Source organism: Pelmatolapia mariae, linkage group LG16_19 (genome assembly GCF_036321145.2).
Source record: "Pelmatolapia mariae isolate MD_Pm_ZW linkage group LG16_19, Pm_UMD_F_2, whole genome shotgun sequence".
In the NCBI taxonomy this organism is placed as follows: domain Eukaryota; kingdom Metazoa; phylum Chordata; class Actinopteri; order Cichliformes; family Cichlidae; genus Pelmatolapia; species Pelmatolapia mariae.
This window is the reverse complement of record NC_086241.1, coordinates 27,708,682-27,852,860: the sequence shown is the minus strand read 5'-3', so window position 1 is coordinate 27,852,860 and position 144,179 is coordinate 27,708,682. Positions and strand designations below refer to the sequence as shown.

At 39.6% G+C, this 144,179-nt stretch overlaps 2 protein-coding genes across 2 annotated transcripts; both read right to left on the bottom strand.

Annotated features, from left to right (window-relative positions):
* Window positions 1-53,175: 53,175 nt before the first annotated feature.
* tbx15 (T-box transcription factor 15) lies at window positions 53,176-84,960 on the bottom strand. Its single transcript, XM_063499171.1, has 8 exons — window positions 84,774-84,960; window positions 78,485-78,692; window positions 75,237-75,338; window positions 67,399-67,570; window positions 61,693-61,860; window positions 61,379-61,443; window positions 56,532-56,629; window positions 53,176-54,122 (listed from the first exon to the last, which is right to left on the bottom strand). The coding sequence occupies exons 1-8, from the start codon at window positions 84,958-84,960 to the stop codon at window positions 53,290-53,292; spliced, it is 1,833 nt and encodes a 610-aa protein (XP_063355241.1). The 3' UTR covers window positions 53,176-53,289.
* A 6,781-nt stretch (window positions 84,961-91,741) lies between these two features.
* wars2 (tryptophanyl tRNA synthetase 2, mitochondrial) lies at window positions 91,742-120,398 on the bottom strand. Its single transcript, XM_063497869.1, has 6 exons — window positions 120,281-120,398; window positions 104,310-104,570; window positions 101,694-101,774; window positions 99,227-99,309; window positions 96,749-96,867; window positions 91,742-92,526 (listed from the first exon to the last, which is right to left on the bottom strand). Exons 1-6 carry the CDS (start codon window positions 120,383-120,385, stop codon window positions 92,078-92,080), a joined length of 1,098 nt encoding a protein of 365 aa, XP_063353939.1. The 5' UTR covers window positions 120,386-120,398; the 3' UTR covers window positions 91,742-92,077.
* Between the last annotated feature and the right edge of the window lie 23,781 nt (window positions 120,399-144,179).

Genomic DNA, 144,179 nt, shown 5'->3' with positions numbered 1-144,179 from the left:
CAATACACAATATACAAATATAGAAATATATAAGAATGTATGAAGAAATATAGAATAATAACAGCAGCTGTACAAGTATTAAATGGAAATGAAGAAATATAATGTCCAGGGTTGTGCAGTCCACATTTGTAAGTGTCTTGTGCAGTGCAAATATGCTTAAAGTGATTTAAGTGATGAAGTGATTCGATTAGATGACCACGCATCTAATCGAATTAGTGTAAACAATGTCCAGAATGTCCAGTGTGTGTGTAAAAACCATATGTGTTGGTCAGTACTATGTGGTGGTTTGATTGAGAGAACGTATCGCCTGCGGGAAGAAGCTCCTCCTCAGTCTCTCTGTGTTGGTCTTCAGGGAGCGGAATCACTTTCCTGACCTCAACAGAGAGAACAGTCCATTGTTGGGATGGCTGAGGTCTTTCACGATCTTCCTGCCCTTGGTCCAGCACCGCCTGCTGTAGATTGAGTGCAAGTCAGGGAGCTCGGAGTGGATGATGCGCTCAGCTGATCGCACAACCCTCTGTAGAGCTTGTCTGTCCTGCATGGTGCTGTTCCCGAACCAGGTTGAGATGTTTCCCGTCAGGATGCTCTCTATGGTGCACGAGTAAAAGTTCCTGAGCACCTTGGAGGGCAGTCGGAAGTCTCTCAAGCGTCTGAGGTGGTAGAGACGCTGTCGGGCCTTTTTCACCACAATGTTGATGTGACAGGACCATGACAGGTCCTGTGTGATGTGAACTCCGAGGTATTTGAAGCTGTCCACTCTCTCCGCTGGGCACTCGTTGATGACAGGGGTCCGGTAGTTCCTCTCCTGCTTAGTGCTGAAGTCCACTATCAACTCCGTTGTTTTACTGACGTTTAGGAGGAGGTTGTTCCTCTGGCACCAGTTCTCCAGATTCCTAATCTCCTTCAGGTAATAGCGCCAGTATGCAGTTGAGCATTGTCTTGCTCAAATATGCAAGGGCTTCACAGAAAAAGCTGTCATCTAGGTGGGACTATATGCTCCTCTAAAACCTGTATATACCTTTGAGTACTTTTACCAAAATTCAACCCTCCATTACAGTTCCTTGCATCTTGGTTGTATTGTCCAGAGGCTATGTATCCCACTGCACATCAACATTTCAGTGTAATAGCAACAAGCTTATTTATTCCCATCAAAGTGACAACAACCCAACAAAAATCTAGTCATTGCAATTTGGAGCTTTTTGTAATTATGTTTTAAAGTTAGGACCATACACAAACCATACATGTGATTGCAAAAATAATATTAATAAAAGTTTGATTGTACTTAACAACATTCACTTCCCGGAAGTTTACTTTTGTGCACTTCCGGGAAGTGAAGATGACTCACAGAGAGCCTTCAGAACAAGAAACATTGCTGTTATTTTCTCATATTTCATAAAATGTGTTGATATCAAATAATCTGATGTCAGTGAACTGCTCACGTCTCAGGAGTCTTACTGTATTTGGGAGGTACTGATTTAGAACCATTTAACTAATAGTGGATGGTAACATATTAAAAAAAGGATTAAAATGCACTAAATAAAGGAGTAAATAAAAACTGAAGCATCACAAGTAAAAACCTGAGTCCATTATGACACTGACATTTCTTATTAATTGGTTAATATCAGGTGGTGTCCTTGGTGTTCAACTTAGATCAACATGCCTTTTCTGGGGCCTCTGTCATGATTGTTGTAGATGGGCAGCTGTGACCTCAGGAGACCCACTGGCTCACACTGGTTCTTTTTAAGTGCTTGACAGGTGAAATATGACAACCTAATCTCTCTGTCCCCCTCAGGGACACGGACAAAGAGAAAAACATTAGTCCTGACCTTGGCGTTTCAGATTCAAATATATTCTAGAGGAGACAACCAGTTGACACCCTGTGACCTCCACAGTTTACAATACACGTGTACATATGTAGATAAACACACATACAGGCTACAGAGGTATTTTCTCAGAAGAGAACAATGACTCCGTTAGGTTAGGGAAAGCAAGTCCACACACATCCATAAAAACACAGCCACACACAGGTAACTGTACACCTGTTAATACTTATTCATGCCTGTTTAAGAAGAGGCATTTCCACAAACTATAAAAGGTCCCACACCGCTTTCATTAATCCCACAAAATATAAAACCATGCATGATACAAGCTAAGGCCAGTCTTCACTTAGATGCCAAATATGTGAAATCAACAGTGTTATAAACAACCATTCTTTTTGGTGAATAAAAACTCACAGTCCTTCTATTTGTAAGGTGTTTTTTATGTAACAAAGTAATCTTCCAGGTTTGTATCCAGCCAATGTGAGAGAGCTCACACACACAGTGAATCCCACTGCAAGACTCTAAAGATGGGCTCTGTTACATTTTGGCTGTTTTACATGGAAATGGCTGTACCATATGTATTTCCCAACATTTTAATAAAGCAAAAAGTTTTTCTGTGACTGCTGCTCTTGACTTGTTTTAAGACCAGGAGATAACTTGAGATACTTTCATAAAACATTAAGTGTAAACTGTCAATTTTATCTTCAGGATATTTTTGGGATGTTTGTTAAATCTAGCCGGGTAAATTTATTGAAGTAAAAGTACTTTAATTTTATAGTAAAATCACCTGCCTAAATGTAAAATGACTTGTGTAAAAACAGTCTGGGATAAAAGTAAACAAAAGCGTGTCATTTAAAGGTACAGTGTGTAAAATTTCACCACTAGATGTCAGTAGATTGCAGATTGCAGTCAACTGAATTCAGCTTTTTTTACCCCTCCCAATTCAAGTACATAATCCTATGCATGGTGACTTCTGCAGTAAAAACACCTCAAGCTGCTATTCATCTTTAGTGAGTGTAAGCTGTCAGTCCGCTGCTTACCTCAGCTGTCAATATGTGTTGACATCTATCGACTCTAGAGGAAACTTTGTGGTTGAGTCCAATACGATGAGTCAGTGAAGCTCATTTCTGTCCAATGACAGCCATACTGAGGTGAGTTATTGAGAATATCCTGAACTTTTCTGTCCATAAGCACTGCTGTTTTGTTGGTGTTAGCTGCTGTTAATCAGAATCAGAATACTTTATTAATCCCAGAGGAAATTATGTGGTCACGGTCACAGTAAGACCAGAAACAAACTAAACTAATAAGTTAAACTACTACAATTTAAAGTGTGTGTAACAATCTTGGACTCAAATACTTAGCAAATAAACTCTCATACACTCTGAGAGTTTGATCAAAGGCAAAGTGTGATTTTTAGGAAATTCAAGCCTAAAATTAGCTTGCATAATGTGAGTGCTAATTAAAGTGCTAATGTGCCTACAAAAGTGTCCAATATTATCTTAAAAAGAATACAGTTTATTCTCAACCATTTGCTAGATATCCAGGTTTTAGATAAATACAAAACTTTATTGATTTGTTGCCAATATGCACTGAGCCAGAGTCAAAACGGTAAATGTGTATATATATAGATATAGATATATGTCAGTCACTTTCCCCACACTTCTGAGCAAACAAAGGCTTGGACTTCGATGGGGCCGCATATGCTCATTGTACTCTGCTTTACGTTTTTATAGTTGGTTTTTGTTACAGTCACAAAACCATGCAACTAAAGATGGAAGACTGATGACAGGCAGTGATGAGTTGAAAGACTCATAAAGGAATATGAGTACTGCTTACACCTGGTAAACCCATACTGCTAAATATGCCCAAACCCACACACAAACTGGTTTCTCTATCAACAAGAGCTTTGGGGAGCATATTAACTCAATTTTCCATCAATCCTTAATACAAACAGTCAAATTACTTCAACTTGACATTTAGTTCTGCTTGTTTCAGATCATGAACAAATTAACGCTAAATATTATTCTGTGATTTTGAAAATGTAGAATCATTATAAACTTGTTTGACTGTTTTGTAAATTAGCTGATTAAATCACCTGCCAAAATGACAAAGGCTATATGATAAATGATAAATGTAAACAATAAAGGTGGAGGTCAAGGCAAGGCAAGGCAAAGCCAGTCTGTTGAAAAAAGGTACACACAGCAAGTACTCAAAGCATAAACTGTTAGCACCCATTCCAGTGCTACAGTCCTGCCTCTTGAGGAGGACCTTGATGCTAATGCTGTGTGACCCCAGTAAGACACTCAGCCTTCTTGTGATCATTTTTATTTACAATTACGTGCAAGCTTTTTGTCCCTCGTCCCAACAGCTTTACAGCTGTCTCTACCCGTCCCTCCCTCCTCCAAGTCCTGGCATCACTGAAAAAGCAAATTTGTTGAATTGCTGCCCTGCCAGCTCCCTGGCACGGCCCCTCGACCCCACCAGGCAGCCTCTTCCTTTTAGCTGGGACCAGCCTCGTCCCACAAATTGTTCCAGGTGTCAGGATTTGTGTCGTGGATGAGAGAAGGAGGACCCAAACGCTGGACTCACAGGTAGGTGAAGGTTGGTGTTTATTGTCGACGGAGTGAACAAACAGAACAGAAGTAGGAAATGGCTGGCCGGCTGGACGACTGACTGAATGAATGAAAGACTGACTGACAACTGACGGAACTGAACATAGGACAACCTAACAGCGACAAGAACAACATCACATGAACATCAATGACACGACAACGATCGGATGGAACTGAGGACTTAAATACACGCTGGGTGATGAATGATTAGAAACCGGTGAGTACACAGCTGAACTTAGTCTGAATAGTGATACATGGAAATAACTGGAACACAATACGCAGGCGGTATGCTGGCACAGAAAACAGGAAGTGAGAAAGTAAATGTGGCAAACTAAACTGAACATGAACAAACTGAAATCACTGGGTCAACGACCCAGGAACCCTGACACCAGGACCACCTGTTCCAGTATCCGTGCTTTCCCGTGTGATGGCCCGGGCTGCAGCCACCTTGCCACTGCATTGTGGAGAGTCCAAGCCTACATGAAGGGCTGATCCTCTGCCGTTATCCCCCCCGAAGCACAGCGGGGGTCCTGGAAGCAAAGGTTCAGACAGGCGGCAGGCTCAGGGCCGTCGTCTGAACCTTACCTGAGAGCAGTAGCAGCATACGCGGCACTCACTTCTGCTGCAGGCCACTGACACACCTCTGCTGTGGCCTAGAATGTCTCAGGGGGATTGTTATCTGCACCGTGCAATGCAGCATCACTGATAACGGTGGGGCAGGGAGACCTAGTAACTGGGTCTGGTGCTTGGCCTGGTCCTGTAGTTTGTCAAGTTGTGCTCCCTGCGTCACCTCCTGCCTTTTATGTATTTCCACAATCTCAGCCAGCATCTGGCCCAGCAGCTGGACCGGCTGTGCGGGCTGCGGATCCAATATTGTCAATGGGGTTTTGGCACCACTTGTTACCCCAGTAAGGACACTGAGTGTGTGCTTGTGATGGTTTTTATTCACATTTACGTGCAAGATTTTTTTTTTTCCTCATCCCGTCAGCTTTCCAGCTGTCTCCACCTGTTCCTCCCTCCTCCACGTCCCAGAGTCACTGAAAAAGGCAGAGTATAATTGTTGAATTGCTTCCAGCTGCTCTGCCAGCCTCCCTGGCACTGCCCCTTTGAGCCCGCTGCACCACCACCTCCTCTGCAGCAGAGCCACAGACAATACCTCCGCCACATGCTGTTAGCCCAAGTTCACAGAATGACTGCAGCTGTGAGATGAGTCAGAATGGTGGAGTGCCCGCTGAATTCTCCAGTGAAAGAAAGGGGTGACTGATTGTAGATTTCATTCAAGATTTTCTTAACAGTTAACATACGTTAAGACTATTTCACACTTCCTGTTGCTGTTTGCAAAAGTTAAATAAAAACAATACGCAGCTTTCTACTTATGGCCATTGAATCTGAACTTTCTGGCAGCTGGACTTCAACTACTTGATCAATTACTGTATATATACAGTATATGCTGTGCTGTACATGGCATTTGTACAACGTAACAGAATAGCAGTAATTTAACATAGAATTATGTTATAACAGTATAATTTTTTCAAAGTGCATACATGCAGTGTGCACTGCCTCCTACTCATTATGTCTACTGGTGGTGATTTTGTGATAATGTCTCCATATTGTCCCTATTTGTCCACTCTGCACCACCACTAAACCTTCTTTTTTAGGGTCTAAAATGTCATTAAACATTTGTCAATAACTTGCTTTTTATAGCGAAGACATTTATTGCAATGACAGTGTGAGAATATCAGACAATATTAGATGAGGCATTGAGGGATTTTCATTTGAAGCAAAGCATGTTACTTCAAAGTTTAAAAAAACCTAAACATTTTATGCACTTAGAGTTGGAATACTTTTAAAAATAAGGATGTTAATTAGCTTCATGCATCTGTCCCCTCCCTTTCAAAAGCATGGGCATACGTGCATGAATCAATGCAGAACCTTTGGCTTCATGTGATATTTAAACCCCAATGTCTTTAGCTCTTTCCCTGCCTACTCATTCCCTCTTACTGCTTGCTGGTACATTGGCATTAATAGCAGACACTCTACACCAGTTAAACATGTTATTAATTGTAGGCTGAATTGAGATTTCATGTGTTAAACAGCTTAGGATGAGATTGGGTTACACTACGTCTGCTCTATCTGTCATGTCTGACAGGGACCTTTTGAAAAAGTCTTTGAGATTTCAGGTTGGGTTAGTTACAGAGAACAGGTGGCGGACACCTGCTTCATATAGCCTTCTTCCTTTTTATACAGTATAACTCTTTCATCAAAAGACTTGCAGCGCCTTTTGTAACAGGAAAAATCTGGGTGGTGAAGAGGACAAAGGAAGTTCTGTTTAATGGACGTTTATACCCCTTATCCTCTTTAAAAGTACAGTCTGTCAAGTTGAATATTGTAAACATGTCCGTGTCTAGGTTATATCAAACAAGACCTAAGTTAGAAAGGAAATAAAATGAAGGTTGGACAAAATCAAGAAATGAGGAAGATGGCAGGGAAAGAAAGAAAATGTGGGCGACAAAAAAAAGGAAGATGAGCAAATCCTTACACTACTCGTTTTCTAATACATGATATCTGAGTGAAGAGATTGAAAGAAACAATGGGAAAAGGCTAGGACCACACAAAACCTGTGTACAACACGTGCTTTCTCTGAATCTCAGGGGAACCCTAAGACTTACATGGATGTAATTCAGACCATCTGCAGGGAGATCAGGCTGAAATGGGGGCCCTGCATTTTAGCAGAGCACTGTAAACCAGAACTGGAGGGACGTCTTTCTAATATAGCACCAGAGGTTATTTCATCAGCAGAAAGAAGAAAGTGGAACATCCAGAGAGAATCTCATCACCAATGGGGCAGCAATGGAGATACCAGTATTTAAAAACAGCATAATACTGGTTTACTGTTAAAACTTTGTTTGTATTGTATTCTTATCTTCTCTCTTCTTTATTTAGGAGTCCCCACAATGGATCATCTGCCTCCATCGCACCCTATCCCATGCATCCTCTTTTGTCTTCATGCCTCTACATGTCACCTTTACATCCATGTACCTTCTCTGTGGTTTTCCTCTGTTCGACCTGCCTGGCAGCTTCGACACATTTTGACCATCACATCCAGTATCTCTCCTCTGCATAATTTAACTTTAAGCCCCATTAGTAGTTTATTATTGTTAAATATAACTGTATTTGCATTTCTTGTCCTTCTTACTGTACACAAGAGCAACTAAAGACAAAATAGTGAAAAACTCATAACAAGAATTCAGAATGAATGTGGTATTGATTTCAGTATTCTCTCTATATGAACCAATTTTCTTGTCAGTGTCTTGTTTCCTATGAAAACAAATGTTGACGACTGTGACAGGGTGTGGTTTGTGGCTCAGCTGCAGGGGAGGGGTGGACCTGTGGGTTCAGGCTGTGGTGTCAGGGTAGGCTGATTAGAACAGCTGATCTCCACCATCTAATAAGGCCTCTTCTATTCTGTGTGGGATGCCAGGACCTGAGAGGTGTGTAAGGTGCAGAGCTGGAAAGCTGCCCAAACTACAACGTGAAAAGGCAGCTGGAAATAAACTTACACATGCACTTCAAGCCTGTGTGTGTCGGGTCCTTTTAATCACAATTATGTTTTTTTTTTAAATGAAATTATTACTTTTCTTTGTCAGTACCTGTAAGTGCTCTGCTGCGCTATCAATACAGTGAATAAGTCAGTGAGATAGTCTGTACAGAGGACACCGGTGTATGGGAACCTGACAGAGTGTTTGCAGGAATAGAGTACTGTGCAAAAGTCTTAAGCCACCCCTTATTTCTTTATATTTTACAAGAACAATGGGAAATAGCTGCAGTGATTTATTGAAACTTGCAAACTTACATGGAAATACCATATATAACCAATTCTGTACAGTTCTAACAAGCTTGTTGAACTGAAGGACAAAGCTCTTCTGGATGATCCCACACTACTTCATTAAAGTTGATTGGATTGAGGAGGCCAATCCTCAAGACTGATAGTGTTTCATTGTGTGTTTTTCTATTGAGCTATGCTTTTTTTCATTGGCAGTTTGGGATGATTGTCATGCTGGAAAATGAAATAAAAGTCAATCAGACACTTTACAGATAGTATTACACGGTGATTCCCAACACCACCAGGTGAACTGCAGCCCCAAACCATGACAGAGCCTCGACTGTGACACAGATTTAAACCAATCCAATTCCAACTCATCACGCCATCAAACCTGTTGCCACTGATTTTCAGTCCAGTTCTTTTGTAATGTGCCGTACATGGGCCTTTTTCTCCACGTTCCCCTTCCTTAAGAATGGCTTCTTGACAGCCACTCTTCCTCTGAGATTGTTTCTAATGGATCAGCTGACAGCCAGATGCATATCTTAGGTCCTGTGTCAGGTATTTGCTGTTGTGTCTGCTGTGGATAGATTTTTTTTGTTTCTTTTTTTACGCCTGCTGTTTTCTTTTTTGTCCCCCACTTCTCCAATTTCCTCAAATTTTTAGATTTCAAATTCATTTAATCAAAATGTCAGCAAGTCACCCTGCTAAAGCTTTGCGATGTAAATGCTCTATGATTTTATGACTTGTGAAGTCCTAAAAGTTTTGAGAAAACATATCTCAGTACCTACTCACACACATACGCACACACACACAGACAGAGAGAGGAAAGAGACACACGTACTCATGTTCACTTGATCTCAGGGTCTATCAGTGAACCTCATATAGAATATCCCTCACCAAAGCCCAGAGTCACATTCAATTTCCTAATGATCGGCCAGTGGATATTCTTGGAAAAGGACTTATAGTGAATATGTGCATGCTTAGTGAAATGCTAGGAGATACTTTAACCTCGCTTTTGGAGGGGGTCTTTTATGAGTGTGTGTGTGCATGTGTGTGTCTGTGAGACCTCTGTTGTCATCTTCTTCTGTTTTTCAGGATTAGTGTCAATCACACAATAAATTTAGCATAAAAGTTTTTCTTTATAGATTATATGATTTAAACCCTTAGTGCAGCAAGATGAATTTCAGTGAGTGTAGCATGTAGTTGATGTCAAATACTTGCTTTGACGTTACTCTCTCACTTCAGTGCTGGAGCCTATCCCAGCTGCCATAGGGTGAGAAACAAGGGGCATAGTTTATTTTAACTTTAACTTTAACTTGTGAATCCTTACCATCTTTAAGCTGCCACAACATTGGTTAACATTTGATCAAAACTCCACCTCAGACCTGACTGGACTTAGACATCAACAATGAATGAAGACAAAAGGATCGAATGAGATCCAAGCAGTTTTAGCACCTGAACCCTGGTGAGTACAATAAACGTCACAGGGATATTTATAGCACAGTATATGGAGAATGTCCAATTCCCCTCTCCGCAATAACACACTTGCATCTGTTAACAGCATCAGAGCAAAAACCCTTGCTCCATCTGAGAGGGATGAGGGGGGCTTTTGGAAGTGAAAATAGAAAAGTGCATCGTGTCAGCTCGTCTGTGGGCCACTGTGCACTTTCTATTAACTTACTCTTTAAGCCCCTCGTAACACAAACCGCAGCCAACTGCGAGCCATGCAGGCCCAGAAGGACCTCAAGACTAAGATCACTCTCTCCCCCTATATCTAACACTCACCTTTACAACTGCTGAGAGAGCACACCACACAGCAAGCTGTAACTCCATCACACTATACAGGAGCTTTCCTGAGTGAGATCAACAGCAAAACAGCTGCTATAAGCAGCATGTGAACCCTTCAGTTAAAAAAAAGAAGAAGAATGAAGCACATATACATACCACATAAAACTCTGAAGAGCTTGTGAAGTTAATCTTTTTTAAGTTAATCTCCAAATGAAGCATCATTACACTGAAAGGAAGGCATGCATTTTAAAGGAATAAAATATGATACTTTACATCATATCTTGTTTGGCAGTGCACAGAGACAATAGATGATACCTTAGGGTGTACTCACACTAGGTATTCTTGCCTAATCCCATGCCTGAGCATGATTATCACCACTCCCTGACTGGTCTGCAGTCACCCTGCAGTTAATGATGCATTTCACAAGTATTGTCGAGTTGTCTTGGCATCACAACTCCCCTCTCTGTCTTTCATGCACACAAGCTTTTGCAAAATGCTTTAGGAGGGTCAACAAGGTTTGTAATTTTATGCATTTTCAGCATAAAACTTTGCTCAGTTGGAGCCATTAGGCATGTGACACACGTTCCTCTCACAGTCCATATAGATCTGTTAATTACTTAATATAGTGATTTCCATGGAGGCAGCTGTCACACTACATGCATATTGCCCTAGGTCGACATTGTCAAGTGGACCAAAGCACAGAGTACATATCCATGCCCAGGCACGGTACACAGTGATCATACGACTCAAACAAACTGGACTTTGAGGGTCAAACGTGATTTGGCATTGTATAGATGGCTTAGTGTGAGTACACACTTAGATTAGCACACCTTAAATGGATAAAACACTGGCTCAGAACAAAGCCACGAAGATAAAGTCTTTACAGCAGATAACGGGGATGCTGTATTCTTGCTAATAAATGCAACACAGTCAGGTTGTCACCAATTTGACAATAAACGGTGCAAAAATAACCATATACTAAATATGTGAGTGGCATGTAGTCACAAATGCCGATGACAAATGCCAAAAATATTTCTATTGTTTATAGTTTTCAGTCACTATTGAGACTATAAATTATTATACTTTTAAGGTCTTCTCAGAACTTTTAACACAAGCATGTGTATTTCTACTTAAGTAACAAATGGAAGTACTTTTGCCACCTTCGTTTAAAAAAATAAATGCGTACATTTAAAAAGATCCTCAGCGCGTACTTGATTTACCTCATTACACAGCAGCTGACTCACAGCTATTGCCACCCTGGTAAGAAATAATGTGAATACGCACACAGTGTAGCAACTGTCTTTATTGTCATCCCAGTAGCTACAAGCAGTTTGAGAAAGACAGAAACACTGTGAGTGGGTAAAATGGTAAATGGCCTGCATTTGTATAGCGCTTTAGAATCTTCTTTTTTTTTCTTTGTCACTATAATAAAGTTATGTTTAATAGCAGCAGGTTGATTATTTGATACAGGCCCCAAAATGTAATTTCATTGCATGTGTTCATTTAAAGTGAAAACACTTCTACATGTCATTTCAGGACTTTTAGGAACAAACAACCAGCACAGCGTTTTAGTTTGAGTGCTTATCAGCAACCACGTCGTTAGCAAATCAGCACAGTGAATGTTCTGGCGTTTCTCAGGCTGTCTGGTATGATCAGATTGACTCTAACTCTGCCCACCAGTGCTCGGTCAGAGATATCACAGAATGTCCAAAAACAAAAGAAAAATTAACCTACTGTAATATTCTTAAATTGACTTGCAAACATGGTTCATTGCTATTATAATATCCCTGTTTGTGCAATATAAAGTTTTTCTTTTTGCTAGGTTGTTTGGAGTCAGTGTTTGAAGTGGCTCAGTGTTACTATAACAGATCAGAGCTTTATTAAAGAAATGAATCCTCTCCTCTCCTTTCTTTCCATCCTGTTACCAACCTTCTCTGAGAATATTTTTTACTTACAGTATGTTACACGGTGAAATTGGACTGCTGAAAGAGTTTGCAGGCTGCTGCGACGGCTCGTTTGGGTATCTGAGAAAGTGTGGATGCAGTGTGAAAGTGTTGTGAATGCGACGGATCTCAGTGTGCTGACAGCATCACCAGAGATCCACCTGTGGCTTCACTCAGTCTCCTTTTGCCAGGAGGACATCAGACTGACTGACAGACTGCTGTTCAGACTTGTATCTGGATACAGTGTGTCCAGATTGTGTACACAGGAAGATGACTTACATTTCACACCTGTCATGCAAAGGCTGCAGAAAAAAACCTTCTGAAGTGACAACTTGTAATCAGGTTTCATTTAACTCGTATTTGATTTTCTAGAATTTATGGGTATGGTCTATTAAGTAAAGGAGTGTATTATATTATTACATTATAATATGGTAAAAACATACAAAAACATTTTCTATAGGGAAACTTCTGATTGCTTTCTCTCGTACTGTGGATTATTAGGTCCTGTACACAGGATAGGTAAGTATGCTATTCTGTTTTAGGAGGGCTTTTTTTTAGCATTAACACACCATTCCCACAAACACTGGGATTGCCACTGTGGTACCTCAATGATCGATGTTTTTGGACCACATCTTTATAATTTGTATTTCAGCTCCTGGGCAGTGTCACAAGTATGCACGGCATCCCCTTGGCTTTTTACCAGAATGTAAAAGTTGGCTTTAGTGATTTTTCTCATACAACTACCACTCATGAATGTAGTTGAGGTTTCCAGATGTCAAACCAGTTCAACCCAAACACAATGATTTCAGTCAGGCCATTCAAGTTCTTCCGCACTATAGTGGGAAAATCAATTGTTTTACTACCAAGCTATGGAGATGGGAGGACTGTCATATCCAAGCAGAACAGGAACACACAAGCTTTGCCATAAAATTAGTAAGTACACTGAACAAGTACACTGCATGTTGTTGGAGCATTTTTTTCAGTTGCTTATGCTGAATACATGCAAACATCCAGACAACATATTTAAGCACGTAATGCATTCAGTAACACTCAGTAACACAGAACTTTAATGTTTAGTTTTCACTCAGCTCAGACTGGTCTTTGAAATGTTGAGCAGTATAAACATCTGCAGATAAAGAGAATATTGTAAATGCTGCTGTTGTATAGTGTGACTAAAGCCAGCTAGTAATGTACTTACATTAGGCTTTTCGTCACACACTAGAGTGCAAATTGATTTTACAGGTAAGAATTTGTATCGTGTGCAATTCCGCTGCAATAACATGCACTTGTGTTTCACACACACTCGCAAATGTCCGAGGCTTCAAAAAAGCAAGTGTGTGTTTCTGCTGATATAAATCATTTCAGCACAGCTGCAGTCTGCCGCTCTATCTATCCTCAGATAAGCCTTCTCAAATCTCCCTCCAACCATCATGTGGCCTCACAGCACTCACAGCCTGGCTGCCTCTCAAAGTTCTCAAGTTTGTATGTGTTTGTGTGACAGCATATGTTTGCCCTTGTGTTTAAGAGAATGTGCAAGTGCACGGGATGCTTAGCAGCAAATGCGGGTATGTGAGAGAACGTGTTAGAGTGAGTGAGTGTGTGATTATTGGCGTAACTAGTACCTACTAATCCTTGCAAGCTGAAAAAAAGAAATCCTCTGCTCTTTCTCTCTTGGCAATGGCAGCTAATGGGAAGAGGCCTTTCTTACCAGTTCACCAATTTTCCACTTTAGTTTTTTTCAAATGAAAACACATTTACGTACTGCAAGATTATCCTGCTTATCCCTGCAATTTGTGATATATAAGCAAATGGCAACAGTTTAAGAAAGGTTGGAGCAAGACATGCAGGGAGACAGGTTGTGCACACAGTTTATTAGCTGCGCTGGTGAAAAAACAAAATACCAGAGAAACCCGAGCAAGTAAAGCAGACTATCAGACTGTACACAGTGTGGAAATGTGAGAAATGAGTATCTTAAAGGGGGGCTGGTGAGAGAAGTGCGGGTGCACAGAGGCCACAAAGGCAGATGGAGTTTGCATTTAGGCTCCTGTGGATGGACCCGTCACATTTCATTCTTCACTGCTGCTGAGTGCACACACACATGCATACACACACACACATACAAATGCTCAACAAACATATAAATCCATGCATTCAGATAAAACTTCCATAAAACTACAGGAAACACATGAATATGTTGAGGACAAACTGTTGATATTCAAGACCGTTTAAATAAGAGAGATGAGTAATAATAGCAAGTATAAGTATCGATATCCAAATAAGTGAAATAAGATGTATTTCTTGAATGCTCGCTATTGAGGTTTTGCAGAAATGTGATCACTACCCATATGGCGTTACCAGTCATGATCAGTGCTCGGTAATCTGCGGGTGGATAGAAAAAGAAAAAACATCAGAAGAGCTTTTTCTTGCTGCTACAATCAGCTCATTACAGTTCACAGTACCACATTTACAAGTGAAACACACAATGCACACACATTAGCAATGCCTTTGGACTGACACACATAACCTAACTGGTGTGGGATTTTGCAAGGCGGAAAGTGAAAACATGTTAGGTGAAAGGAAACAGATTTCACCTTCTTTTAATAAAATATACTGAGGTAGTTCTCAGTAATCTAATCAACAGAATGGGGTACAGTATAGGCTCTAATAACGGCAGTGAAGTTAAAAAAAAGGAAAAAAGAAAAGGCTAGAGCAAAGTAATGTGAAGTGCCAGACAAAGTGTACGCAATCTTTTGATGACCCTACAGTTTATCTGCCTCTGACAAACAGTATAGAAGCCAGCAGACCAGGACCACCCGACACAGGAACAGTTTCTTACCCCTCACCATCTCCCTTTTAAACAGTTGAACTGTCACACTGGTTCACACTGCTAGACTGCAACTGCACTTTATATAGACTCTGTGGTTTTCATTTCATTTCTGTAATCCTGTATTTTCTGTATATGCTCAAAAGGCATTCTAGTCCAAAATCTGAATCCGCTCAACAGGCTCCTTTTGATCAGGAGTAGCAGCTCCACCCCCCACCTCTGAGGGTGAACCCAGCCAGTTTGATTTTAAAGAGATATATTTTTTAAAGGTTATCAGCAGAAGACACATTGTTATGATTTTTAAAATTAAAATTCAACCTACAAAAACACTATGTTTTCCATAATGCCACTTTAATTGGACTTACAATTTTAAAAATCTGTCCTCATTTTGTACATTTGTACATTTGACATTTGTAGTTTCGCAAACCAAACTGGAATAACCCTGGCATCACACATAATAAAAGCACTTATGCAGTAGTTTCATCTTCTCCTCTATGGCGGTTCTGTAATTCTTAGTGCAAGATGTTGTTGCAGCAAATAAAATGAATATACCTCATTTTATTTATCTCTACCAGGATTTGACTTAAAGTAAACTAATGATACTTATCAGCTTCCCATATTACAAATACATGACTACTTTCTACTGAGGTACTTCATCAGTATCATTCAATATCGCCTTTAAAGATGTGTTTCAGTATAGCATAAGCCAAATTCCATTCAAGTCCTTTGTTATGAGGTGGAGTAAGTGTTGTAAAAAAAACCAACATGACGAGATATCACAGGATTTCACTGAGAAAATAGAACTTAGGGTGTTTGAGTGAACTAACCCTTTGAACATCTTTAACACATTAGAGACCGAATGCATTATTGCTCTCACACATTTTTCTGCAGCTCTAGACAAATCCACTAGACTGCATCTCTTTGGAATTAACACATAATAAACGAACAACTTAATACCGATGCTAGGAACAAACTGCACATTGAGATTGTTTACTGGTGTGCTTTAAATTTCTGCTGTGACTTGGCCAGGTCTGCATCAGTTTGTGGCTTTTCACAGCCTGCACGAGTGAGGGGAAGGCACACTGGACTTGCAAGTGCTATTCCTTATCTACGTTATTTCCTTTACCTGCATTAGGCTCAGCTTGACAGAATTACTCAGTACGGGTGATTTTCATCATGGTTTAAGGTCTAACATTACACAACACAAAACACATGTAAGAAGAGGGGAATGTCACTGATCAGCACAAAGTCACAAGGCTTATCGCCCCTCATATTTAACCGCTGCGAGGCTATTTTGTTCCTTCCCACAGGTGTTAGGAGTTAATGCTGCCGGTCATGTGATGGTTGCTTGGCTTTGGTCCCTCAGGATGCCGCAGAAGCTTCAGGGCTATGAGCAACCAGCCGCGCGGCCTTCATCTGGGTTAGGAATAACAGTGTTAACAACTTCTCACACAGCACAGCCGTACAGCAGCATTAGCTGCACACAACAAGGGAGACGGAGAAGCTGAAGGAAAACAAACCTGAAGCACACTGTGTTGTGACACATGAAAGGGCAAGTTTACCCATATTGTAAAGTTTCCCAGGGCTCCACTTAGAGGGACCTCGACCTGCATTTTTGAAATATTGTATTTTACAAATGCAGAACAGCCCGATGACAACTGCAGCAACTGTGTGTCTGTAGAATATTATATCACCCTCACACTATTTTAGTTTTAGAATGAATGTTAAATATAACAGTCCATCAACAACATTTAGCATTGGAATGATCCCTCAAATGAAGCATTGTTTGCTTTGTTTTTAAATTTAAGTTAGGGTTTTTTGTAGTTTTTTATTGCCTTCTTTGTGTTTTTCTGTATTTTTATTGTTTAATTTAGGTCTAAAGGCCTTTGCACACCAGGTGTGTAAAATTTGTGCAATGTTTTGTTCTTTTTTTCCTATTTTTTGTATGTTTACAAACATATATGATTTATCAGACCATTGCATTTGGCAAGAAGTGCACTCACAGCTCCAAACATGCACCAGTATTAAGTACAAAATAATGTGGAAATAGCAAAATAATACTGTTTTACCCCAGACACTGTTCCAGGACAATGAGCTCTCAGAGATTATTAATCTGTCTTTCTGTGGACTCAACTCTGCCAACAAGAGCTTAAACTGCCCCACTGACATCATGAAATATGTACAAAAGTGGTCACAAATTCACAAAATTCTCCAGGCTGCCGCCTTCTCTTGAGTGTTTAATGAACCCAGAATCTCTGTTTCTTCCTTTTCTTGTTCAGGAACATCAGGACCCGCTCATCATCACTTGATGTCGATTTCATGTTTTTTTACTGTGCGTTTTTTCAGTACAAATTATTCATAAAAAACACACTGAAAAAATGAAGTTAACATCAAGCGGTGTACATATATGTTGCACAACAAATTCTGAAAAATTGGGAATTTATTTTTGTTTTTTTGGATTCTGCTGGGTGTGTATTGACCTAGAGACCCGCCAGGCCTAGAGGCCGGTCAGCATCCGCCTGGCAACCACTAATCACAAAGTTAAAAAGTGTAGTCCTTGACCGTTTGGTGAGCGGTTCATGGAGGCTGTCGCTAAGTGAAACACACAAATAGTGTGCTGCACCAAGAAGCTTCTTGCAGTTGCTTTGGTTGCTATCAGATACTAACTTGTTTTGCAAACCCTTGCTAACTACTAGCCAACAGTGGTAAAACTCAAAGTCTAACATAAACTGAGAAAAAGTTGTGCTTCACCGTTGCACCCAACATCTTTCAAAAGGTGCAATTTTGACCTTTCTCTCATTGCAGTTTATATCACAGTCTTGCACAATCTTATATCATAGTTAGCGTGGGTTTCCAAACAAGTTGTTTAAGATGGGCCAGTTTCACTTTTTATCACTTTTGCAAAGATTTGTACAGTAACAGGACTATACGGATGTGAATGCAGCATTATGTTTGCCTGTCTCTAAAGTCACTGACTAATTGTGACAAACACTTGTGGTCTCAGTTTGATCAACAATAATTGTGATAATCTGTTAGCCATAATCCTCTGGCTGTATGTCCACACATCAGTGTTTTCTTTCAGAATATAACAGTACAAACTGAAAAAATGCTCAAGTAGACATTAACTTCCCTCATCTTGAAACCTCTTGTCTTCAGCTCCTGGTTGCTTGCCTTTGTTCCTTCCTCTGGACCCCCTCTATCCACTCTAGTTTGTTTCTTTGCTCGTGGCCAACTTTCCAACAATTTTCATTTTCCCCTTGATAGACCAGGCTAAAAATACATCTCTTTTGGCTGTGGTAAAAGAAATTTGATTTTTAAATTCAGACTCTCTATTTTAGGTTATGCAGCAGTTGTCTCCACTCTGTGCATACATGCAGACATTTACAAATCTTTTCATCAAATCTTTTCATCTAATTGCAGACTCCCCTCTCCGGTGGTGGATATAATGGTATTTCCAGGATAAACTGAAAAGCATACTTTCACCATAGATCCAGAAATGTAAATACAAAGAAATAGACAAAAGGCAGAAAAATTTGAGAGCCTGACAGCAACCTAATAATAATGACGCAATGAAAGAAGCTGAGGGCATCTCCAGGGACTTACCTCTGAGCTGCAAAGGAGCTCTTGGTCTGAGCAAGAATCTTGAAGAATCAAAGACACAAAAATTCTGAAAACTCTAAAGATTTTACCTTTTAAATGAACATGAAATGTTGGCAATCAGTGAATATGTATTTCATATCAATGATGCAGTGATAAGCTGTAAAATATGTGTATTAAATTATAAATACATAATCATCAAAGCACTTAAGTTTAATGAACTACATTTGTTTGGTTGTTTATTTTGTTTTCAGTGGTGATTAAATAGCACTGTAGTCATATTGAGATGAAAACATCAACTTGCAATTGTAAACATGATGGATATTTGTACTGTCTCTGGAGATGCATGCACAGTGGCAGCCACCAGGGGGGAGCTGTGAGTTTTCAGTCTGAATTCCTTGCAGGAGCTGCTGATGTGCTTGAGTCAGGACTGTTTCAAGTTTGAGCCAGACTCAGAAAACACAAATGCTGTCTTGTTTTGGAAGAAGAGGCCACACAAAGCCCAGTGTTTGCCAGGCATGAATACTCTAAGAAGAGCTTCCATTTCTCCTCGTAATAGCAACCACAGCTAATTAACCACATGCAATTAATTTGACCCAGTCGAGGCTAAAGTCTTGCCCTAAAAGGGTCCCTGGAGAAAAAATAGGGATGAGGGAAAAGGACCAATGAAAATGAGCAGGATTTAGGGTCGGGGGCCAGGGCAGAGGTTTGCACCTGTCACACACAGCCTGTAAGCGATAACTACTATCAATGAAGGTCAGCTCGAAACACATCAGGGCCTCTCAGACTCTTTGGATCTCCGGTGCAAAGCCAGTGAGATTGTTGGACACCTGTCAATCAGGATGGTGAGGGAAACAATCTGGACAAGGCTACTGTGTCTCTGCTGTAAGACAGTTAAGCTGATCCAAGGCGGGCTCACGGCATTCTCACGGAAAACCCTGTAACAAGATAATGAGCTTACAATATCACACCAATATCACGCATCGTTTTGGACACTAGCACATTATGAAGGGCGTAATATGTAACAGAATTCCAAGCGGTAAAGGGGCTTTTGATTATCTGTAAAGATTCTGAGCTTTAACAAAGCACAGCAACACCCAGAATTGTCTGATTTTATTTGAATCCTGGGAACACTGTAGGCAAATTAAATCTGATCTGAGTGTGCAAATGTGTGTATTTCCAACATATGATCAATAGTGGTTGTCACGTGAACCATCCTGCATGTTGTCCTAAATTGAGAGTTCTACACAATGGCTTGCTGCTGGGTTCATTGCACCATTTTGAGGGAGCCACAAAGGACAGAGCAAAGTAGACAAAGCCTGAAGGTCCATAGCTCTTTTCCTCATTCTTCATTTTGGTAGCTCTGCAGAGCTACTGCGTGGAATTCCTAACAAAGCTTAATGATCCAACCTGAGCTACAGGCCTGTTTAAAAACACCTGGCACACCTACTTAGACAGAAATCTGCTCCTTAGAAACATTTTGCCTCCTGTGGTGCAGATGCAAATTCAAACGTATGTTAAATAATTAGCTAAAATCAGACACTTGATATGAACTTTTTTCTCCATTGTATCCTCTGTTTGCTCCTGACTGGAGACCTGCTTTCTGTTTTTGGCAGCATGGGCAGTTGCTGTAGTTGAAATTTGTGTGTCTGCCACATCTTGCACAACAGCGTCATTACTGATTTTGCAGCACAGTCTCACCGCAATTCATACACTAGTCTCAGAAAATGAATTATTCATGTTCATGGAGACAAAATGTTACATTTTTTCCATGTCAGAGAGCACAAATTTGTAAGCAGTGCATTTCAATAGGAGGTATATTTCATGTAGCAAAAAACAATGGCAACCTGCAAATGTGGAGTTTTTATCCCCTTTTCGCGTGAGAGTGGACTGATAATATGTCATCTTCTAGGCGACAAAACAATGTTGGCAAATTCATGTAGAGGAACGTGGAAATTTTAATTCGTGTCCGGCAGAGTCACGAATAAAAAATCAGCAGATTAGAGGTCGTGACTATATCCAACACTGACCTCACTGGCATTGGATTTTGCCAATGCTGTCCAGTGTTTATGTGTGAAAGCAGAATTAATGTGGGACCTTTGGGACCCCTGGGAATTTAGAGACCCTGAGCAGTTGTCTTCTTTGGTAGTTAAACCATACGTGCAGTGTTTGTTGGTGAGTAATTCTTTCTGTTCTGGAATTAAATTAATCATGTATCTGTACCAGTTACTCTGCCTTTATATAAGACTTTATAAACTCTTCATTTGTGACAGAACAACCTGAGACTTGTGGTCTTCTTCTTTCAATTCTTCTTTAAAAATGTATAATTTTATCTAGACTTATAATAAAGGCTCTATTCTATTCTCTTTTGGTTTGTGCACACAGGTGTCAGTATGTGTGTGACGTGATAGCGGTTGATTCACTCTGGGGAGGCCTCAGTTCTTTTCTAGCTGCTGGCTAAGCTTCCTTAAGGAAATGGCATTAGTTCAGGGGAAAGATGCAACGTTCCTTAAAACCCGTGGTTATCCTATCTGGGGCTGACCTCTGACATGTCTGAGAGGACCATGGAGGCAGTGGGGCTGGATTGAGAAGGGGGATAAGAGAGTAAGAACGACACCACGATGATTGAATTTTGTTTTTTTTGGTTCAAGGAGGGGGTCTGAGGATTTAGCAAGAAATCAAACCCCCTCCTCTTCTTCCCTCTGTCATCCCCAGGACCTTGCAGCTGTCCCTTTTCCCTCTAATTTTTCTGTCAGAATTTAGCCTATAATTAGCAGAAAGACCCCAGTGACTCTCCACACATATGCGAGTGTGTGCCCAGGCAGCCCAGAACTAATGGCCTAAATCCACCCACCATACACACACACCCTCCTCCCCGTCAAGCCTCCAGATTGCAAGAGTGACAGGTTCACATGCAGAGACTTAAAGCTGAACTTCGGACTCACTGACTGTGCAGCCTTAAAGGGCAACCCCGCTGAGGTCTCCTCGACAGTGCCAAGGGGCATCTTTAAGCTCCCACACAGTCCTTCCCACTGCTCGGCATTCCTGTCGTGGCATGGAGCCCCCACCTGCTGCCCGCATCGCATTTAAAGACCGGTTTTATAGAACCGGCTAAGATTCGGGGCCTGTGAAGTTACAAAGGGAAAGCAGAGCCCACCAAGTGTTCACTGCCTATGCTTTCACTGGGAAAAGGGTGGCAGGAAACTATAAGACCTTTTCCATTACATCCCATCTGAGCCCATCCGTGTCAAGCTGCAGTTGTGTAATCAAAGAGCAAGGTCATGTTGTTATAGGTCGGCGGTCAGTTAATGATGAATTGAGATATGTGTGACTGGGATGTGTAGTTCAGTCACTGGGCTTTCCAAGAAATCAATAAGAAGAGTCATTCTAATTTTGTAACCTGTAACCTGTTAAAATTGTGCCTCGTAAGCCAGGAAACATATCGATACTGCATATCACATGTGTCAAATAATAGACGTATTTAAGTACATTTATCTCATTATATCAGTTATAACATCTAAGAAATAAATTTCCTTTTAAAAAATTACTTCATAGCGTTTCCTGTTACTCCTGACCCCATGCTAATCTCAGCAAAGGTTTTCACAATAATTACCGGCCAGGCTGTATGGCAGAGACTATAAATAGTTCGTCCTGTTAAACTTTAAAACATTAAAACAGATACATATCATAATATCTGTTTTAATATAACACCTGTAATTGGTAACTATAGCTATAAAATAAATGTGCTTAAATAAAATGCAAAATGCTTTCCAGTATATTCCAGTAGTGCAAAATCATCATCTTTAACTATGTTGCACTGTAGTTTAGACTTAGAGACTTAGAGCTCTAAGTCTCTAAGTCTCTGTAGTTTAATTAATGACAGTTCATAGTATTTAATACATTTAATGTGTGAGCACATAAAAAATCTTTTTCTTTTTTTTTTAGGTTTAGTGAGCACAACCTATATATATTATAAGGGGGTGAAATAAAAGAGTGGGTTTAAATATAAGGTAGTCTTTACTGAGTAACTACTTAGTTATTAATTTAATTCAATTTTGATCATATAGCACCAAATCACACCAAGAGTTGACTAAAGGCACTTTATATTGTAATTATCTTACAAATTATCTTACAGTAATACAGAGAAACCCCAACAATCAGATGACGCCCTATGAGCAAGCACTTGGTGACAGTGGGAAGGAAAAATTCCCTGTTAACAGGAAGAACCTCCTGCAGCACCAGGCTCAGGGAGTGGTGGCCATCTGCTGCAACTGTCTGGGGTTCAAGGGAATTATTCATATATTACTTTATTGTATGGTTTGTATTTATTGACTAATCAAAAATTGTTATTGAGAAAAAAAACTGTAATTTTTTGGGGGAAAATGTCTTTCATGAAAATACTACTCCTACTCAAAAGTCCTCCCTCACCAACAAACTCATACCATGGGAGAACAGTATATTTTTAATGGAAGTGGAAGAAGGTCGGTGCAATATCACACCAGCCTGAAATCCAAGCATAACTATTTCCAGTGTAATACCAAAGCATAAGTCAGCGTGCAAAATGAGACAAATGCCAGCCCATATTTCGGACGCAGCAATATTTCCGAGGAAACACGACACTCATCCTAGTGTAAACCGTGTCGTTAAAGGTATTACAAAGTCATTCTTTTCCCCCTTTTTCTCACACTTCATTTGGGCATTACTCTAGTTTACGGAGGCTTTCTGTGGTTATGGAGGATTTGTGTGGTTTATCAAGTTTTCCTGGCTTTTCTCCCTTGAAGCCACGACACTAAATCACACATTTGTCTAAACAGATGTGGGTTTTACCCACCGTGACGTACGAATTGTACTGAGCACCTTTTCACGTTTTGTTACACGCAAACGTGTGATTGATTCAGCACTGGGACGATATTTCCCGGCATCCACGGGAAGTGCACATCCATAATCTGTCTTTTTTTAAAAAAAGCTGTAATGCGTTCAAAACCCAGAAATGTGTTTGGCCTTTGGGGCTAAAAAACATAAAACTCTTTTCCTTTTGCTTTGGTTTACTCAGAACTGTCTCACAGCCACAGTGTAATGAATGTAGAGGCAGCTAAATTTAGCTGAAGAAAGCTTTAAATGAAAAGACAGTTTCATAAGAGAATATACAATTTATAATTACATTACTGGAAATGAAGAAGAACTTAAAGGAAGTTTGAAAAAAAGTGTGTGTGTGCAGTGGGGCAGAACAACAAAAACATAAAAGGTGCTGCAGCTTGATTGACAAGTTCATGTGGGGAAATCTTTACCATAGCAACGTAACTTTGGTTGCTAGGAATAACACAAGCAGATGGATGGACGGTCTGATTTTCCGCACTGACCCACAGTAAGCGAGCATCTGCTAGTGTGTTTATTTGTGTGTGTGTGTGCTTACATCTGAGCTTATGTGTCTGCGAGTGCCTGCCCATATGACCATATGTAAGTGTAGGGACCTTGGTTCTCTGTGCCCAGAGTTTTGGCACAGGGAAAAAGTATTAGATTCAGGGGACAAATAATTAACTGACATCAGCTGGTGAGGTCCAGCGAAAGGTTGCTGCTACAAATATAGAAGCTTTTTTTTCCCCAATAAATCGTTGCTGGTGCATGCAGAGGCCTTTGGATTGACAGAAAACATTGTCCGGCATTCACTACAGCTCTGATTAATGTGACAGAGAGGTCTTTCAAGTGTGCACCAAAATAGAACATCAAACGGTTTGGACAACAGCAAACGCTGGCCTCCCTCATATAACAGGAGAATTTGCCTAGTGCCCTGTCACACTGGAGGACACAAGGAGTCCCAAAACTTCTTTTGATTACACCCAAGAAATGTTCTTACCAGTAGTGTCCCTTTTTTGAGTAATAGATACTAATAGTTTGAATGATGCCTGGCAGCCTGTCTGATTATGATCAGGATTGTGATGGTGTAATTTTATTTATCATGCAGCTAAATTTAGTTATAGTGGTTTTGTGGATGGATATTTAGTTTTAACTTAAATGTGCAGAAGCCCAAGGTACTGTCCAGTCTTTCACCTCAACATTGGTTGGTATTGGTTTAAAAACACTTTTTGCACGTCATAACAATAGTAAGATATGCAAGTTAATAAAGAGTCTTGTGATATTTCTTTAACAATTCACTTTATAAATGTGATAAAAGCAAATGTGTCCATTGTTTGTTTGTTTTTAACATCAGGATTTTAGAAGTTATAATGTAATGGCCAAGGTGTTAGAAGAGACGTGGTTGTGGTCCGCGATAGAATGAATATTCTTCGCTCGCATGAAGCTCGTTGTTTCGAATGTCTGGTACTACAGGTAAATAAAGTTGGGTGCCTACACGTCTGAAGATTAGCAGTAGTAAAAGTTAGTGTGTGCTTATAGTAAGACTGCTGCTAGAGTGAGCTGCGACAGCAGTTTTGCCTACTGTAATACACGTGTGAAGACTGTCAGTAAACACCTCAACGTATCAGGGTGTTGAGAGATAGTACCGAGGTGGTCTGGACACTCAGTTACCAGTCAGTAACATGGTGATATGTGGGCAGCTTCTCAGGCACCCAATGTCAGCATCACTGGGACCAGAACTGCCACAAGCAGGGGAAGGACAAGCAACCCGGTTTTCAAATTGGGTACACTGGCACTGTACTCGCTGGCATATCTGTGGGTTCAAGCATTCTGGTGTCATAAAATTAGCACCTTTCTAAAAAGACGGAGGGTGATGTTTGGAGGGGAGCCTGCCAGCATGATGGTCGGGGGATATTTTGACAGCTGCCTAGAGCCATGGTTAATAATGAAGCTGATATTTTTTGCTTTTATTGACCTGTCACTTCTTATCAGAGACTTTCACCGTGAACAGCCATGTTGGCACGTTGAGACCCTGGAAAGATGAGCGGGCCTGCAAGGTGACAGCGTGTGATCGTAGGCGCAGAGAGCCCCATTTTGATTCTGGATTTGAAAACACAAGCTGCTGTCACAAGTAGATTTTTAGTTACCTCAAATGAGAGTCAAATCATTAAAAATAAATGCAGGGTACATATACACAGCTGTGGGAATCATTACCAAATTATTTACAGCAATCTTTTAATAATTGTGTCAGTTCATCTTAGATTTTTTTTCATGGAAATGTTGAAAAAAAGGACGCACTTTAAAATCAACAAAATTTCTACTCACAAGTTCAAGTGCAAACACACAAACATGCCCTCTATATACTACTGTATGCACACACACATACACAGAGACCGGTTCACAAACGGGTTATGCTCTGCAAACAAGGTACAAATCCTGACAACTTTGCACACAAAGTTGAGCTCAATTTTAGCCTCCAAGGTAAACCATCATCCCGGGTCCAGCTCTTGGGCTTCACAAAGACCCACTGTAGTTATCACCTAAAGTGTGAATTGACTGCTCTCTCTGCATTTTTATAAACAATGTGGGCAGCCAAGAAAAACATCGTAATTCCATTTATTTACTTTGAAAAAAGATGTAATCTCTGGCCCTGGATATCTTTTAGTGTATCTTTGGCCAAAACAGGGTGTACATTTTTACGCACCCCTGACTCCCGCAGTCCAGTGCTCTCAATCCTCAACGCTTTTATTTAATTTTCACATTCCTACTCTGTGGCTCGCTTGGATTGAAAAGTTGGGGGGGAGCAACGCTGGTAGCCTAAAGGTTAAAGAAGCTGGCTTGTGATCACATTTTGGGAGGATAACAGCAGGATGGGGAAAATGAATGAACATGTAGAAAAAAAAAAATTCTGCAGCCGTTCTGTGCACGTCTTAAGCAGTAATGTGTGTATTTGTGAGGAGGGCAGGAGCAGTTCTCAACACCAAAAAGTGAGCAATGCATTAAACATGTACAAAACAGAATCTGTGGCAAAACTGGATGAAGTTAGGTAATAAAGAAGAGAGGAAAAATAAGAGGCTAGTTGGTTTAATTCGGTTTCACATCATCTGGAGCTCCACGTTGTCTCAGTGCTGTAATGTTTATCTAGTCCAACTTAAAGAGTAGGGACAAAGGACAGTTGTTATTCTTTTGTGGTGTCATCAGGATACAATTAAGCTGTGTATCGTGAAGCATGGCAACATATCAGAAACAACCACGCGCACGCAAACTCCTGCTGAGATACGCTGTACAATATGCAGGAGCCCATACCGGTAGTCTGAGTCACAGTAAACCATCATGGTGAGAGATTAATGTGTGTAGTGAGGAATCTTCATGTGATGTGACGATATCTGGAACATGCGACGGCTGCCCACCCGCATGCCCGGGGGGGCGCTCACTAGCCTCCTTTTAGCTTTCCACTGGCCTTTAATGTGTAAAGCCTACCCTGCTGTAATTTGCACTCCTCTAAAACTGAGAAGTGACTCAATGACTGGAAAGGTTACACTGACCCTGTGAATGCTGTGCTGTCCCAGCAGCACAACATTAAAATGCAACTGATGGAGAATGGAGTAATATAAACTTTATTGCAACCGCAAGCGTTCCCATCCACCAATGTGGAAGCTCGGTACACTTAATCTTTCATCAGCGTATATTGAGATATAATACACATATATAAATATAATATATTTGATGTATTGTTGACAACAGAAAAAAAGAAAACAGTGCCTCAGATTACTGACCTCAGATGGGCTGCCCCATTCTGAAAACAGCATTTTAAAAAAATGCTAACTTCAGCGATTACACCATAAACAGCAGCAGCACTATGAAGAAAGACTTACTATATAGTGAATAAACATAAAAAAAAAAAAAAAAAAACTTCAAGATGTATTACTATGCTGGCTTTCTATTTATATTCTGTGTGTATTGTATATATGCTCTGTACCTTGTGGACTATCTATATCTCCATCTGGCTGAACAGGTGCAATCTTATATGCAGTCAAAGCATTCTGGAAATGTATCCCCATAAATCAATTTAGATATAATTACAGACAACACTATTCATCAGTCAGCATGGGCTCATATCATGTCGTCTGAAATGATTATCATAGCAAGCTATTTTCACTGATGGAGTGATCAAATCGTGAACTACGTTGGTCTTCTCTTTCATCTAATGTACCTTCAGACATTTGTACCTTGGAATGAGAAGCCATGCAATTGCATATAGAATGTATTATTATGTAGGCTCCTATGTGTTAATGCATATGATGCATTGTGTATAGCCGAGCACTGACATTTGGATGACACTTATACAAGACGGATTAGAAATGAAATGTTCTAATGCCCAAAGAAATGCTTTAATTTGGTGCAAGATTTTTTTAAGATAAAACTAATCAGTTGACTCAGTTTATGAACAGTTGGCTTATCTTTTTGCTTGATGTTCGAATCTTATTTATTCTCGATGCATCATTCGGTCTGATTTACTGATTTGCATAATTCTGAATTTATCCTAAACAGTAACATGGTAGTACACCTAAGCTAAATTGGGTAAAATGCCCATCATTTAATTTTAATAATGTGTTGCCAGGTACAAACATGGGGAATAGTAATTGAATGCAGTTGGTTAGGTGTGAGCACCTGTATAAAAGCAGATGTTTTGGGAATTTGATGGTCTGGTGTTTGTGAACACAGTGCCGCAATCTTCCTGGATTGTACCTACAAGTTCACCCCAAAGTCAGACCATGCAATGCTCAAAAACACAAGTTAGCATGATAAATGTTAATGTTTGTGAGGGTACACGAGTATGGCTTGTTTGGGGGAGAATTCCTTTTCTCTTTAAAAAAATGTACGTGTGGCAATTGAGCTTAGATTTGATAGACCCCACAGGACTTCTGAAACAATGTCTTTGCACAGATGAGACCAACTTAGTGATGTTTAGCCACAATCACAGCACAAATCACAAAGCACAGATACCTCTTGTCAAGCACAGTGGTGGAGGTGTGATGACTTGCGCACAAGACTTGATCACCTTACAGTCATTGAGTTGACCATGAACTTCTTTGTATGTGAAAGTATTCTAGAGTCAAATGTGAAGCCATCTGTCCATTAGTTAAAGCTTAGTCAGTATTGGGTCAGGCAACAGGACAATGATCCCATGCATACCCAGAAAATCTAGAAATAGAATGGGTGAAAATGAAAAGAGTCAAGTCCAGAACTCAACCTGATTGAAATGCTGTGGTGAGACCTTAAAAGAGCTGTGGACAAATGAATGCTGACAAATCTCAGTGAACTGAAGCAATGCTAAAGACCAGCTTTTGTGATGGCATACAGTAAAATTGAATGTGACGTTGCAAAGTGTTTGTAATGCCAAGACTGTCAACTGTTCAACAGTTAAATCAAAATAAAATGATAATTAGATTAAAAGTAGAACATTTTCAGCAGAGAAACAGAAAGAACAGTACTGTGCAGCCAATCCCATTGGTGCACTGTCCAAATGAGCAAAGATGGATCACACTCTTCTTAGTTGACAATCATAAAACTATTGGTCCACGTCCACCCTGGTGACGGACTCAACTTGTGTGACAATCAGGCAAAGTGCTGATTAATTAGAAGCCAGCTAATTGGTGGTCGTCTGAAATAAATGTAACGACCTGCTGACACACAGTATGAGCAGTGTAAATGATCTGGCCCATGGCACCATGACAGGAGGGTGAAGAAGGAGGTGCAGTGGAGAGAGAAAGAGAGAGAGAGAGGCACAGTGTATAATATTACATTTTATGCACGGATGACTGGTTTTCCAGGACAAGCAGCACACGATCTACTATAGAAGGATAAGATCTGTCCTCAGATCTGATGGGGCAACTGCCATAGTTTGGCTTAAGGTTAAACAGAACACAGAAAACACACTATGTTCATGTCTACTACGCATTCTAATACAAGTTTTTTGATAATCAGTTTCAATGGTGAGCCAACTGGCAGAGTGAATCTATCACAATTGTCAGTACCAGAAATATGATGATCTTAATCATTTACTTGAATACTCCGCATGTTTATGTTTATACAGTGGCTGTCAGTAAGTTTCTGAAAAACACAACATAATCCTTTGGGTTTGGGCCAATATATCATGTGCTTATGACACATGTAGACTGTAGTTTGTGTCTCAATTAAGACATAAACTGTGGCCAGTATTACCAGCTGGCTAGAATTAAAGCCAGCTGGTACTGTTAGTTTATTTTATGATTATCCTTACTCAGTGTTGGGGAGTAACGGAATACATGTACCGCCGTTACGTATTTAAAATACAAAATATGAGTAACTGTATTCCGTTACAGTTACCGTTTAAAAAGGTGATATTTAGTATACAGTTACTTTGTTGAAATAAATGGATTACACGGCGGTATTTTCTTGTTTCATATTGTCGCGGGTCAGGACTGTTTGGGTTTTGTTTGACAGCTACGTTCTGTTGCTCCAGGCGGCAGCGTTGCGGTTGCCATGGTTACAGGGCGACGCGCTCTCTCTGCGACTGTGTGTTTCCTGGGTGACAGAGCGCCTTTTTGTTGTTGTTGTTGTGCTAAGCTAATAGGCAGAATGCTACAGGCATAGCCCTAAAGAATGTAGCCTCATGGGCAGTGTAGTCCGTGCTGCAGCGAGAATGGACTACCATACCCGTTATGTGTCTGTGAGCGCGAGGAGGGAGAAAAAGGAGAGTGGAAAAGTACGAGTTATCATCGAGCAGAAACGGGAGCTGGAAGCATGTAAATATAATAATAACCACTGCAGCCAAGAAGAGTGCCTGACGAGCCCAGTTGTAAGTAAGCTATTAAGACTCGACTGTACACCGTGTTCGTGTTTTCCTCCGAGACAATAAGTTCCGTTGGAGCAGCCTTTCAACGCCTCTCTCTGTCTCAAACTTGACCCAGACAACAAAGTAAAGCTATTTTTCGGCTACGTGCCCGACACGGAACCGACGTATTAGCCAGAGGTCCCTTTACTACGGTTCGGAGCCGCGGACCTTCGGTAATAGTAATAAATCACACAGCAATAGTACATTCACGTAGTTGTAAAAAGCATGATGATATATTAAGCAATCCAAAGTATTCAGAATACGTTACTCTAATTGAGTAACGTAACAGAATACGTTACAAAATACATTTTGGGGCCTGTATTCTGTAATCTGTAGTGGAATACATTTTAAAAGTAACCTTCCCAACACTGTCTTTACTACCCTTACCATTACGATTATCCTAAGTTCTTTCTTTTTCTAACTAGTAACTGGCTGTTAAATATGGTAGGTGAAGAGCCAGATGTTTCCCTTTGGAGTGTGTGGCGGAGACAGACATGGACAACAGTGGATAATAGACTTAAAATAAGACCCATATCAGTTGCATTTTAAGACAATGACAAACAGCCTTTGTTGTTTGGTGCATTTGTTTTTATGGTACTTACTATCTTTGTGTTAAAAGTCTGACTGGGAGCTAAATTTACCAGACAGGACCATAGAAATGTGAAGGACCTCACTTTAAAAACGTGCAACCTGTGCCAGTTGATATGAATATGTTCTGACCCTATAAAACTTGGCTTGGCCCACTGATGGTAAAGTAATTCTGTGGTCCACTCTCTTGCTCTCTTTTTCTCTCTGTCTTTCCCTGGTACTGACACTCTATATCTGCAGCTCAGCCATTGCTGAGGTGATTAAAGTAGATCTGAGCCAACAGAGTGAAATGCAGTCTGCAGGAATGTTCCACTTGACCATCCAGAGCATACCAAGTGAGAACGAGAGGTAATGTTTGGGAGGGGGCTTAAGTTTCACTAGACCTTCTAATGTCATAGCAGTCAACAAAACATTTAAGCTAATAAAAAATTAGATGGGTAGTGACGTTGGCCAAGATAGCCAACTGATGTAAAAAATGTTGTTTTAATATTAATGGAACCCAACAGGCCTGAAAGCATGAACATACTTAATGCTGCTTTATTTGTTTTTATGATGTAAAGTGTTGCCTTGTGTTTGATGTCATTGGCTTAGATTACAATTCTTTAGTGAGAGCTGAGAGGTTAATGCAACAAATTACAACTTGCTTGTAGTTAACAGTAACTAAAATTGCAACTCTCACTTAATATGCAGTATCATTTGTTACTTTGTTACATGAACATACAGGCACTTTCTGTCATTGTTGTGAACAGATTTCAGCACCTGCTCTTACACACAGATGATTGACACACACACACACACACACACACACACACACACACACACACACACACACACACACACACTCACCTTCATGTAGAGGTCACTGTTACATTCTTTAGACAAAGACAGATTGCCTGTTGCACAGGTGCTCTTCGAACTTACCCCCTCCCTGCTTTCAGCCACACACTCACACATTTACGCACACACATACACATATACGCGCTCACATGCACACACCAATCCAAGAGCCTTATTCCATGAGTTCTGTTCTCTATTCTCTCGTTTCCTGCTGTTAAAGGACAGTCATTCATAAACTGTAATTCAGAACAGATACATAAATCAAAGATGACACAGTGGGCTGAGAGCTATGAAGGGATCTGCAGACTTTTGCCCCTTGGGTCACCGGTGCTATCCAAACCCAGTAAAGCTCAACCACCAGGGGAAAGAGGAGAAGGGTATGGAATAGGAGGGGCAGGAAGGTGTCACGGCACTCTTGGTGGACCAAAACAGAGTCACCACAGTGCATAAAACAATAGCGATTGTATTACTTCATAGATGAGGTAATATTGGTTGATTCTTTGTTGATGCTGAAATAAATTCTACCTTATGTCCTTAGCATTCTCCTTTATTTGGAGGTAACAATATAAATATGATGTTTGATGCTGTGGCTTATCACCTGGAAAAAATGTGGTAGTTTCTGTGTAATAACAAGGAATCAGTGCTGCAAAACTGCAATAAACAGGTATCAGGGCCGGAAAATGGAAAACTGCACCTTTTATAGTAATACTTCCTGCAACTGAAAACTTAGGACCAGAAAATCAAGTCTATATTTGCTGAATGCAAATGTCATAATCATGAATCAAATTACTAGGAAGCAAGTCATTTATGGATAGTATAGTACTGTATATGTAGCTATACAGACTGAATAATGGTCTAACATATCAACTCATGTCCGCTCCTATTATTTGTCTTTTGGTTTCCACCAAGTAAAAAGTAAAAAGCATTAAAGACGCTTAAAAATCACCAATCTAGGTCTAGAAAATAAATAGGCAGTTGTCGGCATCAGTGTAAAAGTTGTGTTAGTATGGTTTGAACATTAACTTTGGAAAGGGGAGCAGAAAGAGAATTCACATGTAGATAAAGTTTCACATTTAACTACAGCTCTGCAGAGCTTTGTGAACACATGGAGGTGGAGATTAAACTCTCCATCAGCAGTTCAGACCAAAGGAAAGAAATTCTAGCTGTGACCATGCAGAGACTGAGATTGTTTAACGCTTGATGCCTGGGCACATGGCTTGGTGGCTGCGATTTGTTTTTCCCAAAACCTCTGTGTTGCAACAAGATGCCCTGTCCTCCTCACCTTCCATCTGATCTGCTCTTCTCCCACTGATCCATCATCAGATGACAGTAGTGTCCATAGCTGAATTTCTGCTCCACAAATAGCCCAGCCAGACAAGCCTCACTTTTTTGAGCCTCTGCAATCTCCTGCTATCTACAGTTAGTCATGCGTTATGTGTGTTGGTCTGTGAACACACTGAATCTGCAAGCATGACAACCCCTGTTGCTGTCCTCGCCGAACCCCCACGCCAAGATATTTTAGGCCCATAACCCCCTGCTCTCTCTTTCTCTCCTCCTCTCTCCTTCTACTATTTCTCCAGTCCTGCCTCTCTCCCTATTCTATTGTCCCATCATGCTATTAATCATTTGCCTGGTGAAAGAAAACAAGACAATACACCTTTAAGGACATAAGGGATCATTTCCACATGGTGCCAGCAACTTTTGCAACTTTTAGGAAATATTCTTTCCCAGCAAGAGGTTTCATCAATGAGCATCGTGAATCTGCCAACTGACAAAAGTTAGCACTCTGCAGTCTGTCAGTAACTTACCCCCTGTATGATGAGGAGACATCCACACCAACAATTAGAGCTTAATAAATCTGTTCCCTATTTTAACACCTTGATTCTCCGCTCCAATGGGTCCCTCCAAAGCATGGCTTTTATGGTTGGGGATGTCCCTGTCTGCGAATTAACTGCTTAATGAGATGCTGGAATGTTAAGGTGACTTATACAAAATCTATTAATATAATATAATATAATAATCCGAAATGTATCTATAGATACATAGGTGCGTGTGTGTGTGTGTGTGTGTGTGTGTGTGTGTTGGGGGGGGTTATATGTGCATTCCCCCGTCGAAGCACCTGGCGTGAATGAGAGCTTATAAATTCCAATGATAGAGGGGGGAAGTGTCACATAGCAAGGTGTCATTTTTTTAAGATGTGAGGAAATGCCGCCCAGCTTGATTTCCTTTTGAAATACAGCAATTCTGAAAATAGTGCTAAATTTCCTATGGTCTATAATCTTGACAATATAGCTGAAAAGTGAAAACAGTGGAATATTTAGCAACTATCAGTATCATTAAGACATTTAATCATTACATGCAGGCTTCATGACTAACGGTTCTTTTGCACTTGTCTCAACGGTTGCTGATAGCCAGCAGACACAGTGTATTAGTAGTAGTGTTTGTGTGTACCTGATGAATATATCTTCCAAATTCACAGTAGAGTTATTCTAGCTCATCTCAACCTGCTCTGAGGTTTTGAGAAGGAAAGAAAACCCATGTAGAAAACTGTTTAGCCCACTGAGCAATGGGTTAAGATCATTGAATGTATATAAAAGTTTACCGCAGTGCAAGCAAGGCAAGCAATGTTTGTCCACTGAAAAAAACAAAACAGAGATCAATGAATCCTGTAAAGCCTGAACCATGAAATCATTTCCAAACTTTTTAAAAAATTGAAGTCAATAGAAAAGAAGTTAAGTATTAATTTGCATGTATGAGTTATGATTTGTATAATTTTTGCTACATTTGGCATTTTTGTGCAATTATTGGACAAAAATAGCCTGATTGTGTGTTTGTATGCATCAGGTTTTTCAGAAACAAAATCATGCTGTCACACTAATGATGCAGAGATCTCAAAAACCCATGTATCAAATGTGATACAAGTTTAACCAGCTGTTTTGCTAATACACTACGCTTTTTTTTTCATTAATATTTTAATCCATCCATCCATTCTTTTCCGGTTGTCCTTATCGGGGTCGTGGGGGGCTGGAGCCTATCCCAGCTGCCATAGGGCAAAAGGCAGGGTGCATCCTGGCTAGGTTGCCAATCTGATGCAGGGCTAACACGGAGAGGCAGACTATTTTAATCCCATGTAGGTGTTAACAGATAAGAATATCACACAGTGTCTAAGTCACTTGCCTATTGTAAAAGTCACAGAAAAAACCAGCACCGAGTGACAGTCACTGCTCTCCCACTTGTTGCCAGTGCTAATGTGCCTTTTTTGTATTCTATTAAATGGCCACCAGGGGTTATCAACTGAAGGAAAGTCAAATTATACCATTTTGTAAATATCATTCCCCATTATAATAAAAAGCAGTAAACTCGAGCATGCAGGAGCAGACCTACCTTATGTTTGATAACTTGCTACCATATGAGAACATACTATCCTTCAGATTCTGAAGCTGAGCACCCCTGGCCTGTAACATGCATGTAAAATGTTTATCTTGAGGTTTCACAACCTATTTAACGAGTAGCTATATCTATCTTTTATTTACAGTCTGTGATTCAGGTGGCCGTGGATCTGGGTTTATAAGCTTTGCTTTAACGATCCACAAAATAAAACAAATGTGAAAAGGCAGTTCTCTTTTACACTGAAGTGAAACGAGTTACTATCTGTGAGTTCAGCACAAACATACCCTTCAACAACAAACACATGAAAATATTAGAATTATATAAACTCTGGATCAGTCACAAATGTTGTTGAGTTAACACAATGAAAAGCATGGTAAACTGCATAGCCTCTACCAGCCTGGACTTGGTATTATTAAATTAAAACTTTCAGTTGTTTCCCAATATGTGCTTCCTAAAATAGTGCATCCCCTCAGTCCCCTCAGTGACCTGTCTGAAAGCCTCCTGGCACACAACCCCTGTGATGACTCTCCTATTAAAAGGGATGCTCCACACATAATCTCCTCATTAATTGGTGGTCAGACAAGATTATTAAATTTAATTCTATGGTAAGTCGAGATACTGCTTAATTTATAATTGTTAAATCAGGCAATTTTAGGTTTTCTTATGTTAATGATAAATTTACATATCACAATAATTCAACAGCTAGGGGTAGTGAGTGGATCAGAGAGATTACAAGAACCTTTTTTGAATCATAGCAAGTTACAATGACAGGCTCCTCTGGTAAAAAGCAATTTTACCTGATCTTAGTTAACCTACTTCAAGTTTCCATCAGATGATGGGTGCACTTAAAGTAAGTCAAGAAAATATCCCTCACACCACGATACAGCACAATTCAAGACTCATTAGAGCAAGCAACAATTCTCCAATCTTCTAATAAACTATTTTAGTGAGCCTGTGGAAACTGTAGCTTCAGTTTCCTGTTCTTAGATGACAGGAGTGGCAACCGGTGTGGTCTTTCCCGGTATAACCCACGTGTTTCAAAGTTGCATGACTTGTGTGTTCAGCGTTGTTACGAGTGGTCATTTGAGTTATTGTTACCTTCCTCTCGGCTCGAAGCAGTCTGACCGTTCACCTCTAACCTCTGACATCAAAAAGGCATTATCGCCCAGAGGCTTGCTGCTCACAGGATACTTTCCCTTCTCTCATCCCATTCCCTTTAAACCCTAGAAATAGTTGTGTGGAAAACTCCCAGTAGACCAAGGGTTTCTGAAATACAGCAGACCGTCTGGCACCAACAACCATGCCACATTCAAATTTATTTAAATCACCATTCCTCCCCATTCTGATGGTCGCTGTGAACTTCAGTAGGTCATACTGACTATGTCTACATGCAATGTAAATGGCTGATCAGACATTTGTGTTAACAGAGGCTGTGAGTGTAAATGCAGTGCTTTGCTATTTAAAGGGATGAAAAAGGATACTGTTGTCGTCCGCTTGAGCAGTGGTATAACACTATGCTGTTTTTGTGATGATAGTTTTTAGCAGTGGGAGAGTTCTAAGTGCCATAAACCTGCAACAAAAAGTGATTACAATATAGTTGTTTAATACGCAGATTTCATCACATAATCACAAGGAAGGTGCAACAGCTACTCATGCCAGCCTATGCATAACCTCTAACTTGAGGTGTGCATCTAAAAAGTAGGTGTAAGTGGAACCTTTTCACTGACTGAGCAAAAGCAGGAAACTTTACCAATCAGACAAAATTGCACAAAAATATGCTTTAATGACAATGTAATAAATCAAAGAGTACTTATTATTTGTACCACACTTTCCCAGTAAAGAAGTGCACAGCAGGAGGACTTGGTGTGAATGTTGTAGCTAGGTGCACGATGGTCTGGGGAAAACGATCCTTTGTGATGAAAGTAATAGATAAACAAACAATTTTGCCGAATGTCATCATCTCCCCGCTGGGTGTTTGTCGGCGGGGGTCAAGAGGGTAGAGGAGAAAACAGGAGTGGAAACATCATAAATCAGAAGGATTTTAGAATCTGATGACAAACCTAATTCCTGTCTGAAAAGGGCCGAGCTGCTCCCCCCTTCGACTGTCATCGAAGCTGGCCTATAAACATCGCAGCTGTCACCCAAACGCGCCTGGACTGCGAAGGACATGCCATTGCTCCTCTCACATGCTCGTTCCGTGGGCCAATTCTGGACTGCAGGGGCCGTCGAATTCCACTTTGCATTTTGTCACATTCGGCCACAGTGGGGGCTAGAGCAGAACTTCAGCTGTAAACCTCACCAACGCTGCCACCACCACCCACTATTCCCTGTCACGTCTGACCATCTGTTGAAGGGTATTGGCTCCCCCAAAATCAATTTGTCTATCTATCACTCCGAAAACAGTTTGTAAAGCATTAAAAACTGTAATAGCGTAAGGGTGAGGGCTAAAGGCGGGGAGAGGAGAGAGAGAGGGTGGTGAGTGGGTGAGAAAGGGGAACGGGGTGGGCACGCGGTGCTAAATGTTGTCACTGCGAAAGGTGAGTAGGCGAGCTTTAGAGGCCATTTTCCACTCAACAGACGCTTTGCCTGCCTCCGATTGCCCGTTCTCCCCACCACGCACACGCCACAGGCAGCGGTAACTAGATAGCTCCCAGTGAGCCCACTCTGTAACCTATACAACCAAAGCTGGTAACTCACTCACTAAAGATTTTTTAAAAAAGACACATAAAATTGCACTCGGACATCCAGGAATCTGGGGAGCACATCTCACTGTTCCAAAACAGCTTCATTACCTTTAACCTAAAGCAAGATGAAACCCATGATGTACAGGCAATGGTTTGACTGTCAAACAATTCTATTCGTTCTGGACACAAACAGAAAGGCATGCAATTCATTTTTCATTGCTCAAGTAACACTCCATTTAACATAAAGCAGATTAGAGAACAAATTCTCATTTTTGTCCTCATGCATGAGCGATCTGATGTCCCAGCGACAGTGTCATTTGTCTGTGACTTTTAAAACTGTAACGTCTCATTAATTAAAAATAAAATGATGGAAATTACTTTCAGGTCATAAACCAATTCTGATGTGCTACAGAGCAGGAAAATTGCATCACTGATCTTTAGATAAAAACAAATAATCCATTCGCACTGTGTCAAAAACCCAAAATGTGCTGATTTTCAAAGCATTTTTTATGACAGTCATTGCTGTAACAGCGTATTTTCCCGACACAAGTGGTCGAAATTCCTGACTAACTGCTGTCCTGGATTTTTCCTTCTCACATGGCTTAGATGTAAATGGCCACAACACATCATAAATAAGAAGACTGTCGCAGGCCCTACTTCCTGTGTAATTAAATCAACGTGTTGTACTATATGTGATGCTAGAGAATGCCTTCATGTGTGTTCACCATATGTGAGATGATACCCACACATTCTGTCTTTATCTGTCTACTTGCTTTCTCACACACACTCACACACACGTGAATGTGTTGTATGACTGCACATTGAACTGTTTCTGTATCTCTTAATGAAGACCTCTGAAGGTTTGCATCCAGCTGCTGGGTTTATTGAACCCCCAGGAGCAATTTTGGGGAGACCCTCTGTGGCTGTTTGTTTTTGGTTTTAGTTTTAAAAGAGGCTAAGGCATTCGTCAAGACTGACAAAGATGAACACTAGCTGACCAGGCATTTATTGCGTCTTACAAGAAGTGCTGTTTTTTTGTTGTTGGGTTTTTTTTCCACATGTATTAAGTGTTTCTGGAAATTACAGCTAGTGGTTTAAATCATGGTCAGAGATTCCAGCTCACTATGTATCATCCCTTTTCTTGTCATTGATTCACTGATGTGATACTCTGCACTGTTGTAAATTCTAAAATTTTGGTGCTACAATGGGTTTAGTACTGTTCACTACTAACCCATATACTATAAACCTTTTACAATGTTTTTTTTACAATGCAATTTTCTCTAAACAGCGAGCTTCAGGTCTAAAATTGATGTTAACTTTTAGGAAATTAAAGCTGTGCTACCTTTTAATAATAGATTTTTAAAACTGCACTTGTACATGTCATTGTACCTGCTACAATATTGTTTAACCTTGGAAAACTGATATACTTAATTCCATTTTTAGAAGTGCTTTTTAAAAAAATGTGGGTGATTGAGGTTGCCTTGACTTGTATCTGTGCATTTATGTTGGGTGCATGTTATTGACATCAACAACATGCACCCAACAAAAATGCACAGATACAAGCCAAGGGTGACTTGTAGCAGCCAGCAAAAACATATTAACATGCACTAACAAGCTAGAAAAAATTTTGTAGGCTGGACAAATTCACACGATTTCAAATCTCATTGCTTTATGTACATATTACACTGTTAGTTGATTTCAGAAGTTAATGATGAAAACCAATATTTATAGTGTAAATAGCCCAACTGGAGATATAAAACTGAATATATATTAATTTTTGCTAAATTAGGTATTGCTGTCATGAATTGAAAATGATACAATGCTAGGCAACATGATAACATTGTGTTATCTGATATGGAAAAGAACCTTCAGTGGCCTAAGATGAAACTGTGTGAATATTTTGGTTGCTCAACTTCTGATCATATAGAAGGAATTTGTGGACACACAAACAAGCAAACAGACAGACAGTTTGTGTATTATAATAAAATGTAATCGATTAAAGGCGGCATGTAATGCTTCACATATAAAGGCTAATTTACACCACTGAGCCCTGCTCTCACAAACTGACACAGATGTAACACTATCTGTGAAGCTGGATTTAAGAAATAAGTGTTCAAAGTTAAAGTTTTAAAAACAGGATCAGCACCATCTTCTGTCAGCACGGAACGTGACGTTCTGTGATTGATTGTTGTGGCTAATAGCTAACATAAACATTCGCTAACTAGTGACAGAATCTATAACTCAAAGGAAAATAACAACACTAAAGGTTTAAGGGGATCACATTTGTGCTGTCGCTGCCTGCAACAATGAGTTTATGTTAAGAAACTGATGATATACTGTCCATTTTCACTGTCTGTGTCTTTAGCAGTAGGTGGCTGTTCGTTGTTTGGCTAGCTGCACTCAAATGGCAAAATACAGCTGTTAGCCGTAATATTCGAGTTTGTAAATCACTTTATAATTAATAACAGTGTGGAGGTGAGCTTGTTTGAGTCACCAGACCGAGAAAGTCCACACTCCACCTAGCCATGCAATCAGCTGGCAAAGCTAAGCAGATGTGAGGATGCAATCAGCGCTATTTTATGGAATAAAATAATCCCACTTTTTCCAACACAACCAAAAAGTTAACTACATAACTGTTTACTACATGCATATCACACCAAAAACATAACTGTTTCTCACTGAAAACAATCAGAAATCCTTACATCCATCAGCTTGTCCGCAGGGGGCGAATCTCCAGTCTCCAATATTACAGTCTCCTTCACTTACATTTGGGCTTCACTTTTCCTCACTTTTAATATGAAGTAATCCATGCAGTGAGATGACGTAAGGGGGAAAAAAAGGTCTCCAAAAATTGAGGCATCTCTTCCTCGGGGCCTCCTCTTTTTCCCCCACATGGATCTACTTTCCCTGCATATCTCCTTGTGGGATTCCTGATCCTGCTTCAGTAAGAAACTTAGTTATATTTGTGGTGTGATTTGCATGTAATGGGCTGTTATGTTGTAAACTCTCTGGATTTGCTTGGGAAGCGAACGATCATTTTATTGCATGAAGCTGACAGAGAGTGGAAGTGGACAGTATGTCCTCAGTTTCTTAACATAAAACTCATTGTTACAGCCACGAGAAGGACAAATGTGATTCCCTTAAATTGATTTTTAGCTTTAGTGTTGTTATTTTCCTCTGAGTTATCGATTTTGTCCTGAGTTAGCTAACACAAACTAATCTAAGTCTATTAGCTGCAACCAACCACATGATGTCAACTTCTGTAGTGACAGAATATCCTGTTTTTAAAACTAACAGTGTTACATCTGTGTCATTTTTTGAGAGCAGGGCTCAGTTATGTAAATTAGCCTTTACATGTGTAGCGTTTCATCTCCCCTTATAAAAATATATATTTTAATGGGATATAAATTAATGACACCCACAGGTGTTAAATGAACTGGATTCAGTATTCTGTTACACACTCTTGTGCCCCTAACATGCTCATACTCTTGCATGGCAGTCTCATTTGTATACATGTCTATTAATGTACTGTCATGTTGAAAGTTTATTTTTGATGCTGTATTTGTAGCTTTGCTGTGTTTTTGTTAAATGTAAAAATATTTAAAATATCTTAAATATGACATTGATTTTATTTTCATTTTTACTAATTCATTTCATCTTTTATGTGCTTATATTGTAGCTCATGAAAATTGTAAGTTGTCATGTTTCACTGCTTATGAGATATGCTGACAGACAAATGTTTAGCTTTACTGAGCTGTGCTATAGACTGAAGAGCAAGGAAAAGATTTATTGCTTCATTTAGTAAACTGCTCCTTTCACCTGAAAAAAAGTAAAACTGTCTTTGCTAAAGTAGGAACTTATCCTTCAGCACCTTCTGCCTCTTTGTAGCCAAAACAGTCATTATATCAATCACTGCTGCTCCAACTAATGGTGATAACACTCACATGGGAGGAAAGAATTAACTCCAGAGCTGCTAGAAACAAACAGAGAGAGGACCAGAGCTCCCTCCTCTCTGGTTCCCTCCACTACATGCTGCATTGTCATTTTCAGGAAGGCGATCACAGTAATAGACTTGTAATTGGCTTTAAGTGGATTAAGTGCCAGGCAGCGCAAAGCAGTTCTGGCTAGTAGCGCGCAGTCCAAACACAACCTGTTGCCCAGGCCATGACTGAGCATGAGGTCTCAATCTGAACAGCAACTGCTTGCTCTGCGTGTCCCCAACACTGCTCATTATAAAACACATTGCTCCAATCTATCCTTCTGAAAGAACGGGACACATCCAACTTTGCTGAATAATGTTAACAACAAACCTGACCACGAAACTCACTTAACCTAACCCACCGCTCAGACCTCACTTAACAACCACTTTTTACCTACTAAGAACTACACAAAGAAGATGCAGCAAACAAATACATACATAAGGACCTAAATCACTTTGACAAGAGACAAGTTTTAGATGAGATATTTACAGTTGTTCAAATTTGTTTGAGGAAGCCCAGGCAGTGGCCCCTGCTCCGCCCTCTCTATCAGAGGAAAACAATAGAAGAACATGGCCTGATAAACAACATTTTCTTTTTGATGTAGGTGGCTGGGTGGATGTGTGCTGGGAAGGAAAGCCTGTGAGGACAGCATGATGCTCTAAGAAATGTTTTCCTAGAAAACACTGGGAGTCACAGTGCCTTTACTTGAGACTTCATAATCATTTTGAAACCAGTTTGGTCACACTATTGTGAAAGACATTAATGAACTAAATAAAGTAACAAACTTGCATAACTTCTTCATACAGTCCATGCAGCATATTTGCAATAAAGATCTTGGGTTGTTACTTTCAATTATGACTTCTACTTGCTGTTGGTTTATGTGGCAGGTGTGAGAGATTCGGCTGACAGTGGTATTCACAAACTATACTTGCTGTAAGATATCTAAACTGTTTCACGCATGAATTGACTGCATGGAGACCAGAGGCTGTAAATTACATTCACAGAGAAACAGCTCATTTTGTCTGCTGAAACCTTGAAGGAAAGCTGCAGATATGTGCCACGTATCCACCTGTCTGAGCTTCCATGAGAAGTTAATTGACTGGGTCAGGCACAGGTCGCTCTACACATTATTATATAGTTCAAAGCGTGATTCCTTGTTGCATTGCATTTCAAAGTGTAGAATATCAAATTATCTTATGTTAAGAATCTATTTTGTTATTTTGCAAACAAATCTGTCTCAGATAGATATTAAAGTTATGTCCTAAAATTCATATGTCAAATATCATTGGTTAGTGACTAATATAAGCTGGTTCGCTGATTCAGAGCTGGAGGTTCCTGGCTGTTGGCTGTGTAAAGAGAGCACTACAACAAAAATCCTCTTGTGATTGCCATAAAAGATGATGTACTCTGATGTTTAGTAAAACTTAAAAATGTGCAACATAAACCAGAAAGGTAAATTGTTCACCTTTAAAGTAAAAGTATGCCTAATCACTGCAGCAAACACATTTCAAAAAGGACAACTTTTACTTTGAAAGGAAATGTTCTTCTTTTATGTTTTGCGTTGCACTTTTCACAGTTTTACTAATGCTTGGTGAGTAGTTTGCAAGTGTTTGGAGACCAGTCTGCCTTTTCCATGCAAACTACTGGTGACTATGGCAATCTCAAAGGCTTTTGCTGCAGCATCGTACAACTCTTTGTGACCAATTTCACTGTAGCAGCTGCCGGCCACCTTCAGAAACCCATTACAGTCTCTTGGGGAATACAAATGTTTTTCCTCATGACTAGTGGTTGCTAGATGGTCGTTTCTAGGCCTGTGTTACTTAGGAAACACATTGACCTTGTTAGTCAGTTTAACTTTTGTTTGACAACACTGAGACAGCAAGTTCTAATAGATTTTTAAGATTTTTTGTTTAATTCAAATTGCACAAAAAGAGTGGATAAAAAGTAAAATAATCACCTTTAATGCAACAAAAAAACTTTTACAGTGTCAAGATTGCAAAAATAAAGATGCTGGTCAGTGTAGTAGTATTGGTTATTTGTCTGCTGTGCTTTATTTCTCTCTAAGCTCTTTCAGAAACAACAACTACAATAATGTGATTCAGCAAAGACTTAAAACCAAAAGAAGTAGCTCATGAAGGAGGTTGAAGACATCAGCAGTGGTTTTGAGACAAATGTCCATGAATATCTAGAGTCCAGTCACACATGAGAACATCATCATTATGGTGGAACCAAAGAGGTCCGCCTGTATACACTCACTAATGTTTTTGCTTCTGTGTGTCTATGGGCACATGCATGTTTGACTAGTGTAATCAAATTGTGAAGCCACCCACACAAAACCCACAGCTTGCCTTTGTCGTCAAGTTGTGCAGGAACTTAAAAGAAAGTCTGGCACGGTCCAAACAGTTGTTCAGTGTCTTTGACACAGGTTTACAGAAAACATGTGCAGCCACTCCAAATTCCACCAAAGAAAATACAGAGCGCTCTGGCTTCATGTTTTGCTCTCTCAGCGCACGTTGCAATGCGACCCCGGCCAAGTTGCTCGGCAGCACAATGAGCGCGGGTGTGATTCAGCTTTCAACAGGCCTGTTACCAGGGATTACCCCAGCATTGTTTAACAGTGTTATCCAGACCACAACAGAATGTTGTTTTATCAGAGTACTAAGTCAGACACTTTGCTCACTGACGGCTTCAGAAATGTCACCGTGAAATTTCTGAGAATCTGTCCCTGGCCTCTGCCCAGCCAGTGCAGGTGAGATCCATGAGAGAGCACAGCTGCCATTCTCAAACTTGCATTCAGACACGCACAGGCAGGCATGTATGGCCCCCATAGATAGATTGATGGTGGCGAGGGGAACCAAGGGCTGCTTGGCAGTCCTGAAATCAGGCCAGCTTTAACACAGCGGACACGCTCTCGAGCCCACAGTCATAGTAACATTTTATGTGACAAGCATTATAAAGGTGATTTATAGAACACATATGTGTTGGGTTTAATATTTTCCAGAATATTTAGCTCCGTGTATTAGGTCTGCATTTTCAAATCTGTCTGCTTGTTCGCATCATCCCTACACTGACCATTAAACAAACGTCCTGTGAAAGTAACGAGCATAGCAAATGGGAAACTCTGAATAACCTCTCAAAGGGAAGCATGCTGTTTCAAGCAAACACTTATTAGGACTCTTTTATGAGACGGCCTTTTTTGTATGGCACCGACCTCTGGCTTCTTCTCTTTTGTACGCTTTCGTTTATAGCATAACTGGGCCAATAGTGCACTCAAGTCCATTGCTTTTCTTTAAAATGTTTACAGATCTCGTCGAGTGGTGGTGGGGTCAGTTTAAGTTAACAATCAAACTGTGGTTCACTTCATTAACTATTAAGTGTTGTGTCATCCTCTGAATACAGTGCAACTTTTGTGCCTTTGTAAAGTGTGAACCTGTATTAACTAATAGAAAAGCTTATGTAGCTTTAATACATGTCATTGCATCTGGTGCCAAACATACTGCTCCGCCTGAAATTTAGGTATAAACTGTATATGCAGTAAAACAATAAATCTTCCCGCTCTACTCATTAAATGAGTTTCAGTTTCTGTTCCCGTTCTCTAATTTCCTGAAGATTCAGTCTCCAGACTCTAAAATAAAATTCAGAGAAGAGAAAAGAATCATGCTTTAAAATTCATCTCATTCAATACTTGAATAAGTTTTGATATCCCTGTTTTTACTGGCTGTGACTTCTTCTGCTGTTTTTTGGGGATATTAAAGACAAAATAAAGGATTAAATCCATTATGGAAGGTTATAAGACTAACTACAACTTACATGGAGACAATAAAACAGAAATTTTCAAGATAATCTCAATGCATTCACATTCTGATGCTGGAATGGAAGATTTGAAATGTCTTTGAACATTGTTTACATCACTGAATTTTTTTATTTTGTTTTTTAGTTGGAAGGCTTATAATAAAATGTAGGATGCTGAAAAATCCAGAACTCTTCTATTTTATTGCTATGTCAGCAATAACTTATAACTTCAGTTCCTTTCCCAGCATCCCAACAGCCACCCGAACATCCTTCATTTCCTTCATTATATATACACCTTTTCTTTGTCGGGTTCTGTCCCAGAGCACTGTGACTGTGTGCACACTTGTCATAGTGTGCACGCACATGTGCACAAACATATTTTAAATCACTTTAAGGCAATATTCTTTTTATTCTAAATTTCATTCTAATTTATTACAAATGTTTTATCCATACATCCATCTTAGTGCATTACTTTAAACGAACATTTCTTTAAAGTTGTACTTTAAAATAAATCAAGTCAGTGCTGTTTTTTCATTTATGAATTAAAAATTCTTCTCATAGTTCGAGCTGTAGTATTTAAAAGGTCAATGTTTTTAAAAATGCAATTTCAGGTATAACCACGAGAAAGACTAGATTTTTAATGTATTACCAGCATTCTTAACAATTTTTCCTTTTCTTCTTCTTTTTTTTTTTTTTGCCTTTCAGCTCGACCGAGCCTACTGTTACATCTTCACACTCATCTCACACCAACTCTCCCGTTCTCACAGTCTAAAAATCAACCCTCCACGGGGTTTCAATATCCGGGTCACCTGCCCGGTCAGTCACCTGATCCTCTGAATCTTTGAGGACCTGACTGCAAGCCACCACAAAGCACCGGACCTCTCTCATTAAGACACGGGGGCTTTCCACTGGGGTGTCTTTGTTCTCAGCAGGCATGGCACCATGGGACTGCCTAGGACGGGTCTGTCTCCATCTGGGCCTGGGGTCTTTATCAGAACCACCTGCCCGAGAGGGTCAACCATATCTCAAACATCTTTTTTTTCTCTCCAGAGGAAGAAGGAAAATCATTTCAACTGTTTTCCTGTTGACCCACATGCCATGGCTGAGGCCCTTTTCTGAGTGTGTGAGAATATTTACTTGTGTTTTAGTTACTTTCTGTGCGTAAAACTGAGCATAAGAACAATGAACATCAAATCCAAGGCTTGAAAATCTCAATTTATTGTCTTCTACCAAATACTCTAGCTGTGTTACAAACATGTTCTGCTGATAGGCATGTTTAAACTTCCTCTGCCCAAGAAATAATGCATATTTATGACAGTAACAAAATGTTGCAGCTATAAAGAACATTACACAAACTTTGACTGTTGTTGACTGAATATTTTACTTAATATCATCAAAGTTTCTAACTGTGCAGAATTCTTTTAAACATAATTTGTGGTAAATTGTCTCAATCAGTATAATATCTGATATGGTAGCCACCGTCTGTTATGCAGTTTTGAGACTGAGGGATACATAAAGTTTCCAACTCAGTGGCTCATTATTCCAATATTCTGCTGATCTATCCATTTTACATTTACTTTTTTTATCCCACTTTCTTTCATCCTGAAAAGAAAAGTACTGTTAGAGTTGTCAGTCATTTCACTTGCATTCCTAGTTTCCAGTGTGGTTCCTACAATGAGAATATCAGACTTTTTGCTATTCTTTCATGCGAATTTATGCCATGTTAGAGAATTTTGTAGTTGTATTTATTTGACAGCATTAACAGCGTAACAGTGTTGAAGGATTTGGCCCAAGAGAAATTTGATTCTGCTTTGGATATAATTCTAAACGCCAAATCTCGCTTTGCAAGTTTAGAACTACAGTTTAGGACAAAGCAGGCTTTAAGGTAAAATAGTGCTGCTAAAGAATATTACTTTTGCTTATTTGCAGGGTTATTACATTTTACCCTGCTGCCAGTTATCAGGTTATCTTCTTTTCATTGTAGATAATTTCCTATTTTAAATCATCAGTTCTGTGAGACACAAAAAAAAAAAAAATCACTGAAACAGCTCAAGGATAGCCATTATTAACATTAGCAATTACAAAGAAAAACAAAAACAAAGTAAGAAATTGTGAAAAAACATAGTAGACATTAATTTTAAGTATTTGTTTATTGTCTTTTACTTTTAAATTTGTATTTATTCATTTATTTTTGCAGTGTTGGCTTTGGACATTTATCTGACATGTATAAGGTCCTATGAAAAACTAAGTACACCTTTACTACTTACATAGGAATCATGAGGATAAGTCCCAGCTGGGTGCTGATAATCAAATGCACTTGATAAAGTGATCATCGGCAAGTGTGAAGACATTTATAAAAGCAGATGCCACAACACAATGCCAAGGAGGAAAGACAGCAGCAAGGTTCTTAAAGAAAATTTTCTGGGAAGGGTTATAAGACATCAATCAAGACGATTTTCAATCTTCCCAGAAGTGGACATCCCAGAAAACTCAACCCAAGGTCAGACAGATCAATGCTCAGAGATACTGCAAAAAACCCAAGAGCTACATCTCAGTGTAAATGTGTTAAAGTTCATGACAGTACAATTAGAAAAAGACTCAACACATACGGCTTGTTTTGAAGGAGAAATCCTTTTCTCTCTAAAAAGAACATAACAACACAGCTTAGATTTGCAAAGTTGCATTAGAACAAACAAGACTTCAGGAACAATGTCATTCGGATAGGTGCAACCAGTTATCATAAGTGTGACATTTGGCAAAATCCAAGCACATCACAAACACCTCATACCAGCGGTCAAGCATGATGGTGGTGGGTGATGATTTGGGCTTGTTTTGCAACCTCTTCACAACAATGTGACAGAATGATAAAGATTACTTCAAGTTACTCAAGTTGCTCTATTACATTGATATGTTTAATTTTCAAAGAACTACAAAGAGTTCTCTGAAAAGTCTTTTCGCCATCACTGTAGGTTTGGGGAGGACACCGGGGAGTTATCGTATCTCCTCTGGTGCCAGGCCATAGAAGAAGGTAGATTGATAACCAGTTTATTCTTTATTTGTCACCTCCTGCCTAAATTTTGTGGGGTTTTAGCCCTAAATAAAAGCAGTTCTACTATAAACTGATTCATAATTAAGTACCAGTGGACTCACCAGAATACAGGAAATTAAGTATCGTGTTTCTGGACTGCCAGACCTTTAATCATTTCATGTCTTTCAAAAAAACCAAAAACTATGCCACTGATCTTAACACAGACTTACTTTATCACCTCTTAATAAAAACATGATTCTAGTATTGTCAGCAGAAATCATTGCATTGAAAACACGAGATCTGAAGAAATACGTTACAGGAATAGTTTTCACTATGAAAATGGCTGCTTAAACCCTCTCTTTTCCTAATTTGTAAGTAAGTAAAATTTATTTTTATCACTCTTTTCACAGATGTGAAGTGCAGTTGGCTGTTATTTAATCTTTGTAACCTACAGAGACATCCAGCAGTGCTGAAATAAATGTGAAGACTTTATCTTTACTTCCTCTTCTACATGTTCCCTTTGTTTTATTCTATAGACAGACAGACAAACCAGCACAGGGTTGTTTCAGAGATCTGTACTCCTGTGGCTGTACAGACTTAAGCCACATTGCCAGAACCTGTTATGTTTCTTTTTTTAACGCTTGACATCTGCATCATGACTTTATCAATCCTAAAATAGCTTCAAGATGTTCCTTGAAGGAGAAAAGAATGCTGGTGTAAGACGGCCCAAGGTATGTGAGAGTCCTTTGCAGAAGAACAATGATTTAGTGTTCCAATACACATGTCAGGCCCACTGTAACACCTCAGAAAAGTGGGTCTGCGTCTCCTGTCAGCAATAATTTACTGTGAAGATGAGTCAGGCCAAGGAATCTCAAGCATAAGAGAGAAATAAACACAAGAGGGCAATAGTTTACCAGGATTTACTGATTGAAGTGTCCGATATAAACTCACACTCTGTCATATCAAAACCAGGCTCACGGTTCTCAGAAATTAAAGCAATGTTTTTCCTCACTTTGGCACATGGTCACAGCTTCCCCCTCAGCTGGACTCGCGTCCAGTAGAAATCCCCAGAGAGCGATTTCTGAGTCTTTTAAAATTTCTGAAATGTGTCGGGAGGGAAAGATCAATGGCTGAGATGTGGGGATTATGGAATATCTTTCAGTCAGCGTGCTGTCAGTCAAAGCAGGCTCAAAGCAGCATCTCTGTCAGAGGACCTCGTTAAAAAAGCTCCAGTTCCGTATCTCCAAGTCTTACAGTTTCATGTTTTACGGCGAGTCGGCCACGCTCCGCCATTAATCAATCAGTGAGTTCCTTTTGCATATTTTGTTTCTAATGAAAGACGCCACGATGAAAGGCAGCGAGTGGCTGTTACTCAAGCCTCTTGCCATTCTTTTCCACTTAAGGACCTGATGGATAGTTTACGGTATAAAAACAGACCTGCTGTGCATTATGTCATGCCGCCTCTCTGTAGAGCCATGTGCACTGCTCCTCTTTACCGATACATCTCCCATTTAACAGGCCCTGAGGTAGATTTGCGGTGAAGACGGGTGGGGGGTGGGTAACAGGGTGATTTTGAATGTTGCTGGAACAGGAGATGGGGCGCATATCAGACAAATAATGTGAATAATTATTGGAAATAATGTCCAGATAGATGGAGCGATGCCAAATTATGAAATCATACGCTTCTCTCCGGTACATCACCCTGCTCATTATTTGAAGTCATGCTTGGAAAAACAGGTGTTTCCAATAGTGGGTCGCTGTCTCCACGGTCCTTTACCCCCTTCATTTTCCGATGATGGTTCAGATATGATATTTCATGGCTGGAGTTGTACTCGTGATACAAGTGATTGGGGAGAGCCGTTCAGAAGACATCCGTGTAATAGATGCTGATTGGCCCCGGCTAAATCGCTGGAATCTGCGTCTGTATAACAAGAGGGGAACCACAAGGCTGGAGTAGGAATGATCCTAAAAGCTGAATATTTTCCTTCGCTTGGAGGTTCAAATGATTACAAGGGGATTTTTCTGTCTCTTTAAACAGGTGCCATATTTTTGTGCATCAAGCACAACAGGAGTAGTGCAGCTGAGTGCAGTTGGCACAAGAGCTTTATTCTTCATTCTCATAATAAACAGAACCAGCAGGGAGAAAAATCATCTTTTTCTTGGGGTCTTTTTCTTCCAGTTTTGGTTTATGATCGATGCATTGCGTCAGCGTTTGAAGCCCATGCCTGTGATGTGGAGCGGAGCAGATGTGTGTTTTATAAGCAGAGAACACTCTCTTGTGTGATTAATAATCACGCCATTTGTTGCTATCGTGGCCAAGAGGCTGCGACTGGCAAATCAGCTCTCGTAGATAGAATGTCAAGCTTCATTCAAAATGGCATGCTTCTTAGATGATATTTATCAGTCATTTCCAAAAGTTAATCAGTATATAGCTGTGAAATACAGAACATGTGCTGAGTAAAAGCATCATTATTCTGTTGATTACCTACTTTAAACAGTCTAATTTGTTTTGCTTATGCGCAACTCCTGTTTCCTCTGAGTTTGGGGGATAATTTCTCTGAGGCGTATGACCAAGCGGGAACCACCAAATTAAGCCAAAACGCTGTGAAAGAGCTAAAAGTTACAGTTGTTCAAATGGCCACTTGAGGCTGTAAAACAGGCCGATCCAGATGGATTTCCATTTTACAGAATAAATATGTTTACAGCCTGGCACAAAACAGGCGCTTGGTCTGTAGCCAGCTTCCCTGCTTCATAACAACAGCAAGGTGGGTGTGCGGGTCGGTTGGGGTGGAAAGGGGGAAGTTCTATTAAGGCTCAAAATTATGCATCTTTTTGTCCATATAACTACAACCATCTGCTAATTCAGGTCACTAAACTGGACCTCTCATTTGCATTTCTGCTGTTGGTGACTTTTAAAGCCTTTTTTATGTAATCTAACAAATAGTATGGCCTGCTATGCAGTGCTTTGTACTCACGAGTCACAGTCTTAGACATTTGTGCTATCTAAGAAGTGAGGTAGATTGTTGTACTTTATAAGGATGTTACTTACTGCACTAACTGCAGCAAATTTAATGAGAAAAAAATGTGAAAGATCAAAAACACCTCATGAAAAAGGACACTTGTCTGTAGGACCACCGTGGAACCACATTCAACCGTTTAAAAGGTATCAGTGTCGGTCAAATCCAGTCCAGTCTCTGGAAGCACTTCACAATCAAGCATGTTAGTGTAATATGATCATTTAACACTCTGCTTCTCTTTTAAATATTGTCACATCCTGCACTGAAAACACAAGTTGTCAACAGCCAAAATGCTCAAATTAAGACTTTAACGCGCAAACTAGTAAGTGAATTAATGTAATGCAACGTGCTTGCATTTAGTGATCACTTAAAGTTTAAGTTACATTTTAACTGTACAGTGCTTTATTATATATATTTACAGGACTGTATCTACCTCAAAACTGTGGTCTCTTTAAAACATGCACGTCTTTGCACTTTTGAGAAAAGCTGGAGTATCCACAGGAATCTCACAGAGAAGAGAAAGAGCATGCAAACTCCACACAGAAAGGTTTCAGCTGGGATTCAAACTAGGAACCTTGTCAAGTCCTTATATACAGTCTATATGTTACTAACAAAGACGTATTTTTTTCATCTGAATTAGAAAATGTAGCATGTTCTTAATTTTCCAGAATAATTGCCTGTACTGTTCACAGAGAGGGAAGAAATCCAACCCATGTAAATGAATTAAAACGTTTATTGAGGGTTTCTTTTTTTGTTTGTTTGTTTGTTTTTTAGGTGCTTGGCACTTGTATTTACATTTTTTAAAATGTTTCACAAAAAAAAAGAATTACTTTGCTATTTCCTCTTTTTCACACATTTTAATAACAGATTGTCCTGTAAAATTGCTATACTGTTCAGCACTTAAATACACATCTGTAGTACACGTCACAACATACTTTACTCTGTGCTGCTATTGCTTACTTTACGTCACACAACAACTTTTTAAGCTTATGTTATTGATTGCATTCGCCATCTTATACATATATTTATATATATATTTAAAACAGAATCCACTCAAAAAATAGCCAATCCAGTCTTAGAGGAGAAAAGGTTGAGTTGTGTGGTGAAGTCCTGATTTCTAATGTGCATATATGCTGGCATTTTCAGGATGAAGCAAAAGTTCCTCAGTGAACTCTTGCAACAATTACCAGACTTGTGTGTTTTCACCGTCTGCCACAGCATCCACCAGTTTCTCTCCTGCATGTACATGGAGCAGAGAGTCATTCGGTGATCCGGTCCAGTTGTCCTTTTCATTCCAGCCAAAAACTGTGGATTTTGTCAGCAACCACTGACACTTTGGCATTCCCAAGCTAATATGGCACAAGTGCTGAGTGAAGTAAAAACCCTCTGTATCACATAGAAGGTTCTTTGGTTACAGAATGGCAGGAAGAGCAGATGACATTTGAGTCCCCAAAAAATCAAGTCATTTTGAAGAACCTGTTGCTTCTATTGCACAATGACACTCACAACTGATAATCCCTTCTGTACCAGAGTAAGTACACTGCCACTTCTTATAACACTGATCTGAATGAGGTTGTTGTTTCATTGCTGTCAAGTTGCCGTCCTTCATTAATACAAAGATAATTAAATAATATTTTTGTCTTCCACTGTAAGTATCTTTAAAAACAAAATGTTGAGAGGACATCCTTTTTCTGAAAGCTTCCTTTGTACCTCAGTATATCTATCCTTCATGTGAAAACACTGGTTCAAACTTAACACCAAACCAGGTTCGTAGATTTACTTTTCATATTGAAGACATTAAAAACGTGGCACCCTGAAAGGTTGGGTCTGAGTTCCTACACCATGTGCATGGACATCTGAGACGAGGAGCCATACTGACGTCCGTCACAAGAGCTGCTGCTTTGCTGGCCACCGGTGGTGTTGCCGATCATGTGCATGGTGTCCATGCTTCCGTTGGACAAGTACTGGCGCTCGGCGAATGCCCCTGCAGGAGTGGAGGAGCAGAGCAAACCGCCCTGGGGTTTCTCGGGGCTGGCGGCCAGGCGAGGAGAAGTGGGGAAGTTATATCCATACAAATTGTAAGGGTTGTGGAGGGAGAAAGCGTTGTAGGAGCCCTGCTGCACGTGGTGGTGGCTTCCACCAAACATGTGGGCAGAGGAAGGGGTGGATCCGGATGAAGAGGACGAGGCTGAGCTGGAGCTTCCCCCAGTCTGCATCATGTACTGAAGCTGAGAGGCTGGGAATGAGCCGAGCTGACCGCTATAGCCATCCATTTTGCCCCCGCCACCGCCACCACTGCCGCTGCCAGTCAGGGAAGCGTGAGTGCCACCCTGCATGCCGGCAGCAATCAAAGAGGAAGTCCTCTGTGGCAAAAAGGATTCAGAGGGCTGACCAGAGGCCACAGCACTCCCTGCAGCCTGGAGGCGTCCATATGAACTTTCAGCCAGGCCGCCATACCCCTGTAGGGCCGCCATGTTGCTGCGAGCACAGGCAGGGTACTCCGACAGGCCAAGGTTGCAAAGCTGACTTTCCCTACAGCCCACATTGAAGGTGTTAGGGGCCAAGTGAAAGGTTGGAGGGGAGCAGGAGGGAGAAAGGAGGTGTGCTGCACTAGAGGGAGATGGAGTTCCTGTGCTGGAGGTGGTAGGAGAAGTGCCTGTGCTGCCACCTGCAAAACAGAAATACAGAGAGAATGAGTGAACTATACAAAAGCCAATGTGGGAGTACCAGAAACTGTAATGCCTCAAAAGGCTTCTCCAAATTGCCTTAAACCTGCATTAAAAAGCGATAAAGCAGGGTATCCCTTAGGGCATGGCCACACTGAGACTGACATGTCTCGGTTTCTGTTGCATTCAACTTTTGCTTATGTTTCTTTGATTAAGCACTAGACTGAAGAACTAGAGGCTTCAAACTGAAGTTCCCATGAGATTGTGTGTTGTTATGCAAACTCAGTCAGTAACATCAAAAAGCGAAAAGTAGAAAACTGCAATAACGCATCTGTCTTCATTTTATATATAACCTTGTTGATCCAAATGGGCTTTGTCAAACCCCTGTTCTCAGACTAACTGCAGCCGTACTCTGTATACAAGATCACGAACTGTTTTGTAAAATACGCCGCATTAAATATTCTGTTCTGAGGAGATTTGTGTCACCCCACATATAATACATGCATATAAGTTTGGTGGCACAAGTAAGATCCTCAGGCCAAGCCTTTCACAGAGATGTGAAAGCTGTGAGGTATTAATCACATACTTCTGTGTTAATAAGAACTTGGCTCATGTTCATGCTGCTGTCCTAAAATTCAGTTTGAAACCAGAATGAGGAGGAAGCATAACTAAATAATCCAGGACTCGCTTGGCTCGGGCTCTTCTTTTGCACCATATGCCTTCGATAATATCGCCGAAGCGCTCTGCTCAGCTCAAGGAGATGAAGGGGGGAGCTTATGAGGAGGGAGAGAAAAGAAAAGGGGGGCAAGGTAGATATATTTCGGAAAGAGAGAACGATAGTTAAGTGATGTCATGTTTTCCTCTGGATAGACGGGCTCAGGAGGCTTCAGTGCCGAGGGAGAATGGTTGATTGCTTTGAAGGGGAAAAGGGTGTCTGGTGCCATAAGAGCAAAGCTACACAGTTCCTTACAGTTACCACAGAGTGCACATGCACACAACACAGAGTCTTTATGAGATGATACAGGGTTCACTGACAGAGCAAGGACTTTAATTAAATCTTAATCACTGCGGAGAAGTTTAAAGATAACAAACACGTGTCAGCCCACTCTGACAAAACATGGAGCATCACGTCATGCTGACCTCCGAGGGTAGCATGGATCAGGTCAGCGTTGCTTTAGAGTTGCTTGAAAGCGGCGAGGCCCTTGATATGAGCCATGACTCGTTCCTGGTTGTCGACACTGGAGCTGAGACAAAGGGAGGTGGCCCAAGTGACGCTGACTCTTGTCGTGGAGCCGTCCAAAAGCCACAGGGTTTGTTTAACGATTTTATTTGCAACGGCTACGCGTGATGTGAAAAGTTCAGCAGACGCAGGCAGACCTGCCAGAGGAGCAGTGTATGGCCAAGCTCAAATGAAGGATAACCATAGCTGATATATGGAGGGAAAATATGCACACGGAGAGTTCACACTGGGACACCAATGCACCAAGGTCATGGTAAGTACCACTGCACACAACTCTGGGTAACTGTGCAGTAATGTATTACACTACATTGTAATGAGCCCTAAAAAAAAAGATGATGTGACGTTTCAGTTATGAAAATCCAATTTTAAACAAAATACATTTAAAATCACAAAAAAACGAAAGTAAAAATGTCCCAGTCAGTGATCGTTTCATGTTTGGTTTCAGTTTACAGGTTTGATCTGAAAACACAAACTAATTCATAATTACAATACTCGCACAATAAGTCGCCAGTGACAATGATGGTATCACGATACAGCGATTCTGCGATCCTTGATGTACTGACAGTCATTTATAAACTTATTATGGTGTGTGTGTGTGTGTGTGTGTGTGTGTGTGTGTGTGTGTGTGTGTGTGTGTGTGTGTGTGTGTGTGTGTGTGTGTGTGTGTGTTTCTTAACCATAAATGTGACTTTAACATCATTTTGCATTTCATTACCCCTACCAAATAGGTTATGTGTTTGGTAGCGTTTGCGCGCGTGTCATTCTGTCTGTAAACACAATAGTTCAAAAAGTTATGCCAAAAATTTGTAGGGGGGTAAAGTGGGGTCATTTTAACAAGCCATTAAAATCCATCAAGGTCTTCAAAGTTTACTTACTGATTTATTGGTCAAAAACTGAGAAAAAGCTTTATAACACGGAAACTTATAATTGTGTGGTGTGTATTTTCAACACATAGAAAATAACGTCTAAAGGTTTAAAATATCGATTGAATATAGCATATTGTAAAAGAAAGCGATATGATACAGTTTCACAGTCAGTAGTTTATTAGTAGGTTGGGGTTTTTTTGCCTTACATCTACTCTAATACGTTTTTTTTTATATCACAAAGTTAAGGTAAATTTGTTCCTTTAAGACAGATGAGAAGGACTGCACGAATATATTTATTTACATACCTTGCTGTTTCTGCATATTTGTAAAGTCTTCAAATGTGAGTGTCCTCACTGGAGGTCTCCAGAAAGCATATGTTTCCATGATCGCCTCAAGGCCAGTCCTGACAGAGACATGCAAAACCAATTTTAGGACACACACACACAAACACAAAAAAAGAAACGAAAACAAGAGGCAAGTTTTTTTTTTTAATGAAGTTTACAATAAAAGCTGCTGCTAGGACAGAGAAATTAATATTATCAGTCATAGATTAATCACTGATTTTAAGCATGTATCTCTTTTTTAAGTCTAAAGCTTAAAGCCTTGATCAGGCTCACTGTTGTATTTACAGTCCTAGAAGCCTGATCACTGCTTGAGCTCGTCTGACTGACAGAGAGACAAACTCGCTTTCCTCAAGCTTGACCAAACCTTTTGATGTGTTAATAAACAATAATGATGAATTGGGTGAAATTAGATTTTAGATAATTATGAGCTTTGATTGTTACTATAGACATTTAAATGTTTGAAATGAACACTGAAACGTTTAATGAGAACAATAACCAAAGTTTGGGGAAAGTATTCATATTTCTTTCTTCACTCTTGCAACAAAATCAGCCTTTTTAATCCTTAACTTTATGTTAAAACTGTACTTTTAATAGAGTTAAATAAGGAATTTACTCGTTTCCGTTAATAGAATTAATAAACTGTGACTTGACGATTACATAGAGGGAGAATCTAAATATACTGAAAACATCAATGGAAGAAAAATGGGCAGTGATATTCTACATGTCAGTGAGACAGCTAGAAACATCGGGAGCTGGGGTGGGTTTGAGATATATAATGTAGATGGAGAGAGAGGTGGGATAAACCAGAGTCCAGCTAGGAGGAAACTGGGGCCATTAAAAAGGAGCAGAATTTTAGTGTGCTTATAAATCTGAGGTGACATTTCATCCTGAATCTGTACATGGTTCTCCTTCCTGCTTGATTTACTTCCCCACATGGCGCTCGGCCCTGGCCCAGGCAAAGCAGCGCCCGGTCTGCTCCCTGTGTTATTTTAGGGCCACCAGCTCCCTGGCCGTGGCAGCTCATTAGTACGCCATGCTAATCAGCCCAGCCCTCATCATCACTGCACTCATTCATACAGTCGCACTGCTGCCGCGGGACCAAAACCCAACAAATGAGCTGTATCCCTCCACCGGGCCATAAAGCCTGGTCACCAGACAACTGACGACACCCCCATAACCGTAAGGCTGAGAGAGGACCGCATTAAGATTCAACAAGAAACTCAGAAAAAGGAAAACAAGATGGTGCTTAATTTGAGAATTAGCAGTGCGAGTTTGGCCTTTCTATTAATTTGGAATTTCCCCTGAATATGGAATCGGTTGGTAATGCTTCACAGCAAATGAGCTGCACATTCATTTTACAGCTTAAAAACCCAAAGAAAGTACCTTAGGTATTTTTTATAACTGTTTATGTCACCCATATCCGATACTAATAGAAGCTGAGTAACGTTTAAAAGACGCGCGTGGCAATAATAACAAAATATGTCACACCTGCTTTTATGTGCGCAGCTGCCTGTTTCCACTGCTTTCAGTTGCAGCTGCAGCACTTTTACATTTTGCTCAACCTGGCTGCAGAGATGGCAAATCAAGAGAGGGTTAGTATTTTATTAGGGGGCAAGCAAGGTTTGGTTTCACTGGAAATTACCTTGATTTTCCTTCCTATCTAGTGTTTACCACGAGGTGACAAGAAAGATGTGGACTGAACGACTGTCGTTACTCATTACAGATAATTGTGACTTGTTCAGGCTAAACACAGGAAATGTTAATTGCTTTTATCTCGTCTGTCTCACCTGTTGACCTTTCTAACCCTAATCTGACACATTAGCCACCAAGGATACATGTACACATAATAAAATTATGAACGACTCCGCCTGATCTGTCTGTGCAGCTGGAATTTCTTGGCTTTGCCAACACACATCGGCATTTGCTTCGGACAACATCCACTGACCGCTCACAGGAGCCACTAACCTAACAAGCTGCACCTGATGCTGATGCCAGCATCCAATCACTGCCACATCGGAAACTGCATCCAAATCGATGATAATGTTAGTCAGAGGTGGTCGTGTTGCAGGATTTTTCCTTGATAGACAAACTTTTGATCAAGAGAAAAATCATGATTATCACGCTAATGAAATTAGCATGAGGTTAATTATTTTTAACCAGTTTTTGCTAATTGTTGTTTCGTTTACTCAAACATCATTTGATCATCAAACTGTTGAGAAATCTTGTGAAAATAATTCAGGAGATGCAGAAGCATCTGCCCTTGGCCCGACCACTTGTATTAGCAATGTTGCAGTTAATAATAATAATAATAATAATAATAATCATGATGATGATATATGATCATTTATTGCATTTCTGCCCTAATACTGGGTTGACCTTCATAATTCAAGATTTGCCAAAGTGTAATTATAATCAGAGGTTTATGTTTGATTGAACTGAATATTTGCAGTTTTTTTCTTGATTAAAAATCAGACCTGACTGTGAGCTGGAAACACGCCGTATCTACAGTTACATTTTATATTGAGCTAATAACTTCATCCTGTGTGACCAATCAAACTCCCAAATCACCATAATTATGCTGAAACAGCAGCATGAAGGTCAAAGGTCAGAGCTGCAGCTCGCTAACAATATTCATGAATGACGCAAGAAAAAAAGAAATCAGCTCCGACACAAAGCATGAAATTCAGAATGACTGAGAGAGGGCTTTTAAGGTAACAGAAGCAGTCTGAAATCTCAGTGTGTCCTGGCCAAATCTGAACCAAAACAAATCCCAGACGGGCTTGAAGGGAAGGAATCCTGAGCAGTACGTGAGGATCAATTCATTTTCTCTCTTTAAAGACAAATCTCTTGCGCTCCGTTATCTTTTCATCTGTAGCTTTTCTGCAATGAAATTCTAATGCCAGTTCATAAATCAAACGGTCTATTGTCTGAAAAACGAAAAAAGATGTCTCAAATATCTGTGCGCCAATAATGCGGACCAGATGAGGGGGCTGCTTTCATGTGTGGAGGGGCCTGATGGTTCGATACACCCCTTCCCTTTCCTCCTCTCCTCCACTAATGTTATAGATATAGGATGATTCAGAGACTGGGTGCAACAAGGCGAATCAAGAGAAAAGAGGGGAGGAGACGAGAGGAGGGGGATAGAGGTAGAAGGAGAGGTAAACAGTGATGTAGAACATCTAGGAAAGCATCAGGATAAAATCCAACATAATCAATAATGTTATTAGTTAGCTTGAAAAGTAAGTAGAAGTAAGTATTCCACAGTGCAGTCAGACTGCTGTCTCTGGCTAACATCACACAGTAACAAGACAGTAATGACAACATGTCCCAGTGCAACCTTTTACCGTGCGACAATAAAGGTCGAACCAGTTTTGTATTGTGTTTCATTTGCCTTTTGTTTGGATTTGTGTCAGGAAGAGGAGAGCGAACATATCTCACAGAATTCTGGTTGTAATTTATAGCAACTAAATGGCTGGCCGGCTTCACTGCTTTATAGGTCGTGTGGGAATGTGGGCATGATTAAAAAAGAAAGAAAACATGAGTACAGACAGTGTTAATATTCCCGTAAGCACGGATATGGTGATTTTCAGGTCAAAGCATGTCTAGACGTCTAGGTTAAACTGGCCTAAATTTAGTTACATGTAGCCGTTGTTCCAATCACATTTTATGGCTTTATTTCAGTCTGAAGCAGGTCTTAAGTAAGTGATGAAATTTTAGGGGTTTTATGGAGCTAAATGTCTAAAATATAAACAAACTTTGAAGCTATAGGAGAGTGTAAGAGAGATGAAAACTTGGTACCTTTGACAAAATGTGGAAAAACTAATAATCAGCTCACAGCAGATGTCAGAGACAAGCAAATATTTACAGTTAAAATTAAAGATGTATGGATACTTGTTCATTAGCTAGTCACAGTGCAGCAAACCATATTCTAGGACCAGCAACATGCACCCACTAGTGTTTGAGCCAGAAGTAACAATATTTGGACGAGGAGATGGAGAGCCAGGTTTACCGCTAAGCTCAGTTAACGAGCTGCATCTATAAGCTGCACAGGTACCATATATCAGTTCTAAGCAACAGACTAGTAAAATACTCAAATTTACTCAAAGATTAAGAATAAACTTCTTGGACAGTCTATACATCCCAGCAAGTAATATTATTTGTTGGAAAGACACCAACAGCACAAACACAGTTGGGTCTTTACTGGAATCAGTATTGATATAACCTGGCATTAGCTACAACCCTTTGTCACAACACCTTTCAAAGCAGAAATAACTCCTAGCTTTAAGTCTTAATAAAATCAAAAAGTGGAAATAAATAAATAAATAATAAATACATACATTTTTGAACCAGACCATGAACACATCAGTATCTGTTCAGTGTTTTGACAGCGTTTGACATTGATTTCCAGTTTCAACCTGTTTATGCATGTACAGGTTATTATTTTAAGACCTGAAAATCAGAGGAATGAGACAATGAAAGCAAAAGAGAGCAAACGTTGTTTTCTCTCGCTTGTGCATCAGTGTGTCTGTCTGTACTGCAGATCTGGGCAACAGCTGCATGTGTGCTATCTTCAGAGGATTATTTCCACAATAAAGGTCACACAGTGCAACAATTAGCATGGGGTTCTTTGTTTACCCCCCATAGAGTCTAACAACATAGAGGTTAGATTGATTGGAGAATCTGAATCACGTGGTTGTTATTTATCTCTTTGCATGTGTCAGCTAAGACTCAGTATAACTGCTTTGGCTGATAACAGAGACAAAGCAATAAGGAGGGTGTATTGCCTGGATGATGTTGTGACAGTGTACCTGTTTCTTCCAGAGTCTCTGAAACCTTTGGCAAATGGGTTGCGGTCAATCTTTAGTCTGGTAATCTGCAGAAAAGGACAACATAGAAAGAGACATTTTATTTATAAACTTTCAAAAATGCTTGAGTAGAAAATGCCATCGCTATAAACTGTGAAGATTTTTAAGAAAGAAGATTATATAAAGGGATTCTTTTAAGCTTTTCTGAGATGAGTAATTTCAGAGCACTTCTATTGATTTTGCCTGATTTCTTATTTTTATTAAAGTAATATCCTGTAATCAGTTTTTACTATGGTGATAAAATCAGAGCTGAATACCTGCTGGTTCTGATAAGCAGTGACGGTGGTAAAGACTGTCTCGGGGAAGCTGAAGGTCTTCACTCCTTCCCCACTGGGCACTGGTTTGTTTGGAGACAGTTCACTGCTGAAGTCCTTCCTGATGACATGAACACGAGGCTGATACTTGTGCATGGAGTGGAGGATGATCTGTAAATATGAGAAAAGAAGAGAGTGAAGTGCAGTCAGTCATTTTGTGTGAATGTATGCAGGGGTGCGTAATTTGTGAAGGATGATCTCAGTAGTTACAAATCTGTGTGTGAATGCGTTATAGGTGCCTTGAAATGTGCAAAACACTCAAAATAGAACATAAAACCTCCTTCCTAAAAAAACAAAACAAAACAAAAAAAAACGCTTTCTTGTAAACATCAATTAGCTGCACTGATTCCCAACCAGGGCTACGTGACATTAAGCGGAAACAAAGTTCTCACTGCAGTGACGCTGGCTTGAGGATTATTTCACATTATTTCACAGCAGAGCGGAGGCGTCAGACAGTGTCGGCCCCAACCTCGCCTCAGGCTTTCAGTCTGCTCCTGATTAATCTGAGAGTGAGAAAACCTCCCCAGAGCCAAACACCCACAACCCCCCCACCACCTCAGCACTCTGTTACAACAGAGGGGGTCATTTCAAACTAGAGCCGCAGGGGGAAAACACCTCTGAATATCAAAAACATTACATTCAGTGTTCCAGACCTCAAATCACACACACTACACACACGCACACGAATCATGACTGGGCATCTGCGTGGAGACGCATGTGCTGATCTGCAATCCTCATTTTAAAGACATGTCTCCATCTGTGTTGCTCGGTATTCATTTTTGTGGTGTTTTGGCATGCTCTGCCCAGTGATGACCTGCCAATCAAACTGCGTGGGCGGGTGCTGTGGTGTATCTTTACCCGGGTGGTCAGAGGAACGGTCTCCAGGCAGCACGTCTCGGCATAAGTTTTGCACCATGGAAGAAATACTTTCACATTTTGTGGGTTGTTTTCAGACTACGTTTGTTTCAATTGATAAAACAGAGCTGTGAAAAAAAATTGATCTTGGAGATTTTAATGTTTAAATATAGTGATATCAAATCAAATTTGACAGAATGTGAAATTCTAAAGTTTCAATTCGTATTGTCTGTCACTCCAGCCATAAGCACTCAAGCAAAGTCCAGTCGTATTTTCAGTTTATTTACAGACTTTAAATAAAATGTAAATAATCAAAAAGAAAAAAAAAAGTTAAAATAATGAAAAAACTATCTTGTGGTTCAAAGTCACACTTTGACTCGCTGAACTCAGAACAAACAACTCAAGGAGCAGCCAGAGGATATCAGCTGACAGTTGTTCACGCTCAAATACAATTATTTAATAAGTGGTGTTTTCATTTCCGTGGTAGGTAATGACGTTCTTTGGACCCACTTTGAAAATAATCTGGACATTCACACCAGGGACACCAACACATGCACATAACAGATGTCGCGTGCATGTCCACCCAGTTAGATCCCGTTCAATGTCTAAGGCACATTTGGCTTTAATTGATTTTTTTTTAAACATAGTTAAAACACTTTAATGACCATAAACAATTAGTAATCAAAGCAAGCCTGTGATTTCAGCTGGGAAAACGGTCGAGGATTCAATCCGTGTTCTCACAATGATAGCACTGACTGTATATGAGTCAGCTGTGTCTCTAGAAGGTCTTTTACTCAGTATAAAAGAAAAAGAGGCAAAGGCCTCAAAGCAGACTGTAGAAACATCTTCTGTGGCATTTTGAACGGTTTCACACAGCAGCATTGATACGTTACCATGCAATGGATCATTAACGAAGAACAAAAAAGAAGTAACAAAAAATGTTTTGGCTAGTCGAGTCTGCTTTAGCATTTTATTAGGTTTTCCCATAGAACAGTGAGAGAGGGACAGCATGAGGCAGATTTGAAGCTATAAGAATGCAGACTGAGGGTAATGAGTCCATGCAGGCACTGAGGTAAGAGAAGCTTTTAGCTTGCAGCACGGTTTCCCCCGTGTGCAAATGACACAAAACTGATGGACGGAGAGTTTTCACCGCATTTGAAAAATTCCTGAAATCAAAACTTTGGTGTAATGAAAGCAAAGTGCAATCTTGATATAAAACAGTTACACTGTTGCTTTGACTAACATTCAACAGTCTTGCAAAAATACTAGGAATGTAAAATTAATTGCATGTTGATAATAACTGCAGAGTTTAAAAATACAAATAAAATATGAATGCAGTGTTAGTAATGCACGTACAATAACATAGTTTAAAAAGTGTACTTTTTTTGTAATCTCTTACCAACTCAAACAAAATAAACATTTTTTTTTTTTAAATGTATTTAGTTTGCCAAAAAAAGGTAAAACAAAAAGTTACAGTAATTTGGTTGATATCATTACTGCTAATATTTTTATGTTCAGATTTTCTATAGATATCAGAATAGTATTATTATGTAAAATGATTTATATTATAAGAATATTATATTGTGAACTTTATTTTTCAACATAATCATCATCAAGATAGCACAAAACTGTATGAATGCATAAAATAAACTTTTATAAGCTTAGATTATTTAAAGTATATATAGTGGAGCACAGTTACTGGTGGAGTATAAGTTCCTGCTGGATTTGATGTCACTTTAGATTATTTTAAATTCCACATGAAATTCTTGTCCATTTTATTCCATGTCATTTATTTTACGGTTATGTTAACATAAAGAAATTCATTGTAAAATAATAATTTACAAAAAATAAACAATATAATATGAAAAACAATATGATATGACTTGTTAAAGTTAATAACATGATTAAGTTAATGGGTTTTTTTTATATATTATTGCTGTGTTATTTTGAATTGAGCAATCTGGGCATTTCTTTCATACTCGACCAAAACAGAATGATGGGATGCATTTTATCCTTAATGAATGACAGAGCACTGCAGGTTAAAAAAGTATCTAAAGTCATACAGTCAACAATAAATCATGTTGTTTAAGCTGATAATGTTTTGTATATGTGCTCTATATTTAATCTCTGTCTCTGAATATCTGGAGGTGGACTTCCAGCACTGTCTGCGCTTTACTTTTAATTCTGATTTTTGATTGTTTAGCTTTACACAGGTGAGATCACCTCATATCTGCTGACAAGTGCTGTGAATGGATCAAGTTTTTATTGTAAAATGGCAACACTGCTCTGATAATGCGCTCGGAGAGACATGCAAAAATATTGATTTTGCTCACAGACTGCTTCTGTTGTGACGTCTGATGATTCATGACACGTATGGTTTCTGTTTGTGATGAGGCAGACATTTCACGACACCACAAGTCAGGAGGATGAGTGAGACGTGGTGAGGTTTCCCACACAGGAAGCTCCAAAATTAATTTTCTTTGGCCTCTAAAGACCCTCCAGGGAAACAAAGACCCTAAAGCCGAGCAGCAGGAAAGGAAAGACAACCTCCCGTCACTCTGAAGAAGCCCTGCAAGCGAATCGTCGCCCGCTGACGCCCAGATGTTGTTACTTTTGTCACCACTGAGCTGATGTGATCATCTGCAGAGCAGTAACCTGCCGTGCCCACGCAGTGCGCTGCACAAATCTGGAACCCGCCATTTTGTCACAGAGCAGAAGACATCTCTGTCATGGCGGTGTCACTACAAGGCTTTTATAATAACTGTATGATCTTTTTTCTCAGTAACAGAGTTGATTTGTAACAACAGAAACTCTGATCTCTCAGACAACGAATGCAGCCTCCTTTGAAACAGTTTGACAGTCCTGACAGGCACTGTGTCATCCTCCCTCTCTTAACACCAGCTCTCCTTTAGTTTCTAAAAGCACATGGAGTTCATGCAGACTCGAGATGACAGACTTTTATGGCTGCTGTGGCTAGCATGTTAGCAAACAGGTTGATATTTATACATCAAACGTCTTGCTGAATTTAGAATAAACGTAACTTTTGATTGACTTGTCTCCTCCACCAATGTTGATAAGAAAAAAGTAACTTTCGAACTCTACTCCAGCAAACCACTCAGTGTTTATGCAACTTCTGCTCTGGCGATTGCTGACGTCATAGATAGCGGTGCTGCTACACAAACAACCTTAGGTAGTTTTCATATTATCTGTATTATACTTGGCCGATTTTTCTGTTAGCTAGGGCTAAGCATAAGAGGACAATTAAACTAACAGCTTTCACCTATTATAATTCCGTTCACATGAAACTCATTTCTACCTTAAGAGGAGGAATCAAGTGGAAATACAGGATTGATTTTAGCTTGCTGGCCACTTGCTGATTATATATAAGGAGGACAGTAAATCAGACAAATTATGGTCGAAGTTTTTGCTTTACAGTTAAATATTTCACCTATGAAGCCCGGATAACACATTTTAAGCAGCCAAGAAGCAATAAGAGGCTCACTATAGCTAACTACCCCTGTTACTGACTGGATACAAGCAGGGCAGTAAATCAGAGAGACTGTGGTCAGCCTTAAAATTTAGCACAGTGATGTGGCTGCTGGAGCGTACTACAAATCAAATTCAATCATTTAAATGACCTTAACAAAATCCCCCAAGGAAAGGAAAATGATATATTCAAACAAGGAAACTTTTAATATCTTTCCACTTTAATCCTCAAAATGAGCTTCACTCAGAGCGGTCCATCCTTCGAAAAAGGGGGCGGCCTGAGCGTGAATCCGCTATATCTGGTTCGATTCTGAACAAGTCTCACGGCTCTGTGAGTCACGAAAGCGTAAAATCTACGAAGAAACGTGTCAACTTTCATTTCAAGAAAACACTTCAAAACATTTCCATCCACAAGCTGCCACACAGCTCCAGGAGTGCACCGAGTGCATGTGTATAAATCACAGCTTGAACATTTAAACCAAATGCAGCTCAGATAGGTCACTGTGTTTTTGTATGTCGTTGTGGTCCAAAGTTTTGGCAGTGGCACAAAATTTATTTTTTATCCACACTGCTGCTTCAGTTTTTATTTAAAATATTTCTAGATTTTGTTCTAAGATATAACGACGAACATTCACGACGATTTCAAAACTTTTATTTGCAAATTTTAAAAACGTAGTGTTGACAAATAATCTGCTTTGTATTCAGATTATTTAGCTGCGTAGCACCATTTACTCACATTTGATTGGTCTTTGGGTCCAGTGGCCTTAAAGTTGCACATGGGCCCTTCAGCAGCAGTTTAAGAAAGTGAGCTTACCATTAAAACCATTAAAATTTTACACTACATGATTTGAAGTTATCATTTCATGTCATTGTTGTAAATATGCTTGTACTACTTTACATTATTTGGGAAACATCGAAATTATTGCACATGGACTAGCAAGAGAGGAGGTGAGCATTTAAGTTATAAATGTAATCTAAAAGACTGATCTAGTGTTTTGTAAGTAAGTTCTACTCTTCATGTGTCTTCACTGTTGACTCAATACAAAAAAAATCATCTTATTAAAGGAACTTGTAGAACTTGTATTTTTTAAAGTTACAAATCATTCAGCCATGAAGAAATGTGCAGTTGATCAGCTTTGTTATAAATTCCAGTCACAGGAAGAATTTGCTTATTTCGCACTAAAATTGGGGAGGGGGTAGATTTGACCAGACATCAAAGTGGAAGTGATGAAACATCCAGACTCAAAAGTGCCATAACAGATGTTTTGTTGTTGTTAACTTAGTAGCAGAGAAAAGTCTTGTGCTTACATGCCCCTGGTCATCCAGCTCGTTGTTGGTGAGTTTGAGCTTGTCAAAGCTGACCACCTGCCTCATCCACGTGTCCCCTGAGGCCAAAGAATCTGGGTGGATGTAGACCCGCGGAGGAACCGGAGAGTCTGCGTTTCCCGCCACCATCCACTTGGAGCTGTGGTACACATACCTAGAAAACACAGTGGGAAACCTGGTTTAAGTCTGAGCTTATGCTAGAAATACAAAGGTTTCATTTGGCATTGTATGTTCTAGAAGACCTGTGCATGTTTAAATCGAGTAACTCTAAATGTTATTGTAAACTTCTTTTTTTCTGTGTGCTGAACGCTTCACTGAGACTTCTTTTGCTTTGATTTCTTAATCATATTCCCCAGAAAGTTAGTCCATGACTAGTATTCCCTCCCCACTTCACTGTTTTGAAAACTCATTTGAGGTTATTTGAGGGTTAGAGGGGTTATTATAAAGCCCGTTTGGATTTCAAATAAGCTGGAGCGACTTTCTTTTTTCTTTTTTCGCTTCGCTGGAAAACAAACTCCAAACACTCGGCCACGTTGCCACAACACCGGCTGTTAAAAAACTCATCTGCTGTTTCTTCATTGCGCTTGAAATTTCTAACAAGCGCGACATAAAATATTCCATATGCAGTCGCACGCTCTGCTGCATAGTTTCAATTAAGCAAAGCCGTAATATTTGACTATGTTGTGTGTGAGTTTGGGTACAATGGGGCGACCCACCCATTAAACAGCAGGGAGAGAGGGAGAAGAAAGCGAGAGAGAAAGAAAAAAAACATGACAAAAGTAACTGACTTTTACCCTCATTTTAAAAAGAAATGACAAGCCACAAGTTAACTCTGTGTGTGCTGATTAAAAAAGCAGGAAAGGACAGAGAAAGGAATGAATGCGATGGAAAACAAGGGACTAATGCAAGAAACAATGCGGGGGGAATAAAATGCGTGGAGACGAGACGGACGGCCTTCGGGAGAGACAGACAAAATGAGGGAGATGAAATCAGCAGACAGAAAGGTGAAGGAGAGATAGGAGTGAAGCGCCGAGAGAGGCTGAGAGTGAGTGCGGGAGAGAGAGTGGGAAGCACAGCTGTTTGCTTTTAGTTCTGGCCCTGCGCTTACTTGAAAGTGTTTTATCTGCAGCGTCTCTGCCAAAGTCATCACTCACCCCTGAAACATGGACAAAACTCTCATTTGGTCCTTTTGTTATTGCCTTGAAGGGCTGCACCACCCCGTTTTACCACACATTTATGTTCAAGACAAAAAAATAAAAAGAATATACCAACTCGGCCTCTTTGTGAGCATTTGAAAAAGCATATAGGGGGTGTTTTTGGGAACGCTGGCAAACACACCCTCTGGCCACCATATTGGAGCTAAAGTCAGCATGCTATATTACATTTGTAAGTAAATGTTTGTCAGACAGGAGGAGTGGTTCATGTTCTGTTTGGGAGCTTTGTGTTTTTCACTTTGCGCTGCATTGTTGTTTTTTAACTTTTGCTTTTAGGAGCCTTGCATGTTTAAAAAGAATGAAGCTTAGCCAGTAAGATTAAGTCCAACGAAAGTTAGGATTGAGAGTCACGTTTTTGCATTGCTACAAGCCTGGAGCGTTTAGCCATCGACCCCTTACATATGCCTATGACACTCCAACAGGTTGCACACATCACAGCATTGAAAAGCCTGGGAAGGCCCGTGTGCTGGGTACACTGATGTGTGCATTTTTAGCAAACAAACTCTTAAAAATCCTCACAAGAAGGTTTTCAATGCTGGACTAGTAAAAAGTCATTCAGCTTTGTTTTCTTAAGTGGCTTGGACTTGAGGAGTGAAGACGCATACACACACACAGACACCGACCGAACTGCAGGCTGCATCTGCAAATGGTCTTTGTTAACAGCCTCGTGTCTAATGCACTCCACAACCACACAACCCAAAGTTTTCATTGGTATTTCTTCCTCTCTCTCCCCCTGTTTGTTACACCATAAACAGCGTAATCATCACAGGAATCCAGTTTTCAGCAAACCATGACGAAGCTGAATGTTTCTGCACAGTTTGCAGAAACCACATGATGAGATGCCATATTAAGCCAATTTGATTCTGGGTTTTTTTTACACTCATTATTGCAATCCATTTCATCATTCATTAATCTATGATGGATTAGTTCTTTGTGGATTTCCCACGCATCAAAACAGGAGTTTACATGAGATTTCTCCCCACTCCTGATCACTTTTATGACATGTTTTTAACTGGTGTTTTGACCTGAACAGGTGTAATAATAATATAATGCGTATCTTCCCTTTTTTCTCTTTTTTTTGCTCCATTTTTGGTCTCCACCAAAATTGGAGACCAATTGTTTGTTATCATAAATGATAACATATATACTCCCACACTGAAACTTTATAACAAATACAGCTTCTTCCCGATTGTAAATATCAGTTAAAATATAACATGTATAAAAGGTATTTATTAAAATGTCTTTGCTTGCTATTAAATGCTGAGATTTGGTACAGTTAACAGAAATCCCTATTTGACTACCGTGTTATCTAATATCACCTCCACACATGGCCCTGACCTTTGACCTTAACACAAACACACATGCATATACACACCCACAAAGGATGCCAGACGTTTCTGTAATTTCCTGTTTGGACTGCTGTTTAGGGTTATGCTCAGCGTAGTAGAGAAAGTGTTAAGAAACGAGGAAACTTTAGCCCCAAACAGGACTGGAAATCTGATTAGTCCCTCGCTTTCATCTTCCATAAATCTGCCATCTGGCACCGGCATGATCAATAAAGACCGGACTTTATGTGACACTCTTACTGGACAGATGGGGGTGAGGGGAGGGGAACTCCGTCCCTCAGCCAGCACCAAACCATACAGCTGACAAAACTGAACTGCAACGCCTGGCCCAATTCTCAATTTTCTCTGCCTCTCACACACACAGACACACAAACACACAGTCATATAGACTGGGACACTGAAACACACAAATAGAAAAACACACAAGAAAAAAGAAGGGAAAAAACGGTTGTCAGTCCATGCGTATGTGTCTGTATGCATACACGTGTGTGTGTGTTTGTCCAGCTCATCACACGTATACTCTTACAGAGGCTGGCATGCACATAAAAACACACATTTACACACTTGCCAAGCCCGGACTGTATATTGAGTTACTGTACTGACAGAGTAAATATTGCTATTGAGTTACCATTCAGGGTTGACTTCTGAGTTTGTAAGAGAAGACCAGCAGCTCTCCGTATGCATACACGTGTGCTCTTGATTTTCAATGCTTGGGAGGCCCAAACTGCCCTGCGAAGTTATTTTGCAAGTTCTCGCAGGACCCGTGAAGCAGGGTTACTGTTTATAAGAAAAATACTGGGATTATTCAAAGCTGAAAGTGGGTTTAGGGTTCAGATGAGGTAGCGGTTAAGGTTGATGTCAAAGTGGTCCTCATAAGTATGTCAGACTGAAGGCCCATGAGGCATGTTTCCCCTTTGAGTACGCATTCCTTAATGTTAGGCTTCACTCATTTTTGTATGTGTGTTTCTATTTATATACAAAGATCTAAGGTCCTCACAAACTGCCATAAAGAAAAAGAATGTCTGGAATTGATGTGATTACATGAATCTGGCTATGAACGATCAGATGAGTTTTGAGGAATGAATGGCTGTGCATGCAAATCTGACAAGGCTCTTGTGTGTGTGTGTGTGTGTGTGTGTGTGTGTGTGTGTGTGTGTGTGTGTGTGTGTGTGTGTGTGTGTGTGTGTGTGTGTGTGTGTGTGCTGTTGCTCTTTTAATTGTTTCTGAGTATCCAGTCATATGGGTTCTTTTATTTCTATACTTATGAAGATCAAACAACAGTCAAGAAGGTTGATTTACTGTTACAACTTGAGTTCAATTTTTGATGTAGACTATGCTTAAGATATAGTTGGTGAACCCTGGTTGGAGGAATTACTGTCTATCTTTGGCTGTTTCTGTGCCTTTTCTACGTGTGTGTTTTTCTGCTTCGACACAAAAGAACCAAACACAATCCTAACAGAATTTTTGCTAATAGAAGCAAATAAACATTTGTTTAAAGAAAGTTAAGGACAGTCAATTTGTTCAGAGGGGATATGTAGGATATAGTTGGTGTAATAAGATATCCCCTAAATTTTTAATCCAATGGCCACAATTAAAAGCTATATAAAAGTTATACATCCATATAATGTTTAAACTTAGAATAGGTTTTCTTCTTCTTTCAAAATGAAGTCAATTTTCCAGTCAACGTACATTTACAGCATTTTTAAAATTAAGATGGGATTAGTTTATAGGGTTGGGAAACTATGATTGACCCCATGACTAAAGTAACGTAATTATTTTTGCATACATCTGTCTTTTATCCCTGTAGATGTCTGTGAATATGTTGGTGGCTGTTTGATCCATTTTCCCATTTCTGTGCAGGAACCTGCGCATGTTAAAGCAAAACTGCAACGTGCACTGCCACACACTCGAAGCAAAGAGGTACGTTTGAGGAGCCAGACAGACCCCACGCTCAGTGGCCTTAACTCAGAACGAACCAAATGACTGTCCACATAAAAGAAGTGTAATATATGGAGATTTAATGAGCGTGGTACCAATGAGACGTTCCTAAGGAGGGGCAGGGAGCCCAAGTAAAGCAAGTCGATTCCAATAAAGACCTTATTTCCAGACCCCAAACTCCCTGGGACTCTGAGACACACCAGTGACAGCTCCCAGCTCAGTTTGCAAAGCCCTGTGGTAAATTCCCCAGCCAGGAAGAAAATCCTATTTAATTTTACAAGATCTTCTGGCCTCTAAAAATCCTCCATGTCTTGGTTCGCTGGTGGGAGAGCAAGGAGAGGCGGCAGGGCAGAACGTCTGCTATATGCTCTGGTGGAAAACTTTACATTATTAAACAATGAAATGAAATGAAGGGTGCAGGGAGGTCAAATAAAACGCACTGATTGCAGAAGTCACTTTATTTTAATTTGCTAATTTGTCTTTTATGCAGACTTTTATTTCTTCCTGATGAATGAATTTTAATTGAGTTTGAGTGATTGTGAGAGGTAGAGATTCTCTGCAGGGAATGACATGGTTTTGTTTTGCAGAAAGAGAGGGGATTTATTTGTGGTGCACTCAGCTTTTGATCAAATAGTCACTCTCACATGAAAACAAACTAGCTCGCTGCAATCATCTTTTGTGCAACAAAACTATCTGCTTTAAAAATACGCCCTGTAAAACACTGCCGATACACTCACGCAATTATGTTGCCATTAAGTCAGTCATTTTGATCATTATTAATACATATATGTTTTTAAAGTGCTTGAGCGCTGTATCAATTTATCTATGCAGGCAAAAGAAAAAAATTAAAGAGCTGTTTATGTTTTCTCATCATTGAAAAACATTGTTTAAAAGCCCTAACATCTGAAATTAAATCCACGCTGCAAGTTAAAAACACACTTCCAATTTAAGCTGAAGATGCCAACCATAACTTTTGGATTATAAGAACTAACATGAATATTTTCTTAAACTATAGCTAAAGAAGGAAAAGTATTATTGTTATCAAACATAAGACAGGTTCCATTTTTTTCTTCTGAATTTTGAATATTGATTATGATGATGCAACAAGCGCAATAAAAAAAACTGCAGCAACAGAGCAGAAGAAAAATGGAAAATGTGTTTAATTCTTAAAAACACTTCATCGTATAGCTCACAGCTAAATAGTTGCATTATAAACATCACTAAGTATGAAAAGAGCATCGCAGAGAGGTTAAAATGTAAGAAAAAGGCTAAGAGCTTCGCCACTCTGTGACAGACTGTTTGGATCAGTTGTTCAGCAACTGAAGTTCAGTTTTAAACAATTTCACGGAATCTAAAGAAGTGTCTGTGGTGAAGTTAAAAGCCAAAAAACAGAAACTTATGTAGCAGAAATCACTCCATGAACTCAGAAAAGCTTCTGAAAACCACTGTCAGTGAATACACCGCAGTAATGCTGAAGGATATAGAGGCTTTTTGTGTGGGGACATCCAGATTAAGTCTTTGACAAGGAAGGTCTTGATTATTTCAGCAAGACAGTGGCAAACCACAATCTGCACATATGACAACAGCAAGGGTGCAGGTTCTAAACTGCCCTGTCTGCAATCAGGACCTATAACCTATAATTTAATCCATGTTTTTTCCTCATTTCCCCAAAAAATGTATAAAACTTCAGATCTTAAAGATTTGATAGGTGCTGTGGTACTAGTTTCACTTAAATAAAGATTTGCATTCTGTTTTTATTCACATTACACGACACCACACCAACCTTTTTAGAACAGGGTTGCATTTGTTTAGATCAGTCTCGAGTTTTCAGTTTTCCGTAACAATGGTTAGACCGAGTGAAACAAATGTGCTGGGAGAAGATGCAACCTCTACAAAGTAAGTCATTGTTGGATTTTGTGTTATCTTTAGGATTAGACATGTCACAGTAATAAAACATAGATTTTTGCCATTTATGTCCTTTCAGGTTATTACACCTCACCTTTGCTAAATGAGATTTTTCTGTCTGCTTTGCTATGATTGCTTTTAGTGCTTAGGGAGACCCATTGCCAAATCACTTGAAACACAAATAGCAGCATCTGTGAGAAAGACCTTCACTGGTCAGATTGTGATTGAGATAAGTATGCAGGTCATGTGTTATTTGCCTTATTATTGCTTCAGGACAAAGTTCCAGCCTGTATTAGCAATAATAAGAATAAAACCAGACGTGGTCTGTGTAGAATATGTGCAGGTGAACCCTAGCCTAGAAAACTTGGACGGTCAGCTAAGGCAGCAGCAGGTAGATGTGCAGCGTTGCATTTTTCCCATTTTGACCTCATTTTTTCCACCCATTTCCCTGATTAGACTCGAATGCTGAGTGTTATCCTATTTGCAGGCAGACTCTGGCTCTGCTGCTCGGCCAGTGGGATGATGAATACATTTCAATCTCCTCTCTCTGGCTCTGACTTCAGGGACCAATACTGTCTGCCTGGATATCAGTCTTATTGCATATCCAGAGAGATCCATCACATGCGAGCCTTCTTCCTACACATGCTCTCTTTAATCAAACGATGGGAGCAACTACTTTTCCTGCTCTGCCAAGAAGACGACAATAACACCTCAAGTAGCAGTTTTGAAAAATGTGAAGCAGGAAAAAAGCTGCAATATCTTTGTTTAATCCAAATCCTGTTATGTACGACACCAACATGAGAAATGGTAGGAAGATGAGAACAATCCAACTAGGTCAAAATGTTTACGCTCCATCCAGCGTTTTGAGAATCATCCAGGAAAGTAGAGTTTTGCGTCCAGCTATAGCAGCAGCAGGGTGCAGGCTCGCTTGTACGTTCGCACACAGAGATGTGACTGTGCATGTTTAGCCATGCAGGGTTATTGGGCAAAGAGACTGCTACTTTCAGAATGAAGTGAACAAAAGGTGCCCTTCTGTTGCTGATAGACAACATCTGCATAGTTGGCCATGTTTAATGGCTTTGATAAAATACAATTACTCAGCATTTTCGCCACAGTTTAATTCTTGTTGTGGGTGAAAAGCATCTGAAAGAACATTTAGACCATCACGGGACATTAAACTTTCCCACCAAAACCCAAAAGAACGAAATCATTTTTGATTTAATGGCAGTCGGGTAGGGAGAAGTCCATTTCTGCATTTGGAAGGGAGTAGAACAGAAAGGGAACATAAATAAAGACATAATAAAGACTGTTTCCTGTTACTTTCTTTAGCGAAGGACCTCTGTTTTAGATGCTACTCACTAGGCTAGGCTACCTCAACCTTCACGCCCATTAATATGTTTGTGCAAACAGGAGGTACCTGTATCTCTTGTTGTCCACAGGCACTATGTCCATGGCAATGTAGTACTGCTGATGAGGGTCCAGACCTGCTATCTTTACACGCATGGCTGGAAACATCCTCCTAGAGGGAAAAAAGCAACATATGGTAATAGATGTGAGAGAGATTTATTTCAAAATAACAACATACTACATATATACGCACACACACACGTATAAATATATAAAAATTTATATAAAATGTAATTGTTTTGTGATTTTCATTAGCTCATTCTTCAGATGAAGTGACTGTGCTACTTGGCTTTTTTTTTTTTAAGAAAAGGGGTCTCTCTTTTACTCCTACTGTAGAGTATAAAATATATTTATGGCTTTAAATATTTACAAAAAAAAAATTTAAAAAAATAAAAAACAAGAAGAAAAATTGGGAACACAAAAACAAGAACACAACAAAGAAATGCTGCTGTATGCACATCTGTCACCCTAAACGCTCCTGATGTTTGTCATGATGCAGTACAGTAGACTGTGCAGACACAGTCTGTCATGAGCATGAAAAAAATACACTAATGATCATAACAACCACATTAAATGGTGAATTACACTAACAACAACAATAACAATTATATTAATAATGATAACAACACAAGAACATTGATTTAAAAATATTTAATTAAACTTTTTTCAGCTTTTGCTCTGTCAGCCTTCCCTCTCTGTAATGAGGAAACATTAGTGTGTATTCATTCATTTGAACAGTCCGGCTATTGTTGACGCAGTGGTGTGAGACAGCACGCAGGCACATTTTAGGCTGCTTATGCTCATTAAAACAGGCGATAAATAGACTAATTATTCAGGATATTTGATTCTCACTTCTTTTGATTTTCCAAAGATCCCAAATTTCTGTGTAGTTTCAATTAGCCCTGATTATTCCTTTAATAGCCATACATCCAGTCTGGACAACTTCTGCCTTATACAGCTGACAGTCTTCTGAGCTTTACATATTATCTCCAGATTTATTTAATATTTAAATTTCTTTTAAAGCACACGTAATTTTTTTATGTTTCTTGAACATATTTTTCAATTATCCTCCTTGCATTTATAAGAAAAATGCTATTACTGATTTTATATTTCACACACACACACACACACACACACACACACACACACACACACATATATATATATATATATATATATATATATATATATATATATACATATCTTTAGTTGATTTTTCTGTGTGTACCATTTCCATTATTGAAGTGGAGAAGAATCCTCATTGTATTATCCATTCTGCCAAGCCAGTGACCTCTGACCTTTGGCTTTTAACAATATTGTGCAGGTGTATTGCCTTATTTTAAAACAGCTGAAACTGCCTTTTACCCTATATCGATGATTTATTTGGGTTTTATGCCTAAATATTATCAACCAGCTCTTCATATTTGGAAACTATAGCCTGCAAAGTCTGAGACTGGAAGTGATGCAAACCGCATGAAAAATGTCCAATTTAAAGGGAAAAACTGCACCCATATTAAATAAAAGTTTGTATATGGAGAGGGAGACATTTCAGCTTAATTCCTCATTTTGCACTTCAAACGCAGCGTTGTTCCCCTGTTCATTTAACGGTCGTAAATCGGGGCCTGCCTAATGAGAAAAGAGGGCTGTTTTCTTGCTTCCCTTCTCTTCTGGATTTATGAGCTTATTATGAGCAGGCCGTGAAATACGTTCGGCGACGGTCGCGTCCGCCTTCACTCTGCTTCGGCGCAAACTGATTGCTGCTCTATTTATGAGCCGATTACCAATTTAAACCCAATTCATAAAAACGGCCAAGTGTAGTGTGTGACGGCGGGAGGAGGGCGACATGAGACCGTATTTCAATCTGAAGAGAGGAAGAGCTGAGAAACAGCTTTGGGTATATTTGAACTCAGCTTTCCAAAGTGTTGCAACAGGAAAAGAAAAGAGCTCAATAAGATGGACCAAAGCAGATCTCATAATAATTCTTCTAAATGTAAAACAAATACAACTCACCTGTTAAACTGAAATAATAATGATAATAATGTAGTGTGCGATAATTTATTTTTTTAGCTGTGTTGCAGAAAGGAAAAAGCAGTCCTCCCACAGGCCTACATACATTTCTACTATAGTTAGTAAAAAATATTGAATGGAAGTGTTTTTAATTATCAATACTACTACTAGTAGTAGTAGTAGTAGTATTGATAACAATAATAATAATAATAATAATAATACAAACATGAATGAGATTTTTACATGAAAATTTCGCAGTGTTTCCAAAACATTTTGATTCAATAGACCTTAAACATTTTAAAGAGGCAAATTGTTCTACAGAAGTGTAAAGAGTATCAGAGCGTAATTAGATGGAATAACAGATACAGTGTTAAAGGGGGCTATTTGCCTTTAAGTGGAAACATTATCAGAGGTGTTGTTAGTCATGCCGACTGCTGTGGAGCGAGCGGGGAAATGTCGGAAACGCACGGCGCTGCGGGCGCAGGGATAAAGGTACTTCCTTCAGGATCCGCAGGTCAACTTCTGTTCTCGCTCCGTGTTTGGACTGTCGGCCCGAGAGAGCACAAAAAAGCCGGAACATGTTACAGAGATTAATTAGAAGCAGCTCTCCTTCTTTTCCGACATCAGGAATAACCTGCCGCGTCACGAGGGCCTGAACGCAGCACTGCGGCCTGCATGTGCAACACATTAACACCCTCCAGACAGAGCGCAGAGGTGTGTGTGTGTGTGTGTGTGTGTGTGTGTGTGTGTGTACGGGTTCGTACTATCCTGGTGGGGACCAAAATCTGACTTTTACTATCCTGGTGGGGACTTTCTGCACCGTGGGGACCAAAATCCAGGTCCCCTCGGGGTTGAAAGCAATTTTCACACTCAAAATGCGGTTTTACTGTCAGGGTTACAATTAGGTTATGGTTAGGTTTAGGGTAAGGGTTAGGGTTAGGCATTCATTTTTAATGGTTAGGGTTAGGGTAAGGGGCTAGGGAAAGCATTATGTCAATGGGATGTCCCCACGAGGATAGCAAACCAGACATGCGTGTGTGTGTGTGTGTGTGTGTGTGTGTGTGTGTGTGTGTGTGTGTGTGAGAGAGAGAGAGAGAGAGGGAGAGAGGCCTGTGCTTTTGACACAAGCCTGAGAGACTTGTTTTCAGACGCTTACCTCTAATTAAATTTACAAAAAAAAAAAAAAAAAAAAAAGATGGGTGGATGTGTGTGTTAAGTTTGGATGGAGCAGGGGGTGTATATGAACCTTACCTGCCCGCTTTGGTGATGATCATCTCTGTGCCGATGTCGTGGAAGCGCTTCCACAGGTCCGCGCACTGCAGCTCCACCTGAATCTCATCCATGGAGGCCGGGGGAGACGGGTCGCAGGGGCCCGGGGCCAGATCGGCAGATGAGCCGAAAGAACACGACGTCCTCTCGGCTAGACCTTCTCCGTCCGAGCCGGGACTCGCCTCTGAGTCTGAGGGGGAAATGAGGAAGAAGATGAGAAGGCAGCTCTGAAACAGTGGAATTAAGCGCTTTAGGCTTTATGCAGGAAACTTGGCACGGCCAGAAAGTACAGCGCGGTTCTCTCGGCTGACTCCAAATCACCTGCCGGCTACAGCCGGAGAGAAGCGTTTGGCTTACTGGCTCAGACTCGTCATGGAGTTCTGGGTCGGTGTCAAAAGCAGAATAAATGCTGCGTAAAGGCCTTTGAAATGCGACTTAGAAAATATTAAATTTTAAGTCGGGCCACACAATGAAGAATTCTACTGGGAAACATTTAGCAAATGAAATTTCCCCTCAAATGTTCCTCCTGGACCAAGTTTTACAGACTGACCGTTCAAAGTCATCAGCGCAGTCACAGCTTTAGACCAGATAAAACGTTGCTCCGATCTTGAAGCAAATCCAGACCTACAGGAGAGCTTTTCCATCTTTCTGAGCTTCCAATTCCCCCAAAAAACAACCAGAATGACCTCACTTTATTTCACGTCGCCCTATTTCAGTGTGTTTTAAACTAGCAGGCTACTATACAGCGGACAAAATAAAAAGCACACCTGAGAAATTCGAGTGGCTTTCTGTGAGAAGTTCAATTTACTCCGTTGAAATACGTCACCCAAGCTGTAGCTGTATTATTTACATCAGAAACACTTATTACTTAAGTTTGCATTCTACATTAAAAGCTACTTTCTTGTAATAAGAATAGAATTAATTTAAAAAAACGCTGTAAAACCCCCAAATCCCTTCCAATGAAAGAGAAATGTAGACTTACACAACCAGCAGTTGCTCTGCCCCCTTTTCTCTGCTTGAATCTGTAATGTGATTTAACACATGTGATGTCTTTTAGATTTAAAATTTCAACCTTTAGGGCTTAAATATCAAAAAAAAAAAAAAAAAAATCATCTTTTTTTCCAGCTGGGTTGCCAAAAACTTCAATGCTCAAATCTTTGAACCTGCATTTTATCCAGATAGAAACCTTCACAAGATCACCACATGCTTTCTCTCATTTCACTTTTCTCAGAAATAGTTTATAGCCGAATATCCTACACCCTTTCCAACACCACCACCACCACCACCCAGAAAGTAAAAAATAAAAAGAATCTAATAATGTATTATTTATTGAGGGCCCTGACACAAGGAGGTTGACTTGGCAGACTAAGGGCACACAAATATGGTTATGCAAATGCAGAGCTGCTGAGAGACTGGACAGAGTCCCAGGCGAAAAAACCACCGAGGCGCAGGCTGAGCCAACCCTGCTGGAAACAAGAGAGTGAAGGGGAGAGATAGGAAGAGCAGGGGGCGAGGGGTGCAGTGACCACAGAGAGACGGAGAAAGTCTTTCTATCATCTTCTTGGGAGATCCTTCCAGTGTCACTGCAGCCAGTGAGGACTGTCACACATGATTCCCCTTAACTGTTCACACTCATGCACACAGTCAGTCAGCTGCCCCATCACACTTTATAAACACATGCTCCTGGTGCCAAAGGAAGAGGACAGGATGGAGGGCTAAAGTGAAATGAAGAAAAAAATCAAGTCTGTATTACTCTAATTAATTTTTAAAGGGGCCTGTAAGGTTAGATGAAGCAAACTCAGGGCTTTCAATGAGAAATAAACACCTTATTTTATTAAGATAAACAGACTTCTATTGTTAACCTGCTTTAGACATTTGCTTTTATTCTTTTTTTTTATTGGTATATAATTTTCATATAATTTTTTGGCCTAGGGTTGAGTGTTTTCAGCCTTGCACCACCATCAGCCTCAATAATGTCCGCAGTGAAGTTTGATTAACTCTGTTTCAAGCTGTGTGGCACAACTTATGACTCAACAGTGTAAGTCTTTCACCAAATTAAAATAAGAAGCTCAAATAAGGGCATAAATCTACAAGAATATCATTTGTCAGGTTTCTGTGTTGAATTGGGGTCTTCTAATAATCTAAACACATTTGCTAGTTCACTCTAACAGTAACGAGGTTCCAAACAAATAAAGAATGCGAACATCTGTGCCATCAAAATTAAGCTCGATCTGAATATTTGCAGTAAACATGGGCTGAAAAGCTACCCTGTGCAATCCACTATTAGCATCTCAAGCTAGATGATGGTGTGTGAAGCAGAGGCGCTCAGAGGAAACAGATGCATTCCAGACAGCAAAAGCAGCTCGATTAAATGAGATAATTTTGGTATGAATGTCTTCAAGATGCAGAGGGGGCGAACCAAAGGACCAAGCTGGAGCCGGGCCGCCCTGAGACTAGGCTGAAGGACCTGTCCTCCGCCACTCAGCGGCTGAACACACACACACGAACGCAGAGCTCTAAACCTAAATGACAAACAGGCAAACAAACCTAGCAGCAGGTAGAGCTCAATGTGTGCGTTATGTCCATGTGTAGATGTAAATGGCACGTCTAAGGTCAGGTCACAGTTTAAGAACTCAGAGCAAATGTGTCAAAATCGAGCAAAACAGGAAACACAGCATAAAACCTTTAGTCCAGAGTCGCACAGCGCAGAGATTATAAGACCTGGGTTTTTGTTTCAGAGCTTAAGTTCCCACTTTATGCTGAACGAATAAAAACTGACATTTATTGATAGACAAAAATTTGCCCACTCAGCAGAATTCTGTCATGACATCTGCTGTGGTTAGCTATACACACACACACACACACAAACAGAATATCACATGGGGCCAGCATCTTGTGGTTCTTTAAGCTCATGCCAGGCCTTATTAAATTGAGACTAACACTGATGCTAGGCCACTAATTGGCCAGAACTGAATCGTCTGTGCTGTACATTACATTGCTCTCTTGTGTTGCAGTTCACATTTTGTCACTACACTGTCAGCAGAACTCAAGCGGGGTTGAACTGTAAATAGATAGTTATTAATATGTTAATAAGGAAAATGCTGAAAGTAATGAGGAAGTAGATTATTGTTAGAATGTATTTTATCACAAATTACCACTTCAAGATTGGATCTATATCATCAGTGTGAAATACTGGTTTAACTTATTGAGTATAGATGTCTTATTAATTTCCTTCTAATGAACAGTACTAACCTTTTTAACCTGATCTGGGCTGCAACACTTCAAAACAATTCCACAAGTAGGTAATATTCAAAATCATGCAACTTTTTAAAAAATTGAAAATACATGCCAAATATATCCCTTTGAAATGATCTGCAAATATCCGTTTGATGTTGGGGTGCACTGATAAAAGATGTCATGTCTTAGGTTGCAACACTGGAAAAACGCCATCTGAAGTGGACAGCAGCGGTTTGCCAAGCATGAAATCAGTGAGTAACACCATCCACACCGTGAGAGCACCTGTTTCCTACACTGATGCAGACTGGAGGTAAGCAGTAAAAACTTCAAGCCCATCTCTCTCTATCAGCTTGCATGCTTATACAGAGAGGGAGCTTTTGGAGAAATGGCAAACAGAAGGAGCGGTGTAGTGACATTAATATATAATTTTACGTTGATCTTAATAGGTTATAAATACCCGATTTTTAGCAAAACGTCAGTTTGTTGCATGGATTCAGTTCTGCGTATTAAAAAGTAATTATTATAAATTACCGCCATACAAATCGCATAATTCTGAATTCACAGTAGATTTAGTTTAACTTGTTAATCGATGTTTTAATGGATAAATATTATGAGTGTGTGGTGGAAGTAGTTCTGTGAGGTCTAACAAAACAACGTTTTTTCAGAGCTAACTGAGCTGCTGAGCTCTTCCAGGCAGGCTGTTAAATCCGAGCCTGGTTCAGTTCTGTGCGTGTCTCAGTCCTGCCCTTGTCTTTGAGGCTAATAAACGTATTATACGACCAGCCGGCTTCCAGCATCGCCTGGAGTTGAGTAAAAATAAAATCACTCCGTTAAGGATTCCTCTAAACCACATAATCTGACCACAGAGACTCGCTGTTCTCGGTCACCTCCGCCCGACGCGCCAAAGTGGAGGCTTTCGGACTCAAGCAGGGCCCGCGGAACCTGCCAGGAATCCGCCTGCTAATGAGCGGGACAGAGGGACCAGGAACTGGTCCACTCAGCCACAAATTCTGAAACTATACAAAAACTATGAGGAGATGAACTTAGAGACCTTTCTGCTCCCCGCTGAGCCAAAAACAACATTTTAGTAAATGACTTGAAGGGGGGTTTTTTTCAGTGACTACCAAGCTTTATTTTTTCTTGATGTGTTTACCCTTTCAAACACATACAGAAACGAGCTGCTTGTAATCAGCGTTTAGTTCCACCTTCCTCATTTCACCACAGACGGCCCTACACTTCAATAACAACAAACTTCCCAAGAGAGCTCCTGGGAGGCAAACCCTCGAGAAAACTATAGTTTGGTTTTGTTTATTCGCTTTTGTTATTTTTATTATTATTGCTTTTACTCTTTAAGGTTTGTGTTTGGATCCGTTTGAAGACCGGAGAGTAGCCGTGCGACCCCAAAGGTCAGACTGCTGCAGGCGGCGAGGTAGTGATGGCCTGAGACCGTCTGAGCCAGCTCAAGGCTCAAAGCTCAGCTTCTACCTTTCTGCGCATTCATACAAACATTTAATGAGCAGTGATGCGGTTATGATATAACTTGATTCACACAGGCCCACGCGGTGAACTAATGTGAATTCACGTGTGTATAGCGTACATTATCTACACGGCTCATTTAGTCCTGTATATTAAGTTTACTTTTCAAGTGACCGACTTAACAAAAATCTTTTTTCGTGAATGATTTTAAAGATAAAACTAAATTGAAGCTGCAGCTGAAACCCGTGAAGCGAAAAACGAACATTGTGAACTCAAAGGGAAGCCTCAAGGTATTTAAAACAAAAAACAAACAAACAAAAAAAAACAGTCAGGGTTATTTTGCAGGGTTACTTAATCTCCACGCACTTAAACCTACGCGTTAAGATTGCTGAGACAAAATAGATTATGTTTTATTTAAAATAATTATATTGCGCAATGAAAATATAGAAATGCTGACTTGGCGCAAAAAAATTACAATGAAGTTTGTTTTGAGCTGCAAAAAAGCTATGATTTAAAAATTAAAATAAAAAAGAACAACAAACTATTAACTTATTAACTTATTTTTTTTTAATTGCGTCATCGCGCATGCTTGTTTTAAGGATACGTATAAAACTATTTACCATAAAATATAACTATTTTTTGCCACGCTTTCTAAAATGTGATATTTATTTCACTCAGTTGTTATTGTTATTATTATTATTTAGTTTTCCTTTGCTTTTACACAACCCGCCTTTCCACTACTTGAGTGCAGTTATGTACTCAGATATTTCATAATCATCTTGTGTGACTGTTAGTTTCATACAACACATTTAAAGCGCTTACCCGTTTTAAGCAGATGACGTGACAACATTTGATTTCTTTCTTTTTCTTTTACTTTAAGCGTTCTCTGTGCGCACTCGTGAATGGAGAATGGACGGGCTGCTCTGCGCCTTTGTGCGCCTTAAGCGCAAAATGCAATTTTCCACAGAAACTTATTTTTTAAAATCTCATCAGAGGACAGTGTAATTGTGAATATTTAAAGGCTGCTCCTCTTCGAGGATGAAACGTGTTAGACTGAGTGGTTAGTTTCAACCAGTGCACCTTCCTGCAGTAAACTGAGGCCTCCCTGCAGTTCAAGCAGATTATTGCTGGGCTAAAATGGCTCAAGGAGCAAACAGCTGATTCAGATGTGTTTTTATGTGTTTCTGGTGCAGCTTCACATTGTAATCCGCCAGTCCAGAGTCAAAACTTGGCCAACCCACAAAAAACCTACCAAATATCAACTAAGTCCTAAATGTTTTTGTGCTTTTTCAGTATTATTATTATTGTTGTTACTGATGAAAATCAACGCATATGCTGAATATATGAGACAATATCCCTTTAGACCAAACGCATAACTCCACAGGCTTGCATCTCAGTCTGTTTAATGTAAAGATCTGAACAATGTGGTGCGTGGACTCTGTGTGCTCTGCATGGGGTTGGGTCATTGAACACAGAGCCACGTTTTGACTCGGGACTTGTGGATTCGCAGTGCTCTGCAGTAACATTTGAGCGGTGTTGTGCGTGTCTGCGCACTGACCGGGATCCATATCCAGACAGTGCGCCGGATCCTCTCCGTCCGTGGCGAGGCTCTCCATGGACAACTCCAGCTCCTTCTCCTCCCAGCCCCGGAGCTTCCTCTTCTTGTTGGAGCCGATCAGGGCTTCCACGGAAAAAGCGTGGGCTCTAGAGCTCAGAGCTGCGGCAGATCGCCTCCTTTCACTCATTTCTCACAAAATCCACCCTAAGTGGGGGGAAGCGGCGAAAAACCCACTCCGTCCGTCCAACGCAGCGAAGCAAAACAATCAAAAAAAAAAAAGAAGAAGAAGAAAAAATGCACACGTCAGTGTTTACAGCGGATCGCAAACTCACCAAGTGTCCAAAGTAATCCCAACTGTGACTAGAAACCCCGCGACAAACTTTTGAAGGACTGTGTCATCCTGGCAGCGCGGCAGGACTCGGTGTTTTTGATGCGGTGTGCTGCTTCACGCGTTTCTCCGTGCTTCCACTCCGTGTCTTTTTCTCTCTCTGTCCCCCTCACTTCTCTCTGATTGATAATCACTTCTGGAGGAGTCTTTTTTTCTCTCTCTCTAAGGCGCAGAGGGCGGCTCTCCTGCGCTCTGGCAAAGCCGCGTGTCCAATGAGAAGTAAGAACACAGAGCTAGACAAAGTGTTTTGTCCAATGGCAGCAGCAGGAAGGAGCGCGTCCGGGAAAAGGAGCCATCTCTCCGACTTCAACAGCCTAACGAATTTACTCCATAATGAATCATATGGAGACACATATATGTTTTTACTGTGCTTTTATCGACATTAAAGGCAGGGCTTCATGTAAATACACCAATCAGATAATCAGATCATTATCAGTTCAAACTTTGTCCTTAATAATATATAAAAATAAAAAAGACCTCACCAACACACCTATTTTAGTCTTTGATACCCAGATCCTGCAACTTCACTTTAAGTCCTAATCTGACTGTTGATCATCAGCTTGATCACTGCAGAGGCCGAGGCGAGGCCTTCGGCCTCATGGAGACCACCACATAATATTATTCTAATATTTTACACTTTCACAAAGTGCTTGAACCTGATTCCATCATTAAAAGTCGTTGCAGGAAAAGCTCCATTACAGCTCCATTGTGTCAACCCGACAGCTGAGGAACCGGAACAGAGCTTCAGCAGGACAGGTGGGCTGATCTCAGAGCTGTGCGCTCAGGACACAACAAACGGAACGAGACGATTAGCAAGTGAAATTCTTGTGCTCTGCTCAGCTCGTTGAGGGCTCGTTTTTAACAGATCTGCAGGTCAGTAAAAGAAAAACAGAGTCGCAAGAAACATACGCGTACAGGGCTTAGAGACATCTTTTTTCAGATGAGATCATTTTGCTTGGAAAAGGAGAGAGAGAGAAAACACTGCCATCAAATTCTCGGCTGATTATTTTGTTTTGTTTCATATTTATGTTAATAACTGTCTAATTTGGGCATGAATTATCCTCAAACAATCCGCATTTAAATTTCCGACACATATAAAACCAATAATGGAATAATATCAGGCTGAAATAAATCTGACTAAACGATTATTTATTCCAGCTAATTAAACGATTGGAAAATAGAAACTTTGTCTGAGTTGCGAAAGTAAAAATGTACTATTTGTAATATTTTGGCCTGACGCAGAAGCGTATTTCTAAACATTTTTTTACCGGCAGGTAGAAAAGCTTTTATAGAAGACTAGCCCCACCTTTGCAACCAAATATTAAAAATTGAATATTGATACAAGCATGAAAAAAAAAATCCCACGCTCAGCGTTATAATATAATACAGCGGGAAGATGATCGGTTTCTTGGGATCAAATCCCTCTTTTAAAAAAATCGGCGGCCCTTTGTTGAGACTGTTTTGAGCTGCTGAGCTGCACGTGATCAGTCTGCAGGCCTGATGCTCAGTTCGGGGACGATCAGTTCCTGCGGGGGGAAATAATTTACACATTTTTCATCAGCTGCGGGTCGAAAAGTATCAGGGGTGGGGAAGAGCCGCGGTGACCTGTGTGATCAGTCAACACAAACGCGTCTGTGGGAACCGGGCAGGCCTCAAGTCAGAGTGCCGCTCTTGAAAAAGTAGCTTTCCAGAGGTTATTGCTGTGCATCTGTCATCTTGAAATAAATACTGCGCGCACACGAGGATGGCTCGCAGGAAACTGAAGAAAAACGGTGAGCACATTGCAAAAAAGAAATAGAGGTGGGTAGTTTCATTATCCTGTACAGAGATCAACGCAGCAGGTATACTAATATGTGAACTTGTGGCGGCTTAAAAGGACATTACTTGCGCTACGGTCTTTATGGTAATATGCGCGCAAAACGTTTGCGGACATATTTGAACTAATTACTTAGATAAATGAGGAATACGGACTTCTGTGTTAGATGTAAATATTATAACAAACTGTGACAGTCTGTGTGACTGTTCTTTTTATTTATTCTTGATGTTTTGTAAAAGAAAGAAAAAAATGTTTGTGCGTAAAATTCTTCCAAAAGTAAACAAGTAAATATTGTGTGCGCACTGGTGTGGGGTGGGGGACGTTGAATCCCCGTGGGAGGAAACTCGTTAAACACAAGCAATAAAAACTAAAACCAACTGTTTGCCATTTAGATCCCAATTATAGCCCTGATGGCATCTCATTCACCCAAAAAGTGAAGCAAGCGAGCTTGTCAAATATTTCTCCGTTTGACAGAAGCGGACGGAGTGGGCAGTATTAATAAATCCTTAAAAATTTCCTTAAAAATTCTTTCCCCTTTTAGATTTCTTTAGTAATCGTATTTAGGTATACCACGTCGACCCCAGTGAGGTTTTCGTGAACTCTAGAGATGAAATCCGGCGTGACCCCGCGAGATCGACACGCGGAGGGTGGTGGGCGGAAACGGTCGAACGTGCAGTTAATATTCAATTAGTAAAAGAAGGCTTTGACCCCGCCTGACCTCGAGGGACGAAGAGAGCAATGGAGCGTGCAATCTGGCAGCAACTCTCGGATTCTTTAAGCACCTTCCGCCTGAGCTGTAAAATTCCCCCGACTCTCTCTCTCTCACACACACACACACGAAGGACTTTTTTTTTTTTTTGCAGATTTTTTTATTTAATTTTTTCCTTTTTTTGTCCAAAAAGTGATCATCTGCCCAAAATTGACTGCGAATTTTATTGTTTTTTCTTTATGTGAAATGTATTTGCTTATGTTGGTACATAGTCAATATTATTATATTGTTATATGTAAAATGAAGAAATACAAGTACATTTATGACTCTGTGTTACTGTACCTATATTAGAAACAATCCAGTAATTTTTGGATACTTAATAAAATATCTTTATAGAACTATTATGTTATTTGTGTCGCAATTTCTGCTGCACTCTTGGCCAGACCACTCTAAAGAAATCCTTTTTTAATGTCAGCGACGCTCCTTTGCCTGGATCACGGAGGATCTATAAAAAGGCATTTTACCAAAAGCCGATTTCAGTTTCTGCCCTCTAACTGAAATGTCGTTTCTGGCTTAAAATTAATTTATATCATTAATGACATAGGTTTGACAAGTTTTTGTTTTTAATAATGAAAACCGGAAATCAGTTTTTGGCACGATCCGGATGCCCTGCACAACCCCAGAGGGAATTATGTCCCGGAAACCTTCCGTTTTTAAGGCGAATATATGCAAACCATTACACTCTGGATCCAGTGACGCTTGGGTAGACTACAAGACGAAATCACCCTGCAGTAGTTAATTTTGGTGATTGTCTTTAGCAGAGCTAAAGACTTGAAGCTGAAGATGCTCAAGTGCGCGCGCGTGCGTGCGCGCGTACACACAAGTCAGGCACAAACAGCAGTATACAAGTCGGTCAGCTACAACTTAAGTCATGATATACATATATATAAAATAACATATTTGCGCATAGCTGACCAGAACCTTTCCAAATATGGATATTTTCATACTCGGCCCTAATGCAAAATTTATACGGATTGTGAAGTAGCCTACCCTTCTGCAACAAAGGCAGGACTGTGAAATTACTGAATAATTATAGAGTCAAACTGCGCATCATAATAAACCAAAGCGTTACCTTCATCTGGGTGGAGGTCATAATGGTCCAAATGTGACTTGCTGTTCCGACGTGTATCTGTTATATCTGTGAGGACATTTAACTCACAGACATTTTAATCCACCACTTCTACTGCTCACTAGTATGTAACGTCATTTTGTCAGGGGCGGAGGGGGGGTGTAACTTATTTAACACAATTCCAAAAATGACACATTTAGGAGTAAGTGTTTAAACCTTTATTTATTTGCGATGTCTGCCTTTTTCGACCCCCAGAACCTCTAGGTCCCACGGCCTTGGCCTTTAGTGTATTTTGATAAAGATATATAGGTCATAATTAAAACTGGACACTAGTTGAAATTTAAAAAAGTTCGGGGGCTCATTTACAGTAATGGTCAATTTTAAAAGTCCATAATGTTAATGTATCTGGTGAAGCGGAATACTTCCCCAGTGTAATGCTAATGCCGATTATATAAGTTGGGGGGGGGGGGGGGGGGGGGTTCAGCTCAGGAGGTAAAGAAGGTCATCTACTAATCAGAGGCTTGGTGGATATTTGGCATACAGTCTGCATGTCAAATATTAACCCCAAGCTGCTCTTCGATGCATCCAACGGAGTATGAATGTTAGATATAAAGCACTTATGAATGGCAAAAAAAATAGCCTGAGTGAACGAGGCTATGTGAATAGGGAATGTATATATAGTGAATGGAGCTGTGTGTGTTATTATTGTTTCATACCTTCATAGATAAAATACTTTAATCAGCAGCTAAATAAAATTCATAGCATCGGGACAAATTCTCTGTTCTGTTTTTAAATTTAAAAAAGTTTTTAAAATAATCTGAAGCCTTTACAGAAGAGGCGGTGTAGCCACGATCAGCAGAAAGTCAAAAAAGACAATCGTAGTCACTAGCGCGCGCACGCACATGCGTACACGCACATTTGGACTCTCACACTTTATCCTCTCTTCCAACAATTAGCCCAAAGCTCTAATAGCTCTCTCTCTCCCTCTCTCAGGTACACACTTTTAAACTTTATGTTGAACAGCGCATGCGTATATCCAAATTTTCATCAAATTAGAATCAAAACGTGTAACATTAAGCCTGCATGCTAAATTAATTGCCGTCGCGTTGGGTAAAAGCGCAAGAGAAACAGTGTCACGTGTTTTATTTGGTAAGTAATCACGTGTCAGCACACAACACTGAGCAACATATTTAATTTAAGGGGGAGGCAATAATGTCCGAGGTTTAAGGTTTACCAGCTTCCTCTTTTGCTCACTGCGTGGACACCCTGTTAGGTCAACATCAGTAAAAATGTCTCGTCTTTTTATATTCTTCAGGTCTGTGGCTGTTTCCACGCGACACGTGGATCCCGGTCGATTTACGGTGATTTCTTTAAAAAAAAAAGAAAGAAAGAAAGAAAGGCGCATTTATTACGACTCAGTTAAAGTTTTTACCCCCGCGCGTAAAACGGGTGAGCTGCTGTGTCGCCTTCACACTGAAACGCACTTATTACAGCGCAACTATATCACTGCTGCCGTGTCTTCTGAAACAGAAACAGGTATTTGTCACCGTGCTGCGGTCCCATAGCAGGTCGCTGGGATTTACAGCCCGCTCCTCTGTGTAAATGCAGCCTATATATTTTTATTCATATTCCATCAGCTCCTTATGCCAACATGAGGGGGGGAAAGGAGGGGGACAGCAAAAGGGAAGTAAACCATGCAGGGATGTGGTCTGTTCTCAGGTAAACACCGGGATGGAAAAACGACAGCGCAGTCCAGCTTCATAATGTGCGTGTGTGTGCGTGTGTGTGTGTGTGTGTGTGTGTGTGTGTGTGTGTGTGTGTATGTGTGTGTGTGTGTGTGTGTGCAGGCCCCGGGGATGCCACTGCAGAAGAACAGAAAGCTGATTACAGAGAGTAGAAAATAAAATTAAATAGTGGGTATAATGTAGGAAGAAGGAATAATAACAGCGGGAGAGAGCAGAATTGATGAAATAACCACTCGTAGACAGAATAGAAAACAGGAAAGAGGAGAAATAAAAGCAGAGGGAACACGGGAAAGAAAACAGAGAAGAAAGAAAAGAAGGGAGAGACGTGGGGCGAAAATGAGCATGTTTAAAGTCACTGCTCCTACTGAAATATTCAAGTTACATCTCACACCCCTGCTGAAGTATTACAGGACTATAACGGTTCCTCCTATTGGACAGCCTCGTTAACAGTAAACTAGATAAATGCGTTTAATGGACCGCGTGTAAAACCTGAGTGACTAACTCAGTGTTTGTTTGTGTGAGCAGACACTTTATGGCAAAGTGCAGAAATGAAATAAATAAATAAATAAATACAGGAACTTCAAACAAGTGTGTGTGCGTGGGGAATGTGTAATTACGTGCACGTTACATGTGGCTGCTAATCAAAAAGGAATGTCACAATAGATTCATTCAATTTGTTCAATCACATTGTGCGTGTGTGTTTCAAGATGCAAACAACTGTCAATAAGACACCCAGGGTAAAAGAACAAACAACGGCTGAGCTGCAAATGTTTAAATGATACTGACAAATATATTTACATTTCAAAAATCTTTCTCACTCAGCTTTTTTCTCCCAGCTAAACACAGAACTTTTCAATGTCAGGCGGCAGGACCTCTTCCTCTTGTTCCCGCTGAACTTGGAAAAAACTGGATTTAAATAGTTCACTACCCATAAACGATCTACAAAACACTAAGCTGCACTCGCAGATTCCACTGGAACTTTTAAAGAGTTGCATTTGTTTGTCTGCAGCTACTCTTCCACATGTTTAATCTAGAATGGATCCTTTTATTATGTCACTGTTTATTTTTTAAGTATTTAATCCTGCAGCTTTAATTGTGAAAGCACACTTGGCTCACTTTTGTAAGTGAAGACGGTTTAAATGAGAAGCATTTTTCACAACTTTTAAATCTTTATTTGGACACGCTAGCAACAAGAAGATAAAATGTTGTAAAAATAATAATAATAATGATAAAAACAAAACGATGGCTTGTGATGAAACCCATACAGCCAGAATCAGAAGGCAAATAAACAGGCTGCGAATGATTATGTAAAACATGAGCAAAAGCAAATAAGATGTAACAACTGCATCGAAAGACGAGCTTCCACTTTGATTTCACTGAGGACATACACGGAGCAAAATAAGAAGTCACCCTTGTAAAGTCTGACCAGTATCACTCTGTAGCTGAGTCTTTTTCCACCAGCAGCAGTAATTAACTGAGAGGCTCACAGTATAAATGTGGGGTCATTTTCTTGTCTCTCAGCAGAAGCCCACTCTCTGTCGGACCTCTGCGAGCACAGGTGCAGCAAGTTCCCGCGCCCTGCACGTCCCCTGAGCCAGCACTCGCTCCAGGTGAGCCCGGTCCGACCTCAGCCTCTCGATTTCCTCTCTGATGGGCGTCAACCTCTGGATCACAGCCTCGCTTACAAGCTTCTTGTAGGCTCCGGTGTCCAATCCTCTCGCCTGAGACACAGCCTCCTGCACGCTTATCATCGCCACGGCAGCGTGAATGTTTACCAGGTTGGAAACACCAGGACGCGTCTCCGGGTCAAAGGTAACTTCAGAGGTGAAGTCTGTGACGGCACGTCGGATCTTGAGGGCGATGTCGTCAGTAGTGTCTGTGACGGAAATGGTTGCCATCGTTTGGGGGTCTGACTTGGACATTTTGGCTGAGGGGTCGCGGAGAGATTTGACTTTTCGTGTTGAGCCTGCGGAGAGAAACGAGAGGGATCAGGAAAACCTCTCAGTGTAATAAACACTTTTATTTCTAAATGAGACACGTAAGAGTGGAGGAATTTGGCAAAATTCAAAATTATTAGGTCAAGAAATTTAGGTTCTGATTAAATCAGAAAGCATTTGCTTTCTATTATGTTTGAGGCAACGCTGAGCATCACCGGTCCCAGAGGAAGACAAGAAGCACCAAAGTGCAAACGTCCACCAAAGCAGCTCAATCTTTGGGCAGTATTTACTTTTAAGGGAATTTATAATCTATCTACTCATATATAGAATCTTTTTGTCATCTTTTAAACACACTTTTAATGCATTTTCTAAATGCTGACAACCCACATCACATTTGTAAGAATCATAATTTCGAAGTCATGAGGATTTTTCTCATTGTTTAATCAAGAAATCATGAAGTGGACCTTGATGGATGAGAGCCAAATTTTAATGGATCGTTAGTATGACCCCTCTCTACACCCCTACAAAGTTTCACAAGAATTCATTCAAAACTTTTCAACCAATCATGTTTACAGACACAATAATATGCATGCAAACACTACCAAAAAACATAACCTCCAAGGAATACGGGTAAAGGTTTGCCTTCAAAACAACAAAATATATACACACATATATATATATATATATATATATATACATACACACACATACATATACATATATACACATATATATACACATATATATACATATATATACACACATATATATATACATATATACACACATATATACATACATATATACACACACATATACATATATACATATATATATACATAGATATACATATATACATATATATATATATACATACATATATACATACATATATATATACATATATATATACATATATATATACATATATATATACATATATATATACATATATACATATATATATACATATATATATACATATATATATACATATATATATATACATATATATATACATATATATATACATATATATATACATATACATATATACACATATACATATATATACATATACATATACATATACATATATATATATATATATATATATATATATATATATATATACATATACACACACACATATATATATACACACATATATATATATATACACACATATATATATACACACATATATATATACACACATATATATATACACACATATATATATACACACATATATATATACACATATATATATATACACACATATATATATACACACATATATATATACACACATACATATATATATATACATATATATATATATACACACACATATACATATATATATATACATATATATATATATACACACATATACATATATATATATATACACACATATACATATTATATATATATATATATATATATATATATATATATATATATATATATATATATATATATATATATATATATATATATATATATATATATATATATATATATATATATATATATATATATATATATAGGGAGAAAAAACACAAATACATATTTACTAAAGCCTGACTCTGATTTTTTCCTCAATTCCAGCATCTTTGTTTGGAAATACAGGGGAGTACCAAAAAGAATATTTTGACTTCAAAGCGCTTTAATTCCACAGCCGTTCACCAGTAAAGATCCAAACACGTGAGAAATCTATTGCTTTAAAAATAACGCCTTTTGAGATTTGTTTGTACTAAATCTACACCGAGATAAAAGGTGGACGCAGAAGCCTGAGCAGTGTCGACACATTCTCGTCTCAGGCTGTTTAACTTTAACAGCCTCTGCTAATCAAACTGTAGGTCAGCCAAACGATGAAAAACCAAGTCAAAAAAAGTCCAGAGTGCAGATTTCTGTTCCTGTCTTCAAGTCCAAGCTGACAGCTAAAAGCAATGTAAGCGAGCCCCAGCCTTTTGAGAGAATCTGACTTTGTTTCTTCTTTATTTTTGTTTTTAAATGGTCAAAAAGGCGTAGGTTTCAGTCAGGCCCCTTTAAATATGACTTAAACATCTAATTATTAAAATATCTGCATTTTGGGGAGATTTCAGGTGTTAGAGGAATAAATGAAAAATTACACCTAAGTTCAGATGACTGAATTAGGATTGCCTGGCACGTTTGTGTGTGCTTGTAAAAATATCCCGGTGTGAAACAGACGTATGCGAGTGTGAAGTGATCAGCAGACGACGGGAGCCGGTATTTCCTTTCATTCTTTCTTTCACTCTTAAAATCATCCCCATACTTCCACCATCTTCCAAGCTCCAGTTCTTTGTTTGGTCCTGTACAAGCAGGCCACATGTGGGCTGTTCATCAACGCCAAGAGGTCTTTGTCTCAAGCAAATTAAAAGACTCTGGTTCGTTTCAAAGGGAAGACCACTGACTGCCAACTCTGTTATGCCAAAGACAAGAAACGAGGGTGGGGTCCACCGGTATGAGCTATATACTGCCGACTGATTACACGCAAGAGTGCATACACACTCGGACACACACATATACGCATACACACATCTCTAAACTCATCTTGATGACATGCACTCCAAATCTACCTCCCTAATTATTATACAAGAGGAAGACAATATTTCTTTAATCAAAGCTCTAATGCACACATGACTGACTCCATCCCATGCTTCCACCATACCGCTAATCATGAGGAATGAAAGTAGAAGGAGGGTGGGATCTTTCAAAATGTTGGCCTCGTGTATAAAAACATTTGGTTGGTACATTTTGGGAAATGTTTCAAAAGAAAATATTAATAATAACGGCGTCATATTGTATTTCAAATCTTGTCAGTTTTATTCCCCTGAACCTCGCTCTAATTTCTGATTGGCTGCCCTGCAGTTGGTGGTTTTGAGCTTTAGCTAAACAGCACGTCCCACTCCGACTTAGTTTACAAAACATGGAAAAGGCAATATATCTTTGAATGAATTTAAAAACATCAGTGTTTCCCCAACACTGCAGAAGAATGCAGAGATGAAGCAGAAGTTTAACCGGTTACTTTAAAGATGCACTAAAAACACTGGGAAAAAAGTTTAGCTTAGCTTTTTGCTACTTTGCTCGGCGCTGCTGGACAGCCAGTGATGAAGATACATTATGACCCAGATATTTACACAAACTACATCAGGGTTTGATGCTAAAAATGACTTCAGTGAAATAAATCTCTTTGAAGCAAAACACAAAGGATCCATTCAAACGTTGGGACTTTGTTTAACACGAGCCGCCAGAGACGGCACACATCCTCCGAGGCTGAAAATTCCCTGGACACAGACGGACACGTGGATTTGGATTAGTTCCTGATATTTTATTTTTTTGTTGTTGATAAAACCGAGACACTTCCTCCCAGTTTTCTCATTTCAATGTGATATCTATTTATGCAGATAAACAAAAAACAACCAAAAAAAGAAATAAGGTCGCAATGAGGAAAACCTGTCTGTTCATGTTAATCCTCCAGGAAGATTAAACCAGCCATGACCGTCTTTTAGGGAAGGCTTTAGGCCCAGAAGCATCTTACTACCGACTTTTCTTCAGCTATTTAAGTTAAGTTTAATTTGCCAGTTTTGCTCTTTATGTGATGCAAAATACACTTCCAAAAATTCCTGGCTCTAGATCAGGAACAACAAAAAAAGAATAAAATAAAAAGAGAAAGAGAAACTGAACCAATCAATCACAAACGTTCCTGACAGAGGAGACAATAATTCAAGAAAAAAAAAAAGGACGGAAAGGCAGAAAGAAAGCTTTACTTCTAATGCAGGAAAAAAATTCTAGTTTCCAAAAACATTCACTTCACTTATAGCACTCAGCTTGTTTCAGTTAGAGGCAGTCAGAAGATTTTAGATAAAAAAAATATTTACGCAGAAAACTTCATAAAGATGGAGATTTAATAAAAATCAACTAAAATCTGCAACCCTTAGTAAATAAAAAAAAAAAACGCTTTTAAAAAAATGCAACAACCACATTTGAAAATATAATGACTTGGTATATACAGTATAAGGCCATCGAACAAGTGAGGCCTCACTTACACAGCTAAAGCCTAAAGAGACTAAAACAGGCGACTTTAATGTCACATGATGACATTCTCTACATAAGAACATAAAGCTGCTGCTACCAGAGAGCTATGTGATTTTAAGAAGCTGACCTTAAAAAGCCTAAATCATGAGTGTGTACACACGCCATCATGCCATGTATTCTTACTGAGCAGGGCGCAGGGTTCAGGGAACAGCTCTCCGTAGCGGTTGTTGAAGATGCGAGCAAGATCCTGAGCCAGCTCCAAATGTTGGACCTGATCTTCTCCGACGGGGACGTGAGTGGACCTGAGAGAGACGATTCCACAGCAGCACATTAGAGACGTGATCCGTGCAGCACTGTGCACAGTGACAGCACAGAGTTTAAAATACACAGCGAGACGCAAGGACAAATTGGAGACACTTGGAGTCACTGCAGGAGACTTTTTCGGCATGTGTTTGGCAACTCTGTAACTGGAGGAGGAAGCAGTTCATTAATTTTCTCTTTAGAGATGAGACTTTGCTACATCACAGTTTCTCCACAGGAAATGAGCTTTTGGATATATGGCTGCTGAACCAGAAACAGCTGAAGAGATGCCTTCTAAATGCGAATTTGGAAACGCTACGAGACAATAACCCAACCAACTCATCTCACGTGAAAACCCACTGACGCCTCATCAGCAGGCTGCACCTCACAGATCACACACAAAACTCTTTGTCTCAGACAAATTTCCACCAGAAATGTGTGACACTGATATTTATACGAACACGTCAGAGGCAAAGAAATTATAGAATGCATTTTTTTCCTCTTTATAATCTCTACTTTGAGGTTTTATTTGGAGATATCTGCACGTTATATTTCTCTTTCCACCCCCGCGCAGCAGAGGTGAGATATTAAAAATAACAAATTTTCGCCAGCAGTCTTCGTTGCCAGACACGCTGTCCCCGTTACTCGTGATAAATTACAGATCGCACTGTGAACACTTTGCACTGGAATTATTTTCTGCTGGAGAAATGGCCTCTGAGAGCAGCTGGCATGTGCTGTGGATTAAAAGGAACATTGCCTCTGTAATAAAAAAAAATAAATAAAAATGAAAAAAAGATGCTGTGGAATTGATTTTCTGTGTTGTGAATAATGAGGGAAAAAAGTATAAAACTTAGAGGCAGAGATCTCAAAAATAAAACCAAAAGTATCCAAATGTTGCTGTTCTTTTGTATTACCTCTGTTCTAAACCGTATTTTGTAGGCTTTGTGCAGTCAGGTGATGCCAAACTAGAGCTTGCAAAAATAAATCAAATGATAAAAATATTTAAATTAGGACACTGCTCACGATCAGTATAAGGTAGTAGGCTCACAGTGTTTGGTATTTGTTATGTGGATTACTGGCTCTGCTCCTTTTTCATTGCAGTTACTGTTTTAATTCACACATTGCGTTCTTTCTTATGTTAGTGGTGGCGATTTTAGCTTCCAGGTTCATATTGAGCACACATTATGGACTGGAATGGAAAACATGGAAACTTCACTATCTTTGAATAAATGTAAAAACATCAGCGTTGTCCTAACACTGCAGAAGAATGCAAAGATGAAGCAGAAGTTTAACTGGTTACTTTAAAGATGCACTAAAAACACTGGGGAAAAGATTAGCTTAGCTTTTGCTACTTTGCTCGGCGCTGCTGGACAACCAGTGATGAAGATACATAATGACCCAGATATTTACACAAACTACATCAGGGTTTGATGCTAAAAACACAAATCTCTCTGAGGTAAACCACGAAGGGTCCGTTCAAAAGTTGGGACTTTGTTTGGGGTTTTTAAACTGCAGTGGTTCTTAAATAGCACTTTTTAATTCTACTTTCTGCATGTCTCACTCACACGCACATTTATGCAAGAACTTTTTACTACATACAAGTGCTTTCTAGCAAACATTCACACACATTCACAGTCAGATGAACGCAACGGGAGCAACTCAGCATTCAGTATCTTGCAGTCTGGAGCAGATTGGAGCAGCCAAGCATCAAACCACCAATGTTCCGATCTGTAGATGACCTGCTCTACCTGCTGATCCACAGCCATCCCGATAAATTATCAGCACCATAAGTAACAATATAAAACTTAACAGTCACAAGAAACTACAACATTAAGAGGAAACTGCTGTTAAAGTAATACCTCAGTGAGAGATACTGTATACAGTCATTTATGGCCCGATACTTAAGCAAGACCTCTTTTGCAGTTCCTTTGTTTGTTTGTTTTGTCCTCCGGCTGCTAGGATAAATGCATTTATGAGCACAGGATGGTCGCACATGTCTGCAAAAGGCTGCAAGCCATGCTTTCAGCAGGGATGTATCCCCCTTCATGGTTTCTCAGCTTCATCTTCATTAAGTAAAATAAGGAAGCCTGACAGAAAGCACTGTAACAGTCAATCTTTACAGGAAGAAGTTGTAAATGATAGGGGAAAAATTAGTTATTTAAATTCTTTAACAGAGTTTGGAATATAAAAATCAGTTATTCACAGAAGGAATGGTTTTTGGAAGTGTTTTTCGAAAAGCCGTGAATGCTTAGGGTACACAGCCTAAGAAATACGAGTGGAAAGCTTGGATGCATGGCAACATTTATCTGACTGACACACACACACAATATAACTTGTACGCTACTTGAATGGAAATCTCACTTGTAGAGAAGAATATCAGCAGCCTGGAGGACGGGATATGTGTAGAGACCAACGCTGCCTTCGTTCTTCACTTTGCTCTTCATCTGGAGGAAAAGACAGAGGGAAGGAAGTTGAAGCAGAAAAAGAACAACGATGAGACAGAAACACTAAAAGCAACCAGAAATAGAGCCAGACAGGAGAAAGATGGACTCAAGTTGACTTTTTTCCTTTTCCCCATAAAGAGCCATTTTCACTTTCACGACTCATCGACTGAGACAAACGGGGTACGGATGAATTTGCACGGCGTTTTCCACCATTTTTGAAATCAACTCATCTGTTGGGTGAACGAAAGGTGTTTTCTAAAGAGCAACAGAGAACAAGAACAGAGACGTGAGCTCTGTTGATCCTCGCTCGTCGTGTATTAAAACTGCACCCAGGGTGGGGGAAAAATTATATGAATTAAAAATGTGGCAAATGCTGCAGAGAAACAAAATAAAAACACACAGACATGATGAAACCTAAGAGAAAACAGAGGAATTAATTTAAATTCTAAGTGTTCCACTGAAGGTAAGAACTGATATGGTGGGATTTATGGTTCGAAATATCACTTCAGTTACAAAAATCTGGATTTTTTTTTTGTGCTGAAGTTGTGTCACAAGTTTGAGAAGATTTACATTTATTGCCAATTTAATTCTAATTTTTACATTGCATCTACTTGCAGTCTATAAGAGTACAACAATTTAAAGGATTTAGTCACTCAATGTTTACATGTATTTCCTCCGAATGCCAGGAAGTGATTTATAAAACACTCACAATCTATAACACCCAGAAACAGCAAACTGGGGACATAATGAAAAACTTTCAATGCGTGCTACATAAAGCTTTTTAACTTTTGCATTGAACTGCTTACACCAAGCAGCAAAGGAAATTAATTATTGGTGAATAAACATTTGTTTATTCCAGTTTCACATGAACTGAAGAAAAAATAAAGGATCTATTTCTACATGGTAATTATTTAAGACTTCCTGCGTTATGTGTAATAACATAGTTATAACACACTAACAAATGTAGCCATAAGGGCAAATAGATGTAACATTACAAACTCCCTTTGCAGCTTTTATAATTATAACTGTGTTTTTTGTTTTTATGTATCATTATTAATTAACTGATATCAAAAATAAATACACCCTTGCAAATAAACCATTTTTGCTTTAAAAGATATTGTAGATATTGTATAAATATATACAGAAGTTATATCTCGGAGTCATCGCTTTGCCAGAAACCTCCAGTTTGTATTAGTGTATGTGCCTGTATGTCCTCATTTTGCCATTTGTTTGGAAAGTTTCTGGGCTGAAGCCTTTACATGCTGGCTGTGCATAGCTCCTGAGTCTCTAAAATCACACTGACCAGGTTACAACTCTGGCTCTCCGTCTGTCACTGATGTGTAAAGAGCTGCAGATGTTTGTCTGTTTGACCAATAGCAGCGCTAGCATACACACCCACACACAGAGAGCAGAGAGGCCATTCAAAATCCAACCGAGAAGCCTTTTTCCTGCATTGTGCGGGGGTGTGGTTGCGTTTAATTGTGTTCAGAAGCGTAGCGTGAAACTATCAGAAAATGTTTTATTATTTTCTTCTCACCGACGCCCTTCTGTCATTATTCACAAGCTCGCCCGACCACCGCGGCACTTGCTCCTTCTCAGCCGTTTGAATGAATTGCTTTAAATTTTGACAGATGCTCGCAGTGACTTGTAAAGCATTACTGTATTTTTAACAGGCCACATTTAAATAAATCAAGCTTGTTTAGCAAAGACAATTTAGCATTTTCTTATTTATCATCACATTTATGTGACAGTAAATCAATTCAGTTTGCACAGTAAAAGACAAAAGAGACAAGATTATGAAAACATATAAAAATATAATGCATCATAAATATTACTCAGTCCTCAAACAACAATGACATGAATGTCTCATAGTAACAACTTTTCTACATCTCTAAAGGTTCCAATAGGCTAACTGGTTGTTTGCATTTGCATTGTATTTTATTATTTTTTAATCATTGTGAATGTTTTATGAAATTTTGTTGATTGTGGATACATGCAAGCCATCTTTAACATGTAGCTGACCCATTTGCCATATACTTATATACATATACATACTAAGCAACAACAATGGGGAGGAAGAACTCCCTTTTAACAGGAAGACCATTTAAGAAGGCCCAGGCTCAAAGAAGTACAGATGGGTAGAGAAGGACACATAAACAAGTATATTTACCAGCAAGTGATGCGGTTTGGTTTCAGACATAGTTTTCTTTACTCATGTCCACATGCTGGTGCTGTATGAGTGAAATCTGCACCACAGTACACAGTAATTCTTTTAATTATAATTGTTATTTTAAAATGAGCACTGATAAAAACAACAAAAATAAAGACTTGTGCGTGATCATTTTATACACAAGTGTCTGCTGGAGAAGATCTCAAAGTCTCACCTTCCACTGCGGTAGGTGGCGGAGCCGAGGCATACTGGTGAGGCAGCCGAGGATCCAGGAGAGCTCAGCGTGCTCGGACACCTGCAGTAACGAGTGGGGACACATCCAAATGTCAGCATACACCTTTCAATCTATCATTCGGCTGCAATATTAATAATATTACCACTACAGATTAATATGGCTGAATCACAAATATCTACGAACTTGTTGGCTCACCAGTCGGTACCTTATAAGCTGAAGTCATGAAGAGATTTCTTTACATGAAATCTAACAGAAACCAACACTGTTTGTGACATGTGTACAAGAGCCAACCTCCTGCTGCTATATACATGCAAACTCCCAAGCACGTTGAACTCACTGCACCGCTTAGTCCAGTTAATTAAAGAAGAGAGCCTATAACCTCAGGGAGGCACCAAAGAGATAAACAGAAGAAATAAATTACGCAGGCAGATTAAACAAACACAGACGGATGGATAAAAAGTCATCCACGGGACAGCTGGGGTGGAGGAAAAAGAGGGTAACTCCCTGGCGCCTCTAAGTGGAAGAGAAGAATACTGCCTTTTTACACCTCCGCCTGTCACACAGGTGCACCCACTCTCACCTGTAGGCTTATACTCATTTTATCAGTTTTTTTAATGTCTTTAATAAGTGGGATATTAACAAATAAATACTGGCAGACTAAAAACTGACCCAGCCTAAACTTCATACACCAATGCTGGATTTCTATACCTTTATCGATCATTCATTTTAATAATCCTGGCAGCAAATTAGCTACTGGGAAAAGAACTTTGTATATATGGAAAGTAGCGCTCTCTCAGAAGCTCATAACTGAAATCTTTTAATTCAAAATCTATCAAAGCTGCCGTAGGGCCAGAGGCAGGGTACACCCTGCACAGATCGCCAGGCTAACACATACACACAGACAACCATTCACTCTCACTGGAGGTAGGTTGGTTATTCAATTAGAGGATTAAGGAAATAGTTTTTACATGTGGACAAATAAACCACAACACAAAGAGGTGAATGTTAATGCAGTGTAGCTGATGCATCTGGTAGCAGTAAATTAACCCGATGTGAAAAAAAAAAAAGCTTCTGTGTCTAACAGCCAGTGTTTGGGGATGCAGGAAATATCCTTGTGCTTCAGCAAATTAAAGTTTATGGACGCTGACTATATTGCCATCCTCTCCGTCTCTTGCAGCTTGAAAAGCATTCTGGGGAGCATGATGTCAACAGCAGACAGCAGGGACATAAAGCAGGATTTCAGGCTAGCATGTAGGGGGCCGGTATGCATTACACACTGTAGACAGACAAGAGATGGGACAGATGTCGATGACAACAAAGAGAGGGCAAGGATATGGTTTGAACAGTGCAATAAAACGCTGATATTTAAAAGGCTTAGTAAAAACACAGCCTCCATTCATGCTGTATCGTAAGAAAGCCCCGCAACGAGAGATATGCTAATGTTGCGGATCATATCGGCATTAGACTGACAGTAACAGCCATGGCAGCAGCTCCTTAGGACTGCAAAGAAGGGATTTTAGAGAACAGCTAACAGTTGTCCCAACACAGTAAATCCACTTTTCTGCTCAATACTTCTATAAAACTCAGTGGTATTAAAAAATGAAGTCAATGAATCAGCAGATCCGCAAATCCTCCGAGTTCAGCTCGTCACCAACTCTTTGCATTTTTTCAATTAAGTCCAGTATTTTCTTTGGGCGGCCATCGTATTTTTACATGTGGAGCGGGCGTGTTCAACACGGGGGTCGCCTTGCTGCCAAGTTATGTGGCATGAAGCTAAACAAGAATAAAAATAGGACTCTGTGTGTGTGTGTGTGTGAGGAGTGGGTGGCAAAGAAACACAGATGGACTGAACTATCCACACATACACACGCACCCACCCAACTTAACTTGTGAGTAAGAAAAGAAAAATACACATGTGGTGTCAGGGGAGAAGCAAACAGCTGTTCTGATTTCTCTCTCTCCATCGTCAGTGTGAGCTCAAGCCTAAATTCGGGGATGATGTGCTGAAGTGCTGCAAATGTTAAGACTTGTCGTTATCCTTCTCAGTTTCTTCACGTGGCCTAAAGAAGGACTTAACGGTGGTTTGTGGCAGTTTGTGTTTTTACAGGCTCTGCGAATTGGCTGAGCACACATTGGAGATAAGAATCAGGAGCTAGGAAATAAACATTTTGGGGTCTGTCAGCATGTAGGAAGGTAAATATGAGAGTTGACATCACGAAAATAAACCGATTTTCTTCTTTGAAAAACCAGCAATGAGAGAAGAAGCTGCCCAGCTTTAAAAAAAAACAAAACAAAAAAGACAAAAAAGGGAACTTCTTTTCGTAAACAAACACTGATGTGCTCTCTACTTGATAACCACATGAAATGTGAAAAATAATCTGCAAACATGAGTGTGAAATCTAAATTATATATACATGCAAAGCACATGTTGGGTTGCATTACTTATCACATTTAAATAGTACTTTCTCCACCTGTGAGTATTCATTTATAGATAGAAGTGTATATGCATCCAACACACTATGCAGGGAACTACACAGCAAAGATAACACATCATATATATTTATAAACGGCATCAATCAAACATGCCCAACTCACCTGAGACTGCTGGAAGAGTATCGCTTTCTCTGGGTTGATACCGCAGGCCAACAAGCTGGCAGCCATGTCCAGTATGTTACTCTTGAGCTGTGTCGGATCCTGGGGCTGGGTGATGGAGTGCAGATCCACAATGCTGTAGAGGACTGAGGGGTACTGGTCCTGCAGGGACACCCAGTTCTCCAGAGCACCCAGGTAATTTCCCAGGTGGGGCACTCCAGTAGGCTGAATCCCTGAGAATACACGGCCACTTCTTGGAGCCTCCTGGGGAAAAAGAAGAAGGAATATGCTCGAGTTGGCTCTATAGCACTTTGGATTTGATAATGAAATAACATCATGGAAATGTAATTACAAATGGTGTCATGTATAATCACCATGAGCGATCAAAGATGTTCCACTGTCTTCATCACACTTCTGAACACTAGTCTCTCTTAAAACAGAGACTATATACCTATTAATGGTCTTATTCAATTCAATTTTAGTTTAGTTTCACCAAATCACAACAACAGTGGTCACAAGGTGCAAAAGAACCTCAACAATCAGACGAACCCCTATGAGCAAGCACTTGGTGACAATGGGAAGGAAAAACTCCTTTATCGCAGGAAGTAATCTCCGGCAGAACCAGGCTCAGGGGGAGGCTGAGACCAGTGAGGGGTGAGGGGAAAGAAATAGAGCCAAAGTTTAATATCATCCCTTTTTGGCACGTTAACTTATGTTCTTAAAACAGTGCCTATAACATCAATGTCTCCAGATTAGCGCAACAATGGTTGGTTGACTTTAAAAGTCAAAGCTAAGGCCAAGACAAAAGATCCTTGAAAAGGGAGAAAGTTACAACTAGAAAGAAGCCTGTAGAGACCGAAGTGTCAGTGTTAAACTATTGGCAGGTTGGGGGCCATTAGCAGTCATGCTTGTATTACTAAGATGCTAACTCCATGGCTAGCACCTCTGTTCTCTCCCAAACACATCCAGCACAAAGAATGCATCACCTCATTGGCCAACAATATCACTTACAACCATCCAACCAGCTTCAAGGCCTTTCATTACCATAACAGAAAGCTGCACAAAAAAGGGAGGATAAAAAACAGCATAAATACATCACATATAACAACAGCAGCCCACCATAGAGTTAGGGGTTTTTTCTATAATTAAAACAAGGACCTTATTTTAGAGACAGCAGCAGGGTCTCAACATTCACCAATTGAAAAAGGGAGATCAGTATTTGTGGTTGTACCACTGGACTAAAACTATATTTCTCTTCCTGCAGAGTCTGACTGGGGCCAAACACCCCATTTCTCCTGGCATCAGTCGGCTTCACTGAACCTTGGCTTTCAATTAGCCTTGCTAGGCAAGAGTCTTAACCTCTGCTTGTGCCACCACACGATACAATTAGAGGGCAAGCAGAGCGGCACCTGTTATGACACATGAAACCACGCTGGCATCCAAAACTAGGGCTTTTCGACCAAAGCCGTTACACAGTAGATTAGGGCTTCAACAGAGCAGAAAGACACATGAACACAGACTGGAACTGTTTTTGTTGGTCTGGCAGAAAGACAAAATCTTTGGCGCTTGGGTAATACACATAACAGCCCACAGTGGAGACAAGGATTCAGTTCCCAGCAGAAGTGGCTTGGATGAATGCTCAAGGTAGATAAAAAGAACCACCGCATGCCTGAGGACTAGACTTTTGAGGTCTGCAGGATGACTGCGTGGCCAGAAATACCTGCCAATTGCCTGCTTTAGAAAAAAAGGAAGGTTCATGGGCTGCATTGTTACAGGTGTGTTGTTACCTGTGTACCAAAATACAATGGAATACAAATCTGGAAGTCTAGTTTTAACTACATGGATCCATGAATTTAAAGATAGTATGGCAATCTACAGGACTTTACACAAGGTGATGTGTATGGCTCAAGCACCTCAATCCACCAATAGTAGGTAACTGTAAGCTAGTAACAGTACCACTGCAATATATTAAGAATGTGTGTTTAATGAACAGTCTGTGCATTAAAGTTGCTAAATGATCTCTGTGTAAGTTTAACTGTTAATGCCTGAAGAACCTGCATTGTTTTTGTTGTAGGATCCCCCCACTATACCAACACATAGGGGTCTTATTGGATGGAAAGTGGAGGCTGTACTTCTAATGCAGTGTTCAGGATAAAAATTGTCCTACAAATATGCTCTGAATATGCTGGCAAGAAGCAAAGGAAGAGATTCAGCAGCAGACAAATCAATCTTACCAGAAGATCCATTTAGAAGGTGCTCAGTAGTTTTCAGTACTGTACCGCGGATTGGATTTTCCCCACTTATTACTACCTCCGTATGCTCCAAGTTATGTCTATCCAAAACCTCTGAAAATGAAACTTGTGCTAAACTGTCAGATTTTATGTAATAACCTCGCAGTCGTTTTCAAAGAAAATATGTTAAGCTTTATATGAGATAGCACTGATGGGTTGTAAACAGCAACACCTGGACGTTTTGACTGAAGAGCCCATTTTAAAACTCCCCCCAACCCCACAAAAGCCCACAGGATCTCTGTGTTATCGCCTCAAAATCTGACTGGCGATCATATGTTCCCCAGCTGCACTTTTCAAGGTTATTATAACTAATCATTAAAACCTGAAGTTTTCAGAGGATATCCTCTTCAGTCACCGCTCAGAAATCAGTTATCTTGACAGCTTGCTGAACTAAATCACATTCAATCTGACTGAGGGACAGGCTCACCACAGCATCTGAGATCAGATAACAGTTGCTCTCTCACCGGCGTAGCCCAGAGGTTCTACATCTTTAAACCCTGAGGGATCGAATAACAACTGCTGGGAGGCCAGCGTTGGTCCACAAAGTCTCCATCTACTGGCCTGAGGGAGCAGCTTTCCACCCAGCGAGAGAGAGGCAGGAAGGAACTGGGTGCTTATGTCATTACCGACAGGGTAATTGCGCTGGAGTGCCATTGATGCTGAGAGCCTCTTAAGAGGTGTCAGGATTGATTTGGGTGCGGACGGGACCCAGAGTCTGGCTCATGTGTGTTCTCACCTTGAGCTGACATGCCAAACGCATGTTCCCCCCCTTCTGCTCCGGCCCCCAGGGGAGGCCATTAGCCATGCAGACATGGTAATGGTGTCATTTGAGCCAATCGAGTGTCAAATGAGAGTCAACGCCACAGCTAACTAGCCACTGGGCAATCGAGGGCTATCGCGCTTTAAGCCACTTCGCCAGACACCTCTGTGTTACTTTTGGTCTGAGGAAAGTGTCTTTAAACACATGCCACTATAGCTCTTGGAGGAGAAAGTAACCTACGCAAGTAAGTAAATCAACTAGAGCACGATGACAGAGGCGACAGCAAACGCTGTAAAGCAATTAATGTTTGTAATGAATACCGCACTGCAAAGCCAACAGTAATAAAATATTATCAACAAGCACACTTTTGCCACACACGATATTAAACCTGAGCAAGCTAATTCAATAACTTGTGAAATACTTGTATAGTGCTTGACCTTACATCTTTAAATGACTCCCAGTGGTATGTTAGACAATTTCCAGTAAGATAAATCTGATATATTTCTTACTCTAAACCAGATTTAAACATGTTAATAAAGACCTGAAACCATCATAAAATAGTGCTGAAGTTTGGCCATTTACAAAATGCTAGAAATCACAAGTTATTCTATTTTACAATATCACCTCTGCCACGGAGCTTATGTGTTTCATAGCGTTTACCAGCATGTACTTCTGTCTGTAATCACAGTGGCTCGAAAAGTTCTGAATGAATTATGATAAAACTTTGTAGGGATGTAGAGCAGGATCGTGTTTACAATCTTACATCCACCAATGGCCTTCAAGGTCAGTTTAATATTTTATTGGTCTAAACTGGAAAAAGCCTTAAAACTCAGAAACTATGATTCTTACAATATGATGTCACATTTTACCCTTCCAGCAAAGTCAATAGATTGATCTGAAGCTCATTCAATTCAGTTCTATTTATACAGCGCCAAATCACAACAACAGTCGCCTAAAGGCGCTTTATAGTGTAAGGCAGACCCTTCAATGAATACCCAGCTCATAAGAATATGATTCTTATGATTGTAATAATAATAATAATATAAAGTTTGTTATGTACATTACAGTAACAGATTTTAATCGTTTAAATACACAATAATTTGAATACATGTGCAATGTGCCTTCCCTGAATATTTTTTTAATTAAATGAAACTTGTGATCAAAACGTTTTGTTTTTTTTTACTTATTCACATATTTATTATTACATAATTAAAGGAACTGCACTAAAGAGTGCAACTGAAAATAGATACATGTACTATATCTACAAAGAAAAAAATTATAAAACATATTTATATTCAAAGTTTTGCATGTTAAAATATATTTCAACAGGGAATAATAATAATAAAAGCTGCAATTTGCAATTGTTTTTACTGCACTACAAACTTTTCAAAGAACATTTAAAAGACCAGAGAGTGAGCTGCCTTGGCAGAGGTTTTGCACTCTTGAGGTGCTTCTTGTTGTGTTCTTTGATCATTTCTTTCTGAGGGAAATAATATTTTGGACCAAATGTTGTGTTTATTCCTTTATTTGAGAACGGAACAGACACTCTCTGTGGGTTGAAATCTTCCAAAAACTAAACTAAACTAAAAAAAAAACAAAACAAAAAACACTTTCAGCCACCAAAGTGAAGGAACTCTGGCCAGCTGGCCTTACAACACTGCCGTCCCTGGAGTATGACAGATGGTGTCTGGCTCACATATTCTCAATTCAAGAAAAAACAAAAATCAAAAAGAAAAATAACTGAGACAAAAGTCTGAGTAACAGCAGACGTTAACTCTTACTTAACAAATAAAACACTTCCTTCTTGTCCAGTTGCTGTTTTACACAAGCAAACCTCTGTTGAGCAGTGTTATCTGTCTTCTTCTATTGTCTTTCCACTTCTGTCTCTTTCTGCCTCATTCTCATAGTTGCTGGATACCTGCTGATGACACGGAGCAGACACGGAAAAGGCTGGCCATTCTCGTCTCATATTTTTACACCGACAGGAGCGTGGCGCTTTCAGACCGCACCGTCGCAAAGGCGACGAAAGCTTTCTTCATCCACGTCTGCCATATGCTAAATGCATTACGCACCATGTGTGTGTGACATTAACGCCAACAGCTAGAAGGTTACATACACTAAAAAGGCCATGCTTTCACACTTGCACTACCTTTCCGGGAATATGTGTTCATTTGTCCGCGTGTGTGGTATTATCCGTAGGGATAGCGATCATGTGCAAACAGACATATGTCCACACGTGTAGTCTATGCCTACATCAACATCAGTGAAGCTGTGAAGGTGTCTGTCCATGTGAATTTGACAGCTCACATCAAGTGGAAAGAACACTATCAGCCAGCCTATCCAAAACAGTAACATGACTTAGATCCCATGCGCAAGCTGCATTATTAAATGGAAAACAACTGTCACTGGCGCCACTTCATTCCAATCATTTGAAGACGAGGAGAAATCAGTGATTGCTTTCCCACAGTTTAATAGAAAGTCTCATTCCAGGAAAATTTCCGTCTTCTCTCCAAAGTATCCCGCAGCACTGGAACAACTGCATATTGGGAAATGACAAATATTGGATTCATCATTTGACTGAGTGCGAGCTACAATGAAATTACGCCCTTAACGAGGAATGTGTAAAATGACAGATAGCAGTGGGAGCAGATGCATAAAAGTGGATACACAGACTGTGGGCTTGAATCTACACTAAATAAAGAAAATCATATATGATTTCCCTCTGCTAGATTAAAGGCCATACATCTGGATGTTTCCAACTCACATTTAGGCTGAATTGGACAAAGCGTGATCGTAAAGTTTTCACTGTGGAAAACCATACCCATGTCTCTCCTTCATGGTTGCCTACTTAGAGAGCACTGCAACGTTGTTTTTTGTTTTGTTTTTTACATTTCCAGCTTATACTATCACATTTTGTTTGCCTTCGAAACGTAGAATAAATGTGCACCTCATCTGAAGTCTCTGAGAAAAGCACCCATTCTATGCCATTCTTTTACACATCATGTCAAGCAGGGTTTTCCTAATTCTCTGAGGTCTTACATTAGTCATTTTTACACATCCCCAGCACTCCGTTATTTTATCTAGACATTAATCATTGCAGACACACATAAGAGTGCAAACTTCCATTTCTAAACCAATTTCCAGTAGCAAGAACTTCACGCAGACCATTTCCTTTTGTGTTACATGTGAGAATGGCCAAATGTGCAGAATTTATGCTTTTGTTACTTTTGTTCAGTAAAGCTGCTACGTAATCTGAAAAAAAAAGCCAAAACAGACCACAGGTTCATCATCATCATCATCATCATTATTAGTATTATTATTACTACTACTGCTGCTGCTATCAAGCATTTGTAGCTTCCAGCTAGTGTGACCCGACAGTCTCGAACTAGTTATGTTATTAATCACAGCCATGGTTTTGGTTGAGCTAAAACTTGCATAACACCTCATTTCTCTTCTCAGATCTCCTCTAGACTGCTTTTCAGAGCTCATACATCATATCAGAGCCTCGGTGTCCTGGAGTGGTCCACTGATATCTCTCTCACCGTGGAGCTGAGGAGGAGGTACGACAGTCACCTCCTTTTTACTACGCCAATTTCAGCACGTCTGAAAAGAAAAAAAGAAAAAACACCTCTGGGAGCATCGCTGCATTCCCTGCTGTGAATTACCATCAGCTCTTTGTGGGCAAGCAAAGCGCCCCAGATCTAACCATGTCTGTGGAGCACAGAGATGGGGCCACGGATGGAGGATTTTCGCTGCGCTCCCGCTGAGTGTCTTGCACATTGGATCCAGTGTTCTTATTCTGTCCTGGGCACTGCAGGCACCCCATTAACGCCAACATGCTGAAATACACTTTGACACAGAGCCCCCCCCTTACCCACGTATCTTTCTTCATCTCTGTCTTTCGCTCACTTAGGGACCTGTTAAAGCAGGCGACCGACAGAGCTGCACTTCAGTCAGGTATCAAACAGGAAATAGGGCTTACTGTACTCCCCACCATCCTCACCGCTTTTTTCTTGAAAGCATGTGTGTGTTTAGCCAATGTGAGGATACACTCAAATTTGAAACAAAGTCCATATGACCACAGAGAAAATGTGCACACACCATGAAAGGTGTATTAATGAAATTAACTGAAGAAAAGTAAATGGAGCTCTGGATAAAGCAGGGGACAGAAGAACAGGAAAAAATATTAAAGGAGGAAGCAATATGATTTTTTTTTTTTTTTTTTTTTTTTTTTAAATCAGACTGACTATAGTCCAGTCAAAGGCATTTTTTCCTTTTTTCCCCCCATAGAGTGGGTTGCAGGGGCAGCAGAAGTGAAGGCCCAAAAGGAGCAATTGATTAAATCTGTGGTTGACGTGTGGGACAGGTGAGATTGATGAGGTTCCTCTGAGCTTCACACTGTGCAGAGAGCGGGGGTACAGGAACAGAACGCTGCAGTGTGGCAGGCCAGGGCTCAGGGCCCGCTCGCGCCGTGGGGTCCCTTGGCTGATTAATGGGACTGGAGGCCCTTCAAAAACAGCACTCCCCGCAGACAGGGCTCAACAGTGCTCCAAAAATAACCAGGCAGCAGAGGCAGCTCCGGCCTCCAGTCCTAAATGTCTGCAGCTTCTGAAGAAACCAGACTTCAGTATAGCCTGGGGGGAGATCATCAAGAGGAGCGGTGCCTACTTAAGACAGGAAACTTGGATCTGGCTCATTAGAAACTAAACATTTAATGACTTTTCTAGTTTATGGGAAGTGACAAACACTGACAACCGATAGTGTATCAATGGCAGTGTCCTATTAGGTGCTGATGTTATTATACATAACACGTGTGAAAGATGGTTAATCAAAAGAAGCAGAAACTTCACACCATTTAACATTAAGGCCCATAATAAAACATCTTCCTAACACAGATTTAAAAGACTACTTTTGAATACTTTAGAAATTTTTAACCACATTCCACATCTCAGTGTTTCCCACAAACCTCCATTTGATTTGTTGGCAGCAGGGCAGGGAAGGATACATGCACAGGTGGATGCATCTTTTGCACACAATCACAAATCCTTAGAATAATTAATAAAAAATTAAACAGTTTTCTTTCGCAAATGTAAGTACAGATATTTTGTGACAAATAAACAACACAGAAATGATCAGCTGCCTCTTTGATGAGATGCCCAATCCACAGTTTTGGATAGAAATTAGCTAGCATATGTGAATAGCTCTGTAGCCTCGTTGAACTTGGGCCAATGGCACATAAACCAGTTCTGCAGCTGCTGCAGGTTCTGTTTAGATTCCCCTCCAGTTCACAGCACATCTGCAGAGCAGAACAACATCTAGTTCACTGAAACGCAAAAAAATGGGAAGCATTGGGGATAGCTGATTAGCAGTAATTGAAATTAAGATTGAAGGGATGATAATTTGTGATGAAAACTAGTCATTGGGCAACTGTTCCTTCTGTTTATACAATTCAGGATCATGGAGGGGGCGCAATTTAGTAACACCAATTAACCTTAAGTGTATGTCTTTGGACCGTGGGAAAAAGCTGGGAGAATACGCAAACTCAAAATTTACTGGCTAGCCAGTAAATTTGAACCCAAGAACTTCTTTCTCTGACATGATGGTGCTAACCACTGCATTGCCAACCTTCCCATCTCTTGCATGTATGTAACATCTACAGCTATATGACCAAGGGGTAACTTGGGTTAGAAACCAAATCTCCACTGCAGATAGTAATTTCAACTAGCCAAGCCTGTGGATGAGGAAATGAGCATAATATATACAAAAATCAAAAATGTATCATTTATAATACATATTTTCTAAAAAAAATATATATATATAGATGTTAATAATCATTTTACGTGTGACGATGTTGGAAAAAAAAAAGTTTCATTCAGACTGTTCACCCCATAATTAAAGAGAAAGCACACATACACACACTTTATCGTAGTTTATATATACTAAATAAACTACGATCAGAGTAAGATGACATTGAAGCTGTTGTAAAGACATCATAAAGCACCATTTTTCATGCAACAGTGTTCACAAATCTTTCAGACTAAACAGTGGGCCCATGAACTTCATGGACCAATCAAATACTAGAAGTGCAAAGCAGCTTTGTATTTGTATTTATCAAATAATTAGGCAGCATGGCAGCATCAGACAAACACACCAATGCAGATTTTTGGAGGGGGAAGTTCACAACCATTCACAGCAAACTATTTAGCATCCTAATTTTAATATAATAAAAGGTTATCCTTCTCACAAAAGATGAATCAATCCAAAAGCAGGATCACTGACTACAACCCAGCTCAAGTTCAGCTTTGCTAGAGCCAAACCAGTTTGCCTACAAAAACGATCCCATGAACAGCAGCTGTGCACAGCTGGGAAACTTCGTTTATAATGCAATTTTTTCACTCTTAGATAAACACATTTATACCAGAGCTACTTACTTCCATGCTTTGGCTCTGTTCAAGCCATTTGAAATAGCTTCATTAAACCATTTCCTTCCCTTTCAATGTTGACAATGAATATGTTTAATTTCATTTCATTTCACTTGCTGGAAACAAATGACTGACAGGAACTCAAAAAGAAAAACAAGTAAGCGTCACAAGACAGCAAAAACCTAGCCAGCGCACACGTCATAAATTTGACAATATGTAATTAAAGTAACACTCAGGGTGAACCTCCACCTCTGAAGAGTGCGGTCATTTCCGTCTCCAAAGGCAGTGTCTCGATTTGAGTGCGACTCAAAAGGCACAATATCAGATACTCGTTTGCTTTTAATTAAAAATGTCAGAAGCTTGGGAAAAAGTGCTGCAGACAGCACAAGCTGAAGCATGGAAGAACTAGTAAGATTTGTCAGGTACCACTGTGGGCACATCTGTGGAGCGACTCTGTAATTCGACTTAGCTATATGAAATTATCCAAACGAATACGCTGACATATGAGATTGCTTTAAAAAAACGGGTAATGTGCACGGCATCTGAGTGAGGGCCCCGGCTGCAGAATGATTACGACAGACCTAATTACACAGGAGGGACTGCTGAGAATTAGCGGGCTTTTCTGACAGTTGAAAATAAATAGGGCAGTTAATGAACATCCTCAAAGGACAGACTGTGTTTCCGCGCTCTCGCAGGCCCCTCCCGTGTGGTGTGGGAACAGCTCTAATGGTTTTAACTGACACTCGAGTAAGTGAACGTGGAGTCAAGGAGAACAGAGAGAAAAATTAGAAGTCACTTCCTCTTTCCTGGACCTGGGGGCTGACATGACTGATATCAACCAATAACAGGAGCACAGGCTGAGGATGCCTGGACGGGGGAGGAACATATTTACAAGTGATGTGAGGCTGGAGGTAACTATAATGCTGTAGAGTTACAGTAGAAATATTTCAGTGCTATCCAAACAAATCTGCAGTTTCTCAAGTGCAAAGATACAAAGATTTATATATAAAGATTTGCTTATTTTTAACTGAGAACTGTTTTTTATTTTTGTTTTGTTTTTTTCTTGAGGACAAAAAAAGCTATCACAGTACCTCTAAAAGCTAGTATAAGACAATAAATACTATATTAAAAATTACTTAATGCCTCTTTTTCATTTAATTTAGACACATAAAAACTTAACAGTAAATATATCAAGTTTGACAGAGCTCCACTGATGTACCAGCTATCCAATATTAACGATACTGAATTTTTAAAACAGCCTATAACAGAAAAAAATGTAATTAAAAACTAAAGACACAGGACGAAAACTATTTATTCATGTTATGACTGTTGATGTTGCATAGTTCCTCCAACAGAGGGCGCCCTGCAGCGTCCCTGTGTTTGGAACGCCACAAACACGACAACGAGCAAGCAGACACCAAGCAGAGCCCGCTGAAGCGTAAACAAGTTCTTTTTAAACTGCATTTTCATATCGTTTTACAAAGGTCTCATAAATATTTATGCACAACAAAAGTTTGGGAAATTTGTTTGTTTCCTATTTCTGAAAAGAAAAGAAATAATATCGGCCAATATCTTGGATTTTTAAATCATTAAATACCTGTGATACCTCGTCTCATGTGCTTGTAATGAGTAAGACCCCTGGCTAAGGAACTCACAAGATGAAATAAAAATAAATAAATAAATAAAATATAGATATACTTTACTTATTCCAAAAGTTCTTGTAAGAAAAAAAAAAAAAGAATAGTGAAAAAAAACAACGATGGCATTAAAGTGGTTTAGTGTAACAGTGTTTTAAGAGTTGTAACAGTGCAAAGTTGAAATAAGTGATTATAATGAGAAAACAGATGATTCCCTGTTAGATGTGTTACGCTGTACAGACGTAGCTTTACAAAGCTTCTCTGCTGTATGTCCAGCAAGCGCGGTGGCATGGTGGTTAGCACTGTTGCCGCACAGCAAGAAGGTGAGTTCAATTCCACCATCAGGCCGGGGTATTTCTGTGTGGAGTTCTCCCCGTGTTTGCGTGGGTTCCCTCCGGGTACTCCGGCTTCCTCCCACAGTCCAAAGACATGCAGTTTGTGGGGATAGGTCAATTAATTAATCCAAATTGCCCATAAGTGTGAATGAGCGCAAATGGTTGTCTGTCTCTGTGTGTTAGCCCTGCGACAGACTGGCGACCTGTCCAGGGTGTACCGCGCCTCTCGCCCTATGCCAGCTGGGATAGGCTCCAGCGACCCTGAAAAGGATAAGCGGAAACGAATGGATGGATGGATTACAGTTTGTTAAGTGACTTTGCCAAAGAGTCCAATTTACAGCCAATCACAGAGCCAGTCTTCCCAATGAGTTTATTCAGTTCAGTCATCGCACATCTCCAATGCTGCTCTGCCAGCAGTCCGCAGCCTAGTACTGGCTGCTGCACATACTGAAGGATCTCAGCTTCTTTAGAAACTGCAGCCTGCTCTCCCCCTTTTTGTACGCAGCCTCTGTGTTGCGCATCCAATTCATCACCATGCTGTCCCAGACACAGGCTGTGTAGTTTCCTCTTCCCTCTGAAGACTGGTGTGTAGGCTCCAGGCCTCCAAAGCAATGACAACAACTAGAGTTTTGATCTCAAGACTTAAAACAAAAAAGAAGTTCATCTGCAAAATTCCTGAAATAATTTTGGAATTGATGCACTAATCAGCACCACAACTGCATTCTAAAACATTTTATACCTTTCAGCTGCAATGTCTCTCACCACCAAAAAAAGCTGGGAAAAACATGCATTTCTAACCCGTTCATCCAGCCAGCCAGGACTGCAAAAAACAAAGCAAAACAAAAACACATTTTAATTTTAGGCCTTGGCGTTGGCAAGTTGATGTTTCCCCGCTGATATTTGCTTTCCCAAACAGGCATCAAGAGTGAACTCTAACTAGGAGACCAATATTTAAAAGCAAACCACAGCCGACAAACATTTCTCTCCAAATCAAAAGCATCTGACAAACGGTCACACTTCATCTTTGTGTCAGTCCGTTGAGGCTCACTGACTTTTTACAGTGCAGAAAAACCTCTAAAAGAGCATCTTGTTTGACGCACATCACACCTCGGAGCATTGTGAGCACGCTCGTGTTTGCACTCGGCCGTCCACATTTGGAGAAAATTAAAACAAATGAAAACCAACACTTCATTTCTGATGTTATTGCTGGTAATGAAGCACTGCTGTGATGCTTTCAGCGTCTCCCCCCCCCCCGGCTTTCCACCCCTTCCTCCCCTCTCGTCACACACCTTCTCCGGCCCCTCCAGAGACTTTGGCTTAACAAAATACAGACGAGATGGCAGTGAACGCAGATTCTGTGTTACAGCTTGTACATCAACCAGCAGTGGAGTTTTGAGCAGATGGGTGAAGTTTGGAGGTGCACAGTCATGCCAGAACAACTCAATATTTAGCATTGTTGTTACTCTGAAACAAACTGGTTGTTTTTACGTGTGCCAAGGGACTCATCGTTTGCCTTAACACATCATTTGCCTCGCAAGGGCAGCTGCACAATGATAAAAAGCCCTAAGCTGACTTATATTAGGCGTGTTTCTCGAATCCACTGAAGTCAAAAAGGTACACTTAAGGAGTGCTACTGAGGATGTGATGTCACATGCCAGACTAGGAAAATAAACTCCACAAAACAAACTCAAGCCAGACGAGCAAATGAAAACTACTAAAATGGTGAACAAATACAACGTGTTACATCACAGAATAAATATTCAAACTCATGCAGAAACCAAAAACACACTAAATGACTCTTGATAAGGAAAAAGAAAAAGAACTGTGACACCATTAGTTTATATAACTGAGACAACCATGTTTTGCTTGCTTAATTCAATCTCAGTTTACTTCCTCCATTTCCCAGAATCCCTTTCCAACAGGGACTGGGTGAAACTATGTTTTGTTCTAGTTTGATCTATATTTTGTCTGAGTTATGGCTGAAGTCTTGGACTGAATCAATCATATTTTCATTCAATTCAATTGATTTCTATTCTATTTATATAGCACCAAATCAGCTGAACAGCAGCACCACAGCAGTCACCTCAAGGAGCTTTATATTGTAAGGTAAAGACCCTGCAGATAAACAGGGCATGTGGACAGCAAAAAATTAAAATGCAGTGTAAAAACCATCAGCAATTGTCACATGATCATTTAAATTATATTCATTTGCATGCATTAACAGCCTGACTGTAAACTGACTCAAAGAAAAGTCTAGGATCAAATGTCAGCTGGCTTCACCCATAAGCTCCAAACTACAGCCCCAGCCTCCAATATTCCTCCAGCCAAAGGAAGAATATTGGATGATTGAATTCTTGCACAGAATAAAAATAAACATAAGGTGTAATGAGGCGTTCCAGGTTCAAAACAGATCAGAACATTTTCCCACATTGTCAGCAGTTTTTCCAGATACACATTAGCTTCATCACAGCCAGTTATAGTCACACTGCACATCATTTTTATCACTTTAGACTGATTTCCAGAATTCCTGTAATTTTTCCAGAATGGGTCTAATTATGAAATTGGAAATTCTAAAACTAGTTGAATTAATCAAACTTAAAAAAAACAAAACACAACAACAATAATAATAATAATGCTAAACTTATTAAGTTCAATCAATTGATCAGTGCCATGGAAAATTGCTACAAACTTTACATTTCAGCAATTTAAAGAACAGTTTTTTAAAATGTATTCATGAGGTTTCAGTGAGAATATTCATTTCCAGGGTGTGGAACCTGAATTTAATATCATCTGTCTTTATTTTCATCCAGAGTGCAACAACAAGTACAAGTTTTTTTCTTCTTTTGAACAAGAAGAAATCTAATAGCTGCGACTAAAGAGTGTAATTTAATCACTGCGCCAAAAGGAGTGTCAGTACTTTTCATACTTCATACTGTGTACAGTGACACAGTAGTATGTCATTAGCGTGAAAGCTCTCCGCTGTAAGTAAAGACACACAGCTTGGCAAAGTAATCCACCACAAAAACATTGCTAACAACAAACCTAACCATATACTCAAATCACCCAGACCCAGCTGAACGTGGATATTTTAAAGAAGCTAACAAAGGAAAGGTGGCTAAAGCTAACCAGAGCTCAGAGCCAGCCGCAAGCCAGCAGCCTCGGTATAAGCAAAAGATCAAAGTGGCTACAGGAAGATTATGGAGATAAGTGAAAAAGAGAAATGAGTTGATGTCCTGTCATCTAGTGAAGTTATAAACATCCTAGAAGATCATGTAATTACTGACATTAGCTTTGTTACACAAGTCTGCTGCACCTTCTTTTGTTCGGTAATACATCAGGTGAAGGTGGGTGTAACTCATCTACAGGTAATTTTTTGTACCTTCTGTCAGTAGCTGAACACATTGTTTTCAATTGTTTAAATAAGTAAGAAAATTTTATTCCTAAACCAGATTTAAAGCCAAAGAGCTTTACATTAATATAAAACAGAATAAACAGGTTCCAAAAATCTGACACTACATTCACTCACAGTGTTTACATGAAATAACCCAAATTAATTTCAAATTTAAAAACAGCCACAGTTGAGGCTGATCTCAGGTCCCTTATGAGATTATTACAGAGTTTTGGTGCAACAACAGCAAAGGCATGAGCTCCTTATGAAATAAGCTTTGACCACAGGATGATCAGCAGTCTCTGAGAACTCCACTCTTAGAAAGATAAATTTGCCAAGCCCTGAAAAGAACCCTGTCTAAAGAAAATTCTTAATATAGGCAAACATCTAATCATAAAATAAACACAATAAAAAATCTGGCGTTTTATTGCCAGATTTTGATACTTCTCTTTTAGTTTTTAGAAATCAGTGACATGGCTACAGGAAAAAAAATAATAAAAACAATGAATCAGAGTGATGTTTAGGTTCTAATGAGCTTATGGTAGTTTACCTAATGAGAAAGTGTTTTTAATGGGAATAAAAGAAGAAATAACAAGCACCTGACTAACGTCACAGAAATATCTGTGATGACGGAAATAATGGTGATAATGTGACCCAACATAGGTTGTGTCGCCTGTTCGATGCATTATGTCAGTTATATTTGTGAATACATCCTTTAGTCTGCAAAACAGCACTTCATGGTGCACATGCATGAGACGAAATAGGACATATGCGAGGCTGACTGATCTGCAAATTCTCGTCCCTGCTATAATACACCTCTATTGAGTTTTTCCACCTTCCTTGTAAAGAAGAACTACACGTCAAGTGTGTTGCTGCAGCACACAGAGCATGTTTACTGTGTGCATGAGTTTATTAAAAACAGACATAACACTTAGAGCCCATCTAAACTGCTTCAAAGCGTAATGCACCTGTTAATGTGCATTACTCATTTATTAGCTGACCTTCTTTGAGTTCTCAACACGAAATAAACACCGAAAGCATCGCTTTCAACGAAACTCTTGTCAGAACAGCGTTTATTGCATATGGATTTTTCACCCACGAAGCTCGTGAATAACTAAAACAGCTTTCTTGCAAAGCATACCTTGTTTTCCGGACGAAGTCCTGCGCAAAGCAATCTTTTCGGCGAGTTTAACTTCTGAATGAATCTGGGGAAATGTTTCAAGATATTCCGCATGGGGAGCGCCATCTTTGATTATAGCTTCCAACTACGGCGGCTGTGAAAGGACAAAAGGGACAGCGGCAATTCAGAGTCAGGGCATTTATAGGAGTTTTGAAATTTGGTGGCAGGACGGGCGGCCCACGGAGGGAGGTGGAGCCCATATGAGAGCCTAATATTTAATCAGAAGTAAACAGAGATCAGAACTGGTTTGGCAAACACCCAACACAGCCTAAGGTTCATATGCAACCCTTTGCCCTCACTGTATGATACAAAAAGTAGCACCAGCAAGAAATTAAACTTCATTTTGCACCGAGCAACGTTTTAAGATGTGTTACTTTAATTTGTATGTTGCCAAATCACAACAGTTGCCTTAAGACACTTTCTATTGGTAAGGTAAGGACCCTAAAAAATTAGAAAGAAACCCCAACAATCCCTGTGAGCAAGCAATTGTCAACAGTGGGAAGGAAAAACTTCATTTCACCAAAAAGCAACCTCCAACAGAACCAGGTTCAGAGAGGGCAGCCATCTGCTGCAAGCATTTGTGGTAAAAGCCACAATCGTACTACTTCAGTAATAGTAAGCTTGCAGAGGTTTTATCATCAAAATATATTTATAATACCTTATTAAGTAAAAACAGCAACAACAAAAAGAATACATAGGGGCATAGAAGAAGAAACCAGCATAACATAGAAATGCTCAAATAAAGTATACTAAATTAAAACTACACTTTACCAATTACTTGAGCAAATGTACCCAACTGAGTTTAGTCACTGGTTATACTGCATCCATAGTCTGATCCTGTGATATTGGGCATTTTAAGGTAAATAAGACTCTTGTCCAGTGATATCAGTGGGGAAAGTGCATGTGCATATTTCCATTACTGAGTACTGCTTGAGGGTTCCTCCACACAACAGTGGCCAAGTTAGTAGAATCCAAAATTTTCACTATTAAATAAATGGTAACATGGCCGATATCTAAGGTTGTAATTCCCCTAATTAATTTTTTTATTACTATGTACTGTTTCATTGAACCTAAAAAGGTAGGTAAAATGAAATCATTATAACAATGAAATAACTGCAATGTAACACAAATTATTCTGTAAGCAATTTTAGGTATAGCATTAGTCATTTTAAGTAGCAGTGTATGTAAATTTAACTAGTGCACAAGTAATTTAAGTACTGCCCAATTTCTGGGTATTTCACAGGAGAGGAGACAGAAATCATACTGTTAGTCATTTCAAGTACTCCGTAAGTAATTTTAATTATGCAAAATTTCGTGGTAATTTTGTGGAAACATAAACAATATTTCCCATCTTGCATTTTATGTATAGGGTACTTCTCGGAGTGTGGGCCATGTTATGAAGTCTATACATTTCTTTTTTTTTTACATCTATAGCCAATATTTATTATGTTCATGTGCTTGATAGATGTTTTGTTGTTCAACTGTCCTTTTATATTACCAATATAAATGTGATAAGGACTGTTTTCACTTTCCAATTTAGAAGAAAAATAAATACTATGTGCTTATGGCTTGACATGAGATGTGAACAAAGACTTCATTATACGTCACATCATAACAAGGTCCCTGCTCTGAAAACGACATCATATTTACGATGTAAGATGGGGATATATAGTTTGTTTGAAATTAAACACTACTTAAAATTACACAATTAAAAGTGCACTACCTAAAATTATTTATACATTACTTAAAGTTACTTGCAGTATAATTATTTCTTTGTTGGTTAACCCCTTATTCTAGTGTAGGTACCTTTAACTATGAGCAGGTAAATAAAGTTATATTGTAATTTCAAATAAACTTAAATTCGATTTAATTGCAGGGGAGCTATGCCCCAAGATGTAGGCTGTTTTCTGAAGTGTTACCTAAAAAAGAATAGTGAAATATTTCAGTGCAGTTCTTTATTATATTATTTCATGCTGCCTTTTTTATGCTTTTCATTTAAATTCCAGCAGTTTTTAATTTTAAAGCATCATCTTTCCACCATCTGTTTTCAACTTTATATTGTTCTTTTTTTCTCAAAAACACTTTTATTTCTTAACACTACTTCTCATTACTAAATGTTTGTCTGACAGCCAACAAAGCAATGAAAGAGAACTTCATGTAATTAGCTGTTGGTTTGATGGGAGTAAGTGTGCATCCAATTACTCAACATAACAGGAATCTCTTACTTATTAAAAAACTACAGTTTTGCTTCAGTCTGACCACTTTTTTGTCTTTCCTTTCCTTAGAAAAAAACAAATTTTGTTATTATTATCAACCAGTTTCATTTCAGAAATCAGACTGTATCACTGAGAGGTATAACCATATCATCAGAGTTCAGCTTTTTCACTTGAGGCCTGGTTTTTGAATGAAAAAGCTCATTTGCTCTTACCTCTAATAGAAATTTAAAAAAAATTGTACAATATATGAGAAAAGTTAATCACTGAGTGTACCAACTGAGAACAACACAAGACCTTCCTGTGTGCACCAGCTGCCTGTGCAGAGCTACAGTATTTGCATGTCTGTGCCTGTGCAGCTTATGGAAGAGAAAGATATGCAATTACACCCTTTCCCACCACCACATATACAGTAGGCTATAGAAATGTGACAGACATATGTGCTTTCCTCATTGTCTGACATCTCTATGTTAATTGGGTGCTGTTGTGTCTGCCTGCTTCTTTAACAACTGCAGGGAGCAGCTGCAGAACTCCTCTATAGCTTCCCTCATTACAAAGTGGTGATACACATACTATAAGTGATTATTCTGCACGCTGGCTAAGGTTACATTATGTTTGCAGGGCACACTGGCTGCTCACAGTCGCTGAGACCTCTTATATCTCAAACATCTGCTCTTGATTTTTTTTCCCATCCACCTTTTGCATCTGGTTGCATTTGCAGTACAAAATACAGACTATCATTCCATATTCATTATTATTTCCCGAGGCGCTGAGGCCGAGCTCTTTGGTGCATCAGATTTACGGACACGGGTCTTTGTTTTCTCTCATACCTAGGCGATGGGAGATCTGGCTTGGCGGAGCAAACAGTGAGATGGGTTTGCATGCCTGCTGGTGTGTGCGTGTGTGTGTGTATTTGTGCAGAAAACTTCAGCTCCTGTTTCATGGCCACCCAGTAGAGGTCTATCCTCTCTTCCTTCTCTCTGCCTCCTCCACTTTTTTCTCTTTAAAAGGGAGTTCCTCTGGTTTTTTTGCTTCTTTGACTCTCATAAATAAATTATCTGGGTAAAACCACATGTAGCTCTAATCAGCATGGTAGAGATAAACTGACACACATTTAATGCCTGCAGAAGTCAATAATAATAAATCCTAGCAGCATAGTCTTTGAAGGCCAGATTAGCCTATTCTGGGGCTCTTGGGGTAAGAAAAAAATGGATCCACATTTGCTGTGTTTTAATTTTATCGTTTAGCATGTAAGTAGAAAATTGAAATAGCACAAATCATAAAACTGGATAAAGCAACAGTGCGTGCAGACTGGACACTAAAGCTGGACTGACAGTGCATCAAGACCCTCCTCAGGTCACATGCTGACTCAGGTAGCCAATCTGTGGTCTGCTTTGCACTTTGGACTAAATCATCAACTAATAAACTGTTGCTTTCTGTAGCACAAAGACATTGTACGTGTAATACGACGAAAACTAAATTGCATTTAATTATATGAATTACATTTCATTCAACAGTTTAAATCAGGGATGTCAAACTAGTTTTACAGTCTGGGCCACATGCTGGGCCGTGATCTTAACTTGGCCGGACTAGCAAAACTCTCATTTCTGTCAGTGTGAAGAAGCTTAACTACACATTTACAGTGAGAATCAGTTTTTCTACATAATAATGTTTTTCTACAGCAGTAAGTGACTAGAAAAATCTGTCAGCACGACACTTGGCATCATTACCCAGACTGTCCTGTAATTATAAAACAGAAAGTTTTTGTTAACTCATCGAAAATATCTTTCTCCTTGCTACTGTAAATAAAGAAATTGCATTTGTAGATAGATAAACAATTAAATGACCCTGTTACTGTACTTAATTACTTTGTTGCGGTATGAATGGATAAAGGGGAGGTCTTTATCAGTGGGAAAAAGCTGTAAAACACATGAAATTAGTCCAAAATTTATGCCATCTACCACATTTCGCAAAGCCCCCTAATGGGACAGATTGGAGTCTTTGCCAGACCAAAATGGCCCCCAGGCCTTATGTTTGATACCCCTGATTTAAAAAAAAAACAAATGGAGTTATGGAAGTAATTTTAATTTTAAAAAATGAACATCATACAAGTGAGACAGAATATTTATGAATGTAAAATGACAATTTAAAGCCACTCTAGGCTTTTATTCAGTTGTTTACATTTTTTTTCTAGCAAATAGTTTTTGCCTGAAACGAAATGCAATGATCGGAGTGAGTTGCACTTTCAACCTATAGATAATCTCTCATTTTCTAATTTTGTTTATATTGTCTTTTTAATATTTGTATTCATATTTAAAAAATAAAAACTGTGTGAATAGAGGCTAGAGACACATTGTGTTCCTGCAGCTAGAGTTACTGCTTCAGCCTGGTATCAGACAACCTGAATCTGTAGCATTTGTTTGACAATAACACATTTTTTGAGGCCTGAGCATTAATCACGCAACCCACAAATATTAATCACTTCATACTGTGTTTAGAGTGTATGTGTTACTTACATCAAAGCAGAGGGGGGAAAGTAAATCTGCAGTCTGATCTTCAGAAGGGAAGCTGTCCAGGTGACGAGTGAAGACTTTGTGCTTTCATCACAAATCATAACAATTCATTTTTCATTCTTGCCTGGTTCTCTGCACCTCCTGCTGTTGCTGGTCTTCTGCCACCTTAACTCCGTATCTTAAATCTTTTTTTTTTTTGTTTAATGTTATGCACACATCCTCTTCACTTTTTTTTATCTCACTATCCCTTCTCCTCCTGCTCCCTATCTTCCCTCACCTTCTTGATTTCTCCATCTTTTATACTTGTCTCTCGTTAAAGAAAGGCCACGCTTGTAAGGAGACTCTTTGGGATACATACGGCATCTATTCATTACTGAACATGTAAACACTCATAAATGGTACAACGTCTATCACACACACACACACACACACACACACACACACTCCCTCTCAGCAGCAGCCACCCTGAGCTGAGGAGAGATGTCGGTAGGAAAGTCCAGCTGGTGGCGACCGACACTCCACCTGTAATAATACAGCAGGGCAAGGCGTGATTGGAGGGTGGTGGGCTGCTGAGTGAGCGGCACAAGATGTGTGTGTGTGTGTGTGTGTGTGTGTGTGTGTGTGTGTGTGTGTGTGTGTGTGTGTGTTCCCTGGGCTCGTGAACCTGATGCTGAAAGACAGGATCTCCCCTCTGACATTATAGGTATTTAGAGTCCACAGGATGTCCACCACCCAAGTGGGCGGAAGAGTGGATGGATGGATAGACAACTAGAGAAATGGAAGACAAAATGACAAACAAAAGTTGAGCAGGCCGACACTTTAGGGACAGATGACTATTGGGCAGAAATACAAACTTAGAAAAAGAAGAAGATGAGATGGATGAGAATCAGCTACAGCACTGGCTGAACACTGGAATGATAGAATTTGGCTGGAGGGATTATAATAATAATAATAACTAAGCACAATAATAAGAAGTACAGAGAATGTGTCAGTGATTGAAATGTCGGCCTGACCGCACACAGCCTGCAGCGTCCTTCCCTCACCGGCTCCGAGTGGGAAGCCTCGGCAAGCATAATAAACATTCAGGACAAAGTATTTTGTGTAAAGCAATGTTTGCTTCCCTAAGGAGGATCTGGATTTCATTACCATTCTGTGTGACTATGCATATGAGAAAGAGGGAGCATTTGTCAGCTCTTTGCATTTTCTCTATACAGTGACCCCACCCCCCACCCCCCCACCCCCCCACCCCACCCCTGGAAAAAAAATGTGGACAGTAAACTATCAGCACTTTTCCATGTGGTTGATAAGATTATTTAACACAATGTTGTCACTCAAAAAAAAGTATTTATAGCAACCCTTCATAATCACTATAAAAAAGTAGTTTTGACTGTCAGACTTGATTTAATTCAGCTTGTTCGAAGGAAAAAAAAACTGTTCTGAACATTCTGGAATAACAGCACACAGTGGAGAAAGAGTCCAGGTGTCCGAAATGCTTACATGATGTCATTGCAAAGGAGATGCAAGGGAAGAAGCAAAGATAAGGAACTTTTCAAAACTTAAAAACTGGCATATCCCACACATGAAGAAAACACACACGATAAACTAGAAAGCAGAATAAAATGTTCTGATCACTCACATGCACTGAGATTGAGATAAAAGTCTGCCTATTTACTATCTTAAAAGCTGTACAGAGAAACCACTAAGTCACATATGAGGGAATTGTGAATCACCATCAAAATAAATGACAAGATATATGTGTTGAATAATTTTACTGTCATCCCTGTTAATTGTACAATTAGGTGTGTGTGTGTGTGTGTGTGTGTGTGTGTGTGTGTGTGTGTGTGTGTGTGTGTGTGTGTGTGTGTGTGTGTGTGTGTGTGTGTGTGTGTGTGTGTGTCTCGAGGTCCCACAGGGAGGCAGTCTGTTTCAGCACCTTTTCTCGCTGCCTGTTGTAGTGCTGACAGGACAGGAGCAGGGGGGGCAGACAGGGTGAAACACAGAACTGAATGAGATCAAAGGACGCCTCAGTAAAGTACGCAAGTAAGACAGAGGAGAAGGTTGGCAATGATCTGAATATTATCAGAGGCATTTATAGAGTTTTTTGTTTATTTGTCAAAATCGAAATACTCTAAACAAGTCTTTCACTTGAGTGAATCACACCTGAAACTAATCTTGACCATGTTCATGTGTGAGTTTTAATTTGCTCTTGTACCTAAGCTGATGGTAAACGTTTGCTGACATACAGTTAGTGTTAATTACTTATTGAATTGTAAATTTTAGAGTAGGTGTTTGAGTATACATAAACTGCAATATATTGAAAGCAACACTGTGTAAACAGACAACTCTGTAAGACAGTGATGAAAAGTAAATACATTTAATCAAGTTCTGCGCTGTAAAGCTCAAACCTTGTGATTGCAAAGGGGCATCCAGTCAGAAGAGGCAGGGGCTAAAAACAGCTAGTTTCAGACAGCGGCTCAAGCTCAGTTTGAGATAAAATATATTTAATTGTGTATCATGCAAGGTGACTCAAGTCATATCCATGGATAAAATGATGTTGAAAAAATGAGCATAAGGTGTCCATTAAAAAATAAGTTGAGGTACCTATACTTTATTTTAGTTTCTTGCTACTTCTGATTTGAGGCAAATACTACAAGTTTACTTAATTTTTCTTTTTGACATCTTTACTCCTTATTTTGCAGGTAAAATAAAATTAAATATTTGCTACATCAGGTGTTTATTTTTTGCAATTTTCTACCATGAAAAAGCAGAATTTGGTATTTATAAATCAACTGATAAATAAATGAATACTAGAGGCACCTATATTTGATACTGCTGAATAAAACAAATCCCCTACAAGTGCTTTTATAAATGCTTCTCAGAATTACAGCCACATTTCCCATATGGGATTTGCTTCCTCTCATATGGAAGATCTTCCTTCCATTAAAAGTGATCATAGCCAAGTCGCACAAAATAAAAGTCACAACAAAAAGCATCTGCTCAGTCTGAACGGTGACCATATCAGGAGGCAGAGCATACATGCATTCATACTTCATGCCATTTTAGCCCTTCTTGATGTTATTATTTATTTATTGTTTTTGAGTTTCGAGAAGTCTGACTGAGCTGAGATTGTAGGAAAATATAAAAAACGATGTATAGTGCAGAGCAGGAACGAGTGCACGAGTGTGAGTTGGCATACAGTGTCTACTTGCATGTGTGTTTATTACCCGTTTCCAAAATAACAAAGGGATCAGGGGATGAGTGGATGCCAGTGTAGCATAAAATCAGAGCCAGATCCTACAATCCATCAGCGCTGGACTTGATCACAGAATGACTGACACCGGTACGATGAGATATTCTCTTGATTCCACCGCAGCAGAGACCCAGTCATTAGTCAGCCTGACAGCGCTCATTTATTCCGTATGAAGTGAAAAATAATGATGGTTTCTTTGGATATGACCCCCCTCCCCATTTTTTCAAAACAGCCCACCAAGAAAATGCAACTCAGGCAGACAAAGTCAATTTAAATGACAGTTCCTTGTTTTCCCGGCAGTGTAATTCCTCAAGACTGATCCCAAAATCAGATGCCTCGGCTTTTTGTCATCTTTTCCTTCCTTCACAACATGAAGTTAAATTGCATCATTTGTCAGTGGGATGCCCCTCTGTGTGCAAAAAACCCCCCATGTCAGCCATTTAAAATACATCTGTGTGTTTGTGCAATATAATCACGTTTAAATGACGTTATTTAGGAAAGGTGTGAAACTAACAGACACAAGCATCAGCAGTTGGCTAAAAGGTTAAAGTCATACTTGGCAAAAGAAAAAAAAATCCAGATATCTAAATGTGACGTTGTTAGGCAGTCATGTAGTTGTGCACATGCATAGCCTGCTTCCCCTTGAACTTAATGACTGATTAACAGTTGGAGTGCTGAATAAACTGTCTGCACTAATAGTAATAGCACACATGTGTACAAATATGTGTGTTTGTCTTTGTGCCTGCGTCTGTCTGGGTGTTTTCTCAGCAGCCACTAAAAAGAGCCGCAACATTATGACACCTAATTTACTCTCATTTAAACGCAGGAAAGAGCGAAGGAAAGGTCAATGGTATTTGCTCTACATACAGATGTCAAACACTCTGTACGTTGGATCAGAGAGCTGCTTCACATGAACTAATAGGTGGAAGAAATTTACAGCTCACACACTGCAGTTTGTAAAACTGGCCTTTGGGGGGAGATTGTTTATATTTGTGACACTTTAAATTTTAATTCAGAGTCAGTGCAGGTTAGCAAGAGCTGAAGGTAAGTGAAAGAATTTTTTGGGGGGGGGGGGGGTGGGTAGAAATAGAGCTGCAGCACAGGACTGTCAAGTTAGCAAATATTTAGGAAAAGAAAAAAGGTCTTAATATTGCTTTATTTACTCAGAACACGTCGTCTGATTGTTGGGATTTTCTCTATTGTTGTAGGGTCTTTGCGATAAAAAAGCACCTTTAGGCGACTGTTGTCATGATTTGGCTCTAATTAAATAAAACTGAAATGAAATGAATGATGCTCCACTTTAGCAATATTCACTATCTTTTTAAGTGTGGTCGTGATCAAACCATACAAATGCACACTTCTATAAATGTCTAATCTAGATGTGTAAGATACACTAAAGTCTTTATTGGTTAAGCACTGGTGAGGCCTAACTAGCTTATCTCAGTCCAAAGGCTGGTTCAAGGTGACTTTCCTCAGCTTTCTAATAAAGTATTAAAGAGCAGTATTATTTTTATCAAATCTAAAAGCACTTCCAGTCACTACCGTATTTCCCACAGGGTCACCACGTTTTTGAGTTATCTATTAAGTTATCTATTCTATTAAGGAATCTTTCATGTATAATGTGAAGACTGCACCATGGCGTCTGAGTGAATCAAATCAAATCAAAACATATTTCCACCATAATACTTTAATCTGAGTTGCTGTAGAGGGCGGTTTGGTTTAACCAACCTACTTGTATAACACGGTCGGGAGAAGTGCGCCAACATGCAGTGACACACGTTAATCTGTGGCCAGTTGTTAGTGCATCTGACTACTATCTGGCAATTTGGCTAAACAAACCTGGCAGGGAAACAAAATTACTGGCAGGCTGAGGAAGAATGTCTTGTTTTGCCCTGTAGGTGGGCTTTCGCTCTTGCAGGAAAGTACACTAAAACCAGATGAGAATCCAATATACAAGAGTATACAGAGTATTGTTCTGGAAATATATATGTGTATATATATGAATATCTGCGTAAGGAAAAAAGAAAATGTGTAAGTGTAGTAACGTGAACTAAAAAGGCTCTTTTTTTAAATTTGTAAGATATCAAATATTAAATTAAAACATAGAAAACTGAGTGCACACTGGTATACATGATATGCACACATGTGTATTTGCATACACAAATGTAATAACCATAAATGTATTTCAGTATTTTGATGCCATAAGCAAAGGGGGCTTCAGTGTATTTACTTTTGTTACAGCTGCTTTCTTTTTATGATGAGAGGCTGCAATATGGTTATTAAAACCTCAAGTGTGACAATATAATGACCAGTGATTTATATGATTAACCCTACCAATAAAACAATACAAAACAAGCCCAATATTGTTTTACAATTTTCCCTGAAGACACTTGAACTAATAAATCCATCCTGCTGACAAGTGTTGTCTGTGTGGCCACAGAGAACTCACTTTCTGTGTAAAAAGTCACGGGTCTCGTGAAACCAATAAAGGAGAAATACAGTTGGAAAGGGGTTCTTTTGAAGAATAATCTTCCTCCATTATTTTTTCCAAGGGTTTTATTTATTTATTTGTTAACCAGGTGTGGCAGATTGTGCCGCTGTTTAACTTTTTAAGACTTTTAATGTTAAACATCTGGACAGGAAATGCATGAGTTTCCCTAACAGTCACTTAGCAATTACACAAAAAAGTAAAAGCACCACTGATTGGATTTTTTCATTACAAGTGTGGAGAAAATAAATATAATTGAAATTTTTAAGTTGAATACTTTCATGTAGTGGTGGTGCTCCGTTTGTAGCTCAGCTCTCTATTCAACCCCAACTCTGCCATCCCTGAACTATATACGTCTGCTCACATGTGTGTGTGCATATGTGAGGAAGAGACGGGCGCAGTGATAGCACATATGTATGTGCGTGCTTTAATGCATGTATATGGGTCTGCTCACATGTGTAATAGATGTGTAATATCTGTTCCCAAGCCTAATCACCGCTGTCAGCAAGTCAGATCTTCAGCATGTGTGACGGAGGATTGTTTTACATACAGCTGGAAGCACCCGTTGTCTCCCCGTAGCCGCTCATTTTCATTTGCATTTCAGCCCGACCGCTATCGCGTTCACTGTGCAAAACAGAAACTTTGCAGCAATACGGCAGTCAGTGCGCTCATCTGGGAGTGTGTTTGCCTCTGATTGTCAACTGGACTGTGTTTGAGTGCTGATATCCAATGAGACATTCCAGGGCTCCTATAGAATTCCCATGGGAAAGAAGGGCTTTATTTCTGAAAAATTTTAGGGAATCCAAACGTGAAACCACATTTGAGTAATGTTTCTAATGTCAGTATGGAAGCATGTTGTATAAATAGTGTCATGACGACGTGTGAATATTTGCCCCATATAGTTCAGGAAATAAGCTCTAAATGTGTCATTTTGCAAACTGAAGCCAGACCGGTGCTCTACAACTAAAGAAGCTGCAGTGCAGAGATCTTTGAAATGTCAAATAAATTTACTTGTCTTGGTGAGAACTACTGTTACTACTAGTTACATCACTTCAGTTGCTCTGTGGGAGACTTTAAATTTTATAGTTAAACGGCTGGGAAAGTATTACTTCCATATTTGAGGCTGGATATCAAACATCAAGCATGAAAGGTGCCTCCAAACAACTTCCTGTATTGGAAACTCATTCATGTAATATGTTTAATGTGAATCTCCTATACGCCATTAAAGTTGTTGGAAGTGTAACGCAAAACGGTTCAAGTTTCCTATGAGGTTGACGTTTATATTTTATTAATATGGACTCAGGACTCAAAAAACTGTGCTGAAAATAATGAGTGTTTATGTAATGGTAAGATTTGTAAGGATAGGGAAATGAGAAAAATACAAATGCATAACCGCATGTTCCAACTGCTGTATATCAGCCTTAAGCCTCTGATTGTGTGTGTGGTGTGTAGGTACAGAATGTAGTAAAGCATGTATGATTTGTATTATTCCCAGGGATCCAGCCAAAATTAATTTAGGGTCAGGTTTTACTAGTATGACATAAGCAACAAGCTTGAAGAGTCTAAATACTATTAACATTATTTGGATTGCATACTTAAAAAACTGGGTTTACAAAGTGACAGCTGGATAAATTATAACAGAAAGTCAAAGAGCAAGGCCAAAAATTAAATAAATAGCAAAATGTCGGTAAAGTATTAATACCACTAAAATACTGCAAGCATTAAAGTCATGCGAAAAAGAAAGTTCTCACAGAACACATGTATTCCTCTGAAAAACTATGTACACTCTATGATTCAATAGCTTATTTATTAGCTGCTGTGCTTGGGACCATTGTCCTGTTTCATGACTCAAATACTTGGACTCCGGAATACTTTGGCATTCACAGCTAGACTCAATCACTCGAAGGTGCCCGGTTCCTGTGGCTGCAAAATGAGATCAGATCATCACTTCTCCACCGCTGTGCTTGACAGCTGGTAAGAAGTGATCGTACTGATGTGCTGTGTTTAGCCTTCTTCAAACGTGACGCTGCGCAGTATGGCCAAAGATCTCCATCCCAAGGACACTGTCTCAAAAGTTCTTAAGTTTTTCACAAAACTTATACATGCTGCCATACTCTTTGTAGAAAGAACAGCCTTTACCTTGGCAACCATTCCAAGCAACACATACTTGTGCTGTCATAAACTTTAACATTTAACATGCTAACTGAGGCCTGTACAGTCTGAGCTGTAGCTCTCGGGCTTTCTGTGCTCAGTCTGACCTTGTGGTGAATTTACTGGGACATCCACCCATGTTGCTGTAGACCAACAAACTGTCAAAACTTCTGCTTTTATAGAGGTGCTCACACTGCTCATGAGTCAGTGCATGTGATTAGCAGCACGTGGATGCTACTTTCCCTCTTAATTCCTATAAATAATAAAGGTGTACATTTCTAAAAACTGTGCAGAGTCCTGGGGAAACTTTATTTTCACATGACTGGATCTCCTCAGACAGGTTCTTTTAAAGCTGATGGCAAAAGCACACTCACCTTTAGATTTACACCTCCACTATGGAACAGCCAGAAGAGCCCCACCTGAGGACGTAAGGCTGTGAACTGGCTCAACAACACTTCTGTTACATAGCTTAGGACCAGACCCAGATGTGCTTTAAAAGTGATCAGTAAAATCTTAAAATTAATTCTTAAACCAACAGGGAGCGGATGGGGAGTAGCCAGGATTTTGATGATGTGATGGCATCTGCTAAAACCAGTGAGAAGCTTAACTGCTGCTTTTCTCAACAAGCACGAGGTGAGAGAGTGACATTTGGTTTATGACAGAAAGAGGCGAGCAGCAGTAGTCAAGCCAAGAGGTGATAAATGCATGAATGAGAGCTCTAAAAGCCAAAGACATGAAAAAAGAAATAATAAAAACTTCTATTAATATTATAAAGATTTTTTATAGAGTTTACAGAGCAAGGTTGTGTTTATTTGATGCTAATACAATCTCTGTTTCTTCCGGTACCTAAATATAGATAATGGGGAATGAAAATTGTGCAGAAAGCAGTTTTGCAAACATGCTTGTGAATCGTATGCTTTGATAGATTTAGCATCTACGAGGTACTGTTAGTTACTGCAAACCAAACTGTAAACAGCCTTAACAACGTTGTTCTTAGCGTGAAGCTAGAGAACAAAATGAAATCAGCCAACAGATTATTTTATAGCCACATACCTTGTTCTTAACGTAGATTGTATATAATAGAATTTAGACATAAAGAAACATCATTATTAATCTGGACGTAGGAATATTTAATGTCATCTCCCTGGTGGGGAAGGCGCCTGATCTAGTGGTTGAGGTTGAGAAGTAGCAGTGAGCTTGTGGGCAGAGGTGGGTTTACTTGTATGCCCCAGTTCATTGCCTGTATGTTGGGGTTTTACCAATGGATGACTGGATGGACTAAGATTATTATGGTTTGGGACACGGCATTTGCTAATCTGGAGAAATGACTTTTTAGACTTTTGAAAGTTTACTCCTTTAAATTCCACATTTAAAATGAAGGAACTGGCTACTGACTAGGGGTAAGGTGTTCTGTAAGATTTTATAGTCATAAATATAAATAACAAAACAAGTTAAGGACCTTTATTTTGCAAGATGGGATCAATCTCTTCATACCACAGTCAGTAAAAAGCACTCATAAGAGTGACTGACACATAAAAGATATCACCTCATCTGAATCAGTATCCTTCTTAGTGCCAATTAACCCTTTATTGACCATGGGCCCACCGGCGGGCCCATTTTACAGGTAAATTTGAAGGGCCGGTCAATAAAGGGTTAATGATAAATAAATGATAAATGACTCTTCAGTGTCATAGTTATTACAGCCTGTGTATCTCGCTCCTGGCTCCAGCTGTTGTGCAGCGAGCACAGGAGTGAGCAAAACATGTGCACAAAGAAAGATTTTCAGCATTTAGATCGCATCTGCCAACTAGCAATTACAGATGTAATATAGCATTATTTTTGAGTCTGTGGCATTATCTTCGTGGTCTCATCTGGAAACAACATCCAAAGACTTGAAAAGACCTGAGTAATGTCTTGCTGCCATGACCGGAGACACGGGTGCCTCTCAGCTGACATGTTTATGAGCAGATACATGATTAAGAAGAGATGGTGTGACAGGAAGATGTTCCTCATCTGTAAAATTATAGGTCAGTCACCAGGAACCTCCTCGCATTTGTCTCTCTATTCTCTCTCAAGCGGCTTCTCAATTGCAGACCTTCATCCTGAACTTAGAGTTAGTGTCATCCTCTTTTTATGTTTTGTTTGGGTTTTTCTTTTTTACTTTTCTGAGTGACTGTTGTAGATCAGCTATTGTTATATGCAACCAAAACCAATGTGTGCAGAATAACAATAGCTGCTTAACAATACACAGTAGAATAAGAGAAGAATATAATTCTTTATGATCTTAGAAAAAGTGAAGCCCATAAAAGTTAAGTCTCGAGCAGCGGTGTCAAGAACCTGCCTAGACTCCAATCCAGCCAACTGGATGGCTTTGGGTAATGTGAAGGTGGGCAAAAATTTTAATCTTTTAAGTATTTTCACAAGTTGTCTAACTTTTCTTATTGATGTCCCAAGATAATTACGTAACAGTTAAATACAATTAAATGACTGAAAAGTTCCAGTGAAAAGGGAAACTTTTCTGTAATCTTGTACATTTCTTTGTTATTTTAGTATGTTGGCCAAACGGACAGCAACTTAAGAAAACACCAGCAATAAGAAAAACGCTGCAAAAGCACACAAAACACAACAGAAATAGGAAAAACGAAAATGGAAATAGGAAAAACGGAAAAAACAGATTTCCAAAAGCACAAGGGAAGTGTTTCTGGGGAGACAATAACCTGACGGACCAGGTGCAGGAACCAAAATATGCTATGTTAATGTGTTTTAATCTCATGATTCATATAATACTAATGACGGATTTTTAGGCTAATAGTTAGGCTAACATACTTACCTCTCATCTTTTCTTTCCTCACAAAACCGATAGATCCTCCACTTCTTTTAAGTGTCTCCCAGCGCAATTCTTAGGATATTTTTGTTCCTGCAACTGGTCCGTCGGATTATTGTCTCCCCAGAAACACTTCCCTTGTGCTTTTTACTTTTTCCGTTTTCGTTTTTCCTATTTCTGTTTTCTTTTTTCCTATTTCCGTTTTTGTTTTTACTATTTCTGTTTTCTTTTTTCCTATTTCCATTGTGTTTTATGTGCTTTTGCAGCGTTTTTCTTATTGCTGGTGTTTGGCGTCTCAGGGCCACCATATTTTAGGGATAATGAAAAGTTGTGTGTGCAATCAGAGGCTTCAAAATAAAGTGAAATAAAATGAAGAATTAAGGTTCCAACCTGGTACTAGCAAGATATATTTCATGAGCGGTGAGTGTATACAGCAGTTTTGTCAAACATACATGCCTTTGCACTCAGTAAACAGTAGAGTAAATTTAAAAAAAAAATCTCTTCAGTTCGTCCTCCCTAATGACCCACAGACCCCAGAAAACAAGACAGAAAATGTAGCTGTAGTCTATAATTAGATCTAGAGCACTCAATTTTCTGCTTACTTATTTTACAGTTGCCAGTGGCATAATTAAGCTTGCACTGGAATAATGGACGTGAAAAATGTGAATGTGACTACAGATGAAGGCGCAAGTAAGCACCTTTCACTACTGTCACTTAAAATCTGATGGTCATAACAAGTGCACTTTCTAAACCTTCTAAAATGTCCATTCCACATAATTCCACATGTTCAAAATTGCAGATCTTTCCTCTAATGAGATATTCTGCTGCCTGTGTCCAGCCTCGACATTCCTCCGCTGGGTTTATTCATCTGCTTTCACCGGCCTCAGCAACAAGGGATTCACACCCGCAACCATCCGGGGGCAGACTGACGAGCCTCTGCTTACTGTCCAAACTCACCGGTCTCCCACCCACTCGCATTAATCATAATTATATTTCCAGCTTCATCCTCCTGTGCTTCAGCTCACGTACTGTAGGTTCAAAACAGCTCACTGTCACATCATATATTTGCTTAAATCATACACCAATCTGTCATTAAAGACAATGATTTATTCCTGCCTGGGAGCAGCAGAATGAAAAATGTGCACTAACTCCTCATAGTTTTGTTTTAATTAAGTCTTTTGGAAAAGTGACAGCGGGCAGCCCATTCTGTGCAACATTTTATGAGTTTTTATTGCCACAAAGAGAAGTACATGAGGAGTGAGAGAAATTTGACAGGAATCAGGTCAAGACAGGAATCGAGCACATGTTGCTGGAGTGTATTTTTCCAGGCGCGAGTCGGGCAGAGGACACTTGTGTGGTCAAGTTTGGATTGACTGAATGACCGGAGACTTCACTGGCTCCTAAGTGGTCCTTGTAAATAGTTGCAAAATTCCAGCTACAAAGTCACCAATGATGCACATTTGCTTTTCCATTTAGCTGCACATTTGTATATCAGAAAACTGCAAACACATGTTCATCTACAAATCTGTCAGTAGTCAACATGGTGTGTTTTACACAGCTTACAATTGCAAAAACAAGGATTGGTGAGTATTGTGTTGTATTCTCTACTCATATTAAGGTACTGTAGTTTTCTAGTACATACACTGAGAAATAACACATTTGGGGGTGACCGTGGTTCAGGTGGTTGAGAAGCTCATCTGGCACCGGAAGGTTGCCGGTTTGATCCCCCAGCTCTCTCTGTCCTGGTCGTTGTGTCCTTGGGCAAGACACTTTAACCCACACACCTACTGGTGATGGCCAAAGGGGGCGATGGCGCGATATGGCAGCCTCGCTTCTGTCAGTCTGCCCCAGGGCAGCTGTGGCTACAACTATGGTTTGCCTGCACCAGTGTGTGAATGTGTGAGTTTATGAATAGTGGAACTGTAAAGCGCTTTGGGTGCCTAGAAAAGCGCTATATAAATGCAATCCATTATTATTATTATTTGCTCTGAACAAACCTCACGGGGCATTAATGATTATGCTGCTTTTAAATTTTGAAGCTTCTGGATGCAGATTCCAGAGCTGCCTAACCTTTCATAAACAAGCAGGAGACTCTTCTCCCAGTTGCGTCATCTCCTTGCTACCAGATAGCCATGAAACCTCTATCGACCATGTGTCCTCTAACCACTAATCATGAGAACCTTTTGTCCCTTCTGCAAATGTCATCGTGCTTATTCCTCTGCACAATCTCTCTCTCTCTCTCTCTCTCTCTCTATATATATATATATATATACATATATATATATATATATATATATATCCCTAATTCCTTACTGATTGCTACAGTGATGAAAATGGGACACAGAGGGAGAGCTGATCTTAAATTCCGAAAGACAAACAATTTTTTTTCCTCATGCAGAGGTCGCCGCCTGCTGGAGAGATCTTGCAGCGAACATCGTCGCCCACTCTAAGCTAAAAAGACAAGAAGACACAATTAAGGTCCATGAATGAGGTTAACTATCCATAACTTCCTTGCAAGAGCTGGGGGGTAATGACTCCCAAAGATCGCACCGCAGTTTACGGGTGAACGAAAGAGAGCAAGCTACATTAATGGAAATGCTGCACGCTGATCAGCCCATAATGGGTTCCCAGCCTGAGGATTGAATATCATAAGGAAATCCATATGGGGGGAGACGAGAGGCAGTAGGTTTATCCTCTAGAGAAGGTGCGTTGAAGTGACACCACATCTGTGCATCAGCAGCATACTCTTGCATCTCTGGATTCTGCACTAATCAAGGCTGAGGAGCAAAAAATGATTTGGGTCACTGAACCAACGATTGTAAAACAGAACAGCGTTGTCCTAGGAACCCGAACACAGCCGATGCAAATAATGTGATCTATTGGTGCCATCTGGAAAACATTGGGCTTAGGGTGCTTCATTTTTTGCCTCTTCTTCTTTGCTATATGTGAAGGAATCCATTAGCGTGTTTATTTGTGCAGCTAAGCTTTGGTCAGCGAATACAATTATGTAGCAGGGGATTGAGAGTAGATTCCTACACAAACAGTGCTATTAAAGCTGGATTTCTGATATATCCTGAACAATAATGGATTTACAAGGCAGAGGTTTTTCTCACTCCCTCTCACAACCTCTTTATTTGCCAGAAATTGAAACCAGACCTGCAACAAGGCGTGCGGCTCTTCAGCTATGTGTGCAGTGTGGGAGTGAAGGAGCAGGCCTGATCAGTATTTGTTAGAGCTTTAAAACACTTACAAAGCGGATTGAAACTGGATCAGGAAGCAAGAGAGCCAGCACGTTTTGCCGTTTGATAGGTTTTCACCATCACATACGCCATAGCAATAACAGAATATGAAAGGCAGGGGGGTGTGGGACTGCAGTGTATGCTCACAGTATCAGTTTTGAACTTCAGCAGGGCAGCATTGGACCTAATGACCAAGACGGGAAGCTTTTAGGGATCCTAGAGCAGTTGCCTAGCTGAACACTAAATAATAACGTAATCACATGGCAAACACTCACTTTCTCACCACTTGTTTGCTGTTATTGCTTCATGTTCCAGAAAGGCCCTTCTCCTCTCTGTGGTATAAATGCATTCTTTATTCATTTTAAGCATGACAAGTCAACACCAAGTCCTGCTGTGAGCTCTGTAGCTCAAATCCAGTCCCACAGAACCTAAATTCTCTCTCTTTGTCTTTCATTCACTCTGTCTCTCTTCCAAACTTCCTTATTTCTGTCATCACCATGCTTACCTTTCTATATCATGTACAACTGAAATCAGAATAAAAGACTTGCATGTTTTTCCTCAGAAGAGGAACAAGGTCAGTACCCTGTTCACATGTTCAAATTTAAATCGATCACATCAAAAATAATACACACACGAGGTGAGAACAGCAGGATTTCGTTGGCCATTTTTTTTGTTGTAGTTTTTGTCAATGACAAGACATCATAACTATATAAAAAATAATGAAAGAAGACAAAAACTAAGATGAAATGTTTTGACAATTTCATTAAAGAATAAAAACTAGATGAAACATTCTGAAAAGATCCAATCAGAACCAAGTAAGTTGTGTAGAAAGTCGGGACATATTGTGATGAAATCAGAAGTAATGTCATTGTACAGTAAGGTTAGATGCGCACGTTTGAGTTGAACAGTACTTTGGGGGAAATGGAACATTAGAAACTTTGTAAAATGTGTAGAACAAGTTTCACCAGTAAAAACAGTTTTCCACTTTATATTTTAGTCATTAAATCTACTTTAGATTTGGTCTACTATAATCATACGATATTTTGTCAACTATGGACGTGGCATGGATGTATAGATATAAATAGTGAGTCTTGAGTCCCCCTGACTACGGATTACAAATCCAAAGAAATAAAAGTTGCCATGGAAAATTTAATAGAGGGTAGGGAAAATTGTTTTTGGCTTTATCCTTACCAGCATGCTTGATCTGCACCAAGAAACAAGCACAACGTCAGAAGGAATAAAGCAGAATACAGAATAACATTTGCATAAAGATAAGTTAGGATTATTCAGCTGGCACCAGTTTTACATGTTTTCCGAGCAGGCTGCACTTTATTTGTTTTCCGCAAACACAGTTTGGTCTCAAAGTGGCAAAGTAGGCCCATACATTAGTGTGTTTCCAAAATGGGCCTTTGAGGTAATTATTGATTGGTAATTTATTTCAAACATGTAAACAATATACAGGTACATTTAGAAAAGAAAATAAGAGAGAGAAAAAAAATACTATACAAAAAAAATCAATACATTTTAATATAGCTACCGTTCTGATTAATTTACATGTTGAAATTATGCAAAAATTATGCATGTAAATGTAAGCACAACTGGTCTGTAATGCATGAATTTACAGAAATATATTTAAATGTATTAAAATATGTATTTACTTTTATATTACACCCATGTCACACAAAAAAATGTAACAAAAAAATCAGTTCTAAGCAGGAAAACTTTGTATATACATACTCTGTACAACTCTGTTTATACTAACAGATCTTTACATAACTACACTTTCTGCTTTCTTGGTAAAGACATTTTGGTATTTTAATACTTCAACATTTAATTTGCTCTGTAATTGCATGAATGTAACAGAAAATGTTATTGCAATGTAAATGCATAATATCAAAGGTAAAGTAATCATATATAGCACACCACAGAGTAGTCATATAATTAAGAGATTTTAGTTACACCTATTTGTAATGTTTATAGGCTAGTTTATACTTAACAGGGTCATCTCCATAAAAACCTTAAAATACGTTTGCAGCTCCAGATGTTTTTGACCAATAATTGCTCAAAAGTGGCTATTTTGATAGTAAAGGCTGATTTGGTATATTATTTGAGCTCATGCATTTTTTTTTCACTTTGATTTAGGATGTCTGTCTTTTCTGTTTTCAGATATACTGTGTGGTTTATTCCGTGTGCATGTGTGATTACCAAGTTTATATTCACTTCACTTTGTGTTAAGATATTTCTAGATACTTATAACCTCTCTGTTACTTGTGTTGTCACAGTGGTATTACACATATGGGATTATGTTTCGTGTATATGAGCCTAATACATCATTTGAGATGATGTGTATTTGCCTACCTTATGATAAAGCTATGAGCTGCATCATAAAATTAAATACCATTGTGCTTATAAGCTTACAAACACACAAAACTGCCTTGTAATCAGTACCCAAATTAACAGACTTTTGTCTTTGCACTCCTTGAATTACCTTGTATGGATATTTTTATTTTCTGCCATACCAATTTCTACACACGATACACAATCTTAGGCATTTCATGTGCTGGGTAAGGATTCTTGTTCATGCTGGCAGCCAGCAACCTGTATGTGAACGCTGATTTTTGTAGAACGGCTCCAATGTGTTTCATATTTTTTTTTAAGTAAAAAAATAAATAAATAAACAAAAATAACATTTATGTCTTCTCTCGATATTGTTTTAACAAAAATCTGTATGAAAAAAAAATCTTCCTTATCCAGGACTGAACTTAACAGTTGATATTACCTTAAACAGTCCAAAGCGCACGCACGCACACGCACAGATACATGCTTCAGAGAAAAAATGCGGGGGGGGGGGGGGGGGGGGGGGGGTATTAAGGATATAACATCTGACACACTTTCTACTATATTTTGTGTTACTGTTAAAAAATATTAAGCTGCTGTTTAAAGTTTACTTTTCCTACACTAGCATTGATAACTGTTTCTGGATCAATTAAAAAATAATCTTTTATATGCCGCACAATGCAGAAAGTAATATTGGGGGTAGTTTGTCAGTTATTTATTGTAATTTAGTACAAATTCTTAAATTAATCAGAAAAACAACCTTTAGTCCATCACATTATTGTTGAACAATTTAGCTATTATTAAGACCTATAATATTAAAAGAAAAAAACTCAAATCGAGAAATGTATATAATTGTATATAATGTATATAATTCATCATGAATGATAAAGTGAACTAGGACCTGAAGCATTTTAACATGGCTGATATGACATAAATATATAGTGATCCAAGATAGCTTAAAGACAAAATGGAAGAATATTATTTTCATAAGCGTGTGGACACCATCAATTTACAAAAAAAGAAAAAAACAACCAGGGAGAAAGCAAAATAACTAGAAACCGTCCCCAACTCTGTAAAGCTTTGACCTGTAAGGAGCTCCATCCTCCCAGAAACCGGGAAGTCAGTTTCATCATGAATGTCAACCCAAACTAACCAGCAACAAACAGACACACACACACACACACACACACACACACAATGATTATCAGGCCTGGTAATTTCTGGTAGCCTCCCTCTGCTCTTCAGTTATCTGTGGTTAGCAATCATCTGGATTATATTTATGCACTGTAATCCTCCAGGAGAGCAAGAGAAAGGAGGAACGGGGGTGGGGAGTGGGCTGATGAGTTGAAGAGATAGGGAGGCATGAAGATTGAGTGGTGAGCAGAGAGACAGTGAGTATGACGAATGAGGCAAGACGCTCTTTCTTTTTAATTTTTATCTGAGCCAAGAGGAAGTGGAGCTGCAATGTCTCCTTTCGCCAACATTCCCTCACCTCCAATGGCATCAGATTGTCCCCCTGGAGTGCAAAGTGCCAGGTTCAATCTCAGCATCTCAACAGTTGAGACTGAACCTCCTCAGAACTAGGGGAAGACATTTCTCCTACAGGGGTATCTCTGAATCTCCAGCTGCTTATCCCCCCTTCACAGTGTGACTCAGTGGGGATTTAAATGGAGCAATCAGCTGGCTGCACAACACACACTTCTACTTGTATTATTCTTTGAATACAACAGAAGTTTATACACAGTTAAAACATAAAGGGGAAGATGAAAATTGGCATTACACCAAAATGCATTCAGAAACTTTTGCTGTTTACTTGATTTATGTGCTGTAAAAAAATATAGGTGCTGAACTAAAGTCTTGGAATCATAGAGGAAAATGTACGCATGAATAGGACAGGACGATGTTTACCACTACGCAGTTTCACCTCTTCTTTTAACAACAGTCTATAAACATGTGGAAAGTGAGGACAGCAGCTGCTGGACTTTTGGAAGAGGAATGCTCTCCCGTTTTTGCATGATATATGATTCTGTACTAGGCTCCTATTCCACACGCACTAATGCACCCCCATACCTTCAGAGATGCAGGCGTTTGATCTTTGACTGATTAGAACCAATATCACACATGTCCTCCGGAGGACACGGCATCCATGTTTTCCAAAAACTAACCACAAAACCAGAGAAGACAGAAGCATTTCTGGATCATGTTCACATTTGGCTTCTTCTTTGCATTACAGAACTTTATCTTGTATTTGGGGATGGCACAGTAAACTGTGTTCACAGAAAGTGATTTCTTGAAGGGTTCCTGAGCCCATGTACTGTTTTCCATGATAGAGCCATGCTTACTTTTAGTGCAGTGCCATCTGAGGGTCCAAAGATCACAGACATTTAATACTGATTTTCAACCTTGCGCACAGAGATTTCTCCAGATTCTCTGCATCTTTTGATGATTTTATGAACTATAGATGATGAGATATTGATAGTCTTGTTTTGTTTTTGCTGTTCCTAGGACTACGCTCTTCTGGACAGAGATCTGGGATCTGCTAGAGCCACTCACCTAGGGGGTTACTGCACCAAATGATCTGATTACCACTGGGACCACTTATTACCTTCACCCTCCACGTCTTCTCAAGCTCTTCTCTGAGCCCTCAGTACTTCTCCAGCTTCTCATGTTCCTTCCTTCTGATGTTGCTGTCATTCAGAACCGCTACATCGATCACTACGGCCGTCTTCTTCTGTTTGTCTACCACCACTATGTCCGGTTGGTTAGCCATCACCAGTTTGTCTGTCTGTATCTGGAAGTCCCACAGGATCTTAGCTCGGTCAATTTTGACCACCCTGGAAGGCAT

Coding starts and splice junctions, on each gene's coding strand:
- tbx15 (XM_063499171.1), bottom strand. CDS start 84,960: ATGAGTGAAAGGAGGCGATCTGCCGCAGCTCTGAGCTCTAGAGCCCAC. Junction 67,571..75,236: donor GTGGACAACAAGAGATACAG/GTACCTCCTGTT, acceptor TGTGTTTTCTAG/GTATGTGTACCACAGCTCCA. Junction 61,861..67,398: donor AGCTGGATGACCAGGGGCAT/GTAAGCACAAGA, acceptor TCATATTTACAG/ATCATCCTCCACTCCATGCA.
- wars2 (XM_063497869.1), bottom strand. CDS start 120,385: ATGGCGCTCCCCATGCGGAATATCTTGAAACATTTCCCCAGATTCATT. Junction 99,310..101,693: donor GCCACCTACCGCAGTGGAAG/GTGAGACTTTGA, acceptor CTTTTCCTCCAG/ATGAAGAGCAAAGTGAAGAA. Junction 92,527..96,748: donor TGAACCCTGCGCCCTGCTCA/GTAAGAATACAT, acceptor TTCTCTCCGCAG/GCTCAACACGAAAAGTCAAA.